General features: G+C 42.1%; 1 protein-coding gene across 4 annotated transcripts; it reads right to left on the reverse strand.

Annotated features, from left to right (window-relative positions):
• Positions 1-3,009: 3,009 nt before the first annotated feature.
• WLS (Wnt ligand secretion mediator) lies at positions 3,010-107,716 on the reverse strand. Of its 4 annotated transcripts, XM_070405351.1 has the most exons (13): positions 107,371-107,566; positions 66,821-67,093; positions 39,020-39,144; positions 33,335-33,496; positions 31,955-32,091; positions 28,908-29,076; positions 27,225-27,322; positions 26,587-26,650; positions 21,993-22,136; positions 20,658-20,741; positions 13,559-13,712; positions 10,933-10,997; positions 3,801-3,892 (listed from the first exon to the last, which is right to left on the reverse strand). In XM_070405351.1, the coding sequence occupies exons 1-13, from the start codon at positions 107,474-107,476 to the stop codon at positions 3,884-3,886; spliced, it is 1,590 nt and encodes a 529-aa protein (XP_070261452.1). In that variant the 5' UTR covers positions 107,477-107,566; the 3' UTR covers positions 3,801-3,883. The 4 variants fall into 4 exon arrangements, with proteins under 4 accessions (XP_070261455.1, XP_070261454.1, XP_070261452.1 ...); XM_070405354.1 differs by lacking the exon at positions 10,933-10,997 and having other exon boundaries at positions 3,010-3,892; positions 107,371-107,716; XM_070405353.1 differs by lacking the exons at positions 10,933-10,997; positions 107,371-107,566 and adding an exon at positions 69,469-69,620 and having other exon boundaries at positions 3,010-3,892.
• Positions 107,717-144,179: the final 36,463 nt, after the last annotated feature.

Here is a 144,179-nt window from a genome sequence, read left to right on the forward strand (position 1 = left end):
AATATGAGGGCAATTTATAACACTGGTATACATGGCAAATACTTTGTTTTGTCTAGGTTAGTTGTCCTTAACAAAGGCTTTTTCTCACCTGGTGTAGAGTTTCTTGAATTTTCCACTGATTGAAAAGGGTTGTGTTCAACCTGCATTCTTGAAACTGAGAAGTTTTCATGTTTGTGGAGAAGACTGAACACGTAGAGAAAGAGGCAGCAACTTCTCTCTTTTTTAAATTGATTTTTAGAGAGAGAGAGGGATAGACAGTAACATCGATGAGAAAAACATTATCGATTGGCTGCCTCCTACACACCCCCTACTGGTGATTGAGTCCACAACCCAGGCACGTGCCTTGTTGGGGAATCAAACCAGTGAGTGACCCCTTGGTTCATGGGTAAACGCTCAACCACTGAGCAACACTGGCTGAGCAACAACCTTTCTCCTTTTGACCTAAAATTTCCTCTCCAACATCCATCAGTTATTTCTCTCTCATCTCAGGCTGAACATGTCCTTTCACTTTTTCAAAATGAACACATCAACTCGTGTGTCCTAGATCCCAAAGTCACTAATCTTCCTCGGGGCTTATGTTATCTCATCATCCTTTTGACTTCTTGGCTGGCTCTCACCCCTCAGGTTTACCAACTCAGTCCAGTTCTCTCCCCAAACTAATATATGCAAGCCTTTGGCTCATCCAATAACCAACCACAACCCTACCTCCTTCCTTCCTATAACGACTGCCATTGACAGCTCCACCTCTGACTTCTGGCCTTGCCACTTGAGAAGGCCAGGTTCAAACCACCAAATCCAACAGGCTTTATATTCAATCCTTAAATACTGTTGACTCTCTCAGGATATCTCATCTTTCCCCCATAAATCCGGTTCTTTCTTTGGCTTCTTTAACACTTTACGTTTTCCTGAGTAATCTACCTCATTTTCTTCCTCTCACCTATTGAATGTGGGCAGGCCTGGTTCCCGGCTCCTGGTTATCTTCCCGGAGGCTTTAATGAGCTGCCCAGCTGCACTTCTTCTCAGGGGTAAAGGCTGCCAAACCTCCTGCCCCCGAGTGGTCTGCTCAACCTCTCATTTCTAATTGTCAGCTTGTCAATCCCTCCAGAGGATGGCTTTTAAAACCCAACCCAGACAAATCCAAACCTATCATCTCACTCCTTGTGGTAGATCTTTTCTGATTGTTTGCCCATGGCTAAATGGATTCGCTACCATCCTTTGGAAACTGACCCCAATCCACAGGGTTCGCTGCTCAAAGCCACTTGGCTTCTTGATCACAGTTGATTGCCACAGGGACAGGCACCTGCCTGAGGCAGAGCCACTCAGCCTGCCCTAGTCTTGAAGTGAGAGAGACAAAGACCTGGGCTAATTATAAATGGCACCGTGCAGGGAAAGGACCGTGAGTCCCGGTGCAGGGGTCCCTTAGAACTGTCCCAGTTCCCAAGCTCTCTGGTCATTCAACTGTTCCATGGATTCATGAGATATTCTAGAAGAAGTCTAGTGAGGCCCCTTTTTTTGGCAAAGCTTGCTTGAGTTGGCTTTTGCTACTTATAGACCTTTAAGTAACACAACCACCTACACTTCTCCAGGAATCTCTAATTCTGTCGGGGCCCTGCCACTCCCTTCCCAGCCAGGCTTGAAACTTGAGTCTGCCCTGGCTTTCCCTGAGGCCCACATTCAGCATGCTCAAGCCCTGCCAGCTTTACCTCCTAAACAAGTCCCCTCCTCTCCACATCCTGGAGTATTGCCCTAGGTGCAGGCCTGTGGTCTCTTTGCTGGGCGTGTCCAGCCTCCATAGCCTCCAGTGGTAGGTAATTTAGGCACATCGCTTCTCTAAAACCCAAAGGCTGTCTTATGGCTCTCACCACAGCATGACGACCCTTCTCCTCCCGCCTCCCAGGTGCACAGGTTTACCTCCTGCTATTTCCACTCCTGGTGCCAGGCAGGCCTGACGAGCAGACTAATCTAAACAGCCTCCATCTTCACTTCCTCCATGATTCCTGTACTTCTGGTCCCTTTGCCTTTTGGCCCTGGTAAAATCTTTTTTTTTTTTTTTTTTTTTTTTTTAAGGTCTATCTCAGGCCCTTTCCCCATTTCTTTGTGAGAACCTCTCCCTGCTCCCTCTGGGACTGGAGATCCCTGACCATGTTTTAAGTTCATGTGCATCTCCCCTTCCAGATGGGGAGGCACGGGCTACTTTTAATTCCTGGCACCACCGTGGATGATCAGAAGTGGACGTGGAGTGAATTCGTTCATACACCGTCAGATGTTTACCAGGATAGGAAAAGGCCCGAGAGAACAGCCAAAGCCAAAGTATTTCCTTCTGCCCTTGCTTGCTGTGCTTTTAGCCAAAATCAGGGGATGGGTTGGCGGGGACGGGTGGTGGGTGCTGAGTGGATGAATTAGAATGTGACCCAGGCTTCTTGGCATCCGTGTCTGAAAAGCAGGATGCTCCTGGAGTTGTTTTTGATTCCAGGAAGAGCACATTCATATGGCCTTTGAGTTTAAAATTCATTTCCATATACATTACCTGACTTACTAGGTGCTGCAACCCGGCGAAGCAGTCAATGTTTATGGAGGCCAGTTGGTGGGTGAGGAGGCATCAACAAGGTCACACTCATAAAGGGCAGTTTCCATGGGAGACTGCCTTCTCACCGCAGATCCAGGCTCTTTCCCTCTGTTATACCGTTGCCTGCCTCTCCAGTGGCAGAGTTAAAACACCATCAAACAGGCTATTCATGGAAGTGGAAATAGGTGTGTGTGGGGGTAATCTGCTTCTAAATCATGTCACATTTTCCCCACCCTTGTTGCCAGACACGACAGCGAGGCAGATTAACCACCAGTACTAAAGGTTATCCTATTTCCAAAAACAGATACTGCCCCCAAACACTTTGATTTGATGGCAAAATACTTTAATTTCTCATAAAGCCACTCCCCCCACCCCATGGACTTGACATGGAAAAGAATCTGCATGCGTGTGTCCTGGCTGAGCAGGAGGATGACGTGTGCATGTACATATATGCATATACATACAGGTTTATTTCATTGATCTGATCTACACTTCTGGGGGCTGCTTGAAGCATCTTATCAAAAGGAAACACATTGTAAGCAGGAGGTAAAAAAAAGCTTTTCAGACCCAACCCACATCCAACAGATCGGTCAGTACTGGATACACAGATTTGGTTCCAAAGCTGAAATAGACCGTCTCACGAAATTCAGTTATTTTATAGTATGCCATAAAAAAGAGGGACACATGTCTATTGACAACTTAAATATTAACTCAACAGGCTACCTGGTGATATAAATAGGAAAAAAAAGTGGTCACGAACTAGGAGTGAGACTATGACATCAGCCTCTCTTGGACTGCAAAGGATGTTAAAAAACCTATCCTAGAATCTAAAACAGGAAAAGAAGTCAAATATTCCACTCCATATAGACCCCATCTGGCCCACATCATCCCCCCAAGGAGTATACCCCCAACACATGAGGTTTACTAACCACCTGCTACAGATGTTACTACATCACTAATTAACAATGATCACAGAAAATGTGTCATACCAGAGGTTTTGTTATACACAAAGCCTTAGTGGCTGTGGAATCTTCCCCCAAGAGCTGTGGTCAGAAGGTAAAGTGACAACGTCCACTCCACTGTTCCAAGAAACCACAGCTAAGACACGGGAGCAGTGGAGGGCTGGTTTGCGCAGTGAGCTCTCGCTGGCGTGCTCCACACTCCAGTCAGAAGGGCTAGGATGTGGGGAACAGTCCCAGCCAGGTGCTGCCGCCATCTATTCCTGGGCCTCCTTGCGGGTCAACTTGTAGATCTCGGTGGGTCCGTCCACGTGGGTGATAGTGGTGGTGAGCTGGAGTTCTTCCCCATTGTGGACCCTCAGATCACCTGAAACAGGGGTTTGGGGGTGAGACATGTTGGAGGAGGAAGGAGAAGAAAGCTGGTTCATCTCCGTAACCACCGCCCTTTCACATTCTGAGCTGACAGCGAAAACCTGGGCACGAACACCAGGGCTCACGCCCAACCTTTTCACTCAAACTTGGCAGTAATTTCATCCACTTTTGTCTCCCAGAGAAGAGAGATGAATGAGAGATGAGTCAGCTTACTGCTTATGTAATTTGTAGTCATTACTAACATTAATGAGAGCTTACTTGGTGCCTGACGCTATTCTCAGTGCTTTATCCTTGATCGTATTTATCCTCACAAGAGCCCTTGAGGCTGATCATGCCAGCGTCACAGATGAGGAAACTGGGGTGGAGGGAAGGTGACTGCCCCAGGTGACGGAACAGACACACAGCAGGGCCAGGAGCTGGGCCCAGGAAGGAAGGCTGTGCTGTGGCCTAAGCCTCCCTGTGATGGGAAGGCAGGCACACACACCCGTGTTGTGAATAATTGTGACAAAGTTGCTATGCCATGTGTAGGCAAACAAGACCTGCCTATTACCAACTGAATGGACAGGGTACTACGTATAGTACTTTTAAGAACAATTAGGAGTTTTCTTCTCAAGGAAAAAGGACGAGAAACACACTGAATTTTCTGCTACCCCCAGGATTCTGTACACAACACCATTGTTTTGGTCACCCCACACAGTGGCCCCGCAGGGTGCTTGGTCAAAGCTAGTTCTTAATTTGCATATCTGGGAGAGCCATCAAAAGTTCAAAGCCAGTTTCAGAATCTGCATGTCTGAGAGTCCTCAGCATTTCAAAGAGTCCTGACCACCCCAGGAAACCGCTTAACACCTCCAAGTGTTTACCTAAGGAATCCCTTTCATTGAAGACTTCTTAGAAATAGATGCCAGGATGCAATTTTCTTCAGGTTTTGAACCAAAGATGGGAATTCTTTAAGCTTAAAATGTGATTCCAGTTAGCAGGCCCTAGAAAATGTATCTGATCCTACAGATCATTTGAAGAAACAGCCAAAATTACTTGGGCTTCTTTATTTCACAGGTACCTATATTACAGGATGTGCCTGACACTGTTCTAAACACTTTGCAAATATCAATACATTTGATCTTCGTTCCAGTCCTTTGACAGAGGTGCTGTTGTCATCATTCCCATTCTGCTGATGAAGGAACTGAAGCACAGACAGGCTAAGCACCTTGCCCAAGGCCCGAGTTGATACATAGAGATTCAAAGGGGAGCTATGAGACTCCAGCATCCAAGTGCTCAACCTTTAGGCTATGCTGACACTGTAAATATTCAAGTTTCCAACAGCCAGTGAGACTGCCAGCAAAGCATAAATTCACATGCAATGTGTTACAGTCAGAAATACATATACACAGTAATTTGGATAGATTGTTCAGGACGTTCATTTTGCTCTTTTGTGTCTGATGAAAGAGAATTTATAGCACCAAGTATCAATGCACTGACAGTAAGGAGAGCTGTTACCTATGAGCATTTACCATATGCACCAGTAGGAGCTTAACGTGGCCTGTATTTCCTTATAAGATATGAAGACACTATGGCTCAGGTAGGCAATTAATTTCTCTATGGGATGCAGCTTGCTCCCAGCAGAGCTAGGGTGAGGACCCGGATCTACGCACCTCTGGCTAGTGGATCTCTGATTCACCTGTGGTTGTATTGTACCTCAAAGGCCAACTCTTTCCATGCAGGGAGTGGGTGTGGGAAGGTGGCGGTAACATGGCAGGAGTGGGGATCCCTCCATTTGTCTCCATATTCCAGGGACCCCCACTCCTGCCAAGGTCTCACTCCATCTGTTCTTCTCCCTCTCTTGGCTTCTGCGGCACCATGCACAAACACACTGGAAGACTCTTCCCTTTCAAGATCCAAAAAACCCTTCCAAAAATGTGATGTGTTTCTTACTGAGGGGGGAGAGGGAAGAATAAAAGGAAAAAGAATAAATGATGGAAGGAAGAGAATTCTTCGGTTTGAAATATGTCTCTTTCTCTGGTTTTATGATGTCAGTTCATCTCCGCTAATTAATAAGACAAAGGCTTCTTTCTTTCTAACCTCTGTGAAATGAGATGGATCTCTGGCACAGGATTTCATCTCAAAGGACTACTGATGGGCCCATATTTTTGGTATCATGGCCAGAGGTAGCTGCTGCTTAATGCTAACTGCCTGACATGCATACTACGGACCCAGAAACCTACATAAATGGAACTATAATGACATAATGGTAAGCACAGCTTTTAAAGGCAGGCAGCTTTTTTTAAGTGACAATTATTTGTGTATCTGTGACTTTTTTAGTATAAAAAGAAGAAGAATTCTAAGATTGTTTCACCGAATCTGGAAGAGATCAGTGGTCTTCTAATATTAATAAGGGCCACCTAATTCTTTCCTCACAACCACTAAGACAAATTAACACCCCATTACCCAAACATGGGGGCCAGGGAGGTCACACACCATGAGCTCCTGTTCATTTCTTGAGAGCCAGGATTCCAATCCATCTGTGTCCACCTCCAAAGCTTTGGTTGTTTCTGTAACATTATTGACTTCATTCTTTTCTGTGGGATTTTTTCCTCGTCCCTCACTGACTTCCTTCCATTCACCTTCAAAGCTAAGTTATCAAAGGATAACTCCCTAGAAGTCCCTGGTTCATAGCAGGATGAGAAAATCAAGGTGAGTACAGTATTTGTAAAGCAAAATTATTTCCATGCACATGACTGTTGTTTACTCTCAGGTTACGTCCTTCCTATATGTTGCATGTTAATAAAATAGTGGATGGTAGGTCTCAATATTCTTTTTTCTTTTCTAAAGAATGTGAACATGCAGCACAGGATCTGGTATAGTAAGTGCTCATTACAACAACCACCAAGATTTGTCTGGTACAGGCCAGTCTCGCTCCTCCCTGTTCTACTCCGCATGGCTAGGCCCACAGTAAACAGGTATGCCGTGGGATGACTCTGCTGTTGTGATTCCCCTGGAGGGGGATGAGGCATAGTAGTCTTGGTGGGACAGGGTTCAGAATCCTGGGTCCAGCCATCTCTCAATCCCTTTCAATCATCAAACATAGCCTATACCAGGCTTGGGGTGTGGTATTTCCTACCCACCTCCAGACACTCAACACCAGGCAACTGCAAGGAGGGGACACAATAAAGTCTAGAAGTTTTGAGTGGAATCCTAGTGTTGTGGGCTGACTTGTATTCCATACCCCATAATCATTTGTTGAAGTCCGAATTCTTCAATACCACAGAATGTGATTGTATTCGGAGACAGGTTCTTTAAGGAGGTAATTACGTTAACGTGAGGCATTGGGATGGGCCCTAATCCAATATGACCAGTGTCTTTATAGGAAAAGGAGATTAGGATAGAGGCACACACAGAGGGAAGACCATGCGAAGACACAGGGAGAAGACCTCTAAGCCAAGAGAAGCCCTGGAAGAAACAACCCTGCCGATAACTTGATCTTGAACTTCTAGCCTCCAGAATCATGAGAAAATAAATAGATTTATGTTATTTAAGCCACCTAGGCTGCTATTTGTTATAGCAGCCCAGCCCAACTGATACCTTTAGGAAGCAGAAAGGTCCTTTCAAGCAGGTGACTGAGGTACCTTCTATCATTGTGGGGTGCTAGACATTCTAATTCTCAGAAAATGTGATTTTAGGTGCCTGGGTAAGGAAAGATCAAGCCACTGGTAGGCAGGAGAGGCAGGAGCAGAAAGTGCCTAACTGCAAATAGCAGAGCAGGAGGAGTGAGGCTGGCGAAGCTGGAGAGGCTGGTGATGGCCTGCCTGTCACCTCTTTCCCATCGTCACTAGGGAGTGGGAAAAGGCTGTTGAGGCCCATGTCAGAGTCTGAGTCCCGCCCTGGTGGAAAGACCAATTCCATCTAGACATCAAGGAGAAGCCGGGCTGGCCAGGGTGAGTCATCTAACAGGCAACCAGAGGAAAGACCTCAATAAAAGGCAGCCACTGTCGAAGCCTCATGACTCAAACCAAACATTTACTGAGGCAATGAAAGCCAAAGCCACCTTCCCTGTGAACCCAGCAGCATGAGACCTTAGAGGCTTCTGGAAGTAAAACGGCCACAGCGGGGTAGCCAGCCACCAGGACCTGGGACCTGGCCGCTGCAGTGGTTCCAGCAGCCTGAGGGTGTCAGACAGAAGACATTCTGTGTGAGTAGACATAGAAAGAAACCAGTGGGCAACTAGAGTGTCTCCTGGTCCCTTCATCATCATCCAGTCAGGAATCCCGTTTCTCCTTTTTTTAAAAACCTTCTGACAAGAATTCTCTAGATGAAAGAATACAAAAATGAAAGTGGTTATTAAGAATTGTCGGACTTCTTAGGCAGCACCAGCCTTTTCCCCACATGAACTGGTGGCAGGGAGTTGGGATGGTTGGCTGTGTGTACAGGGCCTTCATGTCGTGTCCCTGGGAGACTGTGCCCTCCCTCCAAGCTAAGGGCTGACCAGCATTAGCTGAAATCTGTTTCCACCTACGAAGATATCCATAGTGACTCACAGATTGGTATGGGAACAGGAAAAAAGAACGATTTTAATGAAAAGGCAGCAAGAGCAGAGCAGAAAATGTGAGTGGTCCTTGTAAGAACGAGGTCTAAAATACCTTTGCCCTAACCGGTTTGGCTCAGTGGATAGAGCGTCAGCCTGCGGACTGAAAGGGTCCCAGGTTCGATTCCAGTCAAGGGCATGTACCTTGGTTGTGGGCACATCCCCAGTAGGGAGTGTGCGGGAGGCAGCTGATCGATGTTTCTCTCTCATCGATGTTTCTAACTCTCTATCCCTCTCCCTTCCTGTCTGTAAAAAAATCAACAAAATATATATTAAAAAAATAAAAATAAAAATAAAAATAAAATACCTTTGTTAAAGTAAAAAAATACATGCATATTTATGTATATATATACACACATAAAATGATGATATAAACATATCCATGCACACAGGCGCACACACATATGCAAAACCATGCATGACTTACCACTGCACTGAGGTTAAGTCAAACAACAAGAAGGAAGTCAGAGCTCCACATGCCTGCAGCACCAACCAGCCATGGAAGACACGAGAACGTGCTGGCTGGGCGCTGTCCTGCCGCACCCCGTGTTTCAGGAGGCAGCTGTGGAAGTCTTGTCTCCCATCCCAAACGTCTAGCTCTCTGGGAACAAGGACTGTCTGTGGGCTTTACATCACACCACCTTATCTCACCTAGCACAGTGCTGATACTGAGGTGCTCAGTGGTTCATTTCTAAGGGCCACTGGACCGAAGCAATAAAAGGCAAACAAATATATGAGAGAAAATGCTCTTTGGAAACTGACCCTCGCTCGCACCTGCTATCCACTTTGTTCCTCTGTCCATTCCCTGACCAAAAGGGAGAAGCAAACGTCTATGCTCTCTGCTCCCACTTCCTCTTGTCACTTCTTGGCATCCTTCTCCATCTCCCAAACAAAACAGCCCTTCTCCAAGGTTCTTTCTTTGGCAGAGGTCTATCTTTTTCCAGAGGCCTATCCAGGATCCACCTCATGCAGGCAAGAAGCATGGCACACCTGTGATTCATTCTCCACAGCAAGAGAGAGCTGAAGTTTTGGCTCTGGACCATAAAAGCAAGGGGTAGGGAGAGCAGTCCAAGCCAATTTAAAAATAAAAACTTTCCAAGAGAAAGGAAAAGGAGCATGAATAAGCTGGGGTGGTGGTGGGGGGGGGAGAAGAAATGTCATCCAGAGAATTTAAAACTACAGTATATCACCCTCAGTGTTCATTTTCTAGGTTTCCATGTAACATTCCAAACCAGCTCTTTCAAAGGAGCTCCAATATCTTGGCAAAGACACCATAATTCCTAGGCTGTGTGTGGCTTGGCGGCAGATGAAGAGATGAAAAGTGAAAGGAGCAGAGAAGAAAAATGATCAGAGAACCCAACATGGAGAGCCCCTTCCAACGCTCAGCTCACAGCACCAGGCGGGACAGGGTGCCACCAGCTGCCAGGGGCACAGACACAGCACCAGGCGGGACAGGGTGCCACCAGCTGCCAGGGGCACAGACACAGCACCATGCGGGACAAGGGTGCCACCAGCTGCCAGGGGCACAGTCACAGCACCATGCGGGACAAGGGTGCCACCAGCTGCCAGGGGCACAGTCACAGCACCATGCGGGAACAGGGTGCCACCAGCTGCCCAGGGCTCATGGGCTGCCCTGAAGTCACAGTTGATCATGTCACCACCGCAGACCTGCTAAATGGTGTCTCCTCTGTGTTTATGATCAGACAGGGTCTCAAAAGGGTCTGCCCACTAAACTGCTTGGAGGATGTTTCTGAACAGGGGCCCTATTACATTAGAGGCAGGACAATTCTTCACTCAAGGAACTGCTTCGCTCAATGCAGGACATTGAACATACCTAGAACCCGGTCACTAAATGCCAGTGGCATGTCCCAGACAATCTAAAACAACCATGAGCATTTCCAAACACCACTTGGTAAAAGATTCAGGGGAGGTGACCTCCTCTTGAGAACTAGATTTTTTCATTTTTTAAAATTGATTTGAGAGAGAGAGAGAGCGAGAGAGAGAGAGAATAAGAGAGAAATATCGATTTGTTGCTCCACTAATCTGTGCATTCATTGGTTGATTCTTGTATGTGCCCTGAGCAGAGATCGAACCCACAACCTTGGTGTATCAGGATGACACTCTAACCAACTGAGCTACTCGGCCAGGGCCGAGAACTAGCTTTTGAGCTTTCTGTGAAATTGCAGTTCAAGCTGTCTTCAACAACAACAAACATATGATGAGAAAAAGATCAAGTGCTATTCTCAACTGCAAGGCTGCAAGCCCAGGAGGGCAGCCATGGTGCAGGGAAAGAAGTCCTACTGGGAGCTGCCTAACACCTGGCTGCAATTCAGCCATCTGGCCCTGCAGGGGGCAGGCAGCCATGCTGTCTCTGCAGGGGTGGCTCCAGCTCTGGCCTCCCATGTGCCTGAGAGTGCCAGAGCTGGGCAAAGTCTCACCGGTGTTTGGAGACCCCTTACCTGTGACAGAATCACGCCCTGGGCTGCGACTTTATGACAGGAGGTGCTCCTCTGCCCCTTCCTTGCTATCAGGAAGAAAGAAAACCATAGAATTTCATGGTTCCACGAGACTCCGGGAAATCACTTACAATCGGGAGAAGTGATGCACAGGGGAGTGAAGCAGTTTGCCAACAGCCATAGAGCAAAAACAACCAGCACAGTGTGTGTGCATGAAGCACAGGTCAGCACTCCATAATTCCTACCCATTCGAATGATCGTTCCCACATCCTGGGAAGTCCAGCCATTGCTTTTATGTGAAATTCCCCTGGAAGGCAGGAGCTCCATCTTTTGGATTCCTGCTTAATATTCTCAAGTCAAGAACAGGCCCATGTGCTTTGTGCCAAAGTCCAACAGGATGTCCATGAAATGAAATCAGATTCTTGTTCACAAGCCCAGAATGCCTTCCTGCGGGCGCTGTGGAGGCCCCCTGTTGGAGAGGCTGCATGCTTCCACAGGCCATGCATAGAGTAAAACAGAGTTGGTCGCAGTGGAAAGGAAGCTGCGGGAAGTGAATGCTGCCGGGCAGGTAAGTCGAAAGGTACTGATGAACCAAATAGGACCAGAGGCATGGATTCATGGCACAGACTTGATGAATGTCAAAGGGGACGGGTGTGGGAGGGTCTGGGTAAAAGAAGGTGAAGAGATTAGCCAAAGAACATATATGCATATCCCATGGACACAGACAACAGTGCGGTGAAGACTAGGAGAGGGGGGTGGGCGGGAGCTGGGTGGAGGTGGGCAAAGAGGAGGAAGATGGGGGACATCTGTAATAGTGACAACAATAATTTTTTTTAAAGTCTTTATTCTTGCCCAGGACCCATGGCCAAAGGTAAACCGGATACTGAGTGTGACATGAAGTCGAGGACCAGGAAGGAAGGCAGGCCTGAGGTCTAGGATGCTCTTGCACAGAGTGGCGGGTGTAGTGCCCGAGACAGATGCTGGTTGAGACCATTCCTCTACCGCTGACCCTTAGCACAGAGGCCTCCCCTCCTCGCCCCATTTCTCATGTCACCATCCACCTCCTTTAACTCCACTTTCAAGATCGCTCATCTGTAAAATATGAAAGCTAATTCAGAACTCTTATTTCTAAAGCATTAATTCACTCGACGTTTTCAAAGCACCTTAACCAGTCCCCGCCCTTAAGGAGTTGGTGTTCCAACAGGAGTGAGAAGGGCCAGGCGAGCTCATGCACAGCTGCACAGTGAGTGTCGTGTGAGAAGCGTAACCTTGTTCCCCAGGCCTCTTCCCTAGGACGCCGGTTCCAGAAGATACACTGCCTAGGATTAGGGTTCCAGGACCAAATGATGTAATCACTTGGGGAAATGCTGTTACCCCCCGCCCATTTTAAACGACTTACAGTACATATTATTGTGCTAAAGGCATTAAGATGTCTTTTAGTAAAAACCCCATTGATGCTGATTAAAAACCCAATGATTACCAAATGTATTTGACTATTAACATCCCACAGTGACAATATTCTACTGAATCTAATTTGCTGAACTCCAACTGGTGTGATCAAGAAAAGGTTTCGAGAAGGAAGATGCATTTTGAATAAGCCTAAGAGATAGGTAGGGTTTTGTTACGCCCAGATGAAGGCAGGATATAAATCTATTCATTCACCACACACTCACTGAGCACTTCCTATGAGCAAGGCCAACCCCTGGTGCCATGGTGGACAGGCAGACCTTGAACCCTGGTCTCTGCTCTGGCGCAGAGTGGAGGGTACTGGTTCTGATTTGAGGAAGAGCTTCTTATATTTGGGGAATAGCAAGTACATGGCTTGGGTAAAGCAAGTGGGAAAAAGATGAAAGAATAAGGGTGGAATGAAACAATAAATCAAGCATCCCAAGAAAAAATGAGCTATCAGGACAGATGTGTACCAGGCCACAAATTCCAAGTTAACAGCTCTGCCATAGACAGTAATATTCATTTCTTTCTGCCGTGGCTGGTTGAGAAACCTCAGGCAAGCCCTTCCCTTCTATGGGCCTCAGTTTCCTCATCTATAAAGTGACCAGACTGGCTAAGTTCTCTAAGGCTCTTGCAGCATCAACATCAGAGAAAGCAACACCAGCACTTAAGGAGGGACAGGCTGTGGGGTGTGGTGAATAGCTATTAGTTTGGACACGTGTCAACAGCCTTGCAGAAAAAGTGAGCAGGAGAAAAATGAAGACAGCACCCTCTTCAATGCCCAGGGCCCAGTCCCACTCCACCAGATATCTTAGGATCACGCTTCTCATACCAGAAGAGTGAATGTGGTATACTTTTCAACAGTCAATTTTGCAAAAAATAAATAAAAATAAAAAATTGAGGAAAGCAAATTTAATTTTTGTACTAACACTGGGACATGTTTTAGACTAGAATATAATATTCCCAATGTATTTTCAAGGTATTTTTGAAAATGAGAACTTAAAGAAGTATTTGCCTTGTGCTGGCTTTTTGTCTTATGGTTCTGCAGTCCTTAGGGTGCTCACTCTCACTCAGAGGAGGGAAAGTTTGGGAAAGCCAGAGCCTTTGCTAGCCTTAAGTCTTATAGAGACAGAAGCCTACTTATCCTAAATAAAATTACACTAAAGAGTCTGGCACTCACCATTAGACTGGTCATCCCCGTAGTTCTTATGGGATGGTGCGTACAGGAACATCAAAGCAAAGACGTACAGATTCCACATCCCATAGATGCCTGTGAAAAAGGCACTGTTCACCTGGACTGTGACACCACCCCACTTCCAATGGCCTTCGGTCACCTGTGGAGAGAAGACAGTGACACGGAATTAGAGCCGAGAAGAAACACAACACCAACACGGGAACCAACCAACACAAAAACCAAGTCTCTTCTACACGTGGGAAAAGTGTAGGGCGATGTAGGACTCCAGTTTTTTATCTGAATCACACTCTGAACAGATTAATTAAGGGCTTACTATATGTGTCAGGCACAAAGTCTGCTTGTCGTTTGGCTGCACACCAGAATCACCTGGGAAGTGTCTCTTCCTAAAACAGCAGGACACCATTATCCCTCATTTAAAGAAACTATGATAGCCCTAACCGGTTTGGCTCAGTGGATAGAGCGTCAGCCTGCGGACTGAAGGGTCCCAGGTTCGATTCCGGCCAGGGGCATGTACCTTGGTTGCGGGCACATCCCCAGTAGGGAGTGTGCAGGAAGCAGCTGATCGATGTTTCTCTCTCATTGATATTTCTAACTCTCTATCCCTCTCTCTTCCTCTCTGTAAAAAAATCAATAAAATATATTAAAAAAAAAAAAAAGAAACTATGATTGAGCCTAACCCTTATCCACAAGTACAACTCCTCCTCTGGTATGTCTTCCCAGCTCGCTGTAAACTGACCGCAGACAGAGGCCAGCTCTGGTTCGTTTACTGCCATACCTTCAGTCCCTGATGTGCCTTGGAGCTCAGAGAAGGCAAGTGAATCCCCAGAGGGAGTTTTCCCTAGAGGGGCGGTGAGGGAAAGTGCGGCAGAGATCTGGATCCAAATCCAGCCTCCACCACGTACTCTGTTTAATGTAAGAGAAGTAAAGACTAAGACTCTGGACTTTAGTTTCCATCAATGCAAAAGAAGAACTTGCAGGATTATTGAGGAGAATTAAGTAAAAATATTTCTAGAAATGTCCTGGCATGCAGTAAACACTCAATAAATCTTTTTTATATCCTGTCTCTCTTTGTAGGTCACTCACAAAAATAATTATGAGCTTTCATGTGCTTTACAATCCTGCAAGAATGTTTTGAGGCTGCTTTTGTCTATGTTAATGACTTGGTAATTGTTTTAAGAGCTGTCTGATGACATATGTGTTATAGGAAGAATTGTCAACAGAACTGTTGAGGTGAATGACTGGTGATTTGTGAGATCAATGAAATGATTTTGACCGCTTCTGCCTGCCACAGGAAATCTTACATGGGAGTAAAAGAAAGTATTGGACATATATTCCTGTGATAGTTTAATGAGGCGAGGTTATATAAGCTATCCCTAAGGAGCCCCTTCTTCTAAGAGCTAAAGTGTAAGAGGGCAAGCCATATCTAACTACTAATGACTAACAAACAGGTTGATTCCACCTCCTGTTTTTGAAGCCATGGGTCTATATTCCTTTGGTGCCCACTTTATAACCCATAATCCACTAGGGCAGTGGTCGGCAAACTGCGGCTTGGCAAACCGTGGCTCATGAGCCACATGCGGCCCTTTGGCCCCTTCAGTGTGGCTCTTCCACAAAATACCGACTTCTGCGCATGGGCCACGAAGTTTCAATCACACTGTACTGCGCGCCCACACGTGGTATTTTGTGGAAGAGCCACACTGAAGGGGCCAAAGAGCCGCATGTGGCTCGCGAGCCGCGTTTTGCTGACCACAGCACTAGGGCCCCAGGCATAGCACAGCTGTAATGACAGGTATTTCTTCCTGTAACCAGATTAAGTGATCACAGACTTTACCAGTTTTAATTTGACATTGGCGATACATAATTTTTTTCACTTCTGTGAGTCATAAACAAACCACCACCATGAACTTTTATTTATTTGGGGGAAATAATTCATTTTATATGACGTGCTCAGGAAGGTTTTGGCCAAAGAAGGATTTCTTAACCATTACTGATTTTGGAGCAATGCACCAACATTCAAGCTATTTAGGGCTTACTTTGTAGAAAGGTCTCCAAATGTCACTTTTTCTTATTTTTAAGTACAGAATAGCCTAACTTTATAAGAGTCATAGTACTTAGAAATACTTAAGATAATTTTTTAATGGAAGGGGACAGGAAGCCTTAAGATAGTTTCCGGAACCATGTAGCATATACCACATGTACCTGCTGTCCTTGCAAAGGGAGCTCCTCTCTATGCGATTAAGGAGGGGCGGCTAGGCTGGGAGAAGTACAGGTAAAACAGGGTCAAACACTCCTTATCCTCGTCTACTCTATTAAGATAGGGGACCTGTCAGAGAGCCTACTTCCGGTGACATAAGCTAGAAATACTCAGGATTGACAATTCTGCTGAAGTTGATTCTTGCTGGGGTTGGAATGATGGATTTAAAAAAAATACCCACTTGTGTGCCTGGTACACAATGGTGCTCAACAGACAGATATTTGTTGAAGGAATATGGGCAAAAGGATAGGGATGTGCAGAAACATGGGAAGGGGGATAGAAACAGTCAAGCTTAGGAAATATCTGACTGAAGAGTCAGCAGAAAATACCACAGTCCTTCACAAATCCCAATAATTGCACTTAAAAGTAAGAGGTCAATAGGTAATAAGTGTTATTTCATTGAAACATTTATGCCTATTGCATCCTTTTAGGTCAATTTAAAAAAATAGTTAATAGGTATTAGCAAAGCTAAGATTTTAAAAATAATAACAAGGATAATAATAGTTAACATTTATTTAATCCTAGTGGTTTGTCAGGAAGTACGCTAAGAATTTTACATGGAAGGTATTCGTTTCAATAACAAATCTATGAAATAGGTGGTTAAAATTTCTATTCAACACCTGGGTAAACTGTGACACAGAATGTCTTGCCTAAAACTGCTCAGCCAGAAAGTCGTGGCTCTGACTCCAAAAGAAGATCTACTTAGCCATTATAAAACACAAGAGTAGGAATATTATCTTAAACAGGGGTGGGTCTCTTAAGCTAAATTATGAGGCAACTATTGTATAAGGTCAAATTTCTTTTGAAAACTCACTTAATTGGCCATGATGCACATTGGTTAATTAGTATATGTACACACAGGTGTGTTTATTCAAATCTGTACAGTAAAACATATGCACTATATATCCTAGATATAATGCATGGCATATAATAAATTGGATGTATATGCAAAATACAATTTTATAGCAGAACCACTCAAATGACATGCTCATACTCGGAGGGGCCCACAGGAGCTGAGGAAATAGCATTTTCATGCGCAACTCTCACGTTTGCTTCAAGACACATGCACGTCAAGATAGGGTTGCAGAATTACCCATACTACTTAATTTGTAATCTCTAAATGTGTTATTTCCTGCTGAGGGCAAAGAATTGAATTTGCATAAATAAACTGTATACAGTGTCACTCTGCTGTTGGGGACTCGATTGTGTTTTCCCCTCTCCTCCCTCAATTATTCATGCCTGAGCCATCCTGGGCTCTGGGCACATTCCCACCACCATGCACCCAATCAGCAGCCTCCACAGAGCAGCCTTGTAAATCCAAAAATCTCATTAATGCCAACACAGAGAGGTGACAGTCACCCCGCTTTAACTTTCGGGGAGAAAAATCAGGTAGCCCCAACAAAAAACAAAAAGAGAAAATCATCTCCCCTCTGTATACATCCTCTTTCTAAAGGTTCCTGCTTTTCCTGATTTAACATTTGAACAATTTACTTTTGTGTGAAACCACCCAATTATACTCCTAGAGCCAAGTGAAGGTCAAATCCTTTTACACCCAGTAGTCTTGACAACCAGCATTCCACTTCACAACAAGATTTCCAAATCCCAGACACAGGCTCTCTTACTGGAAACATTTCCTCTGCAAGTAACAGAATGAAGTGATCACACAAACAAAAGAAGAAGAGCTGGGGACAGGCTCTCTGGGAGTTTGCTGCTCAAGGCTTGACCCGCGTGTCAGGCACCTGGGGGTTCCCTTAGTGAAGGTTGGTGACCTTCTCCCCTGCATTGCACTTCTGTTCCCTACTGCTCGTCACCCCTAAATGGAACGCCTCTTTCTTTTCCAGAGGGAAGGGGCTAACATACCACACTGTGATGTGCCATCTCTCGGTTGCTAGGACTGAGGCCATTAAAACGGCAGGCGTTAAAAGACTGCACCTCAGTGCCCAGCTACAAAGCCTCAAGGTCACTGCATTCCACAGCTTCCGTTGGCCTTTCATTCCTGGCCTCCAGCTTCAATGTCCTGGCGAGAACCCCTCGCATTATATTTCAGGGGCTTAAATGCAAGCTCTCCCAGCAAGCCCGAGTGTATAATGGAAGTTTTAATACATTCCTTTTACCTAAGGCTGGGATCTATTTCAAAAAGTTACCCAGTAGATTTTCTTTCAGGTGAGCTCATTGCTGAAACATTCCAACATGACATTAAAAAATAAATCCTCTGATCACTATATTAATACAGTACCTGGGACACTGAGAGTTATGCCTGAAAACGTCTTAAATCTATAAATAAACCTTTATAAAAAAGCCACCCAGCAGGAGGAATGTGAGCAGCTAATGGAATCCAAAAGACCTCATTGCTACCCCCTTAGAGTTCAAATCCACTCTGGACCGACTGTCACAGCAGATATAAAAAGCCAGCCACAGGCTGGAGCTGTGTTAGAAAATACTGGGGCGATGGAATATTAATCTTTTTCTTAAGAGAAAAGCCACAGACTCTGCTTCTTGGAAGACTGACCTCCTTTGCTCTAAAAAGGTGCAGTCATTAAACATGTACAAGGTTAAATTCGGACAACATATAACCGCCTTAAACATCAGCCCAATGTCCCTTCTTGACTTCAGGGAGCAGGGACTCTGCAGAGACAAGAGAGGAAGGGGGGTGGGGCTGTGGGAGACTGACTGCAGCTTTCTAAAGCGGCAGGAGCAGGTGTTAGAATCAAATGTGCCCGTCCTGGGAGCATATCTTGGTACTGCCTTTTATTTCTCAGCTCATCTTACGTGAGGTTCCGGATCTCCAAGCGGTGCACGCTGCTCTCTCAGGCTGGCAGAACTGGCTGTATTAACAAGCACATGACCAAGGCACTGCAGGGCTGCTAAGCATTTTGGTCACACGAGGGACTCAGCCAAGGGATAAGTCGGGCCTCCCACACAACTTGTTTGAGCCTCAGTTAGGTGAATAAAAAACTCATTCAGAATTTGAAATATTTTTACTGCATCAGGAGTGGAGAATGAAGTTTCCAAGGTTTTATAAACAAACAGTCTGACACAAGCACAGCACTGTTGTAGGTCACAGCAGATGTGGTGAACAGATCTTATGAAGATATATATGTATATATTCGTGATTTCCCCCCACATTCACTTCAGCCTTCAGGAGCAACACTAACACTGCCCAGTGGGCATGGCCATCAGAACTCTAGGGACTCCTAACTTGGTGTCCTTAATGGAATTCAAAGGGTATGTGAACTGAAATGAGAAAAATATGCTATCTTTGTTTTCACCAGTCTCTAATTGAAAGTTACTGTTTCTTTCAATTATGACTAGAGAAAACAAACCCCCATAATAGAAGCGCTGCCTATAATTTTGTTACCAATAGAAATCATATTTTCATATCAATTACACTTATAGTTATGTATAGTTGCACATATATATCATCTATCTATCTGATTCCCTTTGAAAATCAAAGCTTTTTAGTTTACTCATTTAAAAACATTCAAAGAAGAGGTCCATAGCTTTTACCAGTGTACCCAAGGGGTTCATGGCACAAAAAGTTAGGAACCCCTGTACTGGAAGGAAACTTGCTAGCAGAATGGGGCAAGTCTTGCCCTAAGGCTCTGTGAGCATGCCTAACATTTTCAATTTTGGCCAAATACAGGGATGGCAGAGGAGCTGATAAAAAAAAATAGTCAAAAGGTCTGGGTTCTGGTCCCTAACTTAGTCTAGGTCCTTTAGCACAACATTCACCCTTTTTGCTATTCATAAGGCACACCTGCATGCTCACAACACCTGCATTTTGCAAACATTAGTTCATGGGATCCTTATAGCCACCTTCTACAGTGTTCTATTATTACATCCATTTAACAGATAAGAAAATTGAACCTAGAACTTTTAAGTAATCCATCCATAGTCCTACCCAAGTGGAAAAGATTATAAATAGGACTAGAGGCCCATTGCACGAAGAGATTCGTGCAATAGGCCTTCCCTTCCCCTGGCTGCCGGCACCAGTTTTCCTCCGGCACCTGGGACCCAGGCCTTCGCTCTGGCCGGAGCCTTCAGTCTTCGCTCCGCCACTTCGTGCCTACGTATGCAAATTAACCATCTTTGTTGGGTTAATTTGCATACTCTCCTGATTGGCCGGTGAGCGTAGTGGAGGGGCGGTCAATTTACATGTTTGTCTATTATTAGGTAAGATATGTCTCTACAGCCACTAGATTTCATATTCTAGCAAACTGGGATAACAAATCCTACCCATAGGATTTCTGTGAAGTTCAGATGAATGAAAGATACATAATACTTTAGATGTAAATAGTAACTTCCAAAAACAAGATACCAATATTTAAAAATAATTCACATTAAGATTTTGAAGCATAGCAAAATGTTGAGATTTGGAAATAACCAGTAGAGATAAGGGGACTTTTGAATTTCATTTCATGTTTAAGTGGCAATAGAATTATTAAAAAGAATGGCTAATGGCCTATAAAAGGATCTACGCTAATGCTAGATAAGGATCAAATCAAATTAATACTTGCTTGCTGGTGTTCTGCTACAGGGCTTGAAAAGTTTATTCTCTGAAGTAAATGAAACAAGTGCTCTTCAATATGGCTGCAGGCTGTTAATTTACTTAGCAACTGTTCCCCCCCCCTGTACTGAAAGGGAAAATTCAGTCCACTTCTGGCCAGATAACGACAAGACCCAGAAAGAAGCCTAGAAAACATGGCTTGCTCTGCTGCCCAGCATGAGAGCTTCCCTGCTCCTTTCCCAGTAGCTCAGCAGAATTCTCTGTGCAGAGTAGAAGCGCCTCTCCAGGGACAGTCTCACCCTGACCTCTCAGGGTCCACTTACCTGACTAACAATGAAGAAGATGATGGTCATGGCAGCACAGGCCAAGGTGATAAGCATGAGAAACTTGAACCTGAAAATCAGCCCCTATTAGGAGAGAGAAAGAATGGTTTAACATTCCACCAGCTACCATCAATCCTTATCTCAATATATAAATCTCTAAAAAGCGAATTTTAAAGAAATCTATAAAACCAAATCCCTAAGAGCGATAGTGAAATAATTTCACATAGTAACCTTTCTCCTGCAGAGGGAAAAAAAAATGTCTTGGGCCAAATATGTCCTATGTGCTTATCTCTCATGAAACAGTAATACCAGAGCCTGGGAAATTATATTCACAGCACATCATGAGGCTGCTAATTTCCCTGCTAAGCTGGTTATGCTTCTCTGCAAGGGTTCAAAGTTACCAAATCCAAGTTGTTGTTTTTTTTGCAGTGGAAATAAAATTCTGCTCCAGTGAACAAAAAGAAACGTGCATATTAATCAACACCAAGTGGACTCGGTTGAGTTTTTTCATGTGTCACTCTAGCTCTAGAGACAGGCGAAGCTTTAGAAGTGCCCCTGGTTTCTGAGAGCAGGGTTGAAGGGAACCTGTGTTTGGGGGGGGAAGGGATGCCTCTGCAGATCCACCGCATATGGGAACCCTGTGGTTCTGCCGTTTCTGTTTCTCTCTTCAGAGAGGAATTAGGTCCATGTCTCCAAGCTCAGCCACTTGGGCGTGAGCCCAAAGGGATCCTTGAGAAATCAAGAACGTGTTACCCACATTAGAGATTTGAGTGTTTCTCTTGAATGAGGCACATAATCTATAAACAGAGGTCACTGAACTCTATCTGAGCACCTGCTGGATATTTCAGGGGGAACTGTGGCTTCCTTGAGTCTGCAAATTAGATCACCTGGGCTGAACCCCACCCAGTCTTAAGGCTGATTCTCAGCCAGGGAACCTTAACTAATGCCTCACCCCAAGCCAAATCCCAAGTCTATCAAACTCAAATCTCCCACTGAGCATGTACCTACATTCCACCCCAAAGCCGAAGAACCTGTGGGACAAGTTTACTCCTCACTGGGGACAGAAATACCTTTATACCCTCAGAAAACTCCAAAATTTAGATAGTCCAGCTACATGCCTCTCGGCGTAGGATTTAGCCTCTTATTTTTCCCAGAGATCTTTTGGACACATAAATCTCTCAATGTGTATGTGTATTTGAAATAAAGGCTTCCAATCTCCAGGTGTAGGGTGGGGTGGGGTGGAGTGGGGTGTGTGTGTGTGTGTGTGTGTGTGTTTATACAGCAAGCAGGGGATACTGAGTACCGTTTCCTGAATGAGCCAAGAGACCTGCTCACCTCATAGTGCAGCCGCCGGACTTTGCTCATAGCTGGCAGGCTGGACTGCTTCCCATTGATGTTCCGAAACACCTGAAATACCATGAAGCACAGAAACAGGAAGTACAGGCAGAGGCAGATCCCAGCCACGATGATGAAGGCCATCTGATGGTGTTCGGTGAAGGAAACAGCAGGGTAGGCAAGCACACAAGCCCTTCTCCCAGCTCCATTGGTAATACCTTTTCTCTCCAAATTTGTAGGTAGTTTTCAGGGGTATAAAATATTAAAACCTGGTTCTAATGTCAGCGAGATAGGTTTTCTGCCACAAATCTAGCAAAGAGAGAAACATTCCAAATTGCTTTCTAAGCCAAATAAGAGAAATGAAGCTTCCCTTGTTAAAAATGCAGACTCCAGGGCCCACCCTAGGCCTTCTGAATCAGAATCTGCCTTTTAACAAGGTCCTTGGGAGGTTCATATACACAATAAATTTAAAAAGCACTAAAATATTAGGTGTTGATTGGATAATACTGATCAAGTGGACAGCTGCATTAAAATCACCAGAAGAATTAAAATACAGATGGCCCAGGTCTCTCACTGCAAGTATATGGAATCAGATTTTCCAAGGGATAGGACACCAAGAATAACCATGTTTGGAACCATTGGGCTAGACTCTGGATTTTTGGAAGGAGATTGAAATACCCTGGAATCAGGAGCGGGTGGTGTGGGGTTGGGTGCAGCAGCTGCTAAGGGAGGCTGGCCATGGGAATGAAGGTCTTAAAGTAAAACCAGGGGTGAAGCTCTGTTTGCAATCTCCTGTCCACCACAAAAACTATCGTGTCAAGTGGAACAGGGAGCAGGAGGACACATGGCCAAGGTGGGAGTTGAGAGGGTGGCAATATACTTTCAGACCAAGCAGGGCGACTTTAAGACCTACCTTAAAAGTTCAGTCTGAGAACCACTGAGGCTTGGGGTAGAGTGAGCTGGCTCGGAGACAGGTGCCCTGATCTTTAATTCCTTTCTGCTACAACTCTACCCCAAGTTACATATTTAACAATTGTTTAACAAGTGTGAATTCAGCATGTATATTCCATTAAATAATATATTTAATGAAGCCTTTCCTTCTTTCCTAAAATCAATAGTACCCTGGAATGAAGGGAACATAATTATTTGCTTCAGGACTCTAAATGTTATTTGCCTTCCTAAATTGCCATCATATCATAAAACAAAAGGGCTGGAGTAGATGTGACATTATATATATATATACTAGAGGCCCGGTGCACAAAAATTTGTGCACTCGGGGCGGGGGGAAGGGGGGTCCCTCAGTCCGGCCTGTGCCCTCTAGCAGTCTGGGACCCCTCAGGAGATAACGACCTGCTGGCTTAGGCCTGCTTCTGGGTGGCAGAGGGCAGGCCCAATCCCTAGGTGCAGCCCCTGGTCAGGCTCAGAGCAGGACTGATTGGGGAGTTGGGGCGCCGCCCCCTGTCATGCACAGAGCGGGGCGGATTGGGAGGTTGTGATGCCACCCTCAGTCACGCTCAGGGTGGGGCCAATTGGGGGGTTGGGGCACCACCCCGTCACACTCAAGGCAGGGTCAATGGGGAGGTTGCGGCGCCACCCCCTGTCACGCACAGAGCAGGGCCAATCAGGGGGTTGGGCTGCTGCCCCCTGTCACGCACAGAGCAGGGCCCATCAGGGGGTTGGGGAGCTCCCTGTCATGCACAGAGCAGGGCCGATCAGGGGGTTGAGGAGCTCCCCCCTGTCACGCACAGAGTAGGGCCCATCAGGGGGTTGGGGAGCTCCCCCCTGTCACGCACAGAGTAGGGCTGATAGGGGAGTTAAGGCACCGCCCCCTGTCACACACAAAGCAGGGCAGATCAGGGGGTTGGGGCGCCACCCTCTATCACCCACAGAGCAGGGCCGATCAGGGGGTTGGGGCGGCACCACTGTCACACTCAGGACAGGGCCGATGGGGAGGTTATGGCTCTACCCCGTCACATACAGAGTAGGACCAGTGGGGGCAGGGGGGCGGGGGTTGGGGCGCCACACCCTGTCACACACAGAGCAGGGCCGATCAGGGGGTTGGGATGCTGCACCCTGTCACAAACAGAGCAGGGCGGATAGGGAGGTTGTGGCCCCGCCCCCTGTCACACACAGAGCCACAGGGCGATCAGGGGGTTTGGGCGCTGCCCCCTGTCATGCTGATCGGGTGCCAGGAGGCCTCGCGGCTCTGCTGATCCCGGTGCTGGGAGGCATATTACCCTTTTACTATATAGGATAGAGGCCTGGGGGCCGGCTGGTTTGCCCTGAAGGGTGTCCTGGATCAGGGTGGGGGTCCCCACTGGGGTGCCTGGCCAGCCTGGATGAGGGGATGATGGTTGTTTGCATCTGGTCACACCCCCTTCAGGGTGGGGGTCCCCACTGGGGTGCCTGGCCAGTCTGGGTGAGGGGCTGAGGGCTGCTTTCAGGCTGGCGGTTGTTGACTGAAGCTCCCAACCGCTCCTTTTTTTCTTTTTTTTTTTTATTCTGGGCCAGCTTTAGCTCTGGCTCTAGCTCTGAGGCCTGCTGAAAGCAGGTATCTCGTTTGTTTCGGTTCTATAATCGAAACAATGTATAACTCCAGCTCTGAGATCCCGGCTGGCTGAAAGCTGGTTTCTGGGGTTTTGTTTAGCTCCTATATTTGTTAGAATGTTTCAAACTGCCAGCTCAGAGGCCGGCAAGTCAGGCGGGGAACGTTGGAGTCCACAGTCACTGAAGCAAGCAAGCCTCATGTTCGCTTCCAGCTGCCTGGCTGCCAGCCGCCATCTTGGCTGACAGTTAATTTGCATAAGGATATGCTGATTAGCCAATGGGAAGGGTAGTGGTCGTACGCTAATTACCATGTTTCTCTTTTATTAGTGTAGATATATATATATATATATATATATCTCCTATATAGTAAAAGGCTAATTAATATGCAAATAGACCGAACGCGGAACAACCGATCGCAATGACGTGCGCTGACCACCAGGGGTGTGTGCGAAACATGGCGGGTGTTGGCCGCGGTGGGATGGTGGAGCATGTGAGAAGGGGCGCAAGACCAAGGAGGGGCACCAGTCGCTGTCAGTGGGGTGAGCCTCTGGTGGTTATTAAAAATTCTTTGCTCCCGCACACCGTGGTCTCGCCTGGCACTTGCACCTGCTGCTGGCGCTGGCGCCGGCCCCACTTGCACCTGCACCCAGCACTGGAGCTGCCATTTGTACCTGCTGCCAGTGCCTGGCGCCAGTCCCAATCACTCAGCGCCATCAGTGGGTGCGAGCGGCGGCTGCTGCTGGCCCTGATTGCCCCTGAGGGCTTCTCCACCTCCCCCTGCTCCTGAGGGGAGACCAGGGAAGCAGACGCCACTCGCACCCACTGCTGGCGGCGGCCCCAATCGCTCCGCACTGTCAGTGGGTGGGTGCCAGCGGGGCTGGCGGCGTCAGTGCATGGGAGCAGCAGTAGTGGGAGTGGGGCTGCTAGTAGACAGGGAACAGGGGGCTTCAGCAGGAGGGGCCAGGCAGGGGTGTGGAGGATGGGCTAAGACCCGCCCCTGTGCCTACTGTAGCCTCACAGGCCACAGTTCCTTTCAAGGTGCACGAATTTGTGCACTGGGCCCCTAGTGTGTGTGTGTGTGTGTCTGTGTGTGTATCTATATATCTCTATCTATCTATCTATCTATCTATCTATATATATATCTATATATATATATGTATATATGTATATATCTTATCTATATCTATCTATATATCTATATCTATATCTATCTATCTATCTATATATATATATATATATATATATATTCCCCGTTTGGTGCAGCTCACAGATTCAGTGTGCTCACAGACTTCTTGTGATAATTTGAAGCCAATATAAATATCATGGCCAGGCAAAGCATATTGGCCAGCACATAACAAGATATTATCCATCAGGGAAGAATACAACCCAAGCCTTTCTCCCCTCTCTAGAGGAGAGTCTTTTTCTCCCCAAGGATTTAACTCATTATTCAGGAATATAAAATATTTAAATCCAGCATTCTAAAAGGGATAAGCTAATACTGTCACTTCTGCTTCATGAAGATGACTCTGACAGAGTTTATACAACCAACCAGAGGCCTTGGGCAACGCCTCTGGAACTAATCACCTTAGCCTTATCTCCTCTTGGTCTCGGAAATGAATAGCAGCAGCATGGTATGCCAGCACACCAAGGTCACTGTAAGAAGTCTCACACACAGAGGAATTCAGAAACTGGCTCTCCCACAAGGAGCCCAGAAATGAACCTCCATGGCTCCAGGGAAAAGCTAGTCATGCTTCGGTCTGCAGTAAACAAGGGTGGAATAGATAATTTAGACAGGGTGCAGTAAGACCAGCAATTCTGATGCTTCCGCCGTAGGGACGTGCTGCAATCTCCTTATTTTGCCTGCTCTCACCCAGGCTTGAAAGCAAGCATTAATTCCTCTCATTATTTGCTTTAATTGTGCCGTTATCTTCTGTCTAAGGATCAAAGCTCTGGCTGAGCACATATGGAGAACATCATTAGAAAATGATCTTGGGGATCGGACGGCTATGGGAAGAAATAAAACCCTGAGACCATCCAGGAAGGATACAGCCAGCTCTGTTCCAACATCTGTAGTCCAGATACTGTAGAAGGGATTCGTGAGTTGTACCCCTCTACAAAGAGAAACGAGATGGAAAAGCAAGAAACAATTAATACAGAGGCAAAGGGGCACTTTCCTTTCTATATAGTCTTAGCTTTTCAGCTGGAGGGGTGGAGGGTATATTTAGAAATGTCACAGAGGACTTAAATAGAAAAAGAGTTTGAAGAATATCGGCCCAATCCGGCCAGTGTTGCCCAGTGGTTGAGCCTCAACCTAGGAACCACGAGGTCACGGTTTGATTCCATGATCAGGGCAGGTGCCCTGGTTGTGGGCTCGATCCCCAGTAGGGAGTGTGCAGGAGGCACCTGATCAATGATTCTCTCTCATCATTGATATTTCTATCTTTCCCCCTCTCCCTCTCTCTCTGAAATCAATAAAATACAATTTAAAAAAAGGAATAATCAGCCCAAATCGTTTGCATCTATAAAGAGCTTTACCTTTGAATTAATCCCAATCCCTATCTGAGGATGTGACCATGTCCACAGTCTCCCAACTACCCTTCTCCCTTTTGAAAGCTCCTCCTGAAGAGTGGGCAGTGGACATGCTGGTGTGCATTTCAGCCCAGAGTCACACAGGCATCTGCTCACCTCTCACACATGTCAAATATGAAGAGGCAGAAAGAGCCAACAGCGATTGGTCCGACTTGCTTCCAATACCCTGCTATGTGATTCCGCTCATGCTGATCCTGATGAAAGCCAAGTTGAGAAATGAGATAAAGATGGGGAGAGCAAAACAATTCTATAGGTGAGTCAGTCATTCGAACAATCCTTGCTGACAACCTGCTGTGTATCAAACATCGTGTCAGACTCTAGGCTTTTGAGAATGGGTGAGACCAAAATCTGTTCCTAAAACTCTCATAGTAATAACAACAGGGTGCTACAGGAACACAAAAAAAGGCCTTATAAGTTAAATCATTTAGAATTAAATTCCTATGTGACTTATTCTTTGTGTTTGATAAGGTGGGTGGACCCCAGAGGACTGAATAAAGGCTCTAAGGTATTCAACTATGTCAAATGTAAGAGGTCTCAAGGTTAGGAAAATAAATCCATGTTTTCCCTGTCTTTATTCAAAACAGGAATGGTTCCTCTTGATACATGTACAAAGATACTAAAAGACAGAAAATAAAGGGGAGTGGCTGGGGAGTGTTGGGGTGGGGGAGCTAAGAGATCAACTGAAGGACTTGTATGCATGCATATAAGCATAACCAATGGACACAAGACACTGTGCGGGGGGGGGGGCGGGGTGGTGAGGGCATGTGCCAGGGGATAGGGGAGGTCGGGGGAAGGTCAATGGGGGAAAAAAAAAGGAGACATATGTACTACTATCTGTAATACTTTAAACAATAAAATAAAATTTAAAAAATATACTTCATTAAAACAATTTCACAAAAACAAAAGAAAATAAAGGCGAGTAAAGTGAGAAAATAGAGAAAGGCAAAAGACATAGTTTAGCATCCAGGCTGGGATCCCGGTGGGACAGTCCACACCAATTCACTCTGGGCAGTGCACCCCGGCAGACTGTCCAGCCCCTGAGCCCACTCCACTCACTGTCCCTGCTGCTGAGGGCTCATTCTCCATATGTCACTGCTGGCGAACCCTCATGCCTCCCCTGGCAGTAGGCAAAGCCTTCCTCTCCTCTCACTGTTCTCCTGGAAGGGCTGCACGGCTTCGGAAGCAATGATCAAACTGTCATGGAATTCACAAACAGCCCACCCAACCACGAAGCCCATGTGCTTGACCCGGGGCCCAAGCTCCAGCTGGCGTGTCATTTTAGCCACAACGTGCTGATGGCACCATTCTTATTTTTATCCACGGTACCGTCAATTCCTCTTGAAATACGATTTGGTGTCTGTGCAAACTGACCAGGGAGGACAGCGTTTCAGGGTAAGAGGGGTTACTAGGCCACCTGGACAAATTTCCAGCTGGAAAGAACTGGGCCTACACTACATTCTCTGGTGGTGACGTTGGTCCTGGGCATAAGCAGAGCAGAAGCCAAAGGACAAGAAATAATAATAATCGCTAACCTTTGTGTGTTGACTCCCTGCTAAGTATGTTACATTTACATCTCACAAAAACCCAATACACAAATCCCATTTTATAGATGAGGAACTTGAGATTCAGAGTGATTAAGTCACGTGCCTAAGGCCACTCAGCTAACCAGTGGTGAAGCAGAAATTGGAACCGAGAGCCTGATCCCAGAACTCACTCCTGTAGCCACTAATTTATTCTGCCATAGCCACTGTCCCTTCCCCGAGAGGTGCTGACTCTTACCATCATGTGCTCGCCACAGAAGATGATCCAGAAGGAGAGAAGCATTGCATAGAAGATGCCCTGCCGGATATCACCAAACAGCAGCATCCACGTCCAGTCAAACCCAATGGAAAACCATTCCACTGGGATATTGATAAAAGTCATGGAAATCCCAAGGGCAAAGATGACTCTGATGGCAAGAACATATCAGGAAAATGATTTGATCAATTTGGGAAGCAGATCTTCAAACGTCAGAAGCCAGTTTTGGGGAATGAGATGTTACTTATTGGGAATGAAGCCATATGACCAATTTTCTTAGCTCTCATAGTGAGTTTCTACACAGAGAGACAAAATGTCTTCTTTTTGTGGTACCATTGCAGAATGAAGGCACGTTACCTTAACCTTTCTAGATCACTGAACCTAACCTCCTTAACCCCTGGAATTTTATTTTGGTACCAGCTCAGATTAAAAGCTTCCTACAATGTTTTTACCCTCCCTTGCCTTCTTAATCAGACCTCCGTGAATATAATGATCCTCTCTTATCTATTCAGGCTATCACTAACTTGATCTCTAAGAATATTCATTGTTATCATGCTTTCCTCAGCAACTGTGAATTATATGAGCATATTTGTTTCAGTAATAAGTGACTCCAAACAATATGAAATGCACATTCTTTTAATGGCTTGTTTAGTGTGTATTTTGCTTCCCCCATCACACTATTAATTGCCATTTCTCTATCAAATTATTCATTGAGTCACTGATTTATTCCTATTTTCATTCATTATTAATGAAATACATATGTTTATTAAGCACAGATTATGCACTGGGCATTTTGTTAGGGCTATAAATACCTAAATAAATATGACCAGTTCTTCCACTCCTGGAAATACGTTTAGTGCCTCAGCCAGATAAAGAGACAAAGTGTGATAAGCGGTATGATAGAAGTGTGTGCACAGGCTGCTACTGGGATCTCTAACTTTGACAGAAATTGAGGTGAGTTGTGAGTCAAGGATAAGGAGGTGGAGGGCATTCCAAGCAGAGGGAAATGCGTGGATGGAGGCACAGCAGCCTGGAACAGCCTGAGCATTTGGGGATCTGCATGAGACACTTATCAGGAAACGTCAGGACATGATACCAGAGAAGTGAAAAGGGGTGAGCTCATGAGGAAACTTGAATACCTCATTAAAGAATTTGCAATTTATCCTGAAAGAACTGAACCAATAAAAAAGGTTCAACAATGGAGTGACATGATTCTTTCTTTCATTCATTCATTCAACAAATTCGTATTTATTGAATTCCTTCTATGTACCAGTCACTATTCTAGACACTAGGGATGTAATAGATAGCAAAACAAAGATCCCACTCTTGTGATACCTGCATTCAGATGGGGTTAGAGGAGGGATATAAGAGGAAAGATAGTAAATAGAGAATGATTGTTATAAAGAAAAATAAAGCAAGGCGGGAGAATGGAGAGTAGTGCTATTTATATATGATGGGCAGGAAAAGCCTTTAAGATAAGATACATAAGAGCAGGGCCTGAAGGAAATGAGGAATTGAGCCACAGATCTATCTGGATAAGAGCATTTCAGATAAAGAGAACAGCAAGTGCAAAGGTCTTGGGTTTAGGCATGTTTGAGCACCATCAAGGGGATGGTAGGTGATGAAGAGGATAAGAGATAAAATCAGAGGTAGTAAGAGTCCAGAATATCCAGGGCTTTATAGGCTAGGGCAAAGGAGGTGCAAAGCCAATAGAGAGCTTTGAGCAGAGGAGTGACATGATCTGATTTACACTTGAAAGGGAATCTGGCTGCAGTGTGAATAGATTATAGGGAGGAAAATGGTGGAAGCAAGGAGAACAGTTGAGTGGCTCTTTTAAATAAACCATATGAGAAATGATGGAGGGTTAGATTAGGGTAGTAGCAATGAAAATGGTGAGATTTCTTGGTAGGTTAGATGAGGAGTGTGAAAAACCAGAAGTAAAGGGGACAGGGTGGAGTAGCCATTTCCCATGATGGGAACGCCTGGGAGAGGAACAGGTTTGAAACGGGAGGATATCCATTGTTTTTTGCGCGAGTTACATTTCTGTGTAAGTGAAGATGTTGAATAAACAGTTGGAATATTTGAATCGAGAGTTGGGAGAGGCTGAGATTGACAATTATAAATTAAGAGTCATCATTTAGGTGATTTTTAAAACCATGAGATTAGATGAGATCATCTAAGGACTAAGCACAGCTAATAAAGAGAAAAGTTCCAAAGACTGAGCCCTGACTCCAAAGTTTAAGAGGTTGGAATTTGGTTGGAAAGAGCAATGGAGACTGAGTGATGGTCAGCAAAGGAGGAGAATGACCACAAAAAGGGCGGAAAAGGCTCAGAAAAAAAAAGGCAGTGATCAATCATGTCAAATGCTGATAATGGGTCAAGAAAAGTGAGGACTGAGATATGACCATTGGGTTTGGAATGTGAAGGTCACTGGTGATCCTATCAAGACCAGTTTCATGGGGTTCAGGGAGGGAGTGGTGTGTGAAATGGGCTTAAGAAAAACTAGGAGGAGAAGATGTACAGACAAAATTTTTTGAGGAGTTTTGTTGTAAAAAGAAAAAAGAAAAATGGTGTGATGGCTTCAAGGGGAAATGGGAAAAGGAAAAGTTTTGTTCAAGAATGAGAGGTAACAGAGAGTATTCGTACATTAGTGGGAATGATTTCAGCAAAAAGGAAAAAGTCAATAACATGGGAGAAAGGGATACGTCTACAGGAGCATTGTCCTTCTGGACTGGGCTTAGTTAGGAGAAAGGCAGCTCACCCCCTGTAACAGGGAGAAGTATCTGAGTCAGACCATGGGGATGAGGAGCAAGGACAGAACAAGGAGCCGAAAGAGAGGGAACCTGTAGCATTTAATAATAATTTCTATGTGAAAGCTGGAGGAGAAAAAAAGTCCAGAATGACTCCTGGTCAAATCACTAGCCCAAGTACTACACTGACCATTTGACCTAGATCCCGAAAAACCAGGAGCAGACAATTAGATCATGCAATGCTGTGTTCCCTCAGGGTGCTCCCATCTCAACCCTTACTTTTCTAGAAGCACCGGGGGTCGGGACATCATGGTGATCCTCCTCCAATACCACACCATAATGATGAAGATGCTGGGCGTAAGGAAGGTCTTCATGGCAAACCACACCTTGGTGAAGCCTCCATTTTGGTGGATTCCCTAGAGAGAGGCCAACATTTTGAAGGTGAATATATCTTGGTGTTATTTTCTACCAGCAGAGAGAGGTAAGGGGAGACCTTGTCCAGATCAAAAGCTTTCACATTCAGAGCATATATGTCGTCTACTCTCCCTGACCCCTTCTCAGGCATTGTAGAAATATAAATCCGAAGGCATAAAAATGGACCCACTCTATACGAAGGGGATAATTAAGAATATGATCAAAGATTTTTCTGTATGGCTTTCATTGAAAAATTGGAGAAATCGTAGATGTCCAAGTTAAGATTGGTAAAATGTGTTAAAGTAAATCTATGTGAGTATGTGTGTGTGTGTGTGTGTGTGTGTGTGTGTATTCAATATTCATTCGCTGTATATATAAAATATTCACAATATACCATTAACATATTCACAAAATGTCATTAAATTAAAAGAGCAAGGCCCGGCCAGTGTGACTCAGTGGTTGAGTATTGACCTATGAACCAGGAGGCCATGGTTCGATTCCTGGTCAGGGCACATGCATGGGTTGTGGGCTCTGATCGACGATTCTTTCTCATCATTGATGTTTCTATCTCTGTCTCTCTCCCTCTCCTTTCCTCTCTGAAATCAATAAATATATATTTTTTAAAAAGAGAGCAAGGAACAAAAGTGTCAATTGAGTATAATCCTATTTTTTGTACATGAAGGATTATATATGAATATATGTATAGAAGAAATCTGAAATCAAAACCTCAATAGTGGTTATTTCTATATGCTAGGATATTACAGGTAATTTTTATATTCTATGTGTTTACTTGTGCTTTCTAGTTCTCTACAATATATATGTATTTCTTGTGTAACTATGTTTTAGATTAAAAAATGGCCCCCTTGCCCCATGTTCTAATTTTTCCCATTAAACAAATAAATGGAAAGAACCTAAAACACCACTGCTCCTGCTGACATTTAGGCTTGCAAGGTGAAACATGTAACAAATAACTGCTTTTATTTTGGTGCTATTTATTATGCAATCGTGATCATTAACACATCTTCAATGGGCACAATAATCGCTTTATTTTCCATTTCTGTAATCTCTCACACAAATTTCTGATCTCAGCCATCATGGGTATGTGTTATTATTCTTATTTCTAAGGTGAGACAATAGAGGCTTAGAGATAACAAGTGCTTCTTTTCAACACACGTGCTCCATAACCAGTGTTCTTAGCCTGTGTTCTAGTGCTGCAGACTGCTTGGGCCAATTAGATACACTCACCACCAACCGAATATCTTTTATCTCCCCAATCCCAACGTTGATTTTCTTCTTTTCATTCACAGGCAGCCGGATATTCAAAAGGTAGTACTTATGAGCCACAGATCCGATTTCCATGAAAGGAAGGACATCACATTCATAGTAACGGCCCTCGTGCTCTGGGGTCTGGAAGAACAGAGGTTTTGAGGCAGGGTCAGTATCGCCAATGGACTGTCTGAACTGTCTTACCTTTGCCTCCTAGCACGAATTCTTTTTTTAAAAAAATATATTTTATTGATTTTTTTACAAAGAGGAAGGGAGAGGGATAGAGAGAGAGAAACATCGACCAGCTGCCTCCTGCACACTCCCTACTGGGGATGTGCCCGCAACCAAGGTACATGCCCTTGACTGGAATCGAACCTGGGACCTTTCAGTCTGCAGGCCAACGCTCTATCCACTGAGCCAAACTGGTTAGGGCCCTAGCACGAATTCTTAAAGGTATTCCTAGCTAATGCTTAAAGGTATTTCTTAGAGGTATCGATAATAGGACACACTGGAGGCATGGTATCTACCAGTTGCCCTTCCTCCCTTCAAAAAACAAACAGCCATTAGCCACATTTGAGGTAGAACCTAAAATGTTAGGTAAAAAGCAAAAATCTCTTCTATGTCCTTTCGCTTTCTCAGCGTTTTAATCCTCATTTGAGCCTCCTATCAGGTTCATCTGGTCTACCAGGACTACATGCTTTTTATTTGCAGCCTGTCACTGGAGACCTTAGGGCTCTGTGGAACAGTCAACTTCTTAATGTTCAGGAGGAAGCTCTTGCTGACATTCCGCACAGTCTTAGGTAATGGCTAATTACTTACATGGTTTTGGCCAGCAGGAGAAGCTGCAAGAAGCTGAGAACATCTATGTTTTATTGATTTGACAGAAAAAGAAGCAACTCCAGGAACCCTTGAGACTTGGGGAAGATAGAAAGGGAAGACAGGTAATAATGGGATTAGTTTGAGATGCCCAGTTGGAAATTTCTATCTCCAAGGCTTCTAAACTGCCCAAGAGGCAAGATGGCAGAAGGAGCAGACATTTTAATTAAACAAAAATTAATCCCAGTTTTTAAAAGAAGCCTCTCACCCTTCCTGCTAAGCAATTGAAGAGTTACTGCCCAAAGCATGGCAGTGGGAGGTTGGAGAGTAGGGGCACAGGTTGTTTTGAAAACTAAATTCTGCTCTCCCGCACCAGGACTCCTGGCTTTGTGTTCCTACCAAGGAGTAGAGGCTTGGGGTAAATATGGCCATGTAGAGGCGTAAGCTTTAGCAGCCAGGGATTTTTTCCTAATAAAAGAGATGCGTGTCTGCCATCAATATTGGGTTTATATGCCAGCTTTTCTGATCAAATGATAGGGAAGACCTAATTTGTTGTTCCCAAGCCTAAATTCTCAGAATTTCTATAATTTTTTGTGACTCATCAGAGTAAAAAGTCTAGTGGAAAAATCAGAAGGAAGATAATAAGGAGTCTACAGACTAACTAGTGTATGAAGAGACTTCTGCCCCTTCTGTGATCTTGTGGAGTTCTTTATTGGAGAGTCAGAACTTAGAGTGCAATAAACACAAACCTCGGTATACAGACCAAAGATACACGTGGCAAAGTAGAGGTAGAGCAGGCAAATATGTGTCTTATTTGCTTCCACTACCTACTCAGAGCAGACATCACTAATCAATCATGATCGTTTTTTATCCTTTAAGGTTTGAGGGGCTCTTATCAGAACTATCAGTTGATTAGACTTGGCTTATGGAATTAAAAAAATTCTTCTGCAGAAATAATCCTGCTTTTTACCTATACTTCATCTGCAGGCTGGATGATTCTTTCTGAATAGGCTGTCTTTCTCTCCTTCCTGTTCCTTTCTCTCTCTTATACGTACAAATCAGGGCTAGGAGTAGCCTCTGCAGGAACAACTAAAAACACTATAGGCTCTGATTCAGCCTTGGATTAATCTGCATTGAGGAGGTTGATGACGCCCTGTGGTAGCAGCAAGGAGGGTTTTCTGATATGTTTCCAATCAGAGTCTTGTTTTATTGAGAGTTTGAGGGGGAAGAGAACAAAACTCTATTTAGTCTAATGCCGTGGTCCCAAAAGTAGTAGTATGGGGTTGAGGGCCTGGGCCTTCCAAGTCCAGCCTTCAGCTCTGATGGGGAAGAGGTTACTTGAGTACAGCAGGAAGAAATGAATGATACTGCGTCAGACATGCCTGAGGACAGGCATTGTGCTGTGATGACGATGGCAATGACCTGACCTTGCTCCTTGTTGGGTACCTTGTGAAGGTCATCCACCTCATTTGGCCTCACTTTCCTCATAAGTAAAACAAGAAGGTAAAATTAGATAATCTACAGTGTTCTAGTCCCCTTTCATTGTTCTCTAGGTGTCCTCCACTTCCCTGTCCCTACAGAGAGGCTAATGCTACCAACCCTTGAGACAAATTTATCTACATTTCCTTGGCGTTGGGGCTCAGTGGTTGAGCGTCAACTTATGAACCAGGAGGTCACAGTTCAATTCTCAGTCAGGGCACATGCCTGGGTTGCAGGCTCAATTCCCAGTAGGGGGTGTGCAGGAGGCAGCTGACTGATGATGTTCCTCTCTCATTGATGTTTCTTTCTCTCTATACCTCTCTCTTTCTCTCTTTCTAAAAATAAAAAAAAATTACCTAAGTTAAAGAAACTGGATACACCGGATTCTGGGATCCTCACCTAGCCTACCTGCCTCAAAGATAAACACTGCATCCTGTTGGGGACTTTTCCGTACACACTGAGGTTCTGCCTCTGCCAGTATTTAGGACATTTAGAAAGACAGACAATCCCCCCTCTCTCTTTACTTTCTCCCATCCCCCTTAGCCCTCCCCCACCTCCAGCCAACTCCAGCATGAGACTGACTAATTAGGACAAATTACAGCAGGTGGCAACTTGACTTCTTTTTTTTTAACTTCGCAAGCCACCAGGGACTAAAACCCTTTACAGGAATTTCTCATTTAATCTTCAGACTCAAAACTAAATTTCACTGCAATCAGAAAGCACAGATTTGATGATTCATTTTCCTTCACACTTTTCAAGGTTTAATATCTTTCTTGAAAGGGATCAACACATCCTAAAGATAATTAAGCAGCCAACACAGAGGAACAGTTGCAGGCTTCTTAATGACTCCCCCTCACTCTGCTTCTCAGTGCCCTGCAAGTGTGCAGGTGAGGTGAGAAATGACTTTTCTGAGGATGAAATTCCATATCCCGAAGCTTTATAGCCTTTAGATTAGATATCCAACCAGTCTCACCTCTGAAAGACGCAGGCAACTTGCAGCAACAGCTAGAAAGGTTTTAATTAATTTTCTCTGTTGCACACAAAGATCTGAACATGTTAGAGTCCCCTCTCCTGCTACCTCCAGTATCCCTCCACCGTTCATTTTTACCCACTGATTGTCCCCAGAGGGCCTCCCCAAACAATTCCAGATGGCTTTATTTTGGTTGCAAGTGGAACTATATTTGGCACTCAGCAAAGGGTCTAGGGTTGTGGTCGGCAAACTGCGGCTCGAGAGCCACATGCGGCTCTTTGGCCCCTTGAGTGTGGCTCTTCCACAAAATACCATGCATGGGCGCGCATGTACAGTGCGATTGAAACTTCATGGCCCATGCGCAGAAGTCGGTATTTTGTGGAAAAGCCATACTCAAGGGGCCAAAGAGCCGCATGTGGCTCGCGAGCCACAGGGTGCCGAGCCACAGTTTGCCGACCATTGGTCTACGGCAGTGGCTCTCAAATTTTATCAAGCTTAAGAGAAGAAATTGAAATCCTCTTGAAACACAGATTCCTTGCTCCTGCATGCTGAGATTTTGATCCATTAGGTTTTGGGTATAACCTGGGAATCTGCATTTCCTACAAGCTCTCAGATGATGTGAAGCTGTCAGTCCTCAGATCATGTTTTCTGTAGCTCTAGTCTATGGAACCCAGAAGAGAGACTTAATAAGTGTCAGGTGCCCCAATAGGTGCTTATGCCCATGAGAGTTCTAGTGGCCCATCTGATTAACATCCTCTTTCATTCTCAAATGTGTCTCAGACTACATGTTACATGAGAAGGTCATTCTGCTTATGTTCACTATCCCATGTAGTCCTTATAAAGACTCCCGTAGCAGGCATTATTATTCCATTTTGCAGAAGGTAAACTGAAGCTCAGACAGAGTAAGTAAGTTTGCCTAAGGTCACGCAGACAGTAAGCGATACAGCCTGGAACTGAAGACACATGTTTTGCTCCAAATCCATGCTTTTAACTAATGTTAATTCTGTGAGCCTGTCCGGTCTTACTCCTCCTCAAGGTAGGATGGACAGGGCAGGGGCATGGTACTCAGAGGCTTCAACCTGCCATTCTTACCATTCCACAGGGAATCCCAATGTTATAGTTACCGGCAAAAGCAAAAGGCCAATGCGAGGAGAGGAAAAGAACTAAACCAAACGATGGAGTGGGTATTACAAAGCTACCCAAATCCTTCAGGAGCAATTGATCTGGAGATGCTGTGTGACAAATGACATACTCAATAATGTGCTCTCACAAAGTTTCGCCTCTCATCCACTCACACAAAGAAAACGAGACCCTTTCTATAACTGAAGGACCATCAGAGATCACCCATCATTGATGGTGCACCACATCAGCACCCTTGGGAACTGTGGGTAACCGTGAGTAACAGTAACTATGGCTCCATTTCACCTTCACAGAGACTTTCAAGAGCAGAGGGATCAGTAAGGCTGAGGGGCCAGAATGTCAGGGAGGCATGTGTAAGGGCAGCACTTGGCTTTTATAAAGGGCCTCCAGCTCACTTTGATTTGGTCCTTTAATCATCAAATCCCATTATCCCTGGAGGTCATTGAATCAATCTATGGGCCTTTGCCCCAAAGAAAATGCTTCCATATTTTCAATGCAGGATAGTAATCTCCCTCCCATGGGTGGTTGACTGAGTCCTCCTGGAAAAACCAGAGAAGGGAGTGTCTTAAAGACAGGTTAGAAGACTGAGGTTGTCTTTATGTCTGTGGTCACTGAGATTTTTAGTCTTCGTACCTACACATGAACTTTGACAGCAAAGAGAAGCCTAAGAAAAAGAGAAGTAGACTCAGCACTACTCCAATATTAAGATTCTTATATATCAAAGTAATTTAGCAATGTTCTTCAGACACATTCAGCTATTAACCAAAGAATGAGGAATTTCTTTTTATGGAGCTATTTCAGAGAAACAATTAAATCACTTCAGACAGACATTCCTTCTATTCTTTCCTCCTTTGCCGGGATAGGAAATATCTACACAGCCCTTTTCTCTACAAAGACAAAGGATAATGTAGGTTATACATGCTAAGAAATAAGGAACATATCTGTCAATTGTAAAGCAAATCTTCCCACATAACTGGAAATCAAATAAAAAGGACAGCCCTGACTGGTTTGGCTCAGTGGATAGAGCGTCGGCCTGTGGACTGAAGGGTCCCAGGTTTGATTCCAGTCAAGGGCATGTACCTTGGTTGCGGGCACATCCCCAGTGTGGGGTGTGCAGGAGGCAGCTGATCGATGTTTCTTTCTCATTGATGTTTCTGACTCTCTATCCCTCTCCCTTCCTCTCTGTAAATAATCAATAAAATATATTTTAAAACAAACAAACAAAAAACTCCAACAAATTAGACGTCAAGGAATCCTACCTTGGGGGATGTGAAGATACATTTGAGTTTCCGAGGCACTCTCTCATGGGCCATTTCAGTCCATTCAGCAAACATATCATCACGGTAAGCCAGGGAAACATCCATGGAAACTTCTGCATTTTCTCCTGCAAGAGAAAGAACTCACAATTCCAAAATGGCTCTGGACACAGCTAAAAAATTCTTATTATAGGCTCTGCCGTGGAAACCAATAAGACAAAAATATCTATATAATAAAAGCCTAAGCGACCCTCTGGTGGAACAACCAGAATGACCGGTCGCTATGATGCACACTGACCACTAGGGGGCAGAAGTTCAATGCAGGAGCTGCCCCCTGGTGGTCAGTGCGCTCCCACAGGGGGAGCTCTGCTCAGCCAGAAGCTGGGCTCATGGCTGGTGAGCGCAGCGGTGGTGGCGGGAGAGGATCCCTGAGAGAAACGTGACCAGGTTTTTTAACTCCCCTCAGAGAAATGGTTTAAGTACCTTTGGTGCTTTCTTCTGGACATACTCTAGTCTAACAGCACCAGCAGCACTAAGGAGCAGCGAGCCAAGCAGTAAGGAGCAGCAAGCAGGCGGGCAGTAAGGATCAAGGGGTCCTAGGCTGCGAGAGGGATGTCCGACTGCTGGACATCCCCTAAGGGGTCCTGGACTGTGAGAAGGCACAGGTCAGGCTGAAGGGCCCTCCACCTCCAGTGCATGAATTTTGTGCACCAGGCCTCTAGTATATAGATATTAGTGCCTATCAAACTCCAAATCTGAAATTCTAAATCTAAAGACTTAAAAGTCATCAGATGAATGTCTAGCTGGATGCTGCGTCCCCTTCTATAACCTCTGTGCAGAGATGGGGGCCTCTCTCTGAGGCAGCTCAGATGGTCATATTCTGACTCATTCAACACTTATCCTCCTATAACTTGCACTATGGGTCCTAGGTCTGCCCACAGGAGTCACACAGAAAATAAGGTACTTCTTCTGCAGAAGTTTGTTAGGCCCTGAAAGCCATACCTCATCTGTCTGTGTTTTCTCTCCTCCCTGAGAGAAACGTGACCAGGTTTTTCAACTCCCCTCAGAGACATAGTTTAAGTACCTTTGGTGCTTTCTTCTGGACTTACTCTAGTCTAACAGCACCCTTGTTAACATTACTTGCAATAAGCTCTCAAATATAAGATCTGGCCTGGCCTATGTGGCTCAGTGGTTGAACAGAATTCAGGGCACATCCTGGATTGTAGGGAGCGGCTCTAGAATTAAGCCTCGGATTGACCTGTGGCAGAGCCACAAACAAGTCCCAGCTTAGAGGGCAGAGCCCTCTTAGCATAATTAAGCTTGACCTTATAAGCTCCCTAGATCCTTCCTGGGTAGCTAATGGACTGTGGGAGGTGCAGCAAGTGCAGCCAAAACAAGTGAAACTCACAAGAACATTGTAACTATGTTGACCACTACCTTGTTTTTCTCTGACTATTAAATAAAGCCTCAGTTTGCTGGCTGGATCCCTCTCTGTGGCCTCATCCAAGCACAGGAGATCCACCAAGCCCCAGCTATATTCTCTTTGTCTGTCTTTAATTCTTTGCCGCCGCCACCCTCCCCCCCCCCCCCCCCCCCCCCCCCGGCTCACCGAACCCTTGGCTGTGCTGGCATGGCACACTGGGTTACAGGCCTGGTCCCCAATAGGGGGCATGCAGGAGGCAGCCAATCAGTGATTCTCATCATTAATATTTCTCTCTCCCTCTCCTTTCTTCTCTTCTCTGAAATTATATATATATATATATATATATATATATATATATATATATATAGAGGCCTGGTGCACGACATTTGTGCACTGGGGGGGGGGGGGTGGTCACCTCAGCCCAGCCTTTGCCCTCTCGCATTCCAGGACCCCTGGGTGATGTCCGCTGAGGGGTCCTTAGCGCTGCCGTGGAAGCGGGAGAGGCTCCCGCCACAACGCTATGGTCACCAGTCATGAGCCCGGCTTCTGGCTAAGTGGTGCTCCCCCTGTGGGAGCGCACTGACCACCAGGGGCAGCTCCTGCATTGAGCATTTGCTCCCTGGTGGTCAGTGTGAGTCATAGCAAACGGTCGTTCTGCCGTTCGGATCAATTGCATATTAGCCTTTTATTATATAGGATATATATTATCTGCTACTTCTCTAAAAGGTAAAACCCCTTCTTCATATTGTGGACAATGTTAATCCAGAAGATAAAGAGTTTTCCCCCCAAAATTAATGACTTATACATAGGTAGGAATACATTAATGAGTACACAATTATGCACAGGAATGTTCACATATTATTCCATATCAGGAAGGACCATGAATAGGTTTAAATCACCTAAGAACTCATTAAAGAGTTTAGATTCATAAAGATTGCATCTATTCACTTGTCTGTTTTATGCTATGTTAAGCAAGTTCAAGAATAAAGGGGCTATAATGGGGAATGAATAAAGGACAGACCACATTTCCAAAATGATTGGAGAGCTGGCTCGCACTGGGGTTATGAGACTGCACTCAATTCTAGGCTCTGGAACTTGAACACACACAGGGGATCCGATAAGAATAACTGCTGTCTGGAAACTTAGGGCTTTTCTATCACGGGCCCTGTGTGGCTTGAGGTCGATATGATAGTGCCATAAATCCCCGCTTCTCTGAAAATATCCAGAAAGGGAAAGAAATGATGCACAAAAGAAGGGATCTGAGGCCATTCTAATGTAGATGAAACCCTCCATGAACATTGGATCTGCTATTTTATTAGTATTTAAATCTAGTCAAACATGGTGAATTGGCTACTTGTCTTCCTCCTATTTCTCCTGAAATTCCACACACTACAGTACACACACGTGTACACACACACACACACACACTCACACACCAGGAAAGGAAACCAAAGACTATTGAATCACAAGGGGAAACTGTAGATAAATGAGTGGGCCAGAGGTTTCAACTAATTTCTTACAGATGAAAAATAGATAAAGTAGGGTTTCCTGACAGCCATAGAGACAGGCACAACCTAAACTGCCACAGAAGGAGTATTGGCAAAGTGAGCAAACATGCCCAATAGACACCCCCCCCCCCCCCCCCCGGGCACTTTGAACTTGAAAGCACCAGATGTTGCAGAAGACAGAGGTGAGGCCTGGTTCCAACAACAGGGTGAGTGGGTCAAAGTCTGTACATAGAATCACTGGGCTCCCCAGTTCCCTTACATCTTCCCATCACCATCACCACACAGTCTGAGGGGAGACTCTGGCCTTGGGGACACCAGGCAATACAGAGACCCAGGGCTGAAAATGGGGAAGAGTCTGTAGGAGGAACCGTGGGGTGCCCAGCTGGGCAGAAGCAATGCTTGACCATTGTTCTTCCTCTAGGTTAGAGGCAAGGCTGGCTGTAACTGCTCCCTACTGGGCAGCCTTAGTGGTCAATAGAAAGAATTGGCCAGAGCTTTAGTGCTAGGCACCAAGGGATATCTTTTTTATTTCTAACTGGGATTAGAAATTAGGGCTTTCAATCTGTTGAAAGGGCACTTCTGGAACCATATAGGTCAAGAATACAAATCTGAAAAGCTGTAAAAGAAGCTGTCAATTCAGGATTTGGGCTCCTTGGAGCACTAGGGTTCAGCACAGCACTGACCTTAGCCACAGGTAGGTGGGGCCCTTTTCCAGCTGTTCCCTTCCTCAGAGGATGAGAAAACCTTAGAGAAGGGTACGTGCCCAACCAGAGTCTAACTCCTCCCCGAACTCTAGAGCATACTCCAGGAGCCTGGGACCCCAGAATACCCTACTCAAACTGCCCTGAGCCACTTCCACAGCCTGAGGTGGGGGGTAGGGTTGGGGGGAGGGCTCTTCCTCAGATCTGGCCTCCCAAGGGGAACTAACTGCACAAGCATACATGTACCCCTGGACTCGGGAGTGGTCAAAGGCTGGGGTCTGTAAGAGGCTATGAACAGAGATTGGGTGTGGAGGTTGGGGTATCCACACAAAGCATGCAAGGCCCCTTTCTGCACAGGATGGATCCAGGGGTGGGAACAAAAGGCGTCCAGGGGCCCACACTCCCTGGTCAGTCACATTTTGGCACAGAATTCTAAGGAGTCCAAGAATCCTAAATTCAAACCTGGCCTTCCGGTCCATTATGCAGGCAAATTTGTTTCAATTAGATGATAGACCTTATTTATCTTAACAATTTGTTGGCCTTGCTTATCACTTTTAAATATTTGGACATATGGCAGCCATACCTTCATAGGTACTCTTGCCCTGGGCCCCACAAATGTTAGGGATGGGCCTGGTTCAGAACAGGGGCCTCAGAGAGAGAAAGAAGCCAGACAGGTTTGCCTCCTGGCCTGCTCCCAGCTCTGAGTTCATCCCATCTGCTGGGAATCCCCAAACCGTTTTAACATATGCTGCTAAAAACAAAAGTTTAAAACACTGTGTTCATGTACAACTTCTCTGTACGAAGCCCTGTGACTTTCCCTGCTTTCATTTAATTTTTCCAACAACTCTATTAAGTGAGCATGGGTATTTCCTTTGATTAGGAAATAAACTAAGGTCCTCAGATATGAAGTAACTTAAAGTCATATTGTTGTTGGTAACAGGAGAGTGACAATTTCTTTTGAAATTGTCTTAAAAGATAATCATCATTTTGTGTGGTTTTTAAATAGATTTTTATTAATTTCAGAGAGGAATGGAGAGGGAGAGAGAGATACAAACACCAATGATGAGAGAGAATCATTGATCGACTGCCTCCTGCATGCCCCACACTGGGGATCGAGCCTGCAATCCAGGCATGTGCCCCAACTGGAATCGAACCACGGCCTCCTGGTTCATAGGACGATGCTAAACCACTGAGCCATGCCAGCTGGGCAACAATCATCTTTTTTGTATTGCTTAAAGAAAACTGTCTAACTGATGAAAGAAGCTCCTCAAACTAGTCACAAAATATGAATATGTAAGTTTTTAATAAAAACTCACAGCCATCCTATGAAGAAGTTATATAAATTGCCCAAGAATACCAAGAGTACATAGTAATCCATTGCAGTAATAGCAATACCATGGCAGAGGTGGGATGTAAGCCTTGGTCTGGATCAGCCCAAAGTCCCCCTACCCTCTACTACCTTTTTGGTAGAAACTAGTAAACTTCAAAAGAAACTTAACAGTTGAATCAATCACAATGTGTGCAAGGGGCCACTCAACACTGACCAAGCACCCTTTGCAGATTTCTATAAGAGGGAAATACCCAGTGTTCCTGGGAAGCTGCCAGCATGGTGTGTAATATATCTGGAATTCCCTAATCTGAGCTTTGATGTGAAGAACTGCTGAAACTCACTGGAGAACTGCTGGAACTCCAGTCATTTCAGAAAACTGACTAGGGAAGCATGGTGTGATCCCAACCGCAGGGAGTTGGGAGCCTGGGGACACCTGGGTTCATGCCGTGGTTCTGCCCCTAACCACAGGTGTGACCAGGGGCAGGTTGGGCTTAGATAGGGGATTAAGCCCCATCTGCTGGTGGCAGCTGCTTTGAGCTCCAGTCCATAGACATGATGAGGCAGTGTAGGTTGTTCTTACCAGACTAATTGAGAGAAGCTTCATAACAACTCTAATTCACTAACAACAGAAACTAAACCGAAACAAAATGAAAGACAATCTCTGCGCAGGTCAGCTCACAGAACAGGAGGCGGCCTGAGTCACTCTGTGGAGGGGACATTTCTCCCACACCACCATTCCCTTCTCTCCATTCCACCATCGAGGCAAGATCTTTCTAAAGCTTTCTGTGATTGTTCATGAACTTGACCCCACACTCTGCCTAAACTTCGCACATCACCTGCTTATTTCCTAGGCAGTTGGTGGCAGGTGTCATCATTCCAGTTCGTGAGACAAAGAAGACAAGACTTGAAAGTCACACCCCTAGAAACACTGGCCTCAAGCTTCTAGAGCAGTGGTTCTCAACCTTGGCTGCACATTAGAATCACCTGGGAATCTTTTTAAAATCTTGATTTCTGGGCCTCATCCTCTGGAAATTCTGTTTCTTTGTTATGGGGTGGGGCCACAACATTAGTAATGAATCTTTTTAAAATCCTGATTTCTGGGCCTCATCCTCCGGAAATTCTGTTTCTTTGTTACTAATGTTGTGGCCCCACCCCATAACAAAGAAACAGAATTTCCGGAGGATGAGGCCCAGAAATCAGGATTTTAAAAAGATTCCCAGGCGATTCTAATGTGCAGCCAAGGTTGAGAACCACTGTTCTAGAGCTTTATGGCCTACAGTCTTACAGCTTTACTGTCTCTTGAGGTGGACTTGTAAATAGAAACCACAGGGAGAATAGCCAGTTCGAGTGACCCTTCAGCTCTCTGTCACTGGATGTTGTGATATCACTCTGGGACAAATGCTCAGGCTCCCTTTCTGTTGGAATAAGACTTGTCTCCTAGGATTCTGTGATCACTAAATTAGTTACTGCATCAAAATATGTACAGCCCGGCCAGTGTGGCTCAGTGGGTGAGCATCGACCTATAAACCAAGAGGTCCCCAGTTCGATTCCTGGTCAAGGCACATGCCTGGGTTGAGGGCTCAATCCCCAGTAGGGGATGTGCAGGAGGCAGCCGATTGATTAATGCTTCTCTCTTACCATTGATGTTGCTATCTCTTTCTCCCTCTCCCTTCTTCTCTCTCTAAAATCAATAAAAACATATTTTTTAAAATATATATATTTTATTGATTTTTTTACAGAGAGGAAGGGAGAGAGATAGAGTTAGAAACATCGATGAGAGAGAAACATCGATCAGCTGCCTTCCTGCACATCTCCTACTGGGGATGTGCCCGCAACCCAGGTACATGCCCTTGACCGGAATCGAACCTGGGACCTTTCAGTCCGCAGGCCGACGCTCTATCCACTGAGCCAAACCGGTTTCGGCAAAAACATATTTTTTAAAAAAGAAAAAAATGCTTAGTGCAGTGCCAAAAGCAGAAAGGATTCACTATTGTTATCATTTTATTGGGGATGTGAAACTCTCATACCTACCTTTGACTCAAAATAATTACCAGGTTTCAGGAACATGGAAATGTCCACTATGAACTCCTATCCAAACCTGGGACATAGAACTCAGAAACAGAAAAGCTCTGAGCTAAGGAGCTCAGCAAAGCTGTGACGACAGCCACCTGAACCATTTTCCCTCCTGCCTCCAATGGACTCGGAAATAAAGTTCATCTTTAATGACTACGTTGCATGTAATAAAACACCAGTTTCATGACTCCTGGGATACTGCGTGGGCAATACTCCCCTCTGCCCCATCCCCACGCCCGGACATAATGAAAGTGAAGGATCCAATTTGCAGTCCCTGGGAGAATGGCAGGAAGGCCAAGGCTACGTCTGGCACCCGGAGAACCTTCCCTATAAAACGAGAACACTGGTTATTCCAGTTCCATGGTGGAGAAAGTAGTAAGGTGTCAGCATAGGGCATTTATAGGTTGGAAATGCATGGTTTTTCCACGATATACCAGAGCAGTGGCCTTGCTCTACTGTGGGCTGTCCAAGCTTCACTTTTCTCAAATGGCTTTGGAGACATGTTTCTGTGGGGTGGAAAATTCATCCAGAATGGGAAGGGAGGTGTGGAAAGGCACTGTGGCTCTTCACACTTACTATTTCCAGCCTGTGATGGGGGCGGTGCTCCAACATGAGGACACCTGCGCTCCAGGGTTCTGGGGAAACAGACCCAGCTGGCAGAGGACCATTCCCGGCAGAAAGACCTGTGCCTTTCCGGATTAGGGAGCATCCATCAATCATATCCGTCAGAGCATTTACCTCTGTACTAGTTACACTGCCCTGCCCGCAGGAGAAAAGCATTTGTGCATCGGTTTTCTGAAGACAGGGGCAAGTCAGAGAGGAGAGCAAATCCTTTTGAATGAGCCAAAGATGATAGGGGGACAAAGAGCTAGAAAAGAAGTTAGGGCAGCTGTTTAATGTAAGAACAACCCTTGGGGGCAGGAAGGGAGAGAATGAAGTGATGAAAGATGAGGCTACAGAGGAAGTAATCAAAATGCTTTTCGCTTACACTTTTATTTTTTTAAAAATATATTTTATTGATTTTTTTACAGAGAGGAAGGGAGAGGGATAGAGAGTTAGAAACATCGATGAGAGAGAAACATCGATCAGCTGCCTCCTGCACACTCCCCACTGGGGATGTGCCCGCAACCAAGGTACATGCCCTTGACTGGAATCGAACCTGGGACCCTTGAGTCCGCAGGCCGACGCTCTATCCACTGAGTCAAACTGGTCAGGGCTTTCGCTAACACTTTAAAAAAAATATTTTTCAATTACAGTTTGTATTCAATATTATTTTGTATTAGTTTCAGATGTTACTCAGCCATAAAAAAGAATGAAATCAGTGGATTGAGCGTCATCTCATGAACCAAGAGGTCCCAGGTTCGATTTCCCAGTCAGAGCACAAGCCCAGGTTGCAGGCTCAATCCCCAGTAAGGGGCGTGCAGGAGGCAGCTGATTGATGTGTCTCTCTCATCAATGTTTCAATCTCTCTCCCTCTCCCTTTCTGTACTATATAAAAAAGTATATATTTTTTTTTTAAAAAAAGAAATCTTAACCTTTGCAATAGCATGGATGGACCTAGAAGGCATTACATTTTTGAAATGGGCATTTGCCAGCTAGGATAGTACAAAGAGTTTGGGGTCAAAGAGATCTGCTTTTGAGTCCTATCGGTATGTCTTTCTAGCTAAGAGACCTTGAATAAGTCTCGGTTTCCACCTCTGCAAGATAGAAATAACGGGACCTACTGCCCCGGGCTGCTGACGGGACTACTGGGCACACAGACACTTAAAAAGTTCCCTTTCCATCCAGTCCCCGGATGGTTAGATTACATTGTTGACCAATTAACTGGAAATAAAGGGGAAAGGGTTAGAGGAAATAAAGAATTATTTTATGGTTGTCAGAGGTTCCCTGCGAAACCTTGATTATCCTGGGCCCTTGCCCTGGGGAGAAAAAAATTAAAGAGGTTTCGAAATCCTATGCTTTCTTACATTCCATAGGGGAGCCTGTCAGTCACCAGGGTTTGTTTGGGTAACCTCTGAAGGAGGACGCCCAGACCAGCCTCCTCCCAGCCTCCAGCAGACATATAATCTGGGGTTATTTATGCCAGCGTTCCTTCCCCAATCAAAAACTCTCTGACCTGGCTTGCATTTTCTTGACGCTTTTAATTAAGGAAATAACAAAACAAACCCTGTCCTCTATCCATGGTTAGGTCTGGCAAAAATGGACTCAGCCAATTATAAATTTGGCCCTGGCTGTTTTCTTAAGATGACCTACAGGCCTGGGTGTGAGCACTTATGAAAATGAATGAGTACAATGATTTCGCAAAGCAGCCTAACAGTTTAGTTCACATTACCTCTCTCGTTTGTCCCCATCACGTCAAGCATTTGCCTTGTGGAGAAATATTTTCCACATGTAAGAAGACATTTTTCTAAGCATCACCAAAATGGTCCCTTGCTAAGTTCTGAAGCAATACCTCTTAGGCAAAGTCATTTGGGTGTAATAAAATGCCAATCTATGACACATGATTAGGACAGGGGGAACATGGCTCACAATTGGCCCTTTGCAAAGTGACATCTCAGTTAGAAAACATCCATGTATCCCTATGGTACCCTACTGCACTTGTACATTCATTTGGACAAGGAGCTGGGACATCAATTGTTTCGGAAGCAAATGCATCTGAACCACCACAGAATATAGAAAAATGACATCGCTGGTGTTCACCAGGTTGGAGAAGAGCTCTCTCCCCTTCTAACTCAGCACACTTGCTTTGCGGGTGTCTCGTCTGCTCCTGGAATGCCAGTCACCTTCTCAAGTTCAAATTTACCTCCTGAATTTCAAATCTGCATACTCACTTCCCATTGTGTGTGTCTCTACTATACTCCCCTCATCCCTCACTGCCTCTCCCCTTGTTCAAGGCCACTATCACCTCAGACCTAGACGCAAACCCATGCCCCATTCCTCTCTGTTTTTTCACTCTGTAGCCAGAGAGATAATTTCCAAAATACTCGGAATGCCTTTGTATTGTCCTCAGTCTAATGTTGAAACTCTTTCAATAGCATTAAAAGACTCAAACCTGGCTCCTGGTGCTAACCTGGCTCCCAGGTTCATATCTCATGAACCCTTCCCTGCTCCTGCCACCACCAAGGCTGGTCACCTTGAACACAGCCTGTCACCGCCTCCTGCTGTGGAAAATGGGGAAGAGCTCAGGCTCTGGAGAGAGGCAGCCTGGGATGGCAGCCCACCTTGGCAGTGGTGCTTGCGCCATGGTGGGCAAGTCACTGAACTTCTCCCCCCCCGTAGACTGGGGGTGGCAGCAATGTCTGTCTCCTATGGCTGACAGCATTAAATGAGATAATATGTGTGACCACTCAGCACAGCCCTGGCATACAGTAAGCACTCGGTAAATGCTGACTGCTAGTCTAAGGCTGCTGCTCAAGGTTATCTACTCTTGGTGCACTCAGAGTCTCTACTAGCACACTGAGTTTTTAAACGGTGCTCATGTGAGGGTGAATTACAAAAGGGCTTCTTTTCTTCTGGGGCACAGACAGTCCTCTGCATGTGGTGCTTGGCATCCCCACCTGTACCAAACTAACTCCTTCTCATCCTCAAGACATGTGCTGATTCACTCCCATTTTCCCTCACCCCCCAAACTCGATGAAGTGCCCCTGCTGTTGCTCCCACGGCACCTGTGCGCCCAGCTCCGTAACATGTTTCCTACCGCAGGGCAACTACCTGCTACTCACCTGTCTCTCTCTCCCTACCCTCCTCCCACTTGGGTGGAGAAGTTGCTGAGAACCAGGAACTGCCTGTCTTGTTCACAGCTCCATCACCCATGTCTTTATACAACAGCTACCCATCAAACACTTGCCAAATTAACAAATATCATCCTTCTTTCTCCAAATACTCCTACAGCCCCAAATCTCCTCCGTCACTTCCTCGCCTCTACACCTTACATGCGTGGTCTATGGTTTGCTGTATTTTGGTGGCATTCACTTTCTTTTCCCACTCCTTGCTTCTCTCTCCCTACCCACCCCCACATGCCCTTCAGAAGAAAAGGATGTTCCTCAAATTTGGCCCAAGAAACAATGTGCCTGTTCCCTAGGACTGGGTGGGAAGGGAGCTTTTAAGGGACACGGTCCTGAGGGAGGCACTGTCTCCTGTCTCCCTCACATCTGAATGATAACACGGGGCTGCACTAGTGTTCTACTTAACAGGGCTACTGGGTGCAAAGGAGACAGGCTGTAACTACAGGGACTAGAAACCAAAGTTCTCCGACCTGGTCTAGAGTGAAAGGGTGAAGTAAAGCAATAAAAGGGCGAGCTTTTGAAGTGTGTATCATGCCTGTCTAAGGCTACAGGAATAAGAGAATAAATGGAACTACAGGCAAGAGATTCCAGAGAAGGAAAATTGTGCAGCATTCATTTGGGTATAACACGTCACGCCTCTGGCCTCCTTTTCCAGGACTAGAAAGAAACCCATCAGGACCTCAGAAGCCCCAACAACTGGTGCTGCCACCAAGATGGAATCAATCTACCTCTGAAAACCCTAACACTAGCCGGACCATCCAATCCAGTTCATTTTTTTTCCTCCATGCACAATAGTGGGGATAAAAAGACAAAGTCGTTGCCATCAATTGTTCACACTAAAGTGGGGAAGGCAGGCATATACATAAATAAGTATAATTCCCTGTGGGTAGTATACTACATCACAAGTACATGTAAAGTACATTGTTAGCACAAAGGTGCCCAAGTGCTAGGTAGGGGGACAAGGATTGTAGCGTGGAATATATGATCTTCCACATCACCTCATCTGGACAAGATGATGGTCCTCTGTGAATCACTGGCGAGTAAGAGTTCACTAGGTGACAAAGTCGGAGAAAGAATTATAGGCAGGGGAAGCCGAATGGATAAAAAGTCATGGAAGCTCAAAGTAGCCTAGTGTTGCCAGGGAGGAGTGGCGAGACAAGGCAAGGCTGGAGAGCAGGAAGAACCTGATGACAAAGGGAAGAAGTTTGCTCTGAGTTGCAGCATTTTATTAGAAGGATGTTTAAGCAAGGAGATTTGGAAGCTGTGGGAAAGGCAGACTGGGACTTGGGGTCGGGTAGAGTGATCTAGATGGAACTGAGCCCGTTGTCCTTACACAGTTCTCAGCATGTTTAAGATTATTTAATTTCAGAGAAAATATCACCTTGCCTGTTTTGCATGGAATCTGAACTCCACAATGAACCGATCTTTTCCTAACAAAGCTAGAGAAATCAGAGTCATCCAATGGCAAGTGTTAACACACTGGGAAACCAGTGTGGCAACAGCTCTTCCTATAAGACCATAATCAACATAAATGGGGAGAGAAAACAATCCTGACAGCCCAGGGAGGAAAACACACAGTGGCTTCTACGCTTTCTCCCCAGGACACTGTCAGTGCACAGCGCATTTAGAATGGTTGACTTGATGGTTATGAAACTTTCTTTCTCTCTCTCTCTCTCTCTCTCTCTCTCTCTCCCCCTCTCTTGCTCTCGCTCTCTCTAGCTCTCCCGCTCTACATCCCTTCCTCCCTCTCTCTCTGAATGCAATTAGAGAAGAGAGCTTCATTCACACTGAAGCTAAAAATAGAATCGATGATGGCAGAGTTCACAGACTGATAGCTGTATTCTCATACAGTCACCAGGAAGGGAGAGGGATGGCTAATTTACCTTAACCGCTTCCAAAACAAACAGTGCAGACGAAGCCCAGGATAAGGAGAAAACGCAAAGGTCACTTCTTCAAAGGGCTGGCCGAGGAACGGGGTCATTCTGTGGCAGTTTATCAGCCCTCCCAGATGGTGAAACTGGCTCAGTATTTTGCCCAGATCTGCCCAAAGTCCTTTAGGCAAGAGCTTTGGCAGCTGCAGCTGCTAAAGACATCCAAGCAAGGTCAGGCAGAAATGCCAGGACTTGCCCTTGTAACTTCTTCAGACACCACCTGGATATCCAGAAGTTAAGATTTCTAGATAAGATAAATGAGCACCTTTCCCCCCTTCACCACATCTAAATTACACCCAGCTTAGCCTGGGGCAGAAAACAAAAGTTATTCAGGAAATAAACATGGATCATGAAGGGGGAGAGACCAGGTGTCTAAAAGGAGTGACCCATTTCTTCCTCTCCCCAGTCTGCTCTGCCCAGGATTATGGTTGGGCTTCAAAAGAAACAAGGGGATGCTTGTGGACAGGAAGCAGATCCTCTCTGCACTCTCCCACGGACCTGTGGAGGCTCTCCGGGCTGCTGCCAGCCCGCTAAATGTCAGATCACTGCACCCCAGCATTCCCGCGCACACCCCCTCCATCACCCTGGTGACTAAGCTGTTTCAACAGCTGTGTTATTGCTGGAGTCAGGCCAGTGTTACTCACACAGAGTATTTGTTTCGTAGGCTTAGGTGGCTGTGGGGGGAGTGGGGGTGGGAATGACTGCACTCGGCTTTGGGGGTTCTATTTGCAGGTCAGGTCCTTCCCTTGATCCATCAGCCAGGGCATTCCCTGGACCCCAGCTCCGGGGAGCAATGAGACAATATTGGGTTCCCTCCCAGGCTTCCAAAGTATGGATAGATTCGTAATAACACAGAGAGGGTGCAGAAGGCATGTGTGTCTGAGAGCCAGAAGGAAGCATAATAAAAACCACGACCCTTGGTTGAGCCCTGAAAAACCTCCACTGTCCCTCCCTCAGTAAAAGCCACCTACCCGAACAGGATAAGCCCTTTCCCTTTTCTTCTCTCTCTCACCAGCCATCTCCTTCAGTCTTTCGCTTAGAATAGTTTCTCTTTCCCTTTGGGTAATATTGGCACCCCAACTGCCTGGGTTTCTCCATGCACCTCCACACACTTGCCCCCGATTACTGAGTCTGGGCAGCGTCCTCCTGGTTGCTCCTCCCTTAGCCAATGGCCTTCCCCTCTGTCATCACGTCTGAAGCAAGTTGGACCTGTTGGCTTGTTCCTCTCCCCGACCACCTCACAGCCCCACATCGCTCGTCTCTTTTTCAGCATAGTAGGCACTCCACTACGAACTGCTGAACGAACCAACCCAACTCCCTTCCATTGCGGGGTGACAGGAGAAGGGAGAAGGCATTGCACCTGTCGGCAGGATCCATTTCTATTTCTAGTTCATTATAAGCTGCCTCCACCTCAGAGCCCGATTAGACTGCTCTCCCTCCTCAGTTCTCGCCAAAAGCAATAGGACTACATTTTTCTAATATTGAAGAGATTGTAGAAATGTGGGTTTCTTATAGAGGGTCTTGTATTTTAAAAATAAATAAAACAATGATCCTTAAGACCTCACATTTTTGAGTGCCTAATATATGCAGACGTTTTTAGCCACACATAGATGCCAGGCGGCTGTAAACGATCATCTACAAGCACAAAGCTAAGGAACTGAGGCCACAGTCACACCACTCATGTGGGAGGGAGATGAAATATGAACTCAGGTTTGCCTGATTCCACAGCTCGAGTTCTTTCCCATTAAGTCATAAGTTAGGAGACTTGTTTCTTCCTCTAGGAAAGCCACTAATTAGCTGTACAGTTTGAGTAAGTTGCTTTACATATGGCATTCTTTTTTTAAATACTGAAGTTGAATCCTAAAATGACTAAGGTCCTTCTAGTTCTAACAATTCATGAATGTAGACATCCAAACTGCCACCCCCTATTTAACTTCCTTCTACACTTGAGGCACTCCTGGCAAAAACAAAGAACAGTAAGACAATTCCTACCCTCAGGGCACTTACAATAGAGTTGGAGTGATGAGGGATGAAAACTTGACTTTGACTCATGTAAGAGTTAAACAGTGAAAAACACAAAAATACCAGAGTACATGGCACTGGGGAGAGAAAACACAGTCATAATTATAAAAAGACATTCGTGCATTGCAACAATGGGTTTCCCCCCTCCCTCCAAGATATCTTTGTGCTGCCGGCAGAAAGAGCCCGCCACCAGAAGGGATCACATCTGTTTCGTGGGAAAGCTTTGTTTCTGACAAGTTTCATAAAGGAAAAAGTAGGCTAGAACAAGCTTTTTATTTCCAACCCATCTTTTCTTAGTTCCCATGAATGAGGAGGGGATACAAATGAGAGCAGGCAGCCGGGGAGAAAAATAATATGGCTGGTGGTTCCTGACCTCCTGGATTCCTGCCGTCAGAGAAGCCTGAGAGGCAACATTTAATTGTGGAAAAACCAGCCTTGCTAGCCTCTTATCTTTTTCCTCTGTGACTTAAACCCACAATTACTGGCAACCCCTCGATTCCGAGTCACTCAGCTGGTGGTGGCAGCGATGCTGTGTCTGCAGCTGAAAAGCAGAAGGGGAGTCAGATTTTACCTGCCTCCGAAGCCAGCCTTGTGCAAACACAGCCCTAACCCAGCTTTATGACTTCTCCCATTAAAAAGTTCACAGATGCCCTCCTGTCGGGAATACCACCATGCAAGGAGTCCAGATGGAAAAAAAAAGGAAAGAAAAAGAAATGTGATTTCCAGCTGCTGTATAATTCAAAGGATAAGCGATGAGCCTCAAATCCTGAATTCCACATTTCCTTTCAGCACTAGACACGTGATCTTCGATTCTCTCCTGAAGGATCAAACTCTGGATGTCTTCGCCTGGTCAGCAAGGCAACTCACCAACTGACCCCTGTCTTTCAGGAGCTTATCTATTCTCTCCAATATGGAATTCTTCTACAGCCTAACAAATGGGCTTACTGTCCTTTGCATATAACATGTTATTTCACAACTTTTCACGGTAGAAAAATATGGGTGTTAGTCCTGACTTTCTTACCTGCAAACCAGGAGAAGTCACTTAACTTCTGAGGTTGTCTCCCACATACTTCTGCTCCCAACCTGAATTATTATTCTGTTCCAAAACATTTTAATTTCTATGTTAATAACATCTTCCATTTTACAAGGGTATTCTCCATGTTTTTAAGGTGCTGATCAACATGATATTTAGCACTCTTGGGGTCTACCTATACCATGAAGTTGGAGCTCTTACTTTGAGATTCACGAACCTCTGAATTCCACGAATGACTTTCAGGGCTTCAGTAGAAATATGAATACAGTAAGTGTGAATGGGGCCTGTGTACATTTTTCTCCCAAGGTTGCGATCCTTGACCCAAAGTTAAGAACTACTATCCTGAAGTAATAAAAGGCCTATGGCAGCATCCACCTGGGTCCTTGTTTTACACACTCAGCTCTGCTGCCCACCTTTCTGGGCTTCTATCTTCTCTCCAGAACTCACATTCTTCTTCTCTACTCAAGACCAAGAATAATAACTCGCGTTTATTATGTACCAAGCACTTACTATGTAAAAGCCTCATGTATTCTTCTAGTTTAATCCTTAAAACAATCCTATAAGGGTTGGCTACTATTACTTCTACTTCCTAGATGAAGATAATAAAGTATAAGGAAGTTCAGAAACTTACAAGAGGTCACATAATTTGTAAGTGGCAGGTTGGGGATTCAGCCCAAACACTTTGGCTTCAACATAACAAAATGAGGCTGCCTTTGAATTATTTCTTTGCCATCAGATAGTAGATTGTCACAAATTCCACCTTTTAAGACTCCACCCATAAAGACTCTTAAAAAATTACTTTCTCAGAAGTGAGTTAATCATTTCCCTGTCTGTGTTCATTGGATACTTAGCACTGAACACACTGGTTAGTTTTTGTTTCTGTATCTCTGAACTAGATTGTGAGCTCCTAACTAATTATTTTGAGTGCATCCTGAGTATTTACTGTGCCTGGAGCTGTGCTAAGTATGAAGACACAAAAATGAACAAGTACAGTCCCTGCTCTCAAAATTTAGTCTTGCAGAATAAAGAAAAGTAAACACAGAAGGGCCATGATGTTTTTTGAAACTGTATTATGAAGGACTTATCTTTGTATCTTAAATCCTAAGTAAAGAACATGTCAGCACATAGTAGAAGCCCAATAAATGAAGTTGGGAAGGAAGGCTCAGAAGTTGGACTCTAAGATTAAAAGATCCACCATCCCTTTATGAAAACTCTTTGGTTATTTATACACTGACTCACCTAAAAACTGCTTCCTGTGTTGGTGTCTATGATACATTTTTTAATGTCAGACTAAAAATACACTTCCAGTACAGCAACGCTGTCTGCCTACCCAAGGACTAGAAATGAATACAGGGTAGCAGGTAACAAAATAAAACACAAGAAAACTCACTCATTTCAACACTGAGCTCACCCAATAACAAAGGGGTGTCTTCTAAAATGGTTCACACTTGAAGGTCCCCAAAGTAACCTATTTACAAAGCTGAAGAAATGAGATTTTTATAGAGCCAAAGGATTTTCAGTGAGTCATGAACTCTCTGCAAAAGAGAGTTAGAGTAGCTGGGACTCTGGGGGTCGTCTAGGATAATTTCCCAGTCAGAACAGGAAACCACTTCACAGCACTATTGATAGACTCACGGTGGGGTCCAGGCCCAGAGCCACAAGATCCCTTTCACTTACAACCTTCTATTTCCCAGCGTGGAGACTTTGGACAAATCAATTAACTGCTCTCATCCTCAGTTTCCTCATTCTGCCAGGAAGAATGGTTGAGATGATCAGATGAAATACAGGTAACGTCTTAAACAGAGATGATTTGGTTGCAAGTAACAGGATTTTACCCACACAAACTTAAGCAGAAATTAGCTGGAGGGATATAAAGGTATCTCAAGGAACTCAAGGACAGAAAGTTCTGACAAGTTTGAGGGAACAGAACCAGGAAGAGAAATCTGCCAAGAAGAAAGCTATCACTTGTAGTCGATCATAATTACACCCCATTTCCTTCATCTCCACTTTCTCTTTGCATCTGATTTCAACCAACTTCTGCTTCTCCACGTATGTGGTGAGTGATGGCTGCCCAGACAGCCTTCAAGACTTCTCAGTTTCAGTGCTAATGAAGGTGGACCTAGAAACAGTAAATTCCAATTTCCAAAAAAGAGAGAGAGAGAGAAAATCTGATTATTGCCCCTTGGGTCAAGGGCCCATCCTAATCCAATTATCTGAGGTTAGAGGGCTGATCCAGTGACCAGCTGCTCATTCAATAGGAGTGGTGGACACCCACTTTTGAGGGAGGGGAGATAGGCAAGTTCTGTAAGAAAATGGTGTGAGGCCAAAGCAAATGGCTGGAAGCAAAGACAACCACCAACATCTCTTGTACAAAAGTACTTGGTAGCCCTGGCTAGTGTGGTTCAGTCGGTTGGGGTGTTGTCCTGCACACCCAAATGTCATGGATTCAATTCCCGGTCAGGGCACATACCCAGATTTCGGGTTTGATCCCTGGTTGAGGTATGTATGGGAGGTGACCAATTGATGTTTCTCTGTCGGTCTGTCTGTCTCTCTGTCTGTCTCTCTCTCCTCCCACCCCCCTCTCTCTCTACCCAGGCAAGCTATCACTGTGGTCATTATCATCATGGCCCCCTCCCCACAAACAAACAGCTTCTGCTTAATTACTACCAGTAACAAGGTACTCACTACTTGAAGACAGAGCCTTTTCATTGCTGAACAATTCCAATTATTAGAACTCTTTTCTATGTGACAGCAACTTTTTTCAAAGATACTAAATTTAAATATTTTCAATTTTCCCCAAACCTTACTTTTAAAGACAGCATAATTTTGCCTGTCAGGTTAGGCCTGGGCTTTCCTTTGTGGTCATAATATGAATAACCAGTAAGGCAGAAAGGATAGGTTCACTGGACAATTATTTTAGGAAACAACCTAGACAAGAGTAATTAAAAAACCAGAGCCTCTTCCTTTAAAGAATTTCTATTCCCTCTACTATTAACATCGACTTACTAAAGCCAAAGAGAAACTGGAACTATTTCTGGCATCAGTGTGTAGACAGTATGTAGATGTTGAAAGAAATGGGTTGTTGTTTTTTCAACGTAGAGTCCCTGGCACTTTTGAGGGTAGAATTCTGCTTTGTTTGATAAAGGATTTTTCTTCCCATCTAACTTTCTTTTGCTTCGGAAAACATAATCCAGAAAATAATTTTACTTCAAATTCCTAAGGTTACTCACAATAAAAGTATAATTCCCCATAAAGTAACCTCACACAAGCTATGTGATGGCTAGCTGCATTTAAATAGTAAGAAGAAAACACAAAGTTAGAAGAGGAGGTAAAAACACAAAAACACCATATATATACTGGAGGCCCCATCTAGGAATCATCTGCTGCTGGCTGCTTTGCTGTTCACATTTCTCATTGATGTCACCAGGCTTTTATTTTAGTAACCAGAATATACTTATTATGGATGCAAAGAGAATCTCCCCATTTATATTCTAAACTCAAAGCAGGAAATGAGACATGTGGGTGATCTGCAGCTGTGGTACTATAAACAGGACCTGCCTACCTCCTAGTCTAGGTTTGAGATTACACTGGAATCCCTGAACTAACTACAGATTGGGAGATTTTTTTAAAATAGAAAAATACATCATTTTAGAAAGACCAGAGCAACTTCAGTCCAAAAATTAGAGGCCTCTATTTGGTAGAAGGCTCACTGACCTGTACAGTGTAGTGTACTTGTTGCTATGTACCATCCGCCTACCTAAATGGTTGACATACAACAGGGAGATTCTGCTATGTCTCCAGCCAGCTGCGCTATAGTGGGCAAGTATCACTGGTTATAAGGTTTCTTCATCTGGTAAATTAAAGGACTAGTCTTTGACATTTGGAGGTCAAGCACCTATTTGGAAACCTGACAAAAGCCACAAACCCTCTAACTCCCAAAAGTCATATAAGTTTATACAACTAAAATTTTACATAGCGTTATCAGGGGACTCACTTGGTCCTTGGAATCTACCCATAGACTCCTGTTTGAAGATTAGTAGACCAGCAGTTCTCTACCGTTGCTTCCAGTGCTCAGAGTCTGCAATTACACAGCCAATGCTTAGTAACAACTACTGCAAATTATTCAGTACCATAGATGAGTGTTTTGTTAAGACTAGAGACCAAGCCAATATGATCTACTTTCCAATGTTAAATTGACCAGTAAGCCAATAGACAACTGGAAGGAGGTAGGAGGGACTGGATATTAAAAACATTAATAAAAACAAATCTTGGGAAAGTTTTGGAGGAGCCCAACTCTGTTCCTCGATTGGATTTTTTAATTTGAAAATACAATGCAACACCATCAAACTAGATAGAGAGATCCAGACAGCTTTATAGTGATGTTGTCCAAGTGAAGGGCTTACAAATCATCACACCAAAATAAAACAAAGCCAGAAATTCTCACATTCCTGCCCATATAAACATGATCACAATGATTAGTTCCAAAGTTATGCCTGAAGATTCCCTCAAAGAGAAAGATATTCATAAATGAGAATGAACAAACATGATGTCCCTAATCTTCACTACTCTGGGTTAATCATGAAAATATAGTGTTCTCCCGTGATTTTGGTTTCTTTCTATTCCAAGTCAATAGGTAAGACTAATTCATACTAGTAAATTCTAAGTTCTAGCCTTCATTTGAAGGGGGCACATGACTCCCAAAGAAAGAGGACTAGTCACATAAACCCATCTTGAATACTGACAACCTCCCTTTATCCACCACTACAAGCCCCACTCTTTTTAAGTCTCCTTGATCATTCTGGTATATTTTGAGGTTTGGGGGCTTATCTTTTTTTGAGGGGGAGAAGTATGAGGGTAGAGAGAAAATGTGAAGTTTTTATTTTTGATCACATTAACTCTGACTGAGGTAGGTAAAGATACTTAAAAGGTAACTTTGAAAATCTTAGTGACTCTAGCCTACGAGGAAAAACATTTAATCAGAAGTGTTCTTCTTATAAAGAGAGATAATAACATGGTCATGAATCAAAGAATGTCTGCTGGGGGGGGGGAGGGGGAATGGGGTGGTAGAATTCTTTTTCTCAGTAGTTGCTTCAACATATTTTGTTAAAGAGGATTTTCTGATGAAGCATGAAATTCCAGTCATGTGAATACCATATTATCAGTGGTCTGTTCCATATAGCAGTTGTAGTCTGATGATGTATGGAACCCTCTGCCCCATTCAGCTCCCTTTATGGATGCTTCCCAAGAAACATGTGAAAACGAATTAAGAACCACGACTCTTGCTCATGGCCAACAATGAGTTCACAAAAGGATTCCCTGACTTTCTTCCTTCTGTATTTTACCCCTTATAATTTTGGATAATCTGACAGTTTATTTTTTACAGTTAACAGATTATTCCTTTATTTTCATTGTTTTCATGAAGTATATACTTAATCCCATAAGAGGGGCACAAATGGAAGAGCACAACCACTTCATAAAAAGTTCGGCAATTTTCTCCCAGGACACTCAGCCATCTAACTTGAAAGATAGCATCCTAATTATATATTTTTTATTAGAAGTAAGTTTACAGCAATGTTTCCAGTTTGAGAAAAGAAAAATCACTCATCATTTATAGAAATATGTAATTCCATCATTTTATGTAGTCATTTGCAATAATGAAACAAGCCAGTTAGACTTAATATTCAACTGTAGAGTTTCAGTGCAGGGCTCAAGGTAAAACAACTTCATTACCTAAGAAGAGAATAGACACCCTGGCTTCCCCCACTGCATACCATTTATAGTATTTCTTCAGCCTAAGGGATTTTTAGACCTCTGAAAATCCGAGATTTACTACTCAACACAGCAATCCATTTTGAAGCTTTCTGCCAATGAATCTCAGTATTTCTATTTCAACAGTCTGTAGATTTGAAAGCTGTGTTAAGACATGTCAAGAAAACCCACAAACGTCTTTGATCTCTGCACCCAAGTTACTCAAAAGGAGCCCCATGGAGAGTCTGAAGTTATGCTAAGTATGTGACTTGCAGTTATAATCAGTAAAGCAACATTCCATTACAAGTGGGCACCATGTTAGCTAAACTAAGCCTATATTTCATTAACACACACATAAATTGAGTGAGTGACTGACAATACACTTTAAAATGAATGAGATACACCCACTCTAGAGGATATTTATTTTCAAGTACAGAATATGATGTTACAGAAAAATCTAAGCCCATCACATAGATAAGCATATATTTTTCCCAGTGATTAACCTACATCCAGATGCCAGATGTTTACGCTGACATTTTTCTGACACCCTTTACAGTCTACTCACTCTCCCTCCATGTCCTAACTCTTTGGAGTGAAACTGAAATCTATGTTCCTTGCAATTTTACAGAAACACCACAAACTGGTTAATTCCATGCCTCTAAAATGTTCAGAAAAAGTCATCTCTGACCCAATCATAGATTTCCACAAATAGGTCTGCTCAGAATTTGTAACTGGTATTTGCTGAAAGGTCAATTACCCCCATGTCTAGGTATCTCTAAGTCTGGATTTTCTTCAATTGGACTTTCTTCCCTGGATCTTGTAGACTATTATTTTAAAATTATCACCATTTAAAAGTTGAACTGGCTAATACTATTCATACCTATCATCAAATGACAATTGTAGGTGTTAAAAATGTTTATACTTAAAAGGTGAAAAGTAGGGGTTCTGTTTAAAATTACTTTTTCAAATGTGGGTTACTTTTTTGCATAATATACGTGGGATATCTTCTTTCTCAATTATTAAATATAATATACATATTCTCTTAACCACTCTTATCACTATGAATTACCCTTTAATGCCACCATTTTCCCTCTAAAGGATCAGCCTGATAATATCTTAAAATTGATTAAACAATGACTAGCTTTTAAATAGTAAGTCAATACTTTTCTAGTTTCTAAGGGTTTATAAAGATCTCAAATCCTAGCCAAAGTCCTTAAATTAAAAAGCTTAAAGGAAATAAACATTTAACCCAAATAACTAAAATTCATTTAAAATATAGAGTCCTCAGATTACTGTACCTATTCAAAGACCCTTTAAATACAGCTTTAATTTCATAGTCCAAATGAGAAATCTCTTTTTAATTTGGAATTTAAAATTCATTTCACAGACTGCATAGGAAAGCTAAAGAAAAAATAGGACTGGTCCTGACTTTTCCTTACATTGGAGGTAATATTGTTACAGCTGAATCTTTGATAAATAGGAAGTCATCCACATATAATGGGATCTTGTTCACCATGCTCCCAGTCTCTTTTCTCCTGCCCCATTTATTGCTGTCAGAAATACATCCAAACAATGATAAAATATAAGAAGTGGACATGCAGTCTCATGTATTCCTAATATAAGTCAGAGCAAAATCGATCATGTCTTACAAATATTATCATAATTAAAATACATGTATGTATATATCTATATCAGTGAGCAAAGACATACCATCACTCTTAAACCTGTGTCTTCATTGTCCATAAACAAAAATATAGAGAATAAATTTAAGGGAAAAAATGTTCCCACAAACCCAACATGTAACCCTCTCATATTAAAGTTAATAGCCCCTACCCACTGCTCCTGCTTAAGAAAAAAAAGTATTTTTTAAATCTGGTTTTTTTGAGGTTCTATGATTTCAGCTATTTTAAACAGCTACTGACAGAACCTTTAGTTATCTATCTTGTCAATTTTTCAGTGTGCCTTTATTAAGTGCAGGACCTCATGTTACAAGAAATTTAAGAGTTTTTTAAAAAAATAAGAACCTTTACTAAGATCTTTTTCTACATGAGGATAAAATATATTTTGGAACCTGAATACATACATTCATACTTCATTTAATATATAGAAACTAGAGGCCCAGTTTGTGCACTGGGGGGGGTGGGTGAGGGGGGTCCCTCAGCCCAGCCTGTGCCCTCTCACAGTCTGGGACCCCTCGGGGGATGTCCACCTGCTGGCTTAGGCCCGCTCCCCAGGGGATCGGGCCTAAGCTGGCAGTCAGACATCCCTCTGGCAGCCCGGGAGCCCTTGGGGGATGTCCACTTGCCAGCAGGGAGCAGGCCTAAGCTGCAGTCGGACATCCTTAGAGCTGCTGAGGGGGCGGGAGAGGCTCCTGCCATCACCGCTGTGCTGGTAGCTGTCAGCCTGGCTTGTGGCTGAGCAGAGCTCCCCCTGTGGGAGCTCACTGACCACCAGGGGGCAGCTCCTGCATTGAGCATCTGCCCCCTGGTGGTCAGTGTGTGTCATAGTGACCAGTCATTCCCAGTCGTTCTGCTGTTAGGGTCAATTTGCATATTACCCTTTTATTATATAGGATATTTTATCAAAGCATCACTAACATAGGCATTTTTGATGTTTAGGATTATTTTTGATGTTTAGGATTAATATTTGCTGGGAAGTAATTTATCTGTAAAGTTATTAAGGTATGTAAGTAATAGGTTCTGACCACCAATTAGGATGTGTGTGTGGAGAGGGTATGCGGGTGTGTGTAGGGGGGTTCTCCACACTTGAATAATTCTTGAATACCAGTAAGGTATCCTACCACTCAACTCAATTCTGACAGTACCTGGAGATAGCAGCAGATTCCACAGATTAAGGGCTTAGCCCCACAAGAACTACCCTCCACAACAGATGCCAATCGTAAGCCCAGATTGTCGCCTGTGGCTTCTGACAGACTGGCTGTAAATCAGAGGTTTCCACGACCACCTCATTGTGTTCAATTAATTTGCTAGAACAGCTCACAGAGCTCACTAGATTACAGATTTATTACAAAAGACATGACTCAATAGCCAGATTAAAAGAAACAATGGGCAAGATCCCAAACAAAGGAGCTTCTATCCTTGTGGAACTTGGGGTTCTGCACATGGAAGTGTTCCGGTTCCCTAACCTGGAAGCTCTCCAAAGCCCTCCTTTTGGATTGTAGAGGCTCCATTACATAGCCACAGCTGATGAAATCACTGGCCGTTGGAGATTGATTCTACCTTCAACCTCTCTTTCCTCCCTAGAAATGGTGTGTGTGTTTGTGTGTGAGTGAAAGTTTCACTCCTCTATTTATGGTTGGTTTCCTTGGCAACCTGCCCCTGTCCTTAGTTGTTTTCTAAAAGTCACCTCATTAACATAAGCCCGGTGGTGGTGGTAGAAAGAGGCTTATTATGAATCACAAGACACACATTTCACCTTTATGACTCTGAAGCATTTTTAAAATCCAAGAACAAGAGCCAAAATACAACAATAGATGCTCCCTGATGCCTTTATTGCTCAACATTCCAAGGGTTTGGGGGGGGGGGGGGAGGGGCTGTGAGCCAGGAACTGTAGACAAAGGCCAAATGTATATGAGAAGTATTTTTGGGTCAAGATCCCAAACAAAGGAGCTTCTATCCTTGTGGAACTTGGGGTTCTGCACATGGAAGTGTTCCGGTTCCCTAACCTGGAAGCTCTCCAAAGCCCTCCTTTTGGATTGTAGAGGCTCCATTACATAGCCACAGCTGATGAAATCACTGGCCGTTGGAGATTGATTCTACCTTCAACCTCTCTTTCCTCCCTAGAAATGGTGTGTGTGTTTGTGTGTGAGTGAAAGTTTCACTCCTCTATTTATGGTTGGTTTCCTTGGCAACCTGCCCCTGTCCTTAGTTGTTTTCTAAAAGTCACCTCATTAACATAAGCCCGGTGGTGGTGGTAGAAAGAGGCTTATTATGAATCACAAGACACACATTTCACCTTTATGACTCTGAAGCATTTTTAAAATCCAAGAACAAGAGCCAAAATACAACAATAGATGCTCCCTGATGCCTTTATTGCTCAACATTCCAAGGGTTTGGGGGGGGGGGGGAGGGGCTGTGAGCCAGGAACTGTAGACAAAGGCCAAATGTATATGAGAAGTATTTTTGGGTCATCTGAATGACCTAATAACTATTTCTTATCAATCACAATATCAAAATATTGCCTATTCCTCTCATTATAGCATATATATTTCTCTTCAGTAGGTTTAAGTATCTGTTTCCCAACCACCATCTTCCCTAATCCCTTATAAGCACATTTTCTGTTCAGTCTTGTATCCTCAGTACCAATGCTTAACACAGGCATGGGACTTAAAGTTTGAATGCATGATCAAATAAATTTGTTATAAAACCAATGAATAAGTCTATATAGAAGAGAATGGGACAAGGGAAATAACACTTGAATGCTTACAGCAGTTGTTCAAATCTACACCTTCATATCAACTGTTCCTTTTTCTTTCTAATTATAATGCTCTCCTATTTGTCCCCATCCTTACCCCCAACTCCTTGTCAGGGTTTTCACTCTTTAACACTCACCTCAAATATCTGCGCGCGCACAAACACACACACACACACACACACACACACACACACACACACACCCCAAGGCGGCTTTCCCTTTTTTTTGCTCTAAAACCTTTCTTGATGCTACTCAGCCTCCTGGGCATACCTTAGTCACAGCACCTATCACACCATACTGTAAAAGGTGAAAGATTTATGCGATCTGAAGAGAAACCAGAGTATCTATTACACCAGACACTAATGATTGGTTATTTCCTAGTCATTTACACTTGAAGGATAGTCTTCATCTGTATCTGCATGTCCAGCCATCAGTACACTGCCTCCCAGTAGTGAGCACTCAAAAACATTTAGAAGTAATGGGTAAAAGAGTAAATGAATGGGAAGGGGAAAGTCTACATTATGGAAAAGTATCTCAGCATAACTTCTTTGATAAGGTGTCAATCAGGTAGATACACTATTTCAACTTCTAAACAGAGAAAATTAATTTGACTGTATATTAAGATTATTGCTTATACAGGAAAATTACAATTAGAAAAAGTTCTTTAATTCATTGGAAGGACCCAAGCAGAATTATCTTCAACATTCTTTTTCCCTCTCACCCCTGATCCCTTGTCAGTAAAAAATGCTTTTTTCCTTTTCAACTTAGGATTCCCTACACTATCCCCAGATGCCACACGTGGCTCTCCTTTCCAGAAATCACCCAATGATCTCTTCCTCCCAAAATGTGTATATGCCCCATGTCCTCAGAGTCTTGAATCACAACTGAGTAAGCTCAAAAATATAACCCAGTTGTGTGGGAAAAAGGGTGCTCAAGGATTGATGTTCCCATTTTGACAGATATTTTTTTCTAAGGCAATGGCTTTACTCAAAGCCCAGTGAGGGGAAAGAGGGAGGAAACATTTGAAACATGGGACCTTTCAGAAATCCTCTAGTCACTGCAGTGGCATGAGCTCCCTCGTGGCACCACAGCGGTGAAGGGGTGAATGGACCATTTGGCATGTGGATTATTTTGGGCTGAAGGCCATTGAGACCTAGCAGACTCAAGAAAAAATTTTATCACTCTCTTCACTGCCTAAAATAACTTAGATAATGAGTGGGTCTAGCACAGAAAGAGAGCTTAATCAGAGGTAACTTTTTATCTGAAAGACTTACCTGCATGGCAGGGCAAACTTCTAATTACCAAACATCTGCTTTCTCATCATCCTGCGAATTACCCTATTTTTTTGCCCTTTGGAGCTCTAGGCCTCTCACTCCTCAGCTCAGGGTGGCATATTAAGCTTCGATTTTCCAACTTGCCCTTGTGTCTCATATCTTTAGGGCTCCTATACATATGAAATTATTTTTTTCTCCTGTTAATATGTCTTATGTCAATTTAATCATTAGACCAGCCAAGGTAAGAGGGAACACTTCCCACCGCCTGGAGAGTTAACAAAGCTTGGTGGGTAGAGCAGGGCTGTGAAGCCAGGCTGCCTGAATTTGAATCCACTCTCCAGCCTTCTGAAACCTTAGGCAACCTCACTGGTGCCCAAGTTTTTTAACTGTAAGATGAAATAAAAGACCTTCCTGTAGAAACTGGTGGATTGATAACTGTCTGCTATTAATATTATCATTTTACTGTGATTAGGACTAGCTCTGAAAGAACCTGAAGAGAGAAATTCCCCAAGATCAGAGAGGAAAAAGCAGAATGCACTTACTGATTTGGTTGTTCAGCTTGAATGCAATGTCCAGCTGCAGGATAAACAGCATGAACTGGAACCAAGGACTCATCTCCATGGAGGGGAGAGGAATGTGGACAGAAAACACAATGTCATTGGCTCCTATTTCCTTTGGAATCGCTTCATCGATGTCTCGGATTTTGTGGCAGTGGTTGGGTCCCCAAGGCACGAACCATTTTGTCTTGTGATGGTTTTTACGAACATCCACACATTTCACTGACATGTAGGACACTGCCGTGGTGGGTCCTGGAGCTGAAAAGAAAATGTTTTCCTATTTTAGAAAAATCATCCACGGAGGTGCTCATTTCTGGCTAACATTCTTCTTACTACCTTCTTCTCTCCATTTTTTTTGTACTGCCTTCTATAATTTGGGATCAGTAATACCTATGGATCTCCCAAATCTTGGTGAGAATCCTTCATTGACCTCTGTAGGTGTTTTAAAGTATCCCCAAAAGCCTACCCAGTGTGTTTTCAATCACTGGTATTTATTGAAAGAATATATTTGTAATCTGTTTGGTTCAGTTACCTCCTCACTCTAAAATGAATGTCACAAAAATGCACAGTGCTTTGGTTCCCACCTGCCTGTGAACCTCAGGGCTCTGGTGCTTCATAGACGAGTGTCTCAAGTCCAGAAGACCAGGGTCTGAAACCTGCTTAAGCAACTTCCTCTCAGTTCATCTTGGGTAAGTTGGTTAAATCTATAGTGGCTTCAGGACCCTCATCTAAGAAACAAGATGGTTGGTTTCTAAGATTTAACCAAGATAGCTGGTTTCTAAGATTCTTAACTCTAAAGTTTTACAAAACTGCTTTTCTAAAAATATATATTTTTATTGATTTCAGAGAGGAAGGGAAAGGGAAAGAGATATAGAAACATCAATGATGAGAGAGAATCATTGATCTGCTGCCTCCTGCACACTCCCTACTGGGGATTGAGCCCACAACCGAAGCATGTGCCCTTGACAGAAATCGAACCCGAGACCCTTCAGTCCGGAGGCCAAGACTCTATCCACTGAGCCAAACCAGCTAGGACCAAAATTGCTTTTGATTGAGAGAAAGAACTAAGTTAACCTTAGGTCCCCACTTAGAGTGGTACCTTTCAAAGGATGAGAACTCAAACATTGATACTTCAAAAGTGTACAAAATATAATCCATGCATTTTAAGAGAGAACATCAGATTTGAACAATATAACATTGAAAATAACACTATTTTGTGATTACAAAATGATTACATGATTACAGTAGAAATTTTCAAAATATAGAAATTTTCAAGATTGAAACAACATTTACCCAACATCCCACTAGCAGTGGTTCTTAACCTTCCTAATGCTGTGACCCTTTAATACAGTTCCTCATGTTGTGGTGACCCCCAACCATAAAATTATGTTCGTTGCTACTTCATAACTGTAATTTTGCTACCGTTATGAATTGTAATGTAAATATCTGATATGCTATATGTGTTTTCCGATGGTCGAGACCCACTGCTAGAGGGAAGTAACCATTATTAGAAAATATCAAAATACTATCTTTCTTTCCTATGAGTGTATAATTATATAAAAACATATACATGAATTAAATTGTATGACCTTAAAATACATACTAATATTAACAACAAAAATTTTACAAACCGGGATCATGCCATACATAGTTTTGTAGCCTTTCCTTCTCACTCACTTAGAGAAGCAGAGCAGCACAGTGGTAAATAATACCAGCTCTGGAGCCAACTTGCCTGATGTCAAATCCTGGCCCTCTCATTCTCATCGTGTCACTGCTAAGCCACAGTAGGGAAGTTTTGGGTGATATTACTAAACCGGTCTGTGTATTATTAGTTTTATCATCTCTTTAATGGCAATAATAATAGTACCTACCTCTCTGAGTCATTGTGTACAAGAAACAAGTTAGCATGAAAAGTACTAAGAACAGTGTTTGAGAACATAAAAAGTATAAAACTAATATTACTTATTATATTATAATTTCTCCATAATTAAACATTTTCAACTTGCAGTTACAAAATAATCATATGATATACCAAATTGAACTTACCTACACACCCCTTAGTTTGTAAAGGTTGTCTATAAGAATAATTCTTTGCCTGATATTTTTTGTTTCTAATTTATCTTACCATTTGCATCTGCTGTCTATATTTTAATATAGAGATGATCCAAATTATATAGAGAATCTCTCTTTTCATTTGTTTTTTTTTTCTATGCTTTTTTCCTTAGAGAAACTTTCTTTACCTCCAAATTCAAAAAACAGTCTCCTTTATTAACTTCTAGTTATTTTTAACAATTTTATTTTTTTAATATTTAAATAGTTGAACCTTCTGGAATTTTTTTTGATATACGAGATGAGGTAAGGTTCTAGATTTTTTATTATTTTTAATATTGACATTGTTCTTTCCTGAATAGACTTTCATTGACTTATGACATCACTTTATCTTATGTATAACAATAGATGTTTCTGGACAATCTGTTCTGTTTCATGTATTGGACTGTCAAGTCATGGCCCAACACAACACTGTTTTGAATTCTGCATGTTGATGGTGTGTATCAATATCTGACAGAGTAAATCCCCTCTCCCCAATCCATTTCAAATGTATGTCCTATTGCTGGGATTTTCATTGAAATTACCTTAAGTCTATAAATGAAAGTGGACAGAATAAGTATCCTTTTCCAACATTTAGTGTTCCCACGCAAGAACAATGATTGCTTCTCCATTAACTCTTCATTTTGCTTCTTCATTTTGACATCTCTTTTATAGCTTTCTTCATATGGATTTTGCCAGTATAGTATCTTTTTTTAAATCAATTTATAAAAATGTTCTCCTAAAGTTAGTAGTGAATGAAAAACATTATGAAATTATGTTTAATATGCATGGTTTACATATGTTTAATTCTGTAAATATATTCAGTATACTGTTCTCTCAGACCTGTTACCAGTAGAAATCATTTCTTATTTAATGGAGAAATATGTAAAGCAAGAAGAGAGTAACATAGGAGGCAAAAGTTTGTATTATTAATATGTTCTCTACCTCTAATGATCAGATACACATTATTCTACACCTAAATATCTATCCTAAATTTTGAGTAGTAACATGTTTGCAGAAAGTGTGACAATGCCTAATGAAAGGTACCTGAAAACCCAGCACTATAAACTCTAGCTGAAAGTCCTTCAGTGTAGAATCCTGAACACTGCGGCCCGGAGTCACCACTAATCCATGCCAGGATAGTTTTTCTTTAAAACTCAAAACTGTATCACAAAGACATTTTACACCTAATTCATCTGCAACCAGACATCTGGCCTATTATTAGAAATATGAATCAATCAAATTTTGGTTATCCTGACTCAGCTAAATAGCCCACTGACATTAAAAAGACCAAATGGCACATTTAACTGAACGCTTTTTAATGTGGTTGGAGAAATAAACAGGGAGACAAAAGTCATGAATTCTATTTTGGCTAACATGCTCAAACTGACTATTTGTGGCAAAAAATAGTGACTACATTTTGAAACTTCTATTCTTCCAAAATGAACCTAACCTTTTTTCATTTTTTTTTCCTTTTGAAAAACAAGCCTTTCCCCCCTTGGACCAAAATGAAAAATAACTAGCTGAGTTCCTCAGCTAAACTCCAAAACCACATTCCAAACTTAATAACAGAGAAGCTGAGCACTTTACGGGCACAAAGGCTGCATTTTTAATGGACACAGTGAACGCCTGCCTTTGTAGCAGCCTGAGTCATTTTCATTCTTTCATTAGACTAGTGTTTCTTGCATAAAGAAAAAAATCCCAGGAATACTAATATTTTTCATAAAGGTCATGACAATGAACTTGGAGAAACCTCAAATGCATCTCCAGCTACACTATGAGAATCACAAACATTTTCCTTTACTTGAATAAATTAGTCTTCTGGACTCAAAAACCTTTGCATAACTTAAAAACCTGAAAACAATTTAGTATTTTCAATGTTTCTAGTAGTGCTCAAAAGGCAAAATACTTGTATTGTTGGAGAAAGTAAATAGAAATTCTGATATTCATAAATGGACAATAAATGTTTCCCCAGTAATGTATCTATACCTCAAGACAATTTCCTACTCCCAGATGTTTCTTTATGTAACTCAAAACTGTATCACAAAGCCTATCAAAGTAAACTAAAAAATAAAGCTTATACCTAAAGGCTGGTTGCCTACAGTAGTTTCATTAAATTGTAGCCAAAATTGTGACTACATGGATTACAAAACAGTGTCTAAAATTAAAAGAAGTTTGATTTGTCATTAATTTTTTTTAAGTGTGATGGATTTTATTGTAAGGGAACAGAGTGAAATGAAGAAGTTGAAATTACCTGCAGCCTCTGAAGAAGCTACAGTCAACTAACAGGTAATATGAAGTGAAGGTCTTACTTAGAAACCAGTGTGGTTCTAGGGATTAATAGACTGTGTTTATTTAAGAAGGGGCTGGATGGATTCAGGTCAACAAACTGAGTCATGTTTACTCGGGTGAAAGCTAAAAATAACCACTCCTCAGTAGTCCTAGGATAGTAATGCAATACCACCCAGCTGCCTCAGCATACTTTGTAAATGTCCCCTCTATCCACCCGTAGCATTTACTTGAAAAAAGTGGGCCAAAACTTACCTCTACATCAGTACAATTTAATAGACAGAGCAATCTGGCCAATATGCCCAGGTGCTGTGGATGGATTAACTTCTGGTAGGTTAAGACAGCATTTAGAGTATGCCCAGAAGTCATAAAACCACAAGTTGCTTCAGTGAAAACTCTGGCCCGTTTGAGTTCAGTTCTCTTTACTATGTCAAACATAGGGCTTTTTTTTTTCTTTCCTTATCTGTATTGCCACACAGAATTTTTGGCCTCCACCTCTTTACTATAGCACAAAAACTGTGAAATGTGATACCACATGGCATTTAATTTTAAAATGACATGAAATCAATTAGACTTCTAATGCAAGGCTGTGAAAAACTGCACAAACACAATTTGAAGCCTTTGAAAATTCAATAGTCTCTCAATTATGCACATTACTAAGACACATACTTCATTCACCAAATATGTCTTGAGTACCTACTATGCACTAGGCACTGTTAGCGGGTGAAGTGAACCTAATAGACACCAGCCATGTCAAATGTACAAATAATGGGAAAAACTGACCAAAAAAACCAAATAATTACAAGAAAAAGTAATTATAATTGTAATGAATACTATGTTTATCCTGACATTACATGAAAAAGGACAATAGTCAGATATTTGGGAGGTAGGGAAATTGAATTTTTGAGAATGAGGCAAAAATTCCATTCCTCATCACAATGTAACCTTGAATAAAAATGTAAGTGAACAATGACTAAACCCACACTTCTTTTGGAAGAATATTCATTGACTCCAGTCAGCTTCCTGTTATGGCCTCTCAAATGGCAGTCCAGTTTACAAATTACTATCTAGCCAACCACTACCGCTATCATGCTCAAAGTTGAGTCAACATCAAATCATTAGCCCCTACTCCTTCCAGAACCTGTAATTAAAGAGTTGGACAGAGATGCAAGACCCGGTTGCCTCCTAGAAAAGTTAAAATTAAAACAGTATGTTGACATGACACATGGTCTCCATTTAGGCCAACACAGACTACTTATTTCTTTGCTTTATTCAAGTGAAAAAAACTCCTTTAGCAATTATCTAGGAGCATTATTATTATGTGAGCACTGTGCTAAGTAAAGATAGAGACAATGAGAGTCCCAGACCCCGAGTTGCTCACGGTCTGGTGTGGGAGGCTGAGAAGTTGGCAGAGAAGTACATCCTAATGAAAACTTGCTCTGATAGAGGTTTGGACAGGATACATCAGTTGGAAAGGGGGCAGGGGGTGGGGGAAGCTGCTTGCAGAAGGCTTAGACTTACTAGTAGGTTCCTTAGGTTCACACTTATCCTTGAAAGAGAGCAGGTGTTTGTTAGCCAGAGGGGGAAAGGGCGACAGCCAAGTGGGGAAGGTTCTGAAGAAGACCATGTACTCCATCATAGGATACCTAGGAAATGACAGTATGTTCTGCAGATGTCTGTGTTTGAGCATTAACATTTTTTAAAAAGATCACTTAACAGGTGAAGATGCAGCACCACCCCTAACTTTGTTTCAGCTCTTTGCTTTCTCTAACCAGTGGCATAGTTCTACTAGGGAGCTTGGGTTCTGCTCCCAACAGTCTCTGCTCCAGTCTATAGAGCAACACGAAGAAGAAATAATAAACAGACCTACAACGAATTTTTACATGGGGGATCTTTCCTCCTAAGACACCTATCTCTCTGTCCTGTAGGAAAGTTTCCACAAGGCTAGACGTGAGCTCTACTGGAAGGTGGAGAAGCAAGAGGGAGTGTGGGGAGGGAATGAAGAGACTCCATCTCTTATTCTGGCAACTGGGCCTCCAAAGAGCCTTTGAAGTCTAGATCGTCAGATAACATCCTTCACCTAAATTATAAAAAGAATGTCTGCCTTGCAACAAAAATGATATTTAAAGATTAATCTGCTTCAGACTACAAGGGGAAGGAATGTGGAGAACAGACCAGTTAAAAGGATAACGCATGTTTATGAGCATTAATAATCATCCTGCAATGGCTAGCAGATTCATTTAGCTACTGACTCAAGAGGGAGGTTGATTTAACTCTTAAACCCCAGTCTCAGTTTGAAAACTGCTATCATGATCTCTGGACCTGAAAAAGCATGGATGCCTAGTTTATTAATCTATATTGAAAACAATTTCTTCTACTTTGTTCCCTAAAGGTCTTGGGTTACTAGAAAGTGAATATTAAACTTTATTTTTTTTTAAAGAATTGAGGCTAATTTTAAAAGATAGAATTAATATTTGGGGCTTACGACTTACATGGCCTATGTATATATCTACAAAATTAGAGAACAAAAGCAATAGTTGGACAATGTTAGCCCCCACAAATTTCGCCTGAACTATAAAGCTAAATGACTCAATATTCATTTCACTTCGTAATGTAGAGAAAACTTCTACTGCCTGGCTCTGAATGGTATTTATAAGATTATATACAGTTATTCTCTCCTATCCACAGGGGATACGGTACAAGACCCCTGGTGGTGGATGCCTAACACGCCCAATTGGGCATACCCGAATTGCTAGCATCGCTCCTCTTGTGCTTTGGGGCCATTATTAAGTAAAATAAGGGTTACCTGAACACAAGCACTGAGATACTGAGACAGTCCATCCGACCACTGAGCCTGGCTACTGACTACTGAGCAGGTGGCATGTACAGTGTGGATACGCTGGATAAAGAGATGATTCACGTCCCAGGCAGGATGGAGCAGGACCACACAAGGTTTCATCAAGCTGCTCAGAACAGTGGACAATTTACAACTTATGAATTGTTTGTTTCTGGAATTTTCCATGTAATATTTTCGGACCACGGTTGACTGTGGGTAACTAAAACCATGGGTAAAGGGGGACTTCTGTACTTAAGTTGGTTCTAATCTTTGCCTACCTGCATATTTATGCTTGCCTCAATGAGAACTTCTAGGAAATGTACTGGGCATTCAGCTCTTGGAGAATTCCAGGGTTTGCTAAGGCTTTTAAAAATATATATATATATTTTATTCATTTTTTACAGAGAGGAAGGGAGAGGGATAGAGAGTTAGAAACTTCAATGAGAGAGAAACATCAATCAGCTGCCTCCTGTACACCCCCCACTGGGAATGTGCCGGCAACCAAGGTACATGCCCTTGACCGGAATCTAACCTGGGACCCTTCTATCCACTGAGCCAAACCGGGTTTGCTGCTAAGGCTTTTGATGTGCCTCAAGGAGGGGAAGGAGGAGAAGGAAAGAGGAACATGGGTGGCAGAAACCGATGAGACCAGATGGATTCCTGTTATTTATACAACTACACTTTTTATTCAAAGTCCTGCCCCCCGCAAAGCACTCACTTAACATAAAAGAATCTTCAACTAAATTTAGAAATTAGTTTTTGAATGTGTTAATGTGAGTTCCCACAGAGAGTCTGCCTGTCTTTCTCAAGCTCAAAAAACCTCCTACTCTAATTCTAGTTAAAAGGAAACATGTGGGCTACACTGTACAGCTGATGTAGCCAGATTATTTGCTTGACTTGTGAGGTTTTAGACAACTAGCCATCCCTTCAGCCAATTCGGTTTGCCGTTCCCTCCAGGCCAGTTCCCAAAACGATTCCTTAGTATCTGCCACAGCCTGTGTCTACTAAGTTTTAGGATGTCTCACTATAATAACTGCCTCCAAGTTTTCAGCTAGAAAGTGTAACACTTGTGTTAAACTAACTTAGTGCTTCGGAATGAACTGACTCAGTCTGTTAATTCCTTTTCTGAAATTGCTCTGAAGTTATAATGGTCAGACGCTCACCCTACCTCTGCCACCGACTCTGAAGATAAAATTCTCCTCTATTTCAACCAGACCAATTAAATCTTACTAGATTACCAAGTGAAATATTATTTCACAATTCGATCTCAATTACTGGAGAACTGAAAGTGGGTCTGCAGGGCCGAGACTGGAGAAGTGGTTTTCGGAATGATCCCAGCCGTGCCCCTGTGTGTGTAATGGGGTGCGCTAAGTATAATGTAATCCATTCCTGCCAGCAATTTTCAGTAAGTAGTTAATTATGCTAACATCTGTTCTAGGAAAGCTAAATTTTTTTAACACGGCAGAACATTCCTCTACCCTAAACTACTACCATGAAAACACACAAACATACACACCACGTAGCCGAGTTGAATGCAAAATAATTTATGCCATACATGCAAGTGCCAAGCACTTATTTAAAAATAGTTCCCTACAGCATAAACTTGTGAAAAAATGACATAGACTTTTCGGCAGCAAAGTCTCAGAAATTGTAGCAAACACTTTGTATAATTCATTCTGACTTTTAAAATACTGAAAAATGTTCTATGTTTACATCGAAGGCTGATGAGGATTTTAAGCTGCTTGGCCTGCAACCTCAATTGTGTTGGAGCCAGAGCTGTAACAGCTTTGAAGAATAGAAGAATGACTCTATATTTGTCAGAATTGACACGGCAGACAGGCAGCGCCGCTTGGCTTCCATTACTTGCCTGGCTTAGATCCCGTGGAACTGAGGAGGGTTGGAACGAAGAGGGAAAAAAATGAGAGTGCTTTGGGACACTGAGCCAAACTCTTACATAGTATTTGAAATGCTGTGGTAAACATGGCATTACTTTAGGCTCAAAAGATTGGTGCCAGTTTTTTCCTCTTTAGGAAAACAATAATAAAATGCACAGAAAGGGTCCTGCCAGAGACATAACACATCAAATCTGCCAACCATCAGACGTGCTAATTGGGGGGGTAACACTGAATTCTGACTTCGGATTACAAAACGGACCCTCACCTTGGGTATGCAGCAGCAGAGAGAGACTAAATTAAGAAATTCAAGGAAAGTACGTCACATCAAATCACGAATTCTAACCGCTACCTCTGAAAAATACCTACGATTACTGTTTCTCCATCACTCCCGAAATACTCAAAACAGTAAATATGAAATACACGTGAAGTGCACACAAAAGACCTCCCTAGAAAAACCAAATGGCTCATCTGTTGATGCGCTTGCTCACTGCTTGGCAAACCAGTCGTCTGGGCTGAATTTCTGACTCTCTGCCAGGGCTTCAAAATCAGCCACCTTTCAGCCAAAAGGCTGTGGAACGCGGCCAAGACCACCTATGGAAAGTGAATTACGGCACCTTATAATTTACTGCCTTGGCTATGATCTTTCATAAAGCCAGCATGGAGGGCAGACCAGCTCTTCTGTGGGAAATCTCGGAGCCCTCGGAGAGGCCCCAAAGCTGCCCTGGCAGAGCTGTGGGGCGAGGGGTGGCAGAGAGGTAGACAACTGACTCTATTTTGTGAGCAAGCTTGGCACACTTTTGTCTTAAAGTTTTAGGTTGAAGAAACCCCCAAATTTGGCGGCTTTGTCCTGAAGTACTCGTTCCACTCTAAAAGTTTCACACATTCGTTATTTATAATTTATTCTTATCAGGCATTTATTACTTATAAATTGCAGACCTCTACCTTTATCAATATAATCAATGTTAATAATAAACACAGATCCTAACTATGCCGATTGCACATTACAGTTTACAAAGCATTTCACACACTGGCATCATCTAATCCTCAGTGAACAGGTACAGCCATTAGGAAGCCCCTGCATGGCACATACTGAAGATGGGTGGGTTTTGTCCCACCAGCAAGTGGCAGAGCGAGAACTAGCACCCCAGTCTGACTCGATATCCAGTGCTCCTTCCACCGCACTGCACTGCCTCTCAATCGCTCGCTTCTTTATTAGCTATCTCCAATTACCTGAGAGGTAATGGCAGAGCAGAGAGGTAATGGATGAGGAAGACAGGGTGCCATGGGGAACTTACTGAACCTCCAAATACAGGGCACTACCCAGCACTGGGCTGGGCTCCACACAAAGGGCCCCGGCAGGATAGCTTCTCTTGAGACTCAGTCAGCGCCAAGGTTCCTCCACCGAGTTCCAGAAAGAGATGGTGGAATAACAGGCTCCCCAAAATGCACTGAACTCACTTGAAACTAATGGCTATTCTCCCATCATTTATTGGGTTTGGGGTTATGACTTTAGTCTGGGAAGTTAACCTAGATGAGAATACCTGACCCGGGAACACAGGGCTGACCTGCCATGGGAGAGTCCAGGCCAGACCTGTGGGCAGAATAAGTGCCAAGATTCCAAGTTGGAGGTAAAGTAACGTCGGAGCAACCTAAGGAAAGAATTCGCTGATACATTGCATAGGCAAACAATGGCAAAATTGGACTCAGGAAAGGGCGAGGTCTCCATTCATGGGGACATTCAGGAAGTAACCGAATAGATAAGAGCCTGAACTAAGTCAGCTTTCCTCAGTGACACCAAAATGATAGAGTCTCCTATCATACACGTAGGATACTAAGGAATGGAGAGCTTAAGGCCCAAAGAAAGAGCTTCATGCAGCTTATTGATTACTATTTCTCCATATCTGACCCATTTCAGACAAAAGTATAGGGCACTCTGAAGGGCCAACAATTTAGTGTTAGAAAGTGCAAGCTGAAGCTAAGGTCAAGCAAAGCTTGTCAATGACTTTACCTGGAATTTCACAAATGCCAGGGATAATCATATCCCCTTTCTTGATTTTTCAAATAAAAGGTAGGACCTCTAGAATTGGAGGTAGAGGTCAATTGGAGGTAGAGGGTAAACTACAGTTTCAACGGTTACATTCTTAGAAAGTATTAGGTTTTTAAAAAACACTGAAATAAAATTAAGACCGCTATGTAATTGTAAAAAATTCCAATCAGCTCTGGGTTCTAGTTTAGGTGCCACTTCCTTCATTCATTCAATTTGCTAAATGCCCATAATGTGCCAGCATCTCAAGCCTTTGCCAGTTTCCCTTCAGTAACAAATTATCTTTACTTCCTCTAATGCCCACATTCCCTAGTCTAGGCTTTTATTATAGCACTAGAGGCCCTGTACATGACATTAGTGCACTGGGGGGGGGGGGGGGGGGGGGGGGGGGCGCTCAGTCCAGCCTGTGCCCTCTCACAGTCCAGGACCCTTCAGGGGATGTCCACCTGTTGGCTTAGGCCCCCAGGAAGCGGGTCTAAGCCAGCATGCGGATATCCCCCAAAGGGTCCTTAGCACTGCCACGGAGGCAGGAGAGGCTCCCGCCACCACCACTGTGCTCACCAGCCATGAGCCCAGCTTCTGGCTGAGCAGCACTCCCCCTGTGGGAGCACACTGACCACCAGAGGGCAGCTCCTGCATTGAGCATCTGCCCCTTGGTGGTCAGTGCACATCATAGCAACTGGTCGTTCCACCGTTTGGTTGATTTGCATATTAGCCTTTTATTATATAGGGTTCTACTTTATTTGCAAACATAGCTTCTGAAGCATACAAAATTATAAGCTCCTGAAAGGCCAGTTCTTCTTCCTCCTTATGGCACCAAACATAGAGATTTAAACATGCAGATCTTCCAAACCTGAACTGAACTATTTACATTATATCATAATAAGCACATTAGGTTACTTGTTAGGAAATTAACATATATCAAACACTTATTCACCTTTTGTTTACTTATCAAATACTTATTGACTTTTATCAAACATATTAGGTACTACAAAAAAATGCCATAGTGAATTTGACTCATGGCCTGCCTACATCAAAGTACAATTAAGACTGGCATTCAGTGTGGGACAAAGCCATGCCCCTTCTTGATGCCCACCTCCCAATGTTACACATGTGCCCTAGTTGAGGCTCATTTCCATTTATGATGGCTCTTGCACATCTGTGTCAACCGATATATACAATGAATACTGAGTTTTGAGGATCAAAATGACATCTCTAAACTGAAACATTACCATCTCAATCCACAGTAAAAAAAAAAAAAAAGTACATTTACACATCAAAAGAATGTGTAGGAGACAGACAACAGGCAAGCAAAAACATGGTAATATTTTTAAAATTTTGCCCAAAGGGTTTACAGCTAATATTAAAATGTGGGAGCATGTTTAGATAACTACTCTTTAGCCTACTTCCTGGAAATTGAGGTTCTCAAAGTTAGAATTTAACAATTATTTATCCTATTCCAGCACTGCCCTGAGGGAATCAAGGCCTGCATGACAGAAATAAAGTAAGAAAAAACGTTTATTTCTTAGCCTTCAATGTATATAATGAGTAGCTGCATAAATGAAAACTTTATGACAAAATCTTTATTCTTAAGAACACCCAGAGGGAAAAACTAGCAATTTCATTAATATCTTAAACCAATTCCTACCAGAGAAAAAAGTAAACACCCTTTCTAAAGGTATCAAACCTACTTTTGAGATCAAATCTACAAAACAGGTTCAGACAGAAACCTGGGCAGAGGAACCTTCTGTTGCATGTATATTCTATTTACCCAGCAGCTCTAAGTGAGTTTTTCTCTCTGGCCCAATGAATAACATACAAAAGTTCTGAAAGAACTAGTAGAGAAAAGCAATGGAAGGCTTCTGGTGTGAAAAGATCTGTGAGGCATAGCCTGGGTATCCAAAGTCTCAAGATAACACATGGACCTTCTTATTTAGGAAGAAGAATTTACAGGCCCTGTTGATTCATGTGGGATGTGAGTGAGAAAGAGAAATCAAGAATGTCCCCCAAGTTTCCTGTACCAGCAGCAGATGGATAGTAATGTCATTTTCCTAGAAGAGGAATCAAAGAAAAATGAGTGATAGGACATGTTACAGGTAGAACACGTAGGAACTGGAGGTATGTGGCTTGTTAAAGAAAAGAGCTGGGTTTGCATTAAGGGGAGTAGGTTACAGCTAAAAGGTCACATATGTGAGTGGCTAAGAATTGGAAGAGAAATTAGATTTATTCTAGGTTGTCCCAATGTTACAAGTTCTAAGGAAGGAATTCTGAGATCGATACAATCTGATGGTCCAAAGTCAACCGGACCAGTTGAAGACAATGAGCTGCCCACACCTGTGTGAATAAAGGTGCTCCTGCTGGCAACACTGGGTGGTGCGAAAAGTGCAGAGGATGGAATCTTGGAGGGAAGGTGGAGGTGGGTGGGTGGGTGGGAAGAGATTAACCAAAGAACTTGTATGCATATATGCATAACCTATGGACACAGACAATAGGGTGGTGACGGCCTGGGGCAGGGGTGGGGTGGGCTAAAGGGATTGATGGGGGGAAGGGGGACATATGTAATAGTACTTTCAACAATAAAAATTTAATGGAAAAAAAAGTACAGAGGACACCTGAGCACTGGATGGGGGTGAAAGACCAGCCTTTAGTGCCTTCTTCATCACCAACATTCTATGAACCCTCTTCACATACTTAGAGCTTCAGTGTGGGCCACAAATCAGTCTGCTGTTCCTGAACTACTGCGAACTTGAGGAGAAGAATCTTGGTGGAATTATCCCAGGAATCAAGCCTGCTGGACATGCCACCAACCAGGCAAATTATCCCACCAAACTTGGAGCCCAGTGCTTTCCAATGTAAAGGCAGTATTGTAACTGTTACACACATCTAACTTAGAAATTGTATGACTATAGAGGGAAGTAATATACTCTATGTTATGGTAAAAATCATTCTTTTATGATTTAAAAATATGTTTTCATATCAGGGTCCATTTGTATGCCAAGAATAGAGGCTGCCAAACGTTGTTCATCTATCTAGGCTTCTTCTCCCCTCATTTTCCTTGTATTTTCATATCTATTAGAGGAAAAGACCTTAATCATCCTTCTCTACTGTGTTACTATTAGGGGTCAGAATAGGTTTCCGGTGTTTTCTATCTTCCACGAACTGGTGAGATTACTGAACTGTTCCAAAAAGCAAGGACAAACCCCAGCCAACTGTAAAATTTCTTACTGATGTATTCAGCATGATGAAATATACCTCCATAATATGCACTATGGGAAGTGACTCTAATCCAATCACAAAGAACATGTTTAGAGATTTAAAAAAAATCCATTCCAGCTTCCAGCCGATGACCCATGCATTCACAGTATAATACAACACAAAGACATTCCAATACAATGAAATAATGTGGAGCATGTCCAACCTCTGTTTTTCAGAGTGATAAAAATAGGCTCTACAGAGCTGTTTATTACTATGCAGGAGAAATGGAAGTCATGGCATACACTGACCTAAAAGAGCATTGGCAAAATTTGCTAATCAATTCATAATATTCATCAATCCATAACATTCACTCAGATTTTCATTTAAACTGCTAGGTTCTTAATATATTTCAAATTTTACATAGATCATTTTCTACAAAAAATACTCCATAAGAGAAAACAATAATTACAGTGCAGCTTTCATAGGAAGGGCTCTTTAAGTGGCTGTAGACATCTACAAAAACAGAATAAGAAAAATTTAAAGCAAGGGCTATAGACTCAGAAATACTTGGGTTCAAGTCCCAGATCAATTACTTACTAACAGGTTAGTTGGGCAATATACATAGCTTTATGAAATGTCAGTTTCCTCTTTATAAAATTTTACTATGAGAACCCATCTCACCCAGCCAACTTGGCTCAATGGTTGAGCATCGACCTATGAACCAGGAGGTCCTGATTTGATTCTGGTTAGGGCATATGCCCAGGTTGCTGGCTCCATCTCCAGTGTAGGGCTTGCAAGAGGCAGCAGATCAATGATTCTCCTCATCATTGATGTTTCTATATCTCTCTCCCTCTCCCATTTTCTCTGAAATCAATAATTAATATATATATATATATTAAAGAGTACCCATCTCACAGGTCGCTTGTGAATATAAAATAATTACTAGAAGGAGCTTACTACATCACCTTGCACATAGTGGGCTTCAATCTATGTTAGGTATTGATAACAATGACGCTGCCAGCAAATGGAGAAGAAGAATAACCTGGTGGGAGTTGGGGACATTATCCCTGCTCTCTAGCATATCTTCTTCCCCCTAAGGATGTGTTAATCTTAAGGTACTAGAGCAGTGGTTCTCAACCTTCCTAATGCCGCGACCCTTTAATACAGTTCCTCATGTTGCGGTGACCCCCAACCATAAAATTATTTTTGTTGTTACTTCATAACTGTAATTTTGCTACTGTTATGAATCTTAATGTAAATATCTGATATGCAGGATGTATTTTCATTGTTAAAAATTGAACATAATTAAAGCATAGTGATTAATTCCAAAAACAACATGTAATTATATACGTGTTTTCTGATGGCCTTAGGCGACCCCTGTGAAAGGGTCGTTCGACCCCCAAAGGGGTTGCGACCCACAGGTTGAGAACCGCTGCAATAATCAGAAATGATGCTATAAAAATTTTAACTTGAGTGTCTAAGATGTATTTCCCTGAGAAATAACCCAGGGATATCCTAGTCAGCCTGTTGCTTGAGGGAACATAGAATTAGCCCTTGTTTTCCCCTCAGTGAAATGGGATTATAACATTTTTTTCACAATTATTTTTACAAATTATTATAAAATAATTATGGCCAAAAAATTTACCTACTCCTTCCCGTGCTCCCTACAGATAAAGAGAATGCTGGTTTTGCTTGTTTTGTTGCATACCCACACCTGCCCTCCAGTGAGGGTTCAACTATTGCTAGATAGATTTTTTTGAGTTTTCATGATATACAATCAAGAGAAAGGGAACAGGTAGAAGAATGGTCTTGCCTGGGAGAGGTCAGCCATGTCATTAATAAGGGCAACATAAGAAAACAAGATAGCAGGTGAAAAAACGTCATATAAACCTTTGGCAGGATTTATCAGCAAGTGACATTGGGAAGATAGAAAGGATCAACAAGGGCACGTTAGGATTATAGGGCTAGACTAAATGAGGTTAGAGCTACAGCTACACTAGATCATCTTATTTCAATTTTTTATTCAAAGCCTAGGTTCCTCACAGAACACTACACTTGCCAATTCCATCTTAGTACTCCTGGCTGCCTTGTCTCCATCCCTCTATCCCAGGGTTTCTCAACCTGGGTACTATTGACATTGGAGGTAGGATAACTATTGTGGGGGTTGCATCATGCATTGTGGGATAATTAGCAGCAGCCCTGGCTTCTATTCCCTAGTTGCTAGTAGCATCTTCCCTCCTCCCCCAGCAAGACATGAAAATCAAAAATGTCTCCACACATTGCCAAATATCCCCTCAGGGGGCAAGACTCTTCCTAGTTGAGAATCCCTACTTTTTCCTAACAACCCAAGCTTAGAGGAAAAATTCATACTCCTCTAAGCCAGTCTGTGACCCTGCCTTTGCAGAGTTTGCAACTAGAGGGGTAGTTGAGTTCTCAACAATCCATTACCATTACAGTTATTTACATCCTGGACTGGCTGCATCAGGCTGTCATCAACAAATTATAAATGATCATAACAGGTAACATTTATTGGATATTTGTTATGTTGGGCTAGAGGATTTAACTAGATTGATATCCATTCTTATACAACAGGGAGTGGTAGAAAAGATAGTATTAGATACTTAGAGATGAGCAAAATGAGGCTCTGAAAAGGTAAATAACTCATCCAAGGTCAACAAGTAGTTGAACTGGGGTTTGAACACTAACTCTATCTGAGCTCAGAAACTCTCTTTGCCTTAGGCCATACTATTTCTCCTACTGAGAAAAATCAATGCAGAGATACATGGGAAATGCATTTAGCATAAATTATATGACTTAAAATGGTGAGGCGGTACATGGACTGTTCTAGAACTCAGTGTTCTCTGAATAAGCTGATCACCAAAAATATAGATGTTTTTGTTCTAAGGGTGCTAACAAGTTGATTTTTGAATTATGGACAATCTACTAAACACAGGAAAATGGTGGTTTCCTCTAACTAAAAACAATAATCAGTAGCTGGTTGCCATGGTAGCAGAGGTAAACTTAATCTTGATGGGGAATACAATCACCAGATAGGGACAGCAAGTATGGTCAGGAGTCTAAACCAGATAAGGGATGTTTTTCAACTGGAAAAGAGAAAGTTGAAAGAGAGAAATGATAGTCATCTTTAATTATTTGAAAGGCCACCATCTAACAGAAGGGAAGCACATGATCTAAATTATTCCAAAAGGAAAATCCAGGATTCGTGAGTGGAAATTACAATGTGGTAATGGAAGCCACTTTTCCACTGAATGATAAGAAAGAACACTTAACTACCATAGTGTTTCAGCTGGATTCTCTAGACAGCAACTCATCACTAGGATAGAAAGGGGATGGCAAGGGTGGTGTCTCTGCTGGGAGATCCCAGTGTGGGTGAGACTGGACTAGATAAATTCACAGGCCCCTTCTAAAAAGGGGATCTATTTCTCTAAAGAACTAGAAAATTGTGAATTCCTGCTGAAAACAGACAATGGAGAGTGGGGGATGTATGGGTCTCCACTGGGCAGAGAGAGAATACCAGTAGTAGCTCGTCATCATAATAGGAGTGGGAAATTCCAATCTTGCCGAGGAAGAAAATATCATTTAGGTAAGACCAGACATAAGAGAGAAAAACCTTATAGAGAATTTTTTCCTTCTGTACTGAATAGATGACCAAGGGATAGGGCAATAGAGCTTAAAAAAAATTCAAGAATCAAGCCGCTCTTCCTTCTGTCTTTCAACCCTAAGATACTGTAATGCCTCTTCCCTGGACTTTACAGCCACCTCTCACTATTTTGACTTCAAATTCCATTTAACTCTTAAAAGAAACTATATAGCTTTGGATGGTGTTACTCAGTGGTTAAAGTGCCAGCGCTCCCATCGAAGGGTCTCTGGTTCAATTCCCAGTCAAGGGCACATACCTGAGTTGCAGGTTCAATCTCCAGCCCTGGTTGGGGCATGTGTGGGAAGCAACCAATCGAGGTGTTTCTCTCACATCAATGTTTCTCTCTCCCACTCCCTCCCTTCCACTTTCTCTAAAAAAATTACTGAAAAAATATCCTCCAATGAGAACTAACGTACACACACACACACACACAAGAAAAGAAAACACACAAACATGCAGGTAGGAAATAACTAGAATAATAGTTGATTAGATATCTCCTAAACATGAATCTTACCTTTGGTTTCACTACCTTTGGTTTATCCTCAACCAACAATTCATTATAAATCATCTCACCACTAGATTCACAGAATTGAAACAGGACAAGGCTATCCTCAAACTTTTCTCTTAGAAAATCAACCACATTGTAAACCTGCAGGACCTGTCTTGGAAAATAAAATGGTAATAAAGTCAACCTCTGCTAAGGCACACAACCTACCTTTAAAAGGGAGGTGCTAAAAGCATAATACGTTTTCTTTAAAAAAAAAACACAACTTATATTGATTCATCTTTCCACATTAAATATGAATAATACTTAAGAGAAAATTTCCCTATCTCTTCATCTCCAGGGCACTCAAAACATTTACAGTCTCATTACTTTACAGGACAGCCGTTAGTTAAATGGATACCAAAGATTATTATCCTGCTTTGATTTCCAAAAAGACAACTACAGAAAGACTAAACAATAAGTTGTCCAAGATTGTTCAGTAAATTGAGATGCTTGAAGTTTTCCATTCAGTGCTTACTTTAGGGACTTGGTACTACAAAGTGATTGAATTCTGTAAACACCTAAGCCGTTTTTGTGTGTGTGTTTTTTTAATCTCATCTCCATTTCTCTCTCTCTCTCTCTCTCTCTCTCTCACACACACACACACACACACACACACACACATGAAATTTTCAGCATCTAAGCACTAATCTATCACCTTGTAGATCTTGCACAAGGGTATCCTATCAGACTAGTGCCATGTCTGTTGGAAGCGTGGTACCTCACCCAACCTGGTTCTCAACCTACTTCTTTATCCAGTGAAGTTGATTCCTCCTGGCCATGTCTGGGAAATTTTTAACCCCTCGATTAGCTATTAACAATTGGTTTAACTCAGACGAGACAGAGGACAAAATAATAGTGGTTGGAAAAAAATGCCTCCACCATTCTGATTACAAAAGGAGGCATGATTAACGAAGTTCCCTTTGTGCCCAAGCTCCATTCTGAAAGCCAAAGAAAGGGCTCTCCACCCCTCTTTTTTTATTGCTGAGTCTTTTCCTACTTGTCTCATCACCCACACAATCTGTTCACAGCCCAAAGAGACAATCCAGCCAGTCTGTGGAGAGTTCCTAAAACATTTATGTCGTGAAAGCAGACAGGATGAACAGGACCTCATCTTGACAAAGGATGATGGGACATTTAGCAAAAGAATCACAAAGGGAAATACAGACAGAAGGCCCTGAATGGAGATTGCCCACAGTATCTAACACAATGCTCATCCTTATGGATATTTGTAAACCTTCTGGTCAATTTACAGCACCTCCAGGTTTTGTCCCCCAAAATCCATTGATTTTGGGACAGAGGGTTTTTTAAAAATGTTTTTTAATTATTATTGATTTTTAGAGAGAGAGAAAGAAAAGGGAGAGAGAAACATTGATTCAAGAGAGAAACATTGATCAGCTGCCTTCTACATGCTCCCTCCTGGGGATCAAGCCAGAAACCTGGGCATGTGCCCTGACCAGAATTGAACTAGAGACCTTTTGATGCATGGGACCATGCTCAACCAACTGAGCCACCCTAGCTAGGGCTAGAACAGAGGTTTTTTATTTTATTTTATTTTTTAATATTTTTTATTGATTTCAGAGAGGAAGGGAGAAGAAGAGAGATGGAAACATCAATGATGAGAGGGAATCTTTGATTGGCTGCCTCCTGCACAACCACGACTGGGGATCAAGCTCGAAATGTGGGCATGTGCCCTTGACTGGAATCAAAAACGGGACCCTTCAGTCCCCAGGCCGATGCTCTATCCATGGAGCCAAACCAGCCAGGGCTAGAACAGAGGGTTTTTTTTTTAAAGAAAATACAATTAACAAGTTAAAGAAGTCCAAATCACTGCTTTAAGTTACCTTCAGTCTCTCAAGACCTTTGAATCTGAAAACAGCAAGTGAGATAAAGATTTGAGTTTCAACTTCCATGTAGGTTAAGATAAGACCTATAAAACACTTAGCACATTGCTTGGCACATTAAAGTCTCAATTAATATTACCTAATATTTTATCATATGCTGCTCTGTTTTATTAAAGATGTTCTTTTTTAAAAAAACAACAACACATGTTGCTATTGATTTTAGAGAGAGAGGAAAGGAGAGGGAGAGAAAGAGAAACATCAATATGAGAAAGAAACATCAATAGGGGACCAAACCTGCAACCTGGACACGTGCCCTGACCAGGAATCGGACCTGTGACCTTTAGGTGCACTGGGCAATGCTCAACCAACTGAGCGAGGACTTAAAGATATTCTTATATATGTCCTGCCTATCTACTCAGCTAAAATAGTGCCACCTTATTTGTCTTTGGTGCATTACAAAAGTTAAGTGCCTTCACATATAACATCGTATTTAAGCCTACAGATCTAAGGTTGGTTATTGAAGAGATACTAGCAGCAAATCCAGTCTCATAGCTGTCACATGGTAGATGCCCTAAGATCTCAACTCACTCATTTCAGACCCAGGGCCTTCTTTCCATAACATCACAGCTGAGCAGATTATTATGTGTTGCATCTCTTTATATTCCCCAGAACTTAGCAAAGTGCTAAGACATACCTTCATCACCATCTAAACAAATTTTTAAGCTATAAGTAACCTAAAGACTCTGAGGGTTTACCTTAGTAACAAAAATAAACGAAATTGGGTGGAAAATGCGAACATATTTGACTTTGAGAAAGACATGCCTCCATTTTTATTTGCTAAGGGAAAGCATTGTCATCTCTACTTAGCAAATAATAAAGATAAGAAGAGGCAAGAGGGATTGAATCGTATGTCTAAGGAGGCAGAAGGGGCTAGAGCCAGATGTCTTGTTACTCCACTCATGGCTTTTTCTATTAAGTTCATTTTTAATTCAATGTCTTGAATGAAGTGAATCTTCTCTTGGATTATGCACATCAAATTGTGCTTCAAATAATCACAGCAATCTTCAAAGGCCCAGGCCAAACTCACTAATTCTTCAAAAACAAATCTTTTTATATGATCTAAAAAATACTTAGAACACTTAATCTATGTCATCCAACTTTGACTTTAACAGCAAACTATCATCTTACTTTAATGACCTTATCTCTCCAATCCAATTTAAATTATTTAAAGGCAAGATCCATGTGTGCACTCCTTCTGAGGCCCATGACTAATCCAGTTCAAGAATGGTAGTAATGTGTCCTGGCTCATTCCTCATTCTGCCTCACAGACTCCTGGATGTCCCAAAGAAACCTCGAGCCATCACAACATCTACTCAAGTTTTCCAACCATCCCCAGAAATACTGCTCTGCTTAGGCAGTCACTAAAGCTTCTCCTGTGCCTTCAAGAACTTCACTTTAGATGCTGGGACATCCTGTTGCCATCCATTTCACATAGAGATCTAGCTCAGCAGGCGTATGTGGCAATAAGCTTCGTTTCAAAGCCAGCAGCCTGGCCTAGCTCCAGGAATTGTCACTAATGATTTTCACTAGCCACTCTATACTCCAACAGTGACACACACACACACACACACACACACCCCATTCCAGCCACTGCTCTAGTTGGAAGAACTGTGTCTAACAGAGGTTGGTTCCACAGCTGATTTTATATGTTAATTGTTACAGAAGACCTATTCCATCAAACAAGAGAAAACTCTCCAAAAACACCTTCTGCAATATATTAGTGGTCTCCATCAACCTATCTTTAAACCAAAGGCATAGTAATAATTACATCAGTCAGGGATCTTTGGGCTGCAAGAGAACGGAAATCATGCTAAACGTTGCTTGAGTGAAACAAATCAATCATTTTGTAAGGGGAAGCTGAAAAATATCCAGAGTCAGAGCAGTCTTTAGATAGGAGTTATTTTTAGAAATCAAATTATGTCAATAGATCTCACTTATCTACAATCGCTTAGCTTCATTATCAGGGTTCATTGGAAAGCTTCCAGCAGTTCCAGGCTCATATTATCAAGATTCAAGTTCAGTAAGAAAAAGAGAGAACATCTCCTCCTGGTAGCCTCCACACAAGCCTCAGAATTTACTCTTATTAGACTAACTGAAGCCACATGTCCACTGTGGCTGGGTCACATGCCCATCACTGGGGTCAGAGGTGAGGATTCTCTTAAACCACATCAACTGAGAGTGGGGAAGGAGACGTGCTACAAAGAAAACTCAGGATCCTTCTATCAATAGAATTGGGCTGAACCATCCTCCCTGATAAGTTTTCCCTCTTTCCTGATCTCTAAGGGGTGTATCATAGGGATGGTCAACTTGGAAAGTAGTATACTAAAGGAAGGAAACAGCCAGGCAAGTCACAAAAGAATATAAATAGCCAGTAATCATATGAAAAAAGGTTCACCCTCACCAGTAAAGAAATGTAGATGAAAAGAAAAGGATATTCTTGTAACACTGGCAAAAATAATAAAATTAAACATAATGCCTGGTACTGGCCACGATGCAGTGAGAATTTGCCTGAACCAGTCTCCCCAATAAGTCTTCCCTCTTCCAGACTTGACTAATAGAGTATGTAGTGGTTATCACTGATCTGAAGGGAGGGTTGGCAATTATTATCAAAACATTTAAACATGGGCATGCCATTTGACCTAAGATAAGTTCACAAAAGTGAAATTGCTAAGGCATGAATAAGAATTTAACTACAAAGAAGGTTTTCCCAGAATGACTATTATATAGTCCGTCCCCAAACTAGAAATATCATCCATGTCCAACAATAGGTGGTTGGGTAATTTAATTATGGTACATACATTCTATGCGCTATCATACCAACACCAAGAATGATCTTCCAATGCCTATTTTCTGGCATGACTTAGATAAGGGAGAAAGGCACACCACAGAGGAGTTAATATTGTGGGTGACCATACCACAGCATCATACCATAACACTAGTAAATTAGTTTCACTCTGATCTTCTAAGCCCTCACTGGCTCCCTCTTTTAGATTTACATAGGGTTCTAAAGACCCAGATTCTGCCCAGGGAAAGATCGAAACATCTGGACACCTTAAGCAGGCTAAAATTTGTTGTTCCTTCAGAGATATTCTTTTTTAAAAAATATATTTTTATTGATTTCAGAAAGGAAGAAAGAGGAAGAGATAAAAACATCAATGATGAGAGAGAATCATTGATCAGCTGCCTCTTACACACCCCCTACTGAGGATAGAGCGTGCAACCTGGGCACATGCCCTGACTGGGAATCGAACCCTGACCTACTGGTTCATAGGTCGACACTCAACCTCTGAGCTACACTGGTTGGGCCAGAGATATTCTTTACATCGTTAACAACTATTTATGAGAGATGCTGAGTGCTACATGGGGAAGGTGAAGAAAATGGACCACAGATGGCATGGAAGATAGCTCAAAAATTATTGTTTGGTTAACATACATAACTTCCATAGTTAACAATTTTCTCTCTCTAAAAACAAACACCTAAGCTTCTTTTCCTGTTCGTCACCCTGTCATCCCATAGCAATCAATCTTCAAATCTCCAGAATAATTTCCACCACAAACAAATCAATTACCTTCTTTAAAAAAAAACACACAAAAAAACCCCCACTAACCACAAACAGAGCTATTCTCCATCTCAGTTTCCATAACTTTAAAATGTGAATATCCCTAGTAGGCTGGCCTGTCTTAGAGTGCTGTAGTGCTGTTGGTAACATCAAATGAGATGATTACTGTGGAAGTGCTTTGGAGAAGGGGAAAAGCACCATACAAGTGTGAGGATTCGAAGTAAAAAATTCATCACCTAGATTTAACATACACTGAACAAAGCATCTGAGAGCCCATATTAAGCCTTTGGTTCCACCATAACCTTCACGTTCTTTTCCTATAGTCATTTCTGAAAACCAGATGTTGTTCTGTAGTTTCCCTGCAACAAAAAGAAAAGCCCTCTCTACTTTCAAATTGGCCAAAGAATGCTTATGGTGTTTCCAAGTATTGAAACATAGGTAATTAATAATTGGGGGTGGGCGGCAAAAATATTCCAAAGAGCAGACAGACATGCCTGGTATACACTGGAGTCTGAAATGGGAAAGGGCAGTAAGTAGCATGAACAACTAGAGGAGTTCATGGTCTTCATATTATCTCATTCAAGCCACAGCAATTAAAAATCCTAGAAGATGTGAACTTCTTCTGAGGGTGAGATTTCTTTTAGAAGTAGCTATTAACAATATTTTATAGTACTTCAATTATCTTCTGAAAGGAAATCATTGCTTTTAAAAAAGTTGTTTCTTGGTAGGGTTGTACCTCTACATTATGGACTTACATTCTCAATAGTGTTTCTTCTATGGTCTCTTTCTCATTTTGAAAACTGGTAAAGTTTAAATAAAACATGATGGGTCAATAATAAGTACACTTAAATTCCTAAGTGCCCTTCTTTTTAAACCCCCATCCCAATTACATCCTTCCCTTGAGGATATTTACAATCCTCCATGACACATGCTCTATACCTCTTGGTTCAAGGAAAACACACCTACAGCATTTCAAATTAACTACTGACCCTTATTCTCACACTATAAACAAACCCTTTTCAAAATCTCAATTGCATTGTGTCCACATTGATTAAAGCTTGAAGCCTGGTGACCTCATGTGGTGTTAACTTCTCCCATGCACCAACAGCATTCTGCCTTTCTACTCAATTACCCCCTTTGGTGCCAGAGGATCGCTACCCAATGAACATACACAATGGATTTCTGCTTCATTACACTAACCAACAGCAGGATAGAAATAAGCAGAAGAGGAATAAACAAGCTAATTTATCATGAGGACAGAGCAAGCTTTCACCAGTCTCGCCATGGAAAACGTCAGTGGTTAACAGGAATATCAATAGTCTGGGGGTAATGTTTATGATCTTACATATTACAGACAGAGCCACAACAGAACCTCAGTAATTAAAGAATTTTGCAGATTAGCAGGTGTGAACAACATGCACACAAACCCATGCCTTAAAACTCGGGGGCGCTACATAAAACCCACTGAATAATTATTTTGGGAAGCACAACCCAAGGCTTTGGATAATATGGACTGACACCCTGGTAATTTGCCCCGAGTGTTTGACCTAACTGTGGGGCTCCTCTTATTCATCTTTGACAAGGTGTTCAGGAGAGCCCCAGCCTCTGTGAGAAGAATTTGGATTGTCTCCCTCCTTGCCCCCCACCCCCACCCCACTTCATTAGGCATGGCTAGGGCACAGCGGCTGATTGAATTAACAACTTTGGAGGGCTTTAGTCCCAGTTCCCAGACATTAGCACCATCATCCAGAACAAATTAAAAGTCTCACAGCAATTAAGCAGATTTAAAAAATGAATTTCCCATGGTTCAATGGTTCAACAAGCAACTTGATTTAAGTATTTGAGAGGAGTTTAGAAGGAGGCGAGGAGGAACTGACAGTTGAATTTCCAAAATAAATACACAATGGTAGAGGCATCAACAATAAACTTCTGAGCCTCTGCTAACTAGGCTTTCATATTTCTTTTATATAAAGTTGGAACTATTCAATTGCAGGAGGTAAAAGAATAAAAAAAAAACTAACAGAATTGTATTAAAATGATAAGTTTCAGAAATTGCTTTCTGTTTTTAATTCTTTAACATCATTTTATTTTTGTTCAAAAACATACATAAAAATTGGGAGGGGACAAAAAAAATGCACATTTCTAGTTGCTAGATTTTAAGTTCACACAAGCAATCTAAACCTGAGTCTAGAGCCATCTACATCTCTCTGAACCAGGATAGCCAGGTTCAGAGCAGGCACACAAACTTTTATGCCAGCCTCCCAAGGCACTCCAGGTAATTTAACTCCAGGAACTCATTCCCGGGTTAAAAGAATACCAGTGAGAGTAAAATAGTACCTAGCCTGCCCTAAGTGTTTAGTATTTGCCAGGCACTGTATACTTATTACCTCAGCTAATATTTTCACATATCATGTCACGAGCATCACAACTATCATTTTACTCATTTGAGAGTGGCGGAAACTGGGGCTCTGAGGTTGTCATTTGTTCAAGGCCACATAGCCAACAAGAGGTGGTACCAAGATTTAATTTATATCAGGCAAGTTCTTTCTTACATTTAGAACAGCAAACTCCCATTTTCAGTGGAGTTTTTTATGTTGTTGTTGTTGTTAATCCTCACTAGAGGATATTTTTTTCCCACTGATTTTTAGAGAGAGTGGAAGAGAGGGGGAGAGACGGAGAGAGAGAAACATCAATGTGAGAGAGATACATCAATTGGTTTCCTCCCGCATGTGCCCCATGGGGCCTGGGATGCAACCGGGGTGCACGCCTTTGACTGGGAATCGAAACTGTAACCCTTTAATCTGACGCTCTAACCACTGAGCAAAACTGGCTAGGGCTCCAGTGGAGTATTACCTAGGCCAGCGGTTCTCAACCTGTGGGTCGCGACCCCTTTGGGGGTCGAACGACCCTTTCAGAGGGGTCGCCTAAGACCATCAGAAAACACATATATAATTACATATTGTTTTTGTGATTAATCACTATGCTTTAATTATGTTCAATTTGTAACAATGAAATTGGGGGTCACCACAACATGAGGAACTGTATTAAAGGGTCGCGGCATTAGGAAGGTTGAGAACCACTGACCTAGGCTTTGGAGCAGTGGATGGATTTATACAGAAAAAAAAGTCATGATTTTAGAGGGAGGGGGTGCATGATGGATGACGTGTTGTCCCAGCTGAGGAGGAACTCCTGTCACCTTTCTTTTAAGTCCCTATTTTCTCTCCAACAGCACCCCCACCCCTCCCCTTACTCTATGCCATCTCTGAGTCCGCCCCTCCTCTCCTGGCCCAAACATTCCCACCTCTAGCTCAAAGGTCTGACTAAGAGAAGTCCAAGATCAGCTTTTGCGTGACTGTCTCCTTGGCTTTTGCTTCTATCCCTTCCAGCTTACATCTGCTTCTTAAATCTCCACCCGCATCTCCACCGGCTCCACTAGAAAGTCAACAGGCCCAGGTGCACACCCAGGTGCACACTCAGCACAGCATGTTTCAGCACTGCTCAGGAACCTGGAGAAATATGTAGATATGTTCATGCCCACCGTCCAGATGCACAAACTGAACACAATGGAATGCAGAGGTGGGTGGTTATTGGAACGCATTATGCGTTCTGGTCAAGGGCAGTTATAAAAGCTGGCATCATAAACACATTACTGAGCTCCAAGAAGAACTGTAAATACCTCTACAACATTCTTCCAAGAGAAAGTTTCAAAGGTGAATTTTTCATCTTCAAAAATTTACAGAAAATTAAGCAAACTATGTGGTCTTTAAAGAGCCCCTAAAAAACACATGGAGGGAGAATAAACATTTATTTATTAAAGACAATAAATCACAAAATTTCCATCAACTGTCAACATTCTCATTTGAATATCCAAATTTGGAAATATATATAGTACTAATCTATGTTCCCTTCTTCCCAGACAGTATGTACAACCAGTCACAGTCAACTCTTGGCCTTTATGGCTAAGTAAAGACCAAATATGTAGATCGGACATAATAGTAATCAGCATAACAGTAGGCATAGGCAAGGAAACACTTCATTAGTTGTCTTGGTTCTAATCTTACTCTCTCACTGTGATTTCTCTGGGTCTTAGTTTCCACAATATAATAGGAGAAGGTCCCTTTCTAAAACTCCAAAAATTGCATGTTTTTATAAATCTAAGCATGCAAACCATGAAGGTGACACAATCTTTTAAATTCAAGAAAATAATAAGAAACCTCCTCTCATTTAAATTATAAAAGAATAGCCAGGAATATTAACATTACAGATCTTAGGTCAGACCTTAAAGTTGAGGCATTTTAGCTACCTCTAACCTCTGCAATAGGTCCACAAGGCAAGTGCCTAGTAATGCTTCAACCAGTATTACTAGGCACCTACACTGCACTCCCCGATGGTAACCACATAACTAGTGGAGATAAAGGTGAGCACATTAGACCATCCTTGCTCTCATGTAGCTTTAGAGGTGTTATATTTTCATCTTTATTGTTTTTTGAGCACTACAATTTTAGTTAATATTTCAGAGGTGGATAATATTTCATGACAAAAAAAGGTCATCAGTTTTTCTCCTTGAATCTTGACTTTCAAAGGTCTTTATCGTTTAAATTATTATCTAGAAGCAAAAAAAAAAAAAAATCCCCATGGACGATGACTTCAATTTTCTAATGTAAAACAGATTCGCTCAGCAGCTTGTGTGGATGGAATACAGCTCTTCCACGAACCGAGTGATAGCCATTTAAAAGTGTTGCTTCCTGGGTTTATCCATGCTACATAAAGAGCCAGGAATACTGGCCTGGCAATTTAAAAGGCAAAATTTAAGATTCAAAGTAAACCTTGGTGAAAACAATTGCTAATTGGATCAAAATTAGCAATTTTAGCAAAGTTAGCCACTCTAATTCACCAAATGTGTAAAGGACACGATTCTTGAACTGCTGGTTAGCATGGATTATGCCTCATAGAAGGCTATCAAGCAGGGTGGCTGGGTTTCTAATTCTATGTAATCCACTAAGAGGAAGAAACAATCTGCCACAGGCCTAACCAGGTATAGAATGACTAAGAAAACACACAAACTTTAAAAAGTTAATTAGTCATAACTTCTCATTCAGGGAAATGGCCAATATATATTAGTTGGTCTAACACATATGCTCAGGTAACTTATGTTCTCTCATGTAACCCAACAACTTCCCTGTGAGGGAGAAATCTTTTGCTGAGGAAACAGGGGTTCAAGAGATTTAAGTGGTGATCTAGTTTACAAAGCAAGCTTGATAACAAACCAGATCCCACCCATCAATCTCCATAAAACCGCATGTTAGAAAACCATCAGTTAGACATCTGTCTGCTTTGGTGGAAGGATCAGTAGGTTTTGTCACTGAAAAGGATTATCATATGGAAACTCTTTAGCCAGCACCTAGAATGACTGTTTCCTAGGAATCCTATGAGAAGTCCAAGTCCTCAAAGGCAACTTTCAAAACTACTGTAGCAGCTCTGCTTGCCAGAAGAGTCATTCTCAAGTAAGATGCCCAGAGAGTTCATGGATATTAGTACCCAAGTCCTGACCTACAAATATTATGGCCTCAAATTAATGTCACTTTTGTTTAAATCCCAACTATACTGCTCATCCTTCTCCCAAAGTATATTTTCTCTCTCTTTTTGAAAAAAACAGGTGGATGGCGTAGGGGAGCAGGGGGATGGGGGAATTCTTCTGATGTTTATTTTAAAAAGGAAACAAATGCTAATTGAAAGGTAACCTTAGTATCCTTTTAGCTTAAAAATCTTGGGTATCTACAAATTATCCTGTTTCTTTCTCTTTCATCAACTATTATCCATAAATACCATGTTCTGTTGGAGCAAAACTCTGTTCTGCTTAGACATGTTCAAAGAATGGTGCTGGGGATTTAACGGCTGCTTTCTCAGGGACCTGCAAATTCTGGAAAATCGGGAGGAAAGGTGGCGAAAAGGATGCCTGAGTCACCTGTCACAGCCAAGCCCATAACCCCACCTCACAATTCTGAACAAGTTGATCATATCTAAAAGGAGGTGTGTTCCCTAAGTGATAGCAGGCAGGGGCTAACGCTGGAGCCCTAAGTTTCACACAAGCCAGAACTAGCTGAACAGAAGACAGAAAAGAAAGGAGTGTGGGAACATGTTCTTTCTACATTTGAGGCATTCTGCTTCCGGGCAAGTTACAACCCAACTGGGAGCAGATGAAATATGTAAGAACCCAGAGTCGAAGGAAGAGGGCCTCCAAAAGACCTCCTCTGCCTTGAGAGAGGGCTGGGTTTCATAAATAGGGACCCCAAACTTTTGGTGTGATCGCCAGAAGGCAAACATGTTAAACAGAGTTAAAAGTCAAAATTTATTAGGATTCAATCAGAAGATGCAGAGAAGCACAGTGATTTGTGACTCTGCTTAATTTCAACAAAAAGAAGGGTGGAGGAGGAAGAATTTACAGGGTAATACTTGCACCTCTGGAATCACAAAAATATGCTTGTCAGTCTCAGTGGCATGGAGCCCTCAACACTCAGTTAAGTCCTATTTTGGCAATTTGAAATCTCTGTTTGCAATTGTCCTCAGAGTTGAATAAATGGTAGAGAGGAAGGATGAGGGATTTTGTTGTTTCTTTTGTATGTAAATCAGATTTAAAAATATAGGGCATGTTGCCTCCCTTAAACTCATTATGACTTCAGAATCATGCTTGCCACAAACATCCTCCAAAAGCACAAAAGTTAGTCACAGAATTTTAGTCAAAGGAGCCACAGGTTGAAGTCTTAAGACGAAACCTGAGGATGGGTCTTTGGTTGGATTAGCAAGGGCCACAGTCGTGGGATTTTTTTTTTTTTTAAGTTTTAAATTTACAACATTTTCTTAAGCAAGAGGAAAGGAATGTACCACACCCTCAGCAAGCAAGGCAGGAATTTAGTTTTGCTTTTTAATTCTGTAGTATCCTTTAAAATCCACATCGAACAGCTTATCACAGTACATAATTACATTGCTCCGTAAGAGATTAGCTAAGAAAATAATATTAAGTATACAAAGGCAAGAAGGAGAAGACATTCAAGTTATTGCTATTTTATTTTCAAATAGCAGAAAAATTAATAGAGCTATAAGAACCACAAGTGGGTAGTTTTCTTGAGTTAGGACAGAAATCAAATAATCTTCACGCTGAAACTCAGAAGGTGATATATGTTTGCAGTGCTGACTGGCATTAGAACCTGAGTCCAAGCCATGGCTCTGGCTATAAATCTGTAAACTGAGTCCCTTCCTTTTCCTGCGACTGATTCTTCCTTAAAGGAGGTAGGACAAGATGGTCTACAAGGCCCTTTAATCTTTACACTTTAAAAGTCACAAGCTCCAGGGCTTCCTTTCAGACCAAACTGCACCAAAGTGTGTGGATACAGTCACACAAAAGCTACACTCATAGCAATAAGATCACTTTAGAAGAGAATCAACTAGCAGACCAGCCAATAATGTAGTGATGCTGTGAATGGGGCTACTGAGGAGTGAAATGACCGGCTCATATCACAGAGACCCCAGGTTCCTGGGCATCCTTCCTTCCCCTTCTCTTCCTTTGTCCTCATGTTACCTACCACACTCCTGCATCTCTCTGCTGCCAGGAGTTTCTGTGGCAAATTGTGCCTTAGAAATGGCATAACCAAGCTTTATTAAAATTGTGTATAAAGCAAAAATAACAGATAGACCTTGAGTAAAAGCATGAGGGATTCTCTTAGGCACAAAATGGGCATGCTTTAGGAGAATGATTTAGTCTTATTTACTAGTTTTCTGCAATAATAGCTACTATGTAGAGAAGGCTTATGAGGCATTTAGTTACAGCACGGTAATCAATGCTAGGGAGCAGGATGGAATGACCTGTTTTGTACTTTCAAACCCAAACTGAGTAATGCATTGGGTCATTCCCATTTCTTCAATCTCGATAGATCCATGAACCTGGAGGTGTTTGACAAAGTGATGGTGACTCAAGGAAGAAAAAGAATGCTACATAATAAAAGCCTAATATGCAAATCGACCAAATGAAGGAACGACTGGTGGAATGACGGGTTGCTATGACGTGCACTGACCACAGGAGCTGCCCCCAGCCTTCAGGCCCCAGGCCAGCCAAGGCAGGTGCCAGCAGGCCCCCCTACCCCCTGATCGCCCTGCCGGTTGCCCCACAGAGGGAGGTGACTGGTGGTGGCAGGGGGCGGGGCTGACAAGCGGGCGGCGCCAGGCTGGCCAAGGCAAGTGCCAGCGGGGCCCTCTGTTCACCCCACCGGTCACCTCACAGATCGGCCCTGATTGCTGACCAGGCCTAAGGACCCTACCCATGCACGAATTTCGTGCACTGGGCCTCTAGTAGAAAATAAAAAGCAGCATGATTATGTTCCTCCATATCTAAGAACAGAGAAAGAAAAAAGTAGGAGAGGTGGATATGGAATTAATCAAATAGTTTCAGACAATAGTCCTCTGGGAATCACATCTCTGGTGGGCCTGGTTCAGTGAGATACCCCAATGGGCAGAGTGTCTGCCCACTACATGATGCTGCCTTGAGACCAGGACTCTCTCTTTGGGAGGGGCTCAGCCAGAGCTAAGGTCAGTTAACTGGCTCTCAACCAGCTCTCATGAGCTAAGCCTTATTAATCTGGGGCTTGGAAAAAACTGAGCCAACCATTTACAAACTTGTTACCTTCTTTCTAAAGAAAAATCAAAATGCCTTGCCAAAACAAATGTAATAATTTGGCCTCTTCTTTCAATTACCTCTGCTTTCTTGGAAATGTGTTTTGTGGATAAAGCCTCCGAGTTAACCCAGGGAATTAACCAGAAGTTTAAGAAGGCCCTATAACTCCTGTGGGCCAGTGAAGAAAGAACAACCCTTCACCAGGGAATATTAAAAGAAAGGAGAACATTGTACTTGAAGGCCCAAGATTTAAACAGGCATAGCAGATAGAAACACTAGTTCCTTTTGGGGGTGGGGAGTGGGTGACATCAGAAGTAGGTTTTGGAAATCCAGTTACAAGCTGTGTCCCAGTGATATGGTCTCATATGTTCACAAAGTCTTTAGTTTTTCTTTCCTGAGTCCATATTCTACTCCTATCTCCACTCTCCACACCCACATTCCCTCTCTTATATGCAACAGCTATATTCAGGACTGACTGTGTATGCCAAGTCCAGGCAGCATTCAGGAGATGAATAATTCTGACACGTTTTCAAGTACAACTCTCAGTCACTCTTTGCTGTGTGTAATGATCCCTAAAGTTTAGGGGGTAACTGGGATGCAGTTTTCTCAGGTTCAGCTACCCACCCCCAGCATGATCTACAAGCACCGGTCAACATTTACAATGGCAAGTGTAAGAGGTTAATATGTATTTGAATTGGGATCATTTGTTTCGGAATTAACTAGGTCCATGCTTAGTACCCATGCAGTGATGAGGGTATGTGGTCTGGGAAAAGGGTTGAAACAGGAAAAGGGGAGGCAGCTTTCATCTTCTACTGAATCTGTGTAGAACCAGTATCGTCACACTCCACCCTTTGTTTCCCATGGAAATTGAAGGGCCAGTAGGAGGAGAGTAGCATTAGACTTAAGGCCATGGCTTAGGATTCAGCCAAGGAACATGACTTGACTGCCAGCCCTCTTATTTACTATCTCTGAAACCTCTGAAAAGTTCCTTAAATGTGCCTCAGATTCATCTGAAAACTGGAGAATGTACCAGCTTCTCTAGGATGTTATGATTATTAAATAAATCTATACACATAAAATGCTTTCCATAGTCAGCGAGTAAATCCTCACACAGCAACATATCACAATAAGCCATATCTTCCACTACTGGTTGGATGACAATCTGATTATTGCGTTTGCTCCTCTATGAGATTTAGAGGTGTGGGGAGTGGGAGGGAGAGAGTAGTAAAAAGCTAAAGAATCTTAGTATTTCTGTATTCTAAAACATATGAGTTGCTCTTTTCTGTTGTTTAGCAATCCTTTTAGATTAGCCCTATGATGAAAAGGGAAATTGCAAAACATTTCATCAAGTTTGAGAACTTCCATTCCTCAAGCTCCTCTTCTCCACTCTGATCTCCATCCCCATCCAAGCGCTTTCTCTGAGAACTAGCCATACCTGGCTCATTGTCTATTAGACCACCACTACAACAGCTCAGAGAAGGCACAAAAGCTAAATGCAATAGACATGATCATTTCATGTCTTAATGCTCCCCATCTGCCATCATCTCTCAAAGTCTGTCAAAATTGAGTCTATCAGCATTTTTTCCAAAGAACAAAATGTACCTATTCAAGGTGTCAGCATGGAAGTCTCTGGTTTGAAATGCCCTCATTATTATGTATGGGTGTGAATATAAACAAAAAATATCCTTTGGGGAATAGAATTTTCAGTAGGAGGCTCTTCTTTCAATTGCTCTACCATCACTGCCAAGTCACACCCTCTAAAATCCTCTCCAACCTCAGTTGACTCCTTCTCTCCTCTTCCTTTGAAGTCCAGATCTACATAACTATATTAATATGTTAAAACCACTAACTAGAGAAAACCAAATCGAGTAATCTACCTTAAAGTAGCAGAGCTCAAGCACATTATGGTTAATGAACTTGGCTGCTCAGGCAGTGGATGATTCATACAATTATGGAGACTGGTTAGAACTTGTAAGACATTGGTTGGACTGGCAATATCAAAAGGTGTCCTCCCTTAGCCTTGGCAAGGACACTCTTCTGCTATGCGGTACAGCTGGACTCCATTTCATTTGTCATAGTTTTTGAAATATTTTCCTTTTTACATGTTACCCAATGATTACAAATGTGAAATTAGTTGTCTTTTTATTTTACAAAAATTTTTGAAGTTGCATAGTGCTCCTACAAACCACATTAGATACTGTAATAGTTAACTCATCACATGTCTTTCTATATTCAAACCGTTTTTATTCTGTCCCTGAAGTCAAGACTTTGGGAAGTGGAGGCAGGATAACCTAATAGTTGAGAATTCTGGCTCTATTGTCAGATTGCCTGGAGCCCCAGCTTTGACCCTGATTAGTTACTAGTAGGTTATCTTGAGCACTTTTACTAGGCCTTTCTACATCTCAGTTTATGCGCTAACTGGGTACAACAGTACCAATTTGGCAAGGCTTTACATGGGTTAAATTAGATAATGTCTGACACACTGTGCACATTTAACATATATTAAACATTACTTAGAGTATTTTATTAATACATTTTAAGATGAAATATTAATATAATTATTTGATGGTATAATTAATAGGGCTTCTAATTTCAGATGTTCTCAAATTCCCAGTAATGAGTGAGAATTATTTTGATACTGGAGGCCTTATCATAGGAAATCTTTCGCTGATGAACTTGTATTTAGAGGGGCTCTTTTCTACCTCTGGATTCCCTAGGTTACTTGGGTTTCAAGTCCCCACTTTCCTAACCCCCAGTCAGCATTGCAGCCCTATTTTGGGCACACAGTAGGCTCTAAGCAATATTTTGCACATTAGGCAGGTGACACACATGAGCACTAAGCTAAGGACCTTCATAAAATCTCAAATTCTAACTCTCATTAGAAACACTTTTATGAGGAAGATAAGGTAAGAATATTTTCTCAGTATATATGGATTTTTAAAAATTTTAAAGGCCAAGTGATTGCAAAATTTCAACTAGGTAGGAAAGGCTTTGAGTCTAGATATGGGTTCCAGGCAGCGGCCTTGAACACCTTACAAAGCCACACGTCGCACTATTATCTGAAGGAAATATTTCTCACCTTTAATAGGGAAATGGGAAAGTTCCAGTAGAAAGCGAGACAGGCTTCTCTGAACAGTCAGATGAAAGCATGACTAGAGATTGCACAAGCATGATTTTGTTGCAATAACCAAGTAGGTAGTTTAGCTTTCTTAAGTCAATAATGTAATTTCAATTACAAAAATTTTTGAAGTTGCAGAGTGCTCCTATAAACCACAGTAGATACTCTAGTAGTTAACAAAGAGGGGAAAAGGACATTATTTAGTCAAATACAAAATTTTATAAACTAAAAGGGAGAATCAAATACAGAAAAATGTGGGCTAACATTTACCAAAGGCCAAATAATTAGTTCTTTTCAAGATTCTCACCAGATAGAGAAACACTGCAGGATTAAAAGCGCTGCATTATTAACATATGCTGAAATAAAATAAATACCACAACAAGCTTAAAACCTAATGTATTGGGAAACAAACTCTTATGTACTCTGCATAACTGTAATTGTATTTAATTTCTTAAAATCCTGTAACTTCTAAATAAATGAGTCACAAAAACAAAAACTCACGAGAATAAACCACAATCAAGACCACCAATAGTTCCCTCTTAAACAGTAATAGCACAATAGTATTGGCTATATCATTGAAAGGTAGTACATAAGTCCATGTAAAAATTAAGAAAACTGATTATATATATGCATACACACATAAATATACACCCACACATATATACATATATATACACACATAATAGTCTCAGCATTAATATGCTCACATAAATGAGCTTTTGAAAGAGCAATCCTTCCTAAAGAAACAATTTTTGGTAATTTGTTGATACTTATTTGTAGTTTAAGTCTGAAATATTCTCATTTCTGTGTATGCTTAAAGCAATGAAATAATTTTCTATTCATCCAGTCCTCATCTCCATACTCTTAACAGTTTTAGAACAGGTGGGAACAGTGACCTGCTTTTTCAACCATTATATCCCCCAGACATGACTAATTAGAAGCTGAGCAAATTACACATAATGGGCCAGGGATTCAAGTTCACGATTTTTAGTGGCTGCACTCCTGTTTCAGGGCACATGGTTTTCTCCCCACCCCCTTCACCCCTGCAGCTGCCTGTCTTTCCATGAAATCAAAGGAAATTTATTTTAAAAAAATTTTCTGCAGGCTTATTTTTAAGGAGGATAAAGATTAAGCTATGTCTTTAAAATTTTTTATTTTACTTCAGGGGGTTCTTAAATTTTTAAATGAGTTCTAAACACTAAAGAAGGTAGACACTTAAACCTTTTCAATACATAAGAAGACAAGGAAAGATTTTATAATGGCTCAGTTTTTACAAAAGCATAGCATAATTTAGTGAATTTTTAAATACCCCAAATTCTGCCACATACATATTGCTTTCCAGAGCCTTTTTGCAAAATCCCATTGAAGATTTAGCAGTACACAGACACTGGCACAAGAAAAAATAAATAAATAAGTGCACACACCCGAACACACATACAAACTTGGGGCACGGGAGTGTTTAAGCTGGCTAAACAAAACCCAATCTCTATTTGCTTTTTTATTTAATGTTTAAAGTTACCCCATCAATTTTAGAAGGCTGCAATCAAAACCAGTCTAAATGCCTCAAAGTACGGAAAAATTCATACAATTTTGTAACTGGAAGAATCCTTAAACTCATTAACCTAACAATGAGGAAACTGAAGCCTGTTGGTTAATTGATTTGCCTGGTCACTTTGGGATGTATGGCTTGCCATTGTTGTTTTAGGTGTTTGTTTTTGTTTTGTGTATATGTGTATGTAGTACTTATATCCTGATAACCAGGAGCTTTGCCATTCGGATCCTCCTCTTTCTAAGTCGCAATGTTTCCTTTCATCTGGGACAATAGTGATCAAAAAGGAACATATATTATGGCCAATTCATTGCTAAAATTTCACATTTTCCCTTGGCCTCTGAGGATTAGATAGACACGTCCCACCCAGGACACCTGACTTCTAACATCAGTGGAACTGAGAAGTGAGGTTCTTTGCTCAGTGGGGAGAGTGAGAAGGAAGTTTGTGAACTTTGCTTTCCAGCCTACAAACTGCTCCTTCATGTATTGATTCCACAGGCCCACTTTGTTGAAGTTCTATTCTCCGATTGGTTTCCCCTGCTTTCCAATTTAGGGAAGTTTGGTGGAAAAACATATTTACCATTTGTTGATATTTATTTCCCATGTTTGGATCTTGTAGTAGACCCAATTTCCTAGATTTCTTTAGCAGTAATAAATAAGTAACTAGCTAACTAAATAAATAAAATCTCTAAATGGACGAGAAAAAGGCTAAGTCGCTGTTCAAAGTATTTAACATGGACTGGATCTGATCATTTTAGTCTTCCAGCCAGAACTGGGGACATAGCTGTGACAACTGAGGAAGGAAGGAAGCTAAACAGTGAACTCACAACAATTTCCCCCAAGAAGTGTTAAACATAATTATTTTCTTTTTCAGGGAAAGTTGGAGAGAAAGCCATTTATTTGTTGAAGAGAATCTAATTAGAGTTAGAACCTACCACTAACTTTTTGAGACTGTTACCAAGTATGGTCACTAACCAAGTTCTCTGGGGAAAACAGCCCTTGGCCCCACTGATCTAGACAAACCCCTCTTTGAATGTGCAACTGTTCCGATTCTACTGCAACTTTAATGTCCAGCCGTCACCCACCAGTGTCCTGGAACCATCTCCCTGGTCCTAAGACTCCAGAAACTATGCTAATTCCATCAGCCCTCAGAAACCTAAAACAGTGGGTGATGGGCTCTTCAAGGTTAGTATCAGCTTTAGAAAAAGAAACGTGCACCAACAAACACCAGGCAACTACGTGTAATGGTTCACTGCCTGTGCAAAAACCTCAAAGAGGATGAAGGTCAGACAGGGATAATAGGCCAATTTAATTCTGAAAGCACAAGGTGCAAGAAATTTTAATTATGGTCTGCCACTGAAATCACACAAGATCCAATGGCATCTAACTGCAACTGCTCATCAAGGGAGACAAGAGGTGTAATTGTAACCGCTGCATAATCGCTGTGAGGGCACAGGGAAAGGCTGCCTTCAGCTCCCAGCAGAGAATGTATTAAGAGCCTCGAAAAATCCAATACAAGGAAACAGAGAGATTGCACATAGCTAAACAGGAGCTCATAACAGGAAAGCTCAACGAGAGAGAGAGAGAGAGAGAGAGAGAGAGAGAGAGAGAGAGAGATTGTGTGTGTGTGTGTGTGTGTGTGTGTGTTTGGGGGAAGGGGTGTTCCAAGAATAACAAGATTAAGCTGTTTGGCCCAAATTGAAAATACGAGCTTGGAAAACTCTGAACCCCTTTCTGCTTACATACAGCGAGAAAGGTATGATCTCCTCCAGCAATTTCTCTCCTCAGTGAAGCTTTGCCCGCGCCCCTTTGTTTAAACAATTATCTTGGATGTTACAGTGATTTACAGAACCAGACTCCCTTTGATTTGTTCCCATCAAACCCAGGTATGGAGACAAAACGCCAAGCATACGACTCAAAGCGCCCGAGCTCTCATTCCCAAGACGACTACGACGCCAGTTCTGTGCAGACTCTTGGCAAAGGGAAGCGGGGAGAAAGCCCCTCCGTGAACTTCCCACTCCACAAAGTTTTACAAATCCCAGAAGGGAGCAAAATCTCCCATCCGCGCAGGCTGCAAAGTTGGCGCGGAAGTTTGTGCCGGGATGTCCTAAATCTCGTGGGGGAAGAGGACAGGAGAGTGTGGAGAGGCCGGAAGATGAATGAAGACGAAGAAACAGCAAAAGAAAAAAAGGGGGGGGGGTAGTTTTTCGAGTGGAAGGTCCTTGAGACCTTCTTCTTCAGCCGGAAGCCTCTTTGGCTCTGAGAGGTCCGGGCTGCGCGCACCGGGAGAGGTCCCCGGGGGCGGGCGCCTTCGTCGCCGGGGCCCGGGGAGCTGTCACCTGCGCGGGGCTGCGGCGGTGAGCTTCCCACCCGCCAAGGTGGGACCGCGGGCTGCAGACTCCCCCGCTCTCGGGGCTCTGAGAAGTGGGGGAGGGCAGATTCGAAAGAGGGCGCCGGGCCAAAAGCAACACCTTTCGGATACGCGGTTCCCCTCCGACCTCTCCAACTTCCACCGGCGCCAGCCAAGGACTTTCTCCCACCGCACCCCACCCCATCCTGCCTCCCTGCCCGCGCTCGGACCTTCTGACTGCAACGGTGGAGGGCGGGAGAGGGTGCGGCGAGGGAGCAGAGGGGGCGGAGGTAGGGACCCAAAATACAAACGCTCACCCCCCTGGCTGCGAAGACCAAATGCATTTCCACAGGCAACCAGCACAACCCTGTAACTGGGCTCCGGGTTTGCACGGGGCGCAGTTCCCCGACTCTTCTGTTGTTCCTAATAAAGTCTATTACGCTGCCCTCCGCAGCTGAATGGGAGGGGAAGGAGGGGAAAGGGGGGGGGAGCGCGGGAAAAAGCGGGGGTGGGGGGAGCAGCAATCAATTTTGTAACCCAGCGCTTCCTCCCGCGATCCGTCGCCATGCTTAAGATTCCCACCCCCGCCGCCCCCCTCCTTCCTTTCAAGTGGATACTGAAACTAGGCCAAAACTTTTTCCCCTCCTTTTCTCTTAGCCACTAGACTGGATTGTGCCCCACGGAGCCCCATGGAGCTCTGCTTTCTTAAGCACAATAGCCGGACTAATTAGATCATAGAAGCAAGACAGTGATACTGTAACAAGTAGCCCGAGAGGCAAAGAGGGAAGGGGCCCGAAAAGAGAGAAAGGGGGAAAAGTTTGCAGCTCTGGCACTTACCAATCAAGCCTCCCACCAGAAAGGCGATGATTTGGAACACGAGCAGAATCCCACCAACAATGCACAGCTTCTTGGTGCTCATATTTTCTATAATTGCCCCAGCCATTTTTGCGCCCCCCTTTTTCCTTTTCTTTTGGAAATAAAATGTTTTAGGGTGTGCTTTTGCTCCCTCTCCTCTCACGCTCCCCCCCCCCCCCCCCCCGCCTCCCTCGCCTCCTTTCTGGGCGCTGCAAAACTTCAGGGGTGCGGGATCGCGGCGAGGATGGGACCGGGACGGTAGGCGCCCGCACGGATTCCCCCGGCGCAGCCGCTCGCGCTCCCCCAATGCCCGGAGCTGTGATTGTGGCCGCTCCGCCGCCTGTGGACGCTTAAAGGAGCAGGGAAGCGGATCACATGACACCGCCTCCCTCCCTTTCTTCCTCCCTCCCTCTCGCGCTTCCTCCCTCCCTCCCTACCTCCCTCTCTTCCTCACCCCCTTGCCCGCCTGTGCGGGGCTCGGAGCTCCCGAGTCAGGCCGGCAGCTTGTCCCGCCCCGGGCCGGTGTCGTTTGGGGGTTGATGTTGCTGTTAAGTGGGTTCCCCCTACCCCGCCTCTTACACGCTTTCTTGTCTGGTGCGAGATTTAAACCACTCGTGGATAGCTTTGCAGACCTTTAACTAAGGCGTTGACTTTAGGAAATGGTCCCCACCCCCCAACTGCTAGAACTCTCTTTAGGAAAGAGGAGGAGAATTTTTTTTTTAAAGGGACCCCAACAATGTTTAAGTCAAAGAACAGAGATGTGGAATAATGTCTCGTCTCGACTCCCTAATGCCTGAGCCCAGCCTTGGTTATTAGGCACATACCCAGCTAAATTCCACACACACTCCCCCGCCCCCCACGGCACCCCTTGAGGAACCCTGTGCTCCAGCCAAATCAGACCGCTGTTCCTTGCATGACACCCCACTCCCTGTGTTTCCAGAGCCTTGACCCTAGTTCTTGCGTTTAAAAAAAAAATTGTTTTTTAAAGTCCATCAGAGTTTTAATCCTTTAAAAATCAACTCGCCTGAAGAACCTTGCTAATTTTCCAAACCATCTTTGTAACATCCCCGGGAACTGAGCCCCTACAGTTCCTGTTTACATTCTTAGCTCCTATTGTAAAGGACTTGTAAGGGCGTTTGTCTCCACCGCGGAGCCTAAACTCCTGGGGGATAGGGACCGAGTTTTATTCATCTTTGCACCCCCCGTGGTGCCTAACAAAATTCTAGCTCTAGTAGGTCTTCCATAAACTTTTGTGGCCTGAATAAATCAGTGAATGTGAAAAAAGCCCACCGTTTGCATTTCAAAAGCCTAAAAGAGACATTTGATTTAGATGGTACACATATTAAATTGCAATGTTTGTTCTCTCTTAGTGAGGATATACTTATGCTTATACTTCACCTGGAGGGGGGAACAGAGAGTGGGACACAAGAGATTTCCTGCTCTATGGAGAATAAATTTCTGGGCCTGGTTTTTCTGTGTTTCATAAACTGGTTACTTGGCCAGCACAACACACATTTCCCAATAGACCCTGGGTCTGGTAACCTCTCCTCTCCACTCTCACACATGCAGGGTTTCCACCACCCACCACCGCTTACACACCTGATTTCTTGCCCCTCTCCTCCAGCGACACCCTCTTTAAGCCAAGGGAACATGGAAAGTCCTGTCTCCTTCTTTACTCTGCTCCTGAACTTGTATTGCCCTTCCAGAAGATGCCATGCAGCTTACACATCATAGAGGTGCTCATTTCTAAAGTTCAAGTAGATACTTCTTGCTGAACTGGTATCAAACTTTATGGATATAAAACTACACTAACAACCTGAACAGTTCTGGGATATGTTTGCTCTTTATGCCTTCTTCCCCTAACCAGCAGTCACTCACTGAGCCCTTAACCCTTTCCACGCTCTCTTTTCTCAGCACTGGAGGCTAGATACCAAGATGTGAAGACACTTGTCCTTGTCGTGGCACCTAGACTCCTCAGTCTAGCTGGTAGCCACTGAGTAGTGATGAACAACCTTAACCGTGGAGGACATCAGATCAGACAGGAAGAAGCAGGAGGAATTCTTGTCAACATTCATGGTCAGAGTGTTTGGTGCCCAAACATAGATAGACCAGTGCGGCCTATTTGCCTTCCTTCTTTGCTTTTGCCTTCCTTCTTTGCCTTTTCAGACACTTTTTTTTTTTTTTTTCCTGACAGGAGTAAGTTCCAGAGCATCATAAATAGAAAGAATGTTCTTTTCTTGCTATTATACTCTACATTATGTGTTCTCATCTCAGCAAGCTGCCAACTTCCATATATTTAAATGATAATGATGCCTTAGGGTTAGAATTTCTCTTTTTTTTTTAACACAAGGGGATATTTTTTAGTAAAGTTGATAGGATTCAATATTAAGATTTACTCTTCATTTGATTCTACTTTTCACTATTAAGGAAGAAAGAAATGGTGTTCCATGCACCTCAAATATGAATTGGATCTATAAGAAATTCTTGGTGAGCTGAATTGGTTTATTTGTTGAAGATTAGTGAGTTCCCCAACTCACTTTTCTATGAACGGCTACAACACCCCTCCATCCTCTTGGCTCCCAAATGTAGGTCTTCAGAGTAACTGACCTAATTCTCCAAGGTCTGGAAATGAAAGGCTTGGAATAAAACACTGGTTCCCCACCAAGGTGATACTCTGTTTTGAAAGGGCACTTATTATTTAACATTTTAATTTTAAAAAGAGATATTTCTCATTGCTAACCTATGCTTCTAACTTGTATGAGATTACCCTATTGCCAACTGAGTGAGGGCAGACACACCTAGCATTAATAACCATGAACAGCTTTTTTTAAAATTACAGTTTCCATTATGTCTTTTTAAACATTAAAACTGACTGTTGGATTCTTAATTTCCAAGTAGGAAAGAGCATGAGCGTTTGAGTTGGCTGCATCTGGGGTGGAGCCTAACTCTCAGCTCTGACCTTTGCTATATGTGATCCGGGGCACCTACTTTCTCCACGGCTCAGTTTTCTGATCTGTAAAGTGGAGATAATAATAGTACCTAACTCATGGTGTTCTTGCAAGATATTATTAACTAATAGCTAGCTCGTGGTGTTCTTGCAAGATATTATTAATTATTATAATTAGGAACCCTTAAGGGAAATCAATAATCATGTGTAAAAAACTAGTAAAAAAAATGATCATTCATTGGTTCTTTCTCAGCTCTAAAATTTTATCATGCTATAATTATTTTTTGAATCATATTTCAGGAGCAGTCTAAGTAATTAACTGACAAGGACGCTGATAAGGCACTCGGTGAACTTTAAACATAGAAACATTCTAAAAACTGCTCCCAACCACCAGTAACTGCAACTCCTGTCCCCCACCTCCGTTCCCCATTCCTGTATAGCATTTACTAGCACGTCTATCCTGGGCTGTAGTTTGCACCTACATCTGCATATGTGCCCTGTTGTCACCCCTGGCTTGCAAACTCCTTAAGAGCAAGGAGAATATGACCCGAGCCTTTGTCTCTCTCGCAGCCCCAGCACAACACCTTGCACAGAGAGGGCTCATTTCCTGGAGTTGAGAAAGCCCCCTTTGGAAGCCAAAGGCAGCATATCATTATCATCATCGCAGTACATGTAATGTAGAGATCTAAGAGAATTGCATATACCTCCTCAAACACCTAATTTACTTCCCGGAGGGACCTAACGAGAGTAATAATCTCACTGGGAGGCTTCTCATTCTCATAAATAGCTTTTATCCATAAATGGCATCCCTGTGTCTCCTTCAGTGTTGGTATTTTCTCGTAGTTAGTGTCTGTGAATGTGAGCAGGCACTTTGGGTTCACACTCTATTATTCAGTGTCGCTTTTCCCTTCTCTCTCTCTCTCTCTCGCTCTCTCTCTCTCTCTCTCTCTCTCTCTCGATATGAAAGAATATATATATATATACATTCACAACTTTTTTTAAATGTGTTTTTTTTTTAAGGAACCACCCTTCCCATTTCTCTCTATGAGCTCCTTTGTCTTGTTTTATATGTACCTTTTCTAGTACCTCCTTTTGCACACTAACCTGAATAGTAACTATTCAGAACCCAGAGCTGGGAAGACTGTTACTTTCAATCTGATCTTTAGATGAAACTGTTTCATAAACATCCCACCACCTTCTCCCATTTTACACATCAGCACCCACCCTGAATAAACTCCATTTCACCTTTTCTTTTACGTTTCACGCATTAGGCTTATTCAGTCACTGCTTTAAGTCTTACTAGCTGTATATATAAATCTGAGAATATTACTTACCTTTTTGAGACTTACCTTTCTCATTTCTTTTTTTTTAAAGGATGCTAATACCAACCCCTTAAATTGTGGTGAACATTTTTTTACAAATAATGTTACAAAGTGACTAGCATAGAGCCTGACAAGTGGGCTCTCAGCAAATGTTTCCTGTGTTATAAGCGGGGAGGGGTTCTGTTCTCAAATAGCAAAACAGCATAACAAAGCAAAGAACTATAATCCCCCCTAATCATTGTTTCTTATGAAGTTGCCTTTTGAACCCAGGCAACTTGGAAGGGGAAGGTAAAAATCTTGATCGGTTTCCAGAGGCCTCTTGTGGGAGGCAGCTGACAGCTTGAAGTAGCCAGCCAGCCTCCTGCTGTTTTCCAGACTTGAAAGAGGCTGCAGCAGAGAGCTGGGATGCCTCCAGTGTCTACCTCTGAGATGGCATGTGCTCAGTTTCTGGAGCAGGGGTCAGAGAAAGGGTCCTTTATCTGCCAGTTTCCCTAACATAAACCTAGTGGGGTCTGAGCTGGCTGATCCCCCTCCCCATGCCCTCTTGACTGCTCTCCCTCCCCGTCTCACCTTGTACTTTGACATGCTCATAAGCTCCTCTCCATCTGCTCCTCCCCATGGAGAATGGCGGTGGGAGGAAAGCCTGAACAGGCCAAGCAACACCTGCCCTGGACAGCGATCCTGTGATATGTAGACAGCAACCAACACTGAGGCACAGAGTCAGCAGAGAAATTGTGTTGAATGAATGAATGAATGAATGAACACATTCCAGTCTCTGGCTATCCAGGGGTTCAGGAAGGCCCCCCCACAAATGGCCAATGTCAAGAAGAAGGACTCAGGCTTCACTCAGCCCTAGACCATCTGGGGTGAGAATAGGCCTTGACTTGGGCCAAAGCCCAATCCTTTCCCCATGCTAACTGTAAAGTAGCTCAGAATCATCACTAAGCAGCTCACCATGATGGGTAATCTCCCTTAAAATCAGCTGCAGGTGCATTATATGTAATGGGGGAAAGTAAAGGTTGTGTGAGGGTAAAATACATGAAAGCCAAGGACCTTTAATATTTCCCCTTTGCATTAGACAAAGGAAACTGCAGTGGCAGGGAGTGCAGAGGGCAGGTCATTCCCCAAACGTCAGATCTAACAGCAGCCTGATACTAATGTCGATAATTATAACAGTAACAACAACAACTTACACTGATTGCTTCCTATGTACCAAGCACTGTACCAAATGACTCATGAAATGCTCTACAAAGTATGTTATCATCATTAATACACACAACAGTCCTATGCAGTAGGTACTCTTTTATCATTTTTTTTTAAAAAGCCAGTTCAGAGAAATTAAGGAATATTCTCTTGATCGCACTGCTAGAAGCCTGGGGAGTTCAGATTCTGTGGTAGATGCAACACATCATTCATTCAATTACCAAATACTGATTGAATGCGTGCGAGTGCCAGGAACTGATCTAGATGCTGGGGAAGAACAGTGGGCCCAACAAAGGCCTTACCCTCATGGAGCCTACGCTAGAAAGCCTACTACAGAGCCTCGGTTCTTACCTCCTTTATGTGAGCTGTGCCCTTCGAACTCAACAAAGAAAGAAACCTGCAGGGCTGTGGAAATGAGTAGAAATCACCTCTTGGCGTGCCCACGGGTCTCCCTCCCGCTTTCCCCAGGAGCTCTCAGGAGACATTCACTCAGAAACTCCTGTTCCTGCCAGTTCTGAGACAGGCACTGTTTTAGTGTTCTCTGGCTGCTCCTTTGTTCATACATTCAACTCTGTTTTCTTCCTGAGCACCCTACTCCCACTCAGATCAAACTCCCGCCAATTAAGCCTTAAATCTTTGCAAATCTTTCTTTGCAGGTTTTTTGCCATTAAGGCTTTATCCAAGTTGAAGATCAATTTTCAAGACAAATGACTCATGAAAGCAATTGTTAAGCACAATTTCAAAGTGTTTTGAGGACATTCTTGAGGAATACATGTTAACAAAAGACATCCAGTGCACAAAATTAATTTTGGCATGGCTAACCTGGAATCGATGGCTAAAATATTTTTATTCTGTTGACATGATGTGAAACCCTAATAAAGACCCTATTTACCAAAGATTTCAAGTTGCTTTATCAATATTTCCATCTTAATGTAACAGTTTATGAGGGTAAAGTTTCCCAATTTCTTTTTTCCCCCAGTAATAATTTTTTAAATTAAATTTTAAATGGGGTGATATTGTTTAAAAAGATTATATAGTTTTCAAGTGTACATGTCTATGATACACGATTCAAATATTGCAGTGTGTGCCCACCACCCAATGTAAATCGTATTCTGCCACCATATATTTGGCCCTCTTTATAATTCACTACTTTCCCAACCCCTTCCCTCTGGTAACCTGATTGTCTACTGTTGTCTATGAGTTTCACTTTTATATCCCACATTTGAATGAAATAATATGGTTCTTGGCTTTCTGACTGATTTGCTTCATTTAGCATGATATTCCCAAGGTCCATCTATGTAGCACTTCCTCTTTTCTTATGGCTGAGTAGTATTCAGTTGTATACATGCACCACATTTTCTTTATTCAATCATCTATCAAAGGACACTTTGGTTGTCTCCATGTCTTGGTCACCGTGGATAATGCTGCAATGAACATAGGAGTGCATACATCATTGTGAATAAATGTTTTCTAATTCTGGGTATCTACCCAGTTTCTGATATACATCTTACCTTTTTAAGAAATCTGATACAGGAAGCCTGAATGATTTTATGGTACTTTCTTCCATTTATTAAATAAATATTTATCATGTGTATGCCACATGCCAAGTATTTGGCAATTGCTGGGCTGCAAATACAAAAAGGATGAATCCGCTCTTACTCTCAGAAAGCTTATAATTTCAGGCATGTAAAAGGGTCTGGGCGATGCCATGGCTGTTACCCAAGATGGTAAGTCCTAAAGAATCACTAGTGTAAGAGGCATGGAAGAGACCTCAGCTCTGAGAAAGGGACAGAACCTGGGTGCTCTCCTTGGCTGGGCGCACAGGGACTCCACGCTCTGGCTCCATTTGATCTTCACAGGGTCAGCATTGTGTAGCGATGAAGGACATGGACTCTGGAGCCAGACTAACTGGGGTCTGAATCTGGCTTTGCTACTTCTTAGCTGTGTGCCCGGGCTAGTTAGGGGTAATCATTTCGTCACTCAATGCCTCAGCTATAAAATGGGAATAATAATACTCTCTCCAAATATGATTGTCATGAAGATTAAATGGAATAATTTGTGTCAAGTACTTAAAATAGTGCCTGAAATATAGTAAGTTAAATTTGTTTGCTAAAAAAAATAATAGTGTTTCTTCCTGCCACAAGGATACCTTGGGTTCTATTCACTTTATTTATTTTTTTAAAGTATATTTTTATTGATTTCAGAGAGAGGAAGGGAGAGGGAGAGAGAGAAACATCAATGAGGAGAGAAAATCATTAATCAGCTGCCTCCTACATGCCCTCTACTGCAATTCGAGCCCACAACCCAGGCATGTGGCCTGACCACTGAGCACACTGGCCGGGTGGGTTCTATTCATTTTAAATCTTTCTAAATTCCCTAAGCATCACATGTTGTTGAATATATATTCATTAGTAATTATTATTATTCATTATTAATTTATTCGGCATCTCCTATATGCCAAATGTGTTTGCATAATTATGGGAGGCAGTATAAGAAGCAAGGATTTAGCATTAAACAGATCTGGGTAAAATTCTGGGACCTTGAGCAAGTAACTTGAGCTCTCAGAGCTTCAGCAAAGTCACCTGTAAAATGAAGATGAGGGTGTCTTCACAAAAGCTGTGGGGATAGAGACTCAGCCTGCAGACTGAAGGGTCCGGGTTTGATTCCAGTCAAGGACACATTCCTGCCTGGGTTGCAGGCTTGATCCTCAGTAAGGGGCATGCAGGAGGCAGCCGATCAATCATTCTCTCTCATCATTGATGTTTCTATCTCTCTCTCCCTCGCTCTTCCTCCCTGAAATAAATATATACTAATAAGAGGGTAATATGCTAATTAGACTGGGTCAACCAGCCATCTTTTGGACAAAGCCATGGTGGTGGGGGCTGAGGTAGAGGCAGTTAGGGGTGAGATCAGGCTGGCAGGGGAGAGCAGTTAGGGGTGAGATCAGGCTGGCAGGGGGTTAGGGGCGATCAGGCCTGCAGGAGAGGGCAGTTGGGGGAAAGATCAGGCCTGCAGGGGAGGGCCATTGGGGCAAGATCAGGCCGGTAGGGGAGAGCCTTTGTGGGTATTAGGCAGGCAGGCAGGTGAGTGGTTAGGAGCCAGTGGTCCTGGATTGATAGAGGAATGTCTGACTGCCTGTGGGATAGGGCCTAAACCAGCAGTCAGACATTCCCCGAGGGGTCCCAGATTGGAGAGGGTGCAGGCCAGGCTGAGGGACACCCCCCCCTCCTGTGCACAAATTCCATGCACCGGGCCTCTAGTAAAAATATATTTTTCAAAAGCTGTGGGGAGAATTGAATCCATTCAGTGTATAAAGAACTTAGCAAAGTGCCAAGTATTTGATAAGCATTCAATAGGGAGGATTTAGAGGAGGAAAAAGAGGAAGAAGAATAGGATTCTTGCAGAGGCAACACCCATTATTTGGTTAGAAAACTGAGGTTCAATGCCCTCAACCCCTGCCCTCCCATTCTGTACTGGTTCTCCTCAACTCCAGTTTCCTGAAATCCTTGTTGACAACTCTTTTATTGAACAACTGACTAAGTCTTAGCAAGCTATCCAGCTGTGGTTTGGAAAGAATGGGATACTAAGCCTCCAGGACAACTCATTGAAACTATTTTTTAAATATAACACATTCTTTGAAATATGTTTTGATCCTCCTCCCTTTTGAGAAGATATAGTATCTCCCTGGGGATACTCATATAGCTGAATCAATTATGGCTACCTGATATTGCAGTTATCTGGGCACTTGTCATATCTACTCCAGTTAGATCACAGTTATATTTTGTTGTTGTTTTTTTAAGATAATAGAGCTGTGTTTTGCTTGGAAGTCTTTTTATTTAATTCTAGTAGAATCCCAGGCTCTGTGGTGATCCTTCCAGATCATTGCCTCTTCATCTCCTTCTTAAAACAGATGCTCTATTTTACTAGGGGAGTTGAGGGAAGGAGCCATCAAGTAGAAACACTTTCAGCTTCCAAGCTGATCATTTTCCTATGCCTGATCTCCAAGAAAGCAATGTCTACCTTTTGGGCAAAGCATACCTCTTTACTTATGAACATATACCTTTACTTGTGCTCTTAGACCTATTGTGGACAGCTGGCCAGCATAGCCTCAGGTTAATAGCAGGTGCTCTGTTTAGCCCTTGCCTCCAGGGTGAGAGTAAGGATTAAATGAGTTAGCATGTGAAGGGTACTTACTAGATAAAGGACTTAGCACATGGTATACACTCAATAAATATGAGCTATTATTAATTACCTTCGATCGTCTTCTATGACTTGCTCCTTCAATGATCTTCTTTCATACCTTTCCTCAATCTTACTTTCAAATCTTCCCCATATAAAATATATCCTCTGAACCCTGTATTCTAAATAATTCATCACTCACTGGATTCTTTTCTTTGGTTGTGAATCAAACTTCTGGAACAAACAGTTCACAGTTGGTGGTTTTATAACCTCTCTTCCCACCCCCTCCTTGACCCCCAGCAGACAATTTAGATTCCAGACCCAAAAGTCAACTGACTGCTCTGCCAAAGGTCACCAGCAACCTCTTTGGTGTTCCTCCTACTTGATGTCTCTGAAATTTAACACTTCGCCTTTTAGAAAAATCTCTCCCCACTTTATTCTCCATTCTCTTCCTATTTCTCTGACATTCCCTTCTCTCTCTTTCACTAGCCCCATTTCCTCTGCCCATTCCTTGAATGTTAGTATCCTCTCCTTTATCTCTTCTCTTCTCATAGACTTGGTGGGGAAAAAAATCTATATCTTCAGACCTAATATCTCTCTCTCTCTCTCTCTCTCTCTCTCTCTCTCCCTTCCTCTCTGAAATGGAGAGAGAGAGAAAGAGAGAGAGAGAAAGAGAGAGAGAGAGAGAGAGAGAGAGAGAGAAAGAGAAAGAGAGAAAGAGAGAGAGAAAGAGAGATAGTAGCATCAATGATGAGAGAGAATCACCAATTGGCTGTCACCAGCACACCCCCTATTGGGGATGGATCCCGCAACCCGTGCATGTGCCCTGACAGGAATTGAACCCGAGATTCCTCAGTCCACAGGCTGATACTCTATCCACTAAGCCAACTGGCCAGGGAAAGACCTGATCCCTTGACTGAACTTTAGACTCCTAGAGTCAGTCTCTTCCTAGACATCTCTGCTTAGACAAACCACGTGCACCTCCAAATCAACCAGATGTCTCCCTTCTCCCATTTAGTGGCCTAACCTTCCAACCATTTACCCAAGTTACATATCCCAAGGCCATCCTTGATTCATTACTCACACATCTATTCAGTTATCCAGACCAAATTCTACCTCCCTTATTCATAATGAGTTGGTCTCTCCTCTCCATCCTCCCACCTCTTTGCAAGTCCAGACCCGCATCATCTCTCCAGCTGAAGGCTGATAAAGACCTTTTGTATTAGATCTCTAATCTCTGGTTTATAACTATAAATAATACAGTCTATACACAGTTTCCAAAGTGTGATCCTTGTAAAACACAGATCTGTCTCCTTCACTTGCTGAATATAACTCTGCAATTGCCTACAAATAAAGCCTACCTTTTAAACCCCGTATCTAGCCAAAGCTTACTGACTTCTGTAAGATCAAGATGCTGGGACTGCCTTTTGTCCCCAGAGTCACCAAGGCATTTCTTTGTACCTGATTGCATATGATTCACGGTCTACCTCATGTCTTTCTCCTTGTAACATGATCATTGGGATAGTCCAGTTGACCCCTAAAGTAGTGCCAGCAAGTGTGAGTCCATGGTATTCCTCCTCTTGTATTACCTAATTAAAGCGCTTGCTATCCAGAGGCCCAAATAAAGACCTAGAAATCATCCTAGATGTTTCCTTTATAAATGTAGTCAACAGATGCTGATAATATTATCTGCCAGGCATCATAAATAATACACCATCATAATAACAGCAAACACTTGTATCATACTTACTGTGTGAAAAACACTATTTGAAGTGAGATAGATAGTAGAAAAATATAACACTTAGAATTAAAGTAGTATAATAAATATATGTACCTCAAATGGTTGTGGTGAGGATTAAATGCTCAAAGTGTACTCTTGTATATATGACTAAGAATGTTTAATCCTCATCACAACCATTTGAGACACATACTATTATTCTATTTTAGTAATTTACCCAAGATCACACAACTAATAAACACTGGAGCTGGGCTTTGAACCCAATCAATGTAGCACCAAAGTCCATGCACTAGATAGTTACACTCTTCTACCTTTGATTCAAATAGCAGTAATAGTAACATCCCTTAAGGATTTCTATGTGTCAGGCACTGCTCTGAATATATTACATGTGTTGTTTCATTCAATCCTCACAACACCTTCTATGAGTTAGATGCTACTTTTGTCTTTGATTACCTATGCAAATAAACTTTGCTTAAAGACTGCCAAATAAAAATTCAAACTGAAAACACAGAAAAATCTGGAAATGAATACGCACTTCAAAAGAGTATGCATTTAGTCTTCTAAAAGACTTGTTTCAGAATTCTTTGGAATTTTAGATTTCTCACATCATTTATCACAGACTTTCCAGTATGAGAGTAGGAGTGTCTTTTTATTCATTCAACTATCCATTCATTCAGCAAACATTTATTCAGCATCTATCATACAAAAGACACTAAATACTTCAGAGGACATTTCTTATCTCAAAAAAATCTAGAAATTGAAAAGAACATTAAAAACAGACCCTGGCTGGATAGCTCAGTTGGTTAAAGTATCAATCCGATACACCAAGGTTGCTGTTCAATCCCCAGCCAGGGCATATACAAGAATCAGACAATGAATGCATAAGGAAGTGGAATAACAAATCTCTCTCTCTCTCTCTCTCTCTCTCTCTCTCTCTCTCTCTCCCTCTCTCTTCCTCTATCCCTATCTTTTTTTCTCTCTCCCGCTCTACCTCCCCTTTTCTCTCTAAATCAATAAATAAATGTTTTTTAAAAGAACATCAAAAACAGCTAGTTCAATAAAGTATGACAGCTAGAATTGTACAGAGGTTAAGAGAACAGACTTTAGAGCCAGACAGACTTTGTTCAAAGCTTGGCTTTGCCACTTACCTCCAATGTAACCTTAGAAAATTCAGTTAAACTAGTTATGCCTCCTTTTTTTTCTTAGAACCTACATCACATGATTGCTGCCAAGATTTTAAGTTTTAACTTAAATATATAAAAGACTTTGTTCAGTGCATGGAACATGGTAACACTAAGTGAAGGGCAGCTAGTAGTGGTCATGGTATTACCATATAAAGGTATACGGGCCAGTGTTGCTCAGTGGTTGAGCACCGACCTATGAACCAGGAGGTCATGGTTCAATTCCTGGTCAGGGCACATGCCCAGGTTGCAGGCTCAATCCCCAGTGTAGGATGTACAGGAGACAGCCGATCAGTATCAGTGATTCTCTCTCATCATTGATGTTTCTATCTCTCTCTCCCTCTCCCTTCCTCTCTGAAATCAATAAAAATACATTTTTTAAAGGAAAACAGGGGTGAAGAGAGTGTGTATTTTCTATTAGAGGTAGGAGTTCAGATAAGTCTTTAGAGCAAAAGATAACTCTAAATGAGTTTTATAAGATGAGTAGGTCTTTTCCTGGTAGACAAAAAGGAAAAATATAGATGGGCAAAGTTTAATTCCTAAAGCTCATATATCTGGCTGACAATGGGTATAACATGTCTTTGTCTCCAGCATATTCCATTAGAGAACTATAGCCATGGGAGATAGGAACATAAGAAGGGTGGAGAAGTTCTCATCATGATCATAGATCTTTAAAAGCTATTATTTGAAAGCATGTTTATTATTGGACTGGGAATAATAATACCTTCCCATGTGTTTGGATAGCAGCAATTCTGTACAATTTTAAGATAATATCTCAGTAATCTTCACAACCTTGGAGGTCTGACCAATTATATTGTCATCATTTTTCATATGGGAAAGCAGAAGTACAAGGAAGGGAAGGCATAAATCCAGGGTTGCTCAAAATGTTATTAGTGGACCTTAAGATCATACTAATTCTATATACCCCCTTTCTGTCTTTGTCTTGGAAAAATATATTAAAATGCTGTACCTGAAAAGGGTGGAGGCAAAAAGTAATCAGAAATAGTGATGAGCCATGCAGAAAATGTTGAATGAAACAGGTTTGTGATGAGGAATAGAATAGACATGCTGGGAATAAGTTGAACTATTGGCCAAAAGAAAACTTTATTTACTTACTTATTTACATATATAGCTTATATACAGTAAACTACATAAATCATAGGTGTACATGTTCAGGAATTTCCAAAAAGAAATACCATCTTTGTTTGCTAGAGATGCCATAACAAAATACCACATACTGGGTAGCTTACGCAACAGAAATTTATTGTCTCACAGTGCTGGTGGCGGCTGGACATACAACCTCAAGGTGCTGGAAGTGTTGGACTTCTCTGAGGTCTTTTCATGGCTTGCAGATGGCCACTCTCTTACTTCCTCTTTATTTGGTCTTTCCTGTGTGTGCTTGTACCCTGGGTGTCTTTCTCCTCCTCTTCTTATAAAATGTCAGTCTTATTGGATTAGGGTCTCTTCCTAATGGCCTGTTTTAACTGAATCACCTCTTTAAAGACCTTATCTCCAAATACTGTTACATTCTGAAGTACCGAGGGTTTAGACTTCAACGTAGCAATTTGTAGGGGGAAATCACAATTCAGCCATAACAAACGTGTATATATAAGATATAAAACCACCCAGATTAAGATACAGAATATTTCCATCATCCCAAAAGGCTCCTCTGTGTTCTCTTCCAGTCAAGTAATCCTCCAGTGATAATCCCATTTCACTTTTACCACAATTTATATGTTTTTTCCTGTTTTTGAACTTCTATTTTTTTTTGTTAGATTTATTTCTAAATATTTGGATTTTTGGTGTAATTATAAATGGTAATTTAAACATTTTTATTTTCTAGTTTGGTACTGACATTTGTAAACACAATGAATTTTCTATAGTGACCTTCTATCAGGTGACCTTGCAAATTTAATTTATTATTGTAATATATTTATAGATTCTTCTACATGCACAATTATGTCATATGTGAATAATGATAATTTTACTTTTTCCTTTCCAAACTTTGTAGCTTTTATTTGTTTTCTTGCCTTATTGTAATGGCTAATTCTTCCAATACAATGTAGAATTAAAAACTCACCACTATTATTGATTCTAGAGGCTGGTGCACAAATTCGTGCACAGGTGTGGTCCCTTGGCCTGGCTGGCAATTGGGGTCATCGTGGCCATCTCACCCAGTCCTGATAGGGGCCAATCAGGGCTGGCTGGCCAGGGGGAGGAACTGCAGGAGGTTGGCTGTGGAGCCCACTGACCACCTCGGGGCAGCTCCTGCATTGAGCATTTGTCCCCTGGTGGTCAATGTGCATCATAGCTACCAGCCAGTCGTCCAGTCACTTAGGCTTTTATATATATATAGACTAGTTGCCCGGTGCATGAAATTCATGCACTCAGGGGGCGGTCCCCCAGCCTGGCCTATGCTCTGTCACAGTGCAGGAGCCCCATGACCCATCACTCCAAAGAGGTAGGCCCTGCCCACATATCCAAGGCTCCTCGATGGATTGCCCCAAAGAAGTAGGCCGGAGCCAGGGAAGGCCTGCGGACCTCTGGGCCGAGCTCGGTGGAGGCCTGCAGACCTTTGTATGCCTCAGGACCCCCGGCACAGGTGCACAGAGCCTCTGCTGCGGTCCCACCCCCGTCCCCGATGCTGTAAGTCCCTGCCCACCTGCGCCTGCTGCACTCGCAACCTGCTGATTGGTTATTATGTGACAGTGTCCCAACCAACTTGCATATTATCCTGTTATTAATATAGATAGATTTGTTTTGGAATGCTAACCAGTGCAATTGGACAAAAGAATAAAAAGAAAAGAAAAAAGGAAGCAAACATCATTATTTGCATAGATATAATTGTATAACTTAGACAAAGAAGAAAATTATTTTAATCAATAAAAGGATTTATTAATGTGGCTAATCACAAATTTAACATAAAAGCCAATTACTTTACTTTAAAATAATGATTATCTCTCACAAATTTAATATAAAAGCCAATTACTTTACTTTAAAATAATGATTATCTCTCAGAAAGTAGAATGGAAGAAAATGTCTCATTCAAATTACTACAAAAAAGTTTAAATTCTAGGAATAAATGTAACAAGAAAGCACAGAAATTTAAAATTCCTCTGTGGTACATAAAAGAAGAGTTAAATAAATGAAAAAATACATTAATTTAGATAGAGGAGTCAATATTTAAAAAGACCTCAGTTATATTTGAATCAATCAAAAATATGAACAAGACACTTGCCAGTGTGCTCTTTGGTTGAACATTGACCTATGAACCAGGAGGTAACAGTTTGATTCCCAGTCAGGGCACATGCCTAGGTTATGGACTTGATAACCAATGTGGGGCACCCAGGAGGCAGCCAATCAATGATTCTCTCTTACCATTGATGTTCTATCTCTCTCTCCCTCTCCCTTCCTCTCTGAAATAAATAAAAATATATTTTAAAAATATGAACAAGGCTTTTAGGGTTTTTTTTGAAACCTGAATTAGATGATGCTAAAAATCATATGAAAAAAAATGTTCATGTAAGAAAAAAATTCTAAAAGAATCACGAGGAGAGTAACAAATGAAGTATTTAAAACTGTGTTTCCCTGATCTCAGATTAGACAGACAGCTCAATGAAACAGAGAAATTTAAAAAATAATAAAAATCACTTCAAAAAATGAGAAAAATATGAATTTTTGAATAAATGATGTTGGTAAGAATGGTCAAACATTTTTAAAAACATAAAGTTGAACTTTCCTCTATTCCTTCTTTCACTAGAATGTGGAGGTGGAAGGAACATAAATGTGAAAATAAAACCCATAGGGGCTAATGTCCAAATTATATAAAGAACTCAACAACATAAAAACAATCTGATTTTACAATGGGCAAAGGACCCAAATAGACACTTTTCCAAGGAAGACATACAGATGGTCAACAGATATTTATGGAAAGATGTTCAACATCACTAGTCATAATGAAAATGCAAATCAAAACCACAATGAAATACCACCTCACTCCTGTGCGAATGGTTATTATCAATAAGATAATAACAAGTGTTGGAGGGGATGTAGAGAAAAGGGAACCCTCACACACTGCTGGTAGGAAAGTAAATTGACATGGTCTCTATAGAAAATACTATGGAGGTTCCTCAAAAAATTAAGAATAGAGCTACCATATAAGCCAGTAGTCCTTCTTATGAACATCTATTTGAAAATTTTGAACACACTGAAAAATGTGAAAAGTCAAATGGAAAAGACTTGTATGATTTCACTCATAAAACAAAAAGCAACAAACCAACAAACAAACTCATAGACACAGATGGCAGAATGGTGGTTACCAAAGGGGGAAGGAGAATTGAGAGTGGATGAAGAGGGTAAAGGGTGTTAAATATATAGTGATAGAAGGAGACTATACTTTGGATGGTAAGTGTACAGTGGAGTATACAGATGCTGTATTATATAGTTGTACATCTGAATGTATATGTTCTTAACCAATTACCCCAATAAAGTTAATTTAAAAAAAATAAATCATTTAAAAAATACCTAGAAGAGAACATGAGATAATATTAACTAAAAACATTTTTCACCTGGGAAAAACCATTCTAATAATTTTCAAAGCCCTCGAGAGCTATATAGGAAAAGTTAATATTCAAATTTATATCATACTAGTTTAAATTTTTATCAGTTTGAAAGCTCTATGCAATAAAAAAGGGCAAAAAAGACAACAGATTGGGAAAAGTATTTGTAATACATATAACAAAGCATCCTTAATACACAAGAAATTTTCATAAATAGGTAAATAAAAAAAAAATAACCCAATAGAGAAAATGGGTAAGGCAATTCATGGAAAAAAATATTAATAGATAATTAACATATAAAAGATGCTCATCCCTATTCATATTTTAAAGTATAGAAATTAAAACAAAAATAAGTGGACTTTTTTCTATCCAATTAAAAAATTAAAAGGTTAGGTAAGCCCAAGGCTGAAAAGTAATAAATATTTCTATGTATTGTTGATAGTATAAATTATTATAAAACTTTTATAGGACATTTATCAGTATCTTTCTAATTTGCTAATGGGCATATCCTTTGACCTCTGTTTTGAAATTTATCCTATTCATATACCTGCAAAAGTTTTCAAAGATATATGTAGAGGAATTCCACAGTTGTGTTGTGGCATAACTTTTAATAGTTAGGGGTTGAATTGTGTCTCCCCCAAATTCATAACCCCCAGGAACCCAGAATGTGACTATTTGTAGAAGGGGTTTTTAAAGAGGTGACTAAATTTAGATGAGGCTGTTGGTTTGAGTGCTAATCCAATTTGCTTGGTATCCCAACCAAAAGAGATTCCCAGAGGAAGACCATGTGAAGACTGGGAAGATACAACCATTTACAAGCCAAGGAGGGAGGCCTCAAAAGAAATCAACCCTGCTGATACATTGATCCCAAACTTACAGCTTCCAGAACGGTTTGAAAATGAATTTCTGTTGTTAAGCCACCCAGTCTCTGTTATTTTGTTATAGCAATACCAGCAAACTAACATGAATAGTGGAAGTGGAATCTTTTCAATGGCTTAAAAAGAAGCAAATGTTACCAGTGGTTGCCTCCAGAAAGTTGAATTACAAAATAGGGAGGACAGAAGACAGGAAATTTTCTGTTTTACCTCATACCTTTCTGTTCTGTTAATTTTTATATATTGAACCTATATTACTGCTAAGATAAAATAAACTAGTTAATTTTTTAAGCGATGAAGAACTTGAATTAATTTGTGTGTGTTTGTGTGTGTCAATTTTCCAGAAAAATGTCCAGAAACCTCATTGAGAGCATAAAATATTTCTCTTGTTTTACTTATCTTTGATTTGCCATTTCTTCGTGATCTAGCTTCAAAAAATAAATGCAATTCATTTGTATTCTTTTGTTTGGTTCAATTGCTAGAAATTCAGCAGTATTGTTTTATAATGATTTTTTCTTTCATAAATATTTGGATTTATTTCATCTTCTTCCAAAACTTGAGAAATCATAATTTTGCATACTCAAGGATTACACTGGGGTATTTAGAAAAAATCCCTCAATTTAAAGTTATTTTCAAGAAGAAATCAAGCAATCTACTGTAACATGAAATAAATAATAACTGTGCAGTGTAATAACCCTCTCTTTTAATTACAAGCTAGGCCAGAAGGGCTAGTGGTAAATATATAGTAGACAGCAATGTTATTGGGAAATACTCCACTTTAAACACAAGTCAATGGCCTTACTTCAAATCTCCTGAGAAACGTGATTCTCAGATAACTAGAGGATTAGGAAAATGGTATAGTCATTAATTATTAGTCAGCCTCTGATGTTAGTATAACTCTAATGCCAACCTTTTAAAAAAAAATGTAGAATCTAAGAAACTCTGGTTAAAAACATGTTAGTATAAAATAGTTAATAAATGGAGAATGCAAAGTTTAATTAACACACCTGCAAATTGCTCAGATGTCCTTTAAGCAGAGATTACAGAGTAGGAGTGGATGAGATGCACTAACTGAAAGACTGGAATGTCCCCGGGGCTTAACTCCTCAAGCCTTCTCACAATTGGCTTGCATTGCATGGGGTCTACACTTTACTGACATTATAATCCAATTGAATAAGCATTTCTCTTCTAGGCCTCCTATGGGCCTGAAGCTTCTGTTAAGATCCTGTGAGGGCAACAAAAGAAGTAGGTGAAATTTGAAACAGCCAAGGCCCAGTGGAGAACTTTTGGAAACAGGCACAAATGATAGCTTTTGCCTGCCGTGAGTTGAGGGGAGGCCAGTCTTACTGCAACACTTAGACAAGGCACTAAAAATTGCAAATTAACAGGACAAGAGAAGAAATACCATATAATTTGATGGAGGTTTTACAAACTATTACCTTAAAGGCCCATGCTTAGGATGAATTAGTTATATGTAGCTTAATCATTTTGTCATTCATTTTGTTCAACAAATACTTATGTGGTGCCTGTTATATGTCAGGCATTATGCCAGACCCTTGGAATATCATAATATGTCACATGACCTTTCTGACTTCCAGGAGCCTGCAGATTAATGGCTTTGACAAAAAGTAAGCTAATGACTAGGTTTTCCAAATCTTCAAATCTAGGAGAAGTCCTAGATTCGTACTCTAACAGTGACTTTTCTCTTCTCCACAGTGGGTTCCTGGTTCAATGTTGAGGAACTATGAACTTCTTTGTGTTTATAAAAATGCTTAGCACAAGGTTAAAAGAAAGGAGAAGAGAATGGAGGGTGGTGGAGGTCCCCTGAATTTGAATGTCAATTTTGCAACTTTCTAAGTATGTGAAGTTGGTTAAAGTTTTAGAATGTCTTTGCTCCAAGTTTCTTTATCAGAGGATATTAAACTAAGGATAATAACAACAGTGTATAACTCACAGAGTGGTTATGAAGATTAATTTAGCTTTACATGTGAAGTTTAATAGTGCCTGACTCATAGTTAGCACTATGTTTTATTTACATGTATGTATTTCAGATTTAAAGAAACATACTGGTTTCAACATTCAAAAAGAAAATTTAAAATAAATGTTTGAATCATTACAATCTAGATTATGTCATCTATTCAATTTAGTTTTAATTTTATTCATATACTCAAGAGGGAATAGGGACACATTTTTAAATTAATTAATTAATTAATTAAAATCCTCATCTGAGGATATTCTGTTATGGACCAATGTTCACGAGAGTAAGACCACCAACTCCAATTAGGTCTTAAGCAGCAAGTGAGGATTTATTGAAAGCTGGCCAGTGACCGCCTTAGGCGTGTTCTCCTACGACAGCGCTGACCCTAGTTCTAGGCCAGCCTTTTATTCCCAAAAACCATACAACGGTTGGCTAAACACACACAAAGTTACCTGGGATACAGACACAAAGTTACCAGGGCTACATTAATCAATACTGCCCCATTACTAAGGTAATCATTAATCAACTTGCCCTGTTGCTCTAGCTACTAATATAAACTTGCCCCGTTTCCCTAGCTAATAATATCAACTTGCCCCGTTGCCCCAACTACTAATATCAACTTGCCCCATTGCCCCAACTACCCTCGACCACAGTTGGTTCCATTTCCCCAGTACAAGAAGGGCTTAACTGTAACAATTCTTCCATTGATTTTTAGAAAGAGTGGAAGGGAGAGGGAGAGAGAGAAACTTTGATGTAAGAGAGACACATTGATTGGTTGCCTCCCACACATACCCAGGCCAGGAATTAAACCTGGGACTCTTCTGTCTGCGGGCTGATGCTCTAAACACTGAACAAAATCTACAAGGATTAGAGACACATTTTAATATGCTTGCCACAACATGGGAGAAAGCTTTTAATAGTTAAGAGTCTCTAGGTAACCTTAAGATTATAAAACATCCCTGAGTGCAGAAAAAGGCTGTTATCAGCATTGTGTTAAGTTTTTTGAATATTTTACTGGTGGGAAGATGAGGTCTTGGTTCTTGTCTTCTTGCAGGAAAGATTTCAATCAAGAGACAACATGTAGCAAAGTAAGAATTTATTGGCCACAGCAAAAATATACTTAGGACAGAGAAATAAGGAAAAGCATAAAAGCATCAGTAGAGCATAGGCTGGGCTGCTTTGGCTCACTGGGAAGTCAGGGAAAAGGGGGCCTTGGAGACAGGTTCAGGGGGTGAGCCTGGGATAGGTTGCCACTGCCCATTGCTCCCCTGGTTGCAAGTCTCGTGTAGAACCTTAGAGGAAAGAAAGGGGGAAGGGAATGGCGAGGGCATTCTCCCCTGAGGGAGAGTATACACTGGGTCCTTCATCCTGAGTGTATTTATTTCTCTCTTGGAGGTGGAAATCTTAGGAAGGTCACAGGGGAGGGTTTCAATAGAATATTCATGAGTTTTCTAGGAGTGTTCTTTCAGGGTTGTGGTCTCCACAGATTGGTCATCATCAGGGCAGGGGGTCATCAATCAATGCATCTAGTCCTGAGGCAGCCATGGATCACTTGTCTGGTTTTGCTACTTTTCTGAGCCTGGAGCTGAAATACAACTGAGGCCTAGATGTTATCTTTAGGGAGGAAAAGTCAGAGGGTCCAAAGTGCATGACCAGACATATCCTATGGGATGGAAGGTTACCCTGAGGGTGAGGTTCTTGTTCTCCCAGTTTTGCCCCTTGCCAGACACCTGAGGCTTTCTGCCCCGGAGAGTCTTTGTACCTGGCCCATCGTCCTTGCCCTACTCATTCTAACTGCTGATAACGCTCACATTACTGATCCACAATGTCTTGCCTATAAATATTAAATCCAATAAGCTCTAAAAACCAAAGTACTGTAAGATTATTCATAATTTGTATTTATTCCACTTAATGTGAATATATTCATGTTTTACTGAAGAAATTGTTCATTTGTATAATAAAATTGAATATGTTACAGAAATGATTAACTTACTTTCTCCTGAAATATATGTATTTCCCTAATTTTGGACCTGGTCATATGACTTTCTTTGGCTGATGGAATAAGAGTGGAGGTGTTAAGAGCAGGGGCTTTAAATGTCCTTGTGGGGGTTGGGTTGGGCTAGCATCAGACCTTCCCATAATTCAGCATGGGGGAGTGTTCCCAGGGAACCATGATCCTAAAAAAATGAGAACTGCAGAATAGCCTTCCCAAAATACAGTCTGGAGCAAACCCAGACAAACCTAGATGAGCCCACAGTGACCTGAAGCCAGAAGCAGGCTCCCAGACCTACAAACCGGTAAGAAAGACACACTGCAGTGATAGGATACAAAGAGAATGTGAAAGACTACTATCACAAATGGATGGAAGAGCAGGCTCACAGCCTGACTAACAAAACAACCGCAGCCTTTCAACAAGGAGAGAAACCTCCCACTTCATTCTCTGTTCCTCCTCATGCAGGGGCAATGATCCCATCTCCCCCCTAGTCTTCCCGGTCCTCCTCACCCTGGTTTGATGCCAGCCCCCTATATGGGAGGACCTCCCATGATGCCAATGATGGGTCCTCTTCCTGGGATGATGCCAGTGGGACCTGCTCCTGGAATGAGGCTGCCTATGAGAGGGCACATGCCAATGATGCCTAGGCCCCCAATGATGAGACCTCCTGCCCATCCTATGCTGCTAGTCCACTGGGCCAGGAATGACTCGACTAGACAGATAAGGAGAGAGGGAGGCTCTTTCTATCGGTTGCTATTACTTGTTCTACTTCACCAGGAGATCATGGTGCTGTGACTCTGGGTGTTTTCTAACAGCATGACCAGGAAGACTCACTCCCTCTTCCTATCTAAGAGAGAATCATTTGGAGGGCAAGAGTGAGACACAAAAAAAGTAATTTTAATTTGTATTGTGAAATGTGAAAATAAAGTTGAAAATAATTAAATGTTTAATTCAATGTTTCTCTCTATCCACTGAATTTAATTATTTAATGTGAAAATAATTAAAAAAGAAAAAAGCATATCTTTCCCTTGAACCTTTCCCTAGTTCTGCTTGCTGAAATGCTGATGGAGGAGATGTATTGGCCATCCACCGTCAATCACAAGGAAGGGGCGACACCATCAGGAATGGCAGATATAGAAGGAACTTGGGCCTTTAACACTATAAAGCTACCTTTTCCCTAATTGTTAGACTGTTCTAAGAGCAAGAAATACTCCTTTATCTTGTTTAAGCTACTTTTGATGAGTTGGGTTTTTGTTTTAGCAAAGTTGAAATTTGGAATTGCAAGAGAAAACCGCGTTTATTCTACTTCCCCAACTATGTTTTATTTGGCCTTTCTTTAATTCCCTAGTTCATAGCATGAACTCTGTGTGGATTTAAACAAACATGTGGCCCCATAGGAAATCACAATTATAAACTCTGAGCACATCCTAGTTATGACTGATAGCTTGCTCCTATGGCTGCTTGGCGGCCAGGTATTAATTTGTGCACATGTTTTATTAAACACACAGGAGGTTCTTTGAGTGAAGGACCTGCATCTTGTTCATTTTTAAATCCACTATAGCATCCTTCATAGAGCCTGGCATATTGCAAATGCACAGTGAATAAGTGCCTGGTCTTGATGTTAGGGAGGCCAAGTGTTTTGAGAGGAGTTGGTAATATCTCTGCCCAACAAAGGCACACGAAGAGGGGGAGACAGTGGACCCCAGACTATATCCTAAATGATGCTGAACTCTAACCTGTTATACATCCCCCTCTTGAAAGTACAGGATTAGAGTCAACAGTGACTTAGTGCATAGTTCTCCAGTCGCATCTCCAGGTTACTTTTATCACCTAAAATATTTGGAACAAAGTCTCATTACCTAAGGCAACCTGCAACTGACTATTCATTGCAATCTTAAAGAGTCTTAGAAATGCAATTAATGTTTCCCACTTCTACTTAATCAATATATATATAAAACATGTAATATAAAGTAATCATATATATATATATATATGATAGGTATTATCTAGATTAGATATATATCCTTTAGGCTACCCAGGCAGTCCTGGTTTATACCTGTTGTCCAGGCATAATTAACAATGCTCCTTTTAATCTCAGAAGTAATTAGATGCAAAAGGGATCTTAATTGTGAGACAGAGGAAAATTAAATGCTGAAATGAAGTGTGGATATCAGAAAAAGGCTAGAAGTTCCTAATTTATGCTTGGATTACCTTAATACTTGGCCTAATGTCTTTAATGAATCTCAGCTACATTCGTGATTTTTGTTTACATTTATTTTCTCAAACCATAGGCAGATGTCAGAGTCCAGTCAGTGTCTCTAAAATAGTGTGAGTCATCCCCGTTATTTGTCATATTGTCAGCACCCCCCAAGAACAAGTCACAGAGGACAGGCATGCCAAGAGTTGAAAACTGAGAATGAAATGCTATCAATGCCCTTGTGATCCAATAGCTATTTGCTAAAGCCCGTTTCATAAGTTTCAGAGTAACATCTAGCTGACACATCCTACTTCTTCACATTTCATTTCATCTCTATGGCTTAATTATAATAAGCTCTTGTCTCCTTTGTTTTTGTGGTGCAGATGGCTAACCGTTCCCCAATAGCCATTCTCTCTTTTCCTATGGTAACGGTGCTTTTCCCGTCCATTCCACTTTTTTTTTTCTGGGTAACATGCTGCAAACTAGAAAGTAAGCATATTTGACAGCCCAGGGAAGCCAGGCATGGCCATCTGACTAAGTCTTTGACTTTTGAATGTGACCAGAAGGTGTATATTATTTCTACACTGTTTGCTTAAAGGAAACTGCCTGCTTTTGACTGTTGTCCTTCCCCTTCCTGGGAAGTAGACTCAAGATGTGTCACCACCCAGCTTTGACCATGCAGATAACGACAGTGCTCTAGGACCCTGTTAACAAAGTATAGTCCTGGACTAGCAGCCTCTGTGTCACCTCCATGCATTTTGGAAATGCAGCATCTTGGGCCCCATTCCAGCCCACTAAGCCTGAACCTGCATTTTAGCATGATCCAAGGTGATGCGAATGCACATTAACATCTGAGAAGTACTGCCTTAGGAGAGGACGATGGATCAACAGGATGGAAGGAATCTAGGTCTCAATTATCTTGTTGAGCAGAGCTATCTGCCGGCCTGGTCTGGCCACTGTGGGGTGTTATGAGAGAGCACAATAAAATTTTTATCTCATTTAAGCCATTGAGTTTTGGAGTCACTTTTTTACTTCTACCCTAACCTATGTGATCTTTAGTTTTTGTAATAACAAACCTACTTTTTAAATCTCTGCCAGAGTCTAGTGGAGGACTAGATGAGAAAGGATGTTACCTCTCCAAATATTCCAGAGTACTCCCCCCACACTTCAGGAGAAGACCTAAATTTAACTCAACCTATGTTGATTTACCTGGGACTGGGACAGTGGGCAGTTCTTACCTCATCCTCCTGGGTATTGTGCTATACGTTCCAATGATCATTTTTGGTCTCCTTGAGGATGCTGAGTTAAGAAACTAGATATAAATATTAAATGAAGTGAATACACAATGTCTCCGGAGGTGGTTTCATCATTATAGTTTCCAGAAGACCCAAATCCTAACTATCAGCATTAATCAAATAAACCACACTTATTTTAAGGTACATTAGGGGGGACAAGGGGGGTGGGAAGAGATTAGCCAAAGAATTTATATGCATATATGCATAACCCATGGACACAGATACTAGTGTGGTGAAGGCCTGGAGGGAAGGGTGATAGCTGGGATGGGGTAGGGGATAATGGTGGGAAAAGGGTGAACATCTGTAATACTTCCAACAATAAAGATAAAATTTTTAAAAAAGTACATTAGGGCATGCATGCTCTGTTTTTAATGTATAGATTCACCCATTATTTAATTTAACAACAATCATTTCTCCTTCCTTTCTATCTCTAGTTTGGTAAATGCGTTCTCTAGATTTGCAATTCCCCTGCTTCAACCCAACACATATTTACTTAGTGCTTCCAGAGAACTAGGCATTATATTATATGCTGGAAAAATAATAGTGAATGAGATAAAGCAGATCTGACCATATATAGCTTACAGTCTAGTTAGGCAGAAGACAAATAACAAGTAATTACAAAGCTGAATAATGCTAAGAAATGGAAAGAACTTAAATGCTTTTAAGATTGTGCATTGCCCGAATAAATGAAGAAATAAATTAACCATTAACACCTTCTCTCCAAGCCCCCAAGGAGATAAGGAGCAGAGTTACCTTATTTTGCCTTTCCTGCCTCCCTTATTGCTTTGTGTTTATATTGGTCTTTGTACCTGTGCAAGAGAAGTTGGATAATTATCCAGTGAAGAATAAGGGTTTACAGTGAAGACACATGGAAAATGGCTGGAAAGGAACTTAGCAAAATAAAAACAGTTGCATTTGGTGGTAAGATTATGGCTTATTTTGTTCTTTTCCGTGTCATTAAAATATTGATTGTACAATACATTAAAAATGGGCATTAAAAGAGCATGTTTGGCCCTAACCAGTTTGGGTCAGTGGATAGAGCATTGACCTGTGGACTGAAAGGTCCCAGGTTTGATTCCGGTCAAGGGCATGCACCTTGGTTGGGGGCACATCCCCAGTAGGAGGTGTGTAGGAGGCAGCTGATTGATGTTTCTCTCTCATCAAAGTTTCTCTCTATCCATCTCCCTTCCCCTCTATAAAAAATCAATAAAATATATTTTAAAAAATAAAAATAAATAAATAAAAGAGCATGTTTGTGTGTTGATCTTCTTTATCACTGTAGAAGGGAAGTGAGGTTGCATTTCCTGTGCAATACCAACATCACAATGGGCTCTACCAGGACTGACCAGTGTCATTTTCTTCCTTCTTGCCTAATGCAAATATGCCACTGAAACATCTGATTTCTGGTATTTGGTCTATAGAAACCCCTGATTCCATTTCTGTATTACCAAACAATTCTGAGTTTTAAATATTATTTTCACCTGGTGCTCACACCTGGTAGTCTTCTCTGAGGCATCAATCAAAGGTCAAGGCCTTTTTCACAATATCAGTGATCTTACTTGAAAATCCAGGGATAGTGAATAGGTCAGGCAGTGGAGCTGTAATCCTATACAATAAAGAGCCAATATGCAAATGGTCATCATGCCCTTGCACCCTTGCACCCTCGTGCCCTCGTGCTGGGGCCGGGGGACCTGAGGCCAGGCTGGGGGACCTGAGGCTGCACCCCCTGCCCTGTGGGGCTTCACAGGGATGGGACTGGCCAGGTCTGGTCCTCACATGATGTTGAGGCACGCAGGTGGGCGGGGACTTGACTCAGGGTCCTGCAGCATGCTCCAGATTCTGACAGGAGGGAGATTTTCATATACATTTTACTAATTTTCTTTCATCTCTGACACTTCTGTTATAGAGAAAGGGCAAATAGCAATATTAAAATATTTCCTCTAATTATTCCCTTTTAAGGTGCACGAATTTCATGCACCGGGCCACTAGGTAATGAAATAAAGAAGAAGTTGCTCAAGACAGGAGATAAAAGGTGAGACAAATAAAACAAACTACTATTGAATAGAGCACTTCTGAAGGCCAGAGAAAAACCACACTGTTGATCTGCATAAGGAACCATTCCCAAATTACTCACTTAAAAAAACAACAGCCATATTTTTGCCCAAATTCTCCAATTTGGGTGAGGCTTGTTGGGGCGGCTCATCTCTGCTCCAGATGGTATTGGCTGAGGCAGCTCATCTGGGCTGGAGGATCTCAGAGGGCTTCAGTCACCTGTCAGCAGCTCCAGCTGGGGTGGCTGGAATGGCCAGGCAATGCCAGGCTTGTTTCTCTCCATATGGCCTCTGTCCAACAGAATAGATGGACTCCTTTTCATGGTGTCCCAAGGCTCCCAAGAGAGTAAAAGTACAAGTTTCAGAGCTTTTCAAAGCTTGGTGCGGTGCTACTTCTGTTCCATTCTCTTGGTCAAAGCAAGTCACAAAGCCATTTCAGATTTAGGGGAAAAGAAAATAGACTCCACTTCTAGCTGAGAGGCCCAGCAGACATGAGGAAGGAGAGGGGTTCTTGGTGGCATCTTTGCATATAGCCTATCACACGCTGTGTGTCACCCTCAACAATACTCACTGACAACCCACCGAGTATCCACACCTCCACAAAGATTGCAGGGAGAGGGGTGGGTAATGCCACACACACTGCGTAGGCAGAAAACATGAAGTTGCCCTACTCACCTTTAAGATTATGATGACAACTGCTAAAACTGAAAGGTCTAGAATGTGTTAACTTTAACAAGTTAATATCACATTAAATTATTTGAGATAGCAAGCCATGAAGTTAGTGCCATTGTCAACTTACAACTGAAAAAAATGGAGGCTTCTTTTCTTGATCATATCTTCTCATTTAAACTTTTTTTCTTTGGAACTTATATGTATTTATGTATTTCTTTATTGGGTTTATTTAACTTGTTTTGGTTTATTGTATGTATTCTTATAAGTTTTCCTAATGCTGCGAGGTGGATATATATATATTTTTTTATCATAAATCAGGTTCAGGGAGGTTTAGTAACTTGATCAACATTACATGCTTAATGCAAGTCAGAACCTGACCTGGTACTTAACTTTTTTGAACTCAGGATAGCTAAAATAATGAATACTAATCGTATGCTCCATTTTAGGTTTTCTTAAACATTTAGGCTATACCGGCTCACATGATTATTACTAGTAAACACAGAGAAAATTGAATATAGCAAATAATTTTCTAAAGTACTATCTTACTAGTATGTCAACTAGTTTACTTGAATTAAATTCAGTCAGTATTTACTAAGTGATTACTCTGTACCAGGTACTGATGTGTGTTCTTGGAGCACCTAAGTGAACAAAACAGGTATTCTTACCCATGAGGAACTTAACTTTCTAAAAATGGTAGCTTGTACAGAGAAAAAAACAAATCATTTCACTGTGGGGAGAAGGGATTTGCAAGTGCAATTGTGCAGATTGAGCAGGAGTTTATAATGATAATTTTTATAATCATCCTTTAAATTTTTTGTCAAAGGAAATTGAACTCTGGCATTGTCTCCTTGAGTGAAGAATCTGAGTTTTATCCCTGGCACTATCTCTCTCAGCCTTGAACTCCTCTGGCATTTGAATCATAGTAATAATTTTTATACAGATTCACAAGTCACAATCTAGAGATTTCTCACGTCTCCCACCGCCAGTCCTCTCCTAAGAGGCAGATTCAGAAAAGAGACTCCCAATGTCTCATGGATGACTTTTCACTTTATTCTTATCCTTCAAAGTTGAACACGGATATAGACGAAATAAAGCCCATTAAAAGTCCATTTGAGGCTATCGATCAGCCATTTAAAGGATATCTTCTATCATTGCACAATTTTATTTAGCACTTTTTTGTAAATATTTTTCACTCAGAACATTAGAAGGGCAAATGCAATAAACTATTCATATAATAGAACAAATAAAAATTGCTGCCATCCTGACAAAAGGCATCACCATTTGAGAGTTAAATTCTTGCTCACTGGGTGATATATAGAAGTCTAAAATTAGCTTAGAACTGTCTTATTTGGAGTGTCAATGTGCAATGTATACAATTTCATATCTTGAAGAGATACAGATATGAAAATTTAAGAACCACCTTTATGAGAACAGCTCATGATCCTAAAGTTCTTATAATTCAGCTAAGAAGGCCAAAAGATACTGTAAAATGACAGGTAACAGTGCCGGGCACCATAGGACAAGAGCCAAATAAATGATTTGAGGACTAAGTTAATGGATGGGGAAAGAAACAGGATATTGTGATGCAGATTCTGTATTAGTACTTGAAAATACTGTTTCATTTAATCCAACCTACAAAACATTTTTACTGATTGGGATGAATATGAGTGAAACACAAGAACCATTAAGAAACTTGCTTATGGGCTCAGTGGTTGAGCATCCACCTATGAACCAGGAGGTCGAGGTTCAATTCTAGGTCAGGGCACATGCCTGGGTTGTGTGCTCGATCCCTAGTAGGGGGCCTGCAGGAGGCAACCAATCAATGGTTCTCTCTCATTGATGTCTCTATCTCTCTCTCCCTCTCCCTTCCTCTCTGAAATCAACAAAAACACATTTTAAAACAAAGGAAAAAAACCTTGCTTATGGACATATGATTAGAAAGAAATAAATCCAGTTTGTCTAACTTTAAAATCCAAATAATTAACATTTGAACTGATTATCAATTCAAAGTACACTGAATTCAATTGAATTGGACATTTTCCTGGTCTTCCTAGCTTTTCCATAAGGTTTTGAAGATACCACAAAGGAACGTACTTGGAATTAGAAATACCTGAGTCTGAACCCTGACTAACCCTTTCCTACTGGCAGCACATGGGGCACGTCCTTTTTCACATCTTTACAATAGAAAGGCTGATACCTACTCCATATAGAGCCTCTGGGCTTAAAATGGCCACCTCAGAGAAGGGGCCTCACCGAGCACCCAGTAGGGAGAAGGGCCTGAGCAAGTGAATACAAATGGAACATGGCATGATTGTGATTCCCACTCCGTCTGAGGTTGGAAACAATAGAGGAAAATGAACAGTTATCCCAGCCTGGTTCTTCCATGTTCACAGGCTCACAGAAGGAGCTAGAAATAGTTTTCTAAATGAGGTTTGGGAATTCTTTGTGGATTTCAGTTACCCATCCCATTGCTGGACCTCATTAGCACACATAATTGAAAACTGACTCTGTATAATAAGGACAACTGGAACCTCCAGCTGGGAGGCAGTTACTTTGGTGTTACTCATTCCCCATTCTCCCCAAACCCACTAGCAGGAGTGTGTGTGTGTGTGTGTGGGGGGGGGGGTGTTGAGAGAGAAAGAGAGAGAGAGAAAGAGAAAGAGAGAGATCCCGCATGCACCCTGGACCAGGGCCAGGAGCAAACTCACAACCCAGGTACATGTGGGGAATCGAACTCACAGCTGTTTAGGTCTGAGGGCCGATGCTCTAACCCAGTGGTTCTCAACCTTGGCTGCACATTAGAATCATCTGGGAATCTTTTTAAAATCCTGATTTCTGGGCTTCATCCTCCGGAAATTCTGTTTCTTTGTTACTAATGTTGTGGCCCCACCCCATAACAAAGAAACAGAATTTCCGGAGGATGGGGCCCAGAAATCAGGATTTTAAAAAGATTCCCAGGTGATTCTAATGTGCAGCCAAGGTTGAGAACCTCTGCTTTAACCACTGAACCATGCGGGCCATGGCAAACACCTTTTATGTGGTACAATGTCTTAGAGACGGAATGCTGACTGATTTGAGAATCACTTAATAAAGCCAACTAGCTCTTCAAATTTACTGGGCTAGATTGCTTGTTTTAAATGATTTTGTTTATTTATTTATTTATTTATTTAATCCCTTTAAAAAATATTTTTAAAATTGATTTTTAGAGAGAGAGAAATAGAGAGGGATAGAGAGACAGAAACATCAATGAGAGAGGAACAGTATGTGCCCTGACTGGAAATTGAACTGGTGGCCTCTTGGTTCCTGGGTCAACGCTGAACTGCTGAGCCACACAGGCTGGGCAGAATTGTGTCTTTTTCTTTTTTTTTTAAAAACATGAACTTGCATGTTCCCAACTGCAATTGAACAAGGCAACACTCTGCCTTCTTGTTGCAGCTCTCATCTTGTAAACAAATATTTTTTTCACTGTCTATTTAGTGCCCCATTTCCCACATTTTTGTGCTTTTTAGTAATAATTTCTCTGTTTAAAATGGCCCCCAAGCATCACTCTAGTGCAAGAAGGTTTCGGGGTACCTTATGGAGAAAATATTTGTGTTAGATAAGCTTTGCTCAGGCATGAGTTATAAGGTTGGCTGAGAGTGCAATGTTAATGAATCAACAGGTGCCCTTCAACAGAAACACAAAGCACACTTATATATTGATCAGTTGATAAAATAGTGCGACCAAAGGCTCATAGGAACATAACCCTGAATTTCCCCAGAGTAATGGTTCAATGTTTGCTAATTTAGTGTTTATAGTGACTTTATAGAACATAACTACTTACAGTAATAAGAATTGACTATATTAAGACTTTTCCTGTTCCAATTACAATGTGATTTCTCTTTTCTGATTGTATCAGACTGATAGAGTACTAAAATCATCATTAAACCATCATTTTACTAATTAGTTACTTCTTCCACATATTAGTAGAGTCACACATTTTCTATAGTAAGTGAAGATTCCAAGGTTCAAAAAAGCATAATCGGAAAAGAAAACTTTGCTTAATTCATTTTTATGTGGAAATTCTGAATTTACTTGCATATTTGAATATGCACTATCATCCAAGTCACCACTAATGTCGCGCTTTTCATAATTTCAGATTTTTTTATTTTATCTTTTCTTTATGTATTTTAGGAGAATTTACAAAGGTATTTCTTTTTCCAATGCTTAACAATGAAAAGTTAGTGAGATAAGTTTAACTGGGTGCTCTATTAGCTCACAACAATTGTGGGCAGAATAGTTACTTAAAGCTGATGAAAACAGTTCCTGAGCCAGAGAAACACTCTATTTCAAATATTTCTGCCAAATGTGACAAGTTCAGAAAACCATGTTGCCTGGTCTATGATGTCATCATCCCTGTTAAGAAATCTGTTGCCGTGTTTTAATGTCTGTTGGGGGCATGAGGAAGTCTTCCAAACTTCTAAACAAGGGTGAAGAACGGATAAAAAGTCAGCTTCAGTACTTTGTTTCAGCTGCAGCCAACATTAAAATGGTCTGAAAAGGATCCTATTGATCCAAGCACCTTTCACATAAAGCTGTGTCATTGTCAAGAATTTAAGAGTTGCCAAGGTCATAAAGACAGACTTCTTAGACATGGTTGCTCCACATCAGAGCTGACATGCAATGATTTCATGACAGAATTGCTTAACAGCATCATTTCTGCTAACAGAAGAAATGAAGGCTCTGGTGGGAAGCAGACTTAAATCCTCTTCCTTTTAGCCTCCCCTTTCCAACCTCCTTCACCAGTTAAAACACCCTTTTTATTTCTCTCCATGTGCACATTCAGATAGAGAGTAAGCAGTGGTGGTGCCTCCTAACTCTATTCCCATAACTTCAAGCCCACTCACCCACACCCATCCAAATAAAAATGATTTTAAAGGATAAAAAGAAAACAACCACCAGCAGCCACCTCTTAAACACACCATCTCAGAAACTGGGGGGAAAGAACTGAATTCTTCCATGACTGTGTTCCCTGTGACCTCAGCCTACGTGGGAGTTTTTGTTTCAGGCCATACAGATCCTACATAATAAAAGGCTAATATGCAAATGACCGAATGGTGGAATGATTGGTCACTATGATGCGTGCTGACCACCAGGGGGCAGACACCCAACACAGGAGCTGTCCCCTGGTGGTCAGTGCACTCCCACAGGGGGAGCGCCACTCAGCCAGAAGCTGGGCTCACGGCTGGTGAGCACAGCAGCAGTGGTGGGAGCCACTCCCTCATCCATGGCAATGCTAAGGATGTCTGACTGATGGCTTCAGCCCAGTAAGCCTTCAGTCAGATATGCCCCCAGGGCTCCCGGACTGCAAGAGGGCACAGGCCAGGCTGAGGGACCCCCACCCCCACCCCAAGTGCATGAATTTTGTGCACTGGCCCTCTAGTTTCTTTATAACATGTGCATAAACAATGGCAATATCAAAGGTCTTACAGGAATCCTTGACATTGGCTTAGAAAATGCATTCTTCATGGAAGACAATGTTTCCAAGGAGATGAAAATTGGTTCTTAGAGGGTGAGAAAAACCAGGTACTACACTGGTTTATGATCCTTTGCATTACATAACTAGATATACAGTATATCTGTGATATTCTAGGTTCATGAAAAGAGAACAATTAGGAAAAAGAAATGTTAAAAAAGTTTCTTAAGGGAGTGATGAAAAAAAATGTTGAGAAATACTGTCTTGGAAAGCATAAATTTCTCCAGCTCAGTTTTTGACTCCAGGAAGATGACAGGTGACAGAAGATAGGACTATTTCTGGTACCCCATGCTATGCTGGCAATTTCGGTGGGTCCAGTTCATCATAGTCATAGTTAAAGAGAAGAGCTCTGATACAGGTTGCTTGGTTTGAAGCCCAGATCAACCTTATACAGCTGCATGATCTTGACTTAGTTAACTAACCTTTCTGTGCCTATTATTTTTTTCATTTATAAAATGAATATTGTAATACCTGACATTTAAGGTTGTTGTGAGGGATGAGGGCCTGACCTACATTAAAAAAAAAAGTCAGCAGGAGCATCTTGCACCTTTGTGAATGTTCCAGTGCCCTTTAATCCACATCCTGTAGGTGTCCAAATCCAGGTAAACGTACTGTTCTTTTAAATTTTGAAAATTTTGAAAAATATAGATTATGTCAATGTAAGAAATGTCCAAGCCTGTAAGAAATGATATGAGTTTATTTGAGACAATTTCCAGGAAACAAAATCTCAATGGATTGAGAAAATGTTCCAGATAATAGCAGTTTTGCACCTTATTTTCTGCATTACTATCAAAGGATGGAGGGATTACATGAACTCCATTGATGATAGTTTAGGGAGGTGGGAGAAAGCAAAGAGGAGAAATCTCTAGGATTGGATAAAGAGTAAAGAGACAAATACTTCTTTTACATTAGTGAGTATAGGACAGTTGACAATTAACATTTATAGCACATAGAGATGGTATGGGGAACAAGACAACAATGATGGTTTCCATGTCTTGGGCTCTGGTGGGAAATTGTGACCTGAGGTGTCTGGAAAAGGGATTATTCAGACATCCCAAAGGTATGTTATCTTAGATGAAAAACAAAAACAAAACAAAAAACCCCCAAAACCAACAACAACACAATAGACAGGCATTAAAGTAAAGACTGACCTTTGTCGAGAAAGATACCAGCCTAGGACATGACTACCCGCCATGACTCGCTTTCAAGTTAGGAAGTTTTAATTTCAGACCATCCTATGTGCTTACTTTTGGTCTCTGAGTTTGTAAGGCCACCATAAAGGCTTCCTCCAAGCTTGTCAGGTTTAGTACGTGGCCCCCTTTTCATCCACAATTATATAGAAATAGAATAGAGGAAAGAACATAGATAATATATATTCCCTCAACAGGTAACATTAATTTATGTTAGCATTTTGTCATATTTGCTTTAGTCTTTTTTTCATGCATTAAATATATATTTTTAAATATATTTTTTATTGTTGATAGTATTACAGATATCTTCCATTTTCTCCCCTATCCCCCTCTTCCATGTTCCTAATCCCCCCCGTCCAGGTCTACATTAAATTTTTACTTATACAGTAATACACACAGATCTAGATAGATAGATAGATAGATGATAAATAGGTAGATAGATAGATAGATACACATACTCTGTTTTGTACCTCCAGCCCAACCATCGTGAAGCAAACATTTAAAAAGTGCCTAATGCCAGGTGGAATTTCCTTAGAGGTATTCTCTCTGAAAGGAGCCTGAGAGATTAACCATCCTGCAAAGCAAAATTCTCCATCCAGACAAGGTAAATGTCCTTATTCCGGTTAAGAGCCAAGTGACGTTTTCTCCATTAATTGAAACAATATTTCTTGTGCACTTTATATCTTTGTACTGAGAGCAGAAGTGTAGCACCAGATGCAGAAGTCAGTCCTTCAAAATGAAAATTCAGGTAGCTAGGGTAAGTTATCTGTTGCCATGTCTGAGGTGGTATTGCAGGCATTTCTCACAAAGGCTAATGAATAACCCACTTTGCCTATCCATAACAACTCCAAAGGTGGCATTTGTAGATGACTTGGTCCTTCTGCTTTTCGGATGTAGATCTCAGCAGAGAAAGTTGTGATCAGATCTGGGAACCACACTGGCTTGCACACTGGCCAGGCACCCTGACAGTGGAGAAGCCTGTGGTTGACAAATGCCTAGGAGGCAAAGGAATGAAAGTCGAGTCCTGAGTTACGCAGGCCTTGGGTTCCTCAGGCAGAGGCTGTGGCCCCAGGGACTGGAATTTTAGGTAGACGGCAGACTGCCCTCAGGTGTGGTTCTCTACTCATCCAGTGGAGCCTAGGAGACAGTTTGTTTAGATATAATGGCCACAGCCCTAATGGTCACAGCCCCGGGAATGGCACGTTCTCTCCGGAGGGTAACTCTCAGATCTTGGAATGTGGCTGAGAGAGGAAACAATATGTGGTGTTCTCCCGGAGGTCTGGCAAACAGAACTGTGCAGAGGCCCACGCGGTTTTAATTATGGCTGGAACATTTTTTTCCTTCTCTCTCTCTCTTTACTTTAAAAGAAAAAAAAATATTTTAAATGTTTTGGTATAATCCACTCAACTGTACTTATTGACACTAATAATAACAATAATACCCACCATGTTGTAAGTGCTTCTCCAGGGCCAGGCCCAGAGCCATGCTACTCTCACAACAGCAATGAGAAACAGGAGGAGATAGCTCCATTTTACAAACGAGACATAGATTTTTTTTTATTTTTAAAAATATATATTTTATTTATTTCAGAGAGAAAGGGAGAGGGAGAGAGCGATAGAAGCATCAATGATGAGAGAGAATCATTGACTGGCTGCCTCCTGCACACCCAACTGGGGATCGAACCCCCAACCCAAGCATGTGTCCTGATGGGGAATCAAACTGTGAACTCCTGGTTCATAGGTTGACACTCAACCCCTGAGCCACGCCGGCTGAGCAAGAGACATAGTTTTATTTGTTCACTGATTCACTCACTCACTCACTATTTGGAGAACATCTGCTGAGCCTTTTCTATGTGTTAGGCCCTATGCTGGTGCCTCAAAGAGCTTACAATCTACC

The sequence above is a fragment of the Myotis yumanensis genome, unplaced genomic scaffold (assembly GCF_028538775.1).
Source record: "Myotis yumanensis isolate MYYU_CA2020_CCGP unplaced genomic scaffold, mMyoYum1.0.hap1 SCAF_2, whole genome shotgun sequence".
NCBI classification, from domain to species: domain Eukaryota; kingdom Metazoa; phylum Chordata; class Mammalia; order Chiroptera; family Vespertilionidae; genus Myotis; species Myotis yumanensis.

Bases quoted from the DNA above. Each gene is read 5' to 3' on its own strand.
- WLS (XM_070405354.1), bottom strand. From the start codon at position 107,476: ATGGCTGGGGCAATTATAGAAAATATGAGCACCAAGAAGCTGTGCATT. The intron at 67,094-107,370 runs GTAAGTGCCAGA...TTTTCTTTTCAG, and splicing joins TCTGGTGGGAGGCTTGATTG to CTCCAGGACCCACCACGGCA. The intron at 3,893-13,558 runs GTGAGTGCCAGA...CCCCTGTTTCAG, and splicing joins CGGGGATGACCAGTCTAATG to GTGATCTGAGGGTCCACAAT.